This window comes from Oncorhynchus masou, chromosome 29, assembly GCF_036934945.1.
Source record: "Oncorhynchus masou masou isolate Uvic2021 chromosome 29, UVic_Omas_1.1, whole genome shotgun sequence".
NCBI lineage: Eukaryota > Metazoa > Chordata > Actinopteri > Salmoniformes > Salmonidae > Oncorhynchus > Oncorhynchus masou.
In genome coordinates, this window is record NC_088240.1 from 64843396 (window position 1) to 64972828 (window position 129433).

At 44.7% G+C, this 129433-nt stretch overlaps 6 protein-coding genes across 8 annotated transcripts in view; 4 read left to right on the forward strand and 2 right to left on the reverse strand.

The window, feature by feature from the left end:
• LOC135520280 (protein PTHB1-like) overlaps nt 1–19688 on the forward strand; it is a 206580-nt gene extending 186892 nt beyond the window's left edge. Inside the window, exon 22 of the mRNA XM_064945705.1 lies at nt 17683–19688. Coding sequence (XP_064801777.1) covers nt 17683–18062 — 380 coding nt within the window. The 3' untranslated portion in view covers nt 18063–19688. The remainder of the gene's footprint in view (nt 1–17682) is intronic.
• Nucleotides 19689–22137: 2449 nt separating this feature from the next.
• On the forward strand, nt 22138–45862 carry LOC135520281 (BMP-binding endothelial regulator protein-like). Its single transcript, XM_064945706.1, has 15 exons — nt 22138–23337; nt 24567–24652; nt 35569–35668; nt 37534–37616; nt 39199–39289; nt 39389–39471; nt 40124–40223; nt 40392–40501; nt 40619–40753; nt 40968–41072; nt 43008–43053; nt 43286–43648; nt 43763–44099; nt 44362–44492; nt 44647–45862. The coding sequence occupies exons 1-15, from the start codon at nt 23223–23225 to the stop codon at nt 44826–44828; spliced, it is 2067 nt and encodes a 688-aa protein (XP_064801778.1). The 5' UTR covers nt 22138–23222; the 3' UTR covers nt 44829–45862.
• A 4-nt stretch (nt 45863–45866) lies between these two features.
• On the reverse strand, nt 45867–51974 carry LOC135520284 (ELL-associated factor 1-like). 2 transcript variants are annotated; one of them, XM_064945708.1, is made up of 6 exons: nt 51696–51974; nt 50337–50437; nt 50053–50189; nt 49759–49937; nt 49415–49654; nt 45867–49301 (listed from the first exon to the last, which is right to left on the reverse strand). In XM_064945708.1, exons 1-6 carry the CDS (start codon nt 51796–51798, stop codon nt 49252–49254), a joined length of 810 nt encoding a protein of 269 aa, XP_064801780.1. In that variant the 5' UTR covers nt 51799–51974; the 3' UTR covers nt 45867–49251. The 2 variants fall into 2 exon arrangements, with proteins under 2 accessions (XP_064801780.1, XP_064801781.1); XM_064945709.1 differs by having other exon boundaries at nt 50343–50437; nt 51696–51972.
• A 17-nt stretch (nt 51975–51991) lies between these two features.
• Nucleotides 51992–55353, forward strand: LOC135520283 (tRNA N(3)-methylcytidine methyltransferase METTL6-like). The gene is made up of 5 exons (XM_064945707.1): nt 51992–52725; nt 52812–52946; nt 53037–53207; nt 53299–53440; nt 54263–55353. Exons 1-5 carry the CDS (start codon nt 52423–52425, stop codon nt 54415–54417), a joined length of 906 nt encoding a protein of 301 aa, XP_064801779.1. The 5' UTR covers nt 51992–52422; the 3' UTR covers nt 54418–55353.
• Nucleotides 55354–62259: 6906 nt separating this feature from the next.
• Nucleotides 62260–99342, forward strand: LOC135520285 (SH3 domain-binding protein 5-like). Its single transcript, XM_064945711.1, has 9 exons — nt 62260–62614; nt 63184–63246; nt 69140–69268; nt 92536–92700; nt 92911–93041; nt 94024–94066; nt 94771–94990; nt 96328–96675; nt 97211–99342. Exons 1-9 carry the CDS (start codon nt 62537–62539, stop codon nt 97426–97428), a joined length of 1395 nt encoding a protein of 464 aa, XP_064801783.1. The 5' UTR covers nt 62260–62536; the 3' UTR covers nt 97429–99342.
• An 843-nt stretch (nt 99343–100185) lies between these two features.
• On the reverse strand, nt 100186–118506 carry LOC135520286 (calpain-7-like). Of its 2 annotated transcripts, XM_064945712.1 has the most exons (19): nt 118106–118506; nt 117673–117781; nt 114965–115122; nt 114531–114598; nt 111906–112133; nt 111547–111633; nt 111222–111348; nt 110723–110902; nt 110401–110547; nt 109987–110093; nt 109538–109658; nt 108792–109036; nt 107289–107424; nt 107110–107185; nt 106893–107038; nt 105821–105883; nt 105585–105715; nt 103654–103746; nt 100186–101512 (listed from the first exon to the last, which is right to left on the reverse strand). In XM_064945712.1, the coding sequence occupies exons 1-19, from the start codon at nt 118205–118207 to the stop codon at nt 101368–101370; spliced, it is 2469 nt and encodes an 822-aa protein (XP_064801784.1). In that variant the 5' UTR covers nt 118208–118506; the 3' UTR covers nt 100186–101367. The 2 variants fall into 2 exon arrangements, with proteins under 2 accessions (XP_064801784.1, XP_064801785.1); XM_064945713.1 differs by lacking the exons at nt 114531–114598; nt 114965–115122; nt 117673–117781; nt 118106–118506 and adding an exon at nt 112980–113104.
• Nucleotides 118507–129433: the final 10927 nt, after the last annotated feature.

The following is a 129433-nucleotide window of genomic DNA, read 5'->3' on the forward strand; positions in this document are numbered from 1 at the left end:
GTGTGTGTGTGTGTGTGTGTGTGTGTGTGTGTGTGTACTATACCCAGTATTGTACTTTAAGATGTGGCTGGCTGTATTTAGGAAGAGTTCAGAATGTAGAACACAAGAGGGAGTTGACAACAGAAGTTCAAACTGTTCTAGTGTGTATGTCTGAATTTATGTCTTAATGCATAGATTTGTCTGTGTGCGTGTGCGTTTGTGTGTGTGTGTGACTGAAGCAGTGCAGAGATGGTTAGTAGCAGGGCGTGGCCAGCAGAGAGAAAATATCCCTGCCGACCACGGGAATGATCCCCCCCCCCCCCCGCACCACACCCTCTGGGGCCAAGGGCTGCCTGCACCATCCACCTCTTCTCTCTCTCTCTCTCTCTCTCTCTCTCTCTCTCTCTCTCTCTCCCTCTCTCTATCTCCCTATCTCTATCTCTCTCCCTCTCTCCCTCTCGCTCTCTCTCTCTCCCTCTCTCTATCTCCCTATCTCTATCTATCTCTCTCCCTCTCTCCCTCTCTCTCTCTCTCTCTCTCCCTCTCTCTCTCTCCCTCTCTCTATCTCCCTATCTCTATCTCTCTCCCTCTCTCCCTCTCTCTCTCTCTCCCTCTCGCTCTCTCTCTCTCCCGCCCTCCCCCCCCTCTCTTTCTCTCTATGTCTGTGCCTGTGTGTTCCTCCTCCCTGTTTCTATCTCTCCATCTATTTCTCTGTGTGTCTTTCTGTCCACAGCTCACTCTCTCTCCATATATTCCTAGTCTCTCGCTCTTTTAATTGATATCTTAGTCTCTCAGTCTCCCATCCAAATATCATGTACATACTTACCTCTCTCCTCCCTCTGTATTTACTCTCATCTCTGTTCGGGAGTTTCCTCATACTGTGACCACAGAGGATAGGATTGCTGGGACATTCCGCATCATCAGTGTGGGACAGGAGGATGCAGTTGCAGAGTGATTATGGTGTGTGTGCGTGTGTGCGTGTGTGCGTGTGTGCGTGTGTGTGTGTGTGTGTGTGTGTGTGTGTGTGTGTGTGAGTGCTTGTTTGTATACATCATCACAGTATTTGTACGTATACAGTGGAATATCACACTCTCTGGTTTGCGGGGTTAGGGGCATGCATTCCTGTGTGTCTGAGTGGTTGGTGATTGGTGGGTCGAGCTGGTCTGGTCTGATATGTCAGTGGGCCATGCAGAACACAAAGCGATGGGCAGCCCTGGTTTGCCTCTCAGCACATTCTAGGCTCGGGAATAGTATGAAATAAACCCTATCCAGCCAGACCAGCAGCCACACTGCAAGATGATTAACGTCCTCTCTTCTCCTCTTTCTCCTCTTCTCTTTCTCCCTCCCTCCTTCTCCCGCTGTTTCCTGCTCACAAACCCACCAATCATGGGCTGTCTGGAGTGTCTGCCCGGTAGTAGTGGCAGCAGCGCTAAGGATCCTTAAAGAATGTTCCGTTAATGGCAAACTAGATATGTAGCACTTTTTCTATATATACATTTGTCTCAACCTGCTTAACAACAAGCCAGGCCTCCATTCATTGGATAGAGGGATAACTTGACAGAGGAGAGGTAGAGAAGATAGACTAGGATTGTGGATGGAGGCAGTATGGCGAGGGAAAGTAGAGGGACACAGGCCTATGTGGTTGAACATGTGCTCAGCTAGTCTCTCTTCACTGACACTGTACCTCCATCACAGAGTGCTATGCAGGCTATGGAATGTGTGTGTTAGGAGCAGAAGGACATTGTGTAAGTGCCGGAGCGTTGTGGAGCGAGCTGCTCTGGCCTGAAACATGTTAGCGAGAGCTTTCTCAGCACCCGTCTGGCTGACCCATATTATTGGCTTCTGTCATTTGTTTCCAAAATTCATTTCTGCCAATTTCCTCCCGCTTCTCTCTCTCTGTCCAGTCACCTTGCTTTTACTCCTCTGGGGCGTTTTGCAGGGAACTTTCTATTTTCCTCGGAGTCAGACGCTCTTTTCCTGCTTGACCTTTTGTAAAGGGAAATGTTGGAAAGCGGCGCCCGGTCATTATTTTCTGAATGATGTGTTGCTGTATTTGCGTTCCCCCTCATGCCCGTGCTGCCGTTTCTGAGTCATGTGAGAGATTGGGTTCCAGGGAGCATTTGGACCTCTTTGTTGGGACTTGAGACGGGTAGGTAAATGCTGCAGGGTTGGGCCAGGTTTAGGCCAGGGTTGGGCCAGGTTTAGGCCAGGGTTGGGCCAGGTTTAGGCCAGGGTTGGGCCAGGTTTAGGCCAGGGTCGGGACAGGTTTAGGCCAGGGTTGGGCCAGGTTTAGGCCAGGTTTAGGTCAGGGTTGGGCCAGGTTTAGGCCAGGGTTGGGCCAGGTTTAGGCCAGGGTTGGCCAGTTCTGACAGTTCTCCCAGGTTTGGGAAAGACACAGAAGCTCTATTGTAGCTGGGGCTCAGCTGGAGTCTGACTGCTGAATGGGTCAAACGAGGCGGTTCTACCACAAACACAATGGTCTAGAACCACGTCAACACCCCTCCCCATCTCCAGCCTGCAAGGTGTGTACCAAACACGGCAGAGTTGGTATTCCCCGGGCTGGTCAAAGTCATAGAGCCTCTGTGTCTGGACCAGTTTGTAACTGAAAGCCTTCCCATAGTAGTCTATGGTCAAGACAGATGAGTTCAGTCTGTTTGGCTGTGTTTATTTAGCTCAGGCCCAAGCCTTGTTGGTCTATGCCATAATGCCGCCCTGTCCTGACACATACGAAACATATTGTTCAGACGTCCCACAGACAGACAAAGGCCTGAGTGTGTGGACTGAACATATCTCTGGGCATCTGACCCAGAGACCCCGACCCTGTGTATCCACATCAACCCCCTCCCACACACACACAGTGAGGGACAGCCCCTCCCTGTCTGAGAGGAGTTATTAAACCTCTCCACACTCCTCTGTCTCTGCGTTGACTCTACCTCTCCGTCCACCACCCCCAGATGGACTGATAGACTGCTTTATTAACTAGACCTGCTGCTGAGAGACAGGCAGGCTTGGGGAGGGAACACATAGATACACACACAGTCGGTTGTACACACACACTTTCTCTCTCCCTCACACACACACACACACACACCCACACACACACACAGTCAGTAGCCATTTATTAGCAGCTGTCCCAACACTGGTGTCTCCCACTAAGAACCTTTTCTCTGTGGTTCCAGTGGCCTCAGCGCTGCCTGTGAGTTGGATGGGACTGGAATCCCCCCTCCTATTGGGAGTGTAATTTGCTTGATCATGCAGTGGTTTACCAGAGGGGTTACTGACTTAGACACCACGACTTCTGGGATTACAGCCCAGTGTTTACACAGCCGCGTGAACATAACCCCAACCTCCACCCACCCCTCATACAGCTTGTGTGTGTGGCGTGTGTGTGCGTAAAGAGAGCATAGAGGAGATAGACAGGTAACTGGTCTCTGACACCTGAATATGTGTTTGTCTGTATATGTGGTGCAACTCAAGTCTCCTGTTCCACCAACAATTACCTAGCTTGTATACTGTCCCCTCCTCTTCTCTCTCTGTCCCCTCCTCTGTCTGTCTCCTGCTCTCCTCTCTCTGTCCCCTCCTCTTCTCTCTATGTCCTCTCCTCTGTCTGTCTCCTGCTCTCCTCTCTCTGTCCCCTCCTCTTCTCTCCTCTCTCTGTCCTCTCCTCTCTCTGTCCCCTCCTCTCATCTCTCTGTCTCCTGCTCTCCTCTCTCTGTCCCCTCCTCTTCTCTCTTCTCTCTGTCCTCTCCTCTCTCTGTCCCCTCCTCTCATCTCTCTGTCTCCTGCTCTCCTCTCTCTGTCCCCTCCTCTTCTCTCCTCTCTCTGTCCTCTCCTCTCTCTGTCCCCTCCTCTCATCTCTCTGTCTCCTGCTCTCCTCTCTCTGTCCCCTCCTCTTCTCTCCTTTCTCTGTCCTCTCCTCTCCTCTCTCTGTCCCCTCCTCTTCTCTCCTCTCTCTGTCCTCTCCTCTCTCTGCCCCCTCCTCTCTCTGTCCCCTCCTCTCCTCTCTTTGTCCCCTGCTCTTCTCTCTTCTCTCTCTCCTCTCCTGACCTCTCCTCTCTCTGTCCCCTCCTCTTTTCTCCTCTCTCTGTCCCCTGCTCTCCTCTCCTGTCCTCTCTCTGTCCTCTCGTCTCTATGTCCCCTGCTCTCTCTGTCCCCTGCTCTCCTATCCCCTGACTCTACCTCTCCGTCCACAACCCCCAGATGGACTGATAGACTGCTTTATTAACTAGACCTGCTGCTGAGAGACAGGCAGGCCAGGGGAGGGAACACATAGATACACAAACAGTCGGTTATACACACACACTTTCTCTCTCTCTCCCTCACACACACACACACACACACACACACACACACACACACACACACACACACACACACACACACACACACACACACACACACACACACACACACACACACACACACACACACACACACACACACACACACACACACACACACACATACATAAGCACTCTAACAAAGACACATCATTTATCACACATGAACTTTTCCCTTGGACAGACAGAGACACACACACACCCACACACACCCACACACACAGTCAGTAGCCATTTATTAGCAGCTGTCCCAACACTGGTGTCTCCCACTAAGAACCTTTTCTCTGTGGTTCCAGTGGCCTCAGCGCTGCCTGTGAGTTGGATGGGACTGGAATCCCCCCTCCTATTGGGAGTGTAATTTGCTTGATCATGCAGTGGTTTACCAGAGGGGTTACTGACTTAGACACCACGACTTCTGGGATTACAGCCCAGTGTTTACACAGCCGCGTGAACATAACCCCAACCTCCACCCACCCCTCATACAGCTTGTGTGTGTGGCGTGTGTGTGCGTAAAGAGAGCATAGAGGAGCTAGACAGGTAACTGGTCTCTGACACCTGAATATGTGTTTGTCTGTATATGTGGTGCAACTCAAGTCTCCTGTTCCACCGACAATTACCTAGCTTGTATACTGTCCCCTCCTCTTCTCTCTCTGTCCCCTCCTCTCCTCTGTCTGTCTCCTGCTCTCCTCTCTCTGTCCTCTCCTCTTCTCTCTCTGTCCCCTCCTCTTCTCTCTATGTCCCCTCCTCTCCTCTCTCTGTCTCCTGCTCTCCTCTCTCTGTCCCCTCCTCTTCTCTCTCTGTCCTCTCCTCTCTCTGTCCCCTCCTCTTCTCTCTCTGTCTCCTGCTCTCCTCTCTCTGTCCCCTCCTCTCCTCTCTCTGTCTCCTGCTCTCCTCTCTGTCCCCTCCTCTTCTCTCTCTGTCCTCTCCTCTCTCTGTCCCCTCCTCTTCTCTCTCTGTCTCCTGCTCTCCTCTCTCTGTCCTCTCCACTCTCTGTCCCCTCCTCTTCTCTCCTATCTATGTCCTCTCCTCTCTCTGTCCTCTCCACTCTCTGTCCCCTCCTCTTCTCTCCTATCTATGTCCTCTCCTCTCTCTGTCGCCTCCTCTTCTCTCCTCTCTGTCCCCTCCTCTTCTCTCCTCTCTCTGTCCTCTCCTCTCTCTGTCCCCTCCTCTTCTCTCCTCTCTCTGTCCTCTCCTCTCTCTGTCCCCTCCTCTTCTCTCCTATCTCTGTCCTCTCCTCTCTCTGTCCCCTCCTCTTCTCTCCTATCTCTGTCCTCTCCACTCTCTGTCCCCTGCTCTTCTCTCCCCTCTCTGTCCTCTCCTCTCTCTGTCCCCTCCTCTTCTCTCCTCTCTCTGTCCTCTCCTCTCTCTGTCCCCTCCTCTTCTCTCCTCTCTGTCCTCTCCACTCTCTGTCCCCTGCTCTTCTCTCCCCTCTCTGTCCTCTCATCTCTCTGTCCCCTCCTCTTCTCTCCTCTCTCTGTCCTCTCCTCTCTCTGTCCCCTCCTCTTCTCTCCTCTCTGTCCCCTCCTCTCCTCTCTCAACCCTCCATTCCCACATTGCCAGCCTCTACGTTTTGTTTTTAGATTAACATACAATGCTGTTGTGGCCGTTTAGTCTGGACCATGCTCACACACAAATCAGTCACGCACGTCACATCACAGAGCAGGGGACACAGGGGAATGCAGGCGCACTGTGAGGCCTGTGTGTATTTTGACTATGGCCCCCTGAAGCTCTAAAGAGCACCCGCTCTTTTCTCTTAGAGGGGAAGCGGAGCGGAAAATCTTTGTTTTGAAGAGAAGGCGATAGGACCATTCTCCTCTGGGGAAATGTTATCTACTTGTTGACATTTGTTTGGCTGTTTTTTGTGTTGCTGACGGGAGTGTACAGTGTTGCAGTCAAACTTCTTTGAACCCACACCATACATATCAATACACACTATCATGAACACACACATACTCACCAATACGGTACAAATGTCAAATCAAAATAAAATAAAATTGTATTAGTCACATGCACCGAATAGAATAGAGTGAAATGCTTACTTACGAGCCCCTAACTGACAGTGCAGTAAAAATAAAAAATAAATATGTATATATATATATATATATATAATGATTCGAAAAGAATATAAACAAATATATATGTAAAAAAAAATATATGAATAAGGCTAACAAATAAAAGTAACAAGTCATTAAAGAGCAGCAGTAAAATAACAATAGCGAGGCTATATACCGGTAGTATATGTACCGGTACAGAGTCAATGTACACCGGTTAGTCGAGGTATTTGAGGTAAAATGTACATGTAGGTAGAGTTATTAAAGTGATGATAACAACCTAGAGTAGCATTGGTGTAAAGGGGAGGCAATACAAATAGTCTGGGTAGCCATTTGATTAGATGTTCAGGAGTCTTATGGCTTGGGCGTAGAAGCTGTTTAGAAGCCTCTTGGACCTCAACTTTGCACTCTGGTACCGCTTACCGTGCAGTAGCAGAGAGAACAGTCTATGACTAGGGTGGCTGGAGTCTTTGACAATTTTTTAGGGCCTTCCTCTGACACCGCCTGGTATAGAGGTCCTGGATGGCAGGAAGCTTTGCCCCAGTGATGTACTGGGCCGTAAGCACTACCCTCTGTAGTGCCTTGAGTTCAGAGGCCGAGCAGTTGCTATACCAGGCAATGATGCAACCACTCAGGATGCTCTCGATGGTGCAGCTGTAGAGCCTTTTGAGGATCTGTGGACCCATGCCAAATCTTTTCAGTCTCCTGAGGGGGAATATGTGCCCTCTTCACGACTGTCTTGGTGTGCTCGGACCATGTTAGTTTGTTGGAACTTGAAGCTCTCAACCTGCTCCACTACAGCCCTATTGATGAGAATGGAGGCGCACTCAGTCCTCTTTTACCTGTAGTCCACAATCATCTCCTTTGTCTTGATCACGCTGAGGAAGAGGTTGTTGTCCTGGCATCACACAGCCAGGTCTCTGATCTCTTCCCTATAGGCTGTCTTGCCGTTTTCGGTGATCGGGCATTCCATATTTTGTCATCGGCAAACTTTATGATGGTGTTGAGGTCATGCCTGCCCGTGCAGTCATGAGTGAAAAAGTAGTACAGGAGGGGACTGAGCACGCACCCCTGAGGGGCCCCTGTGTTGAGGATCAGCGTGGCGGATGTTTTGTTACCTACCCTTACCACCTGTGGGTGGGCCGTCGGGAAGTCCAGGATCCAGTTGCAGAAGGAGGTGTTTAGTCCCAGGGTCCTTAGCTTATTGATGTTGAACACTGAGATGTAGTCAATGAATAGCATTCTCACATAAAATTGAAGTTGGAAGTTTACATACACTTAGGTTGGAGTCATTTAAAACTGTTTTTTCAGCCACTCCACAAATGTCTTGTTATCAAACTAAAGTTTTGGCAAGTCTGTTAGGACATCTACCTTGTGCAGGACACAAGTCATTTTTCCAACAATTGTTTACAGACAGATTATTTCACTTATAATTCACTGTATCACAATTCCAGTAGGTCAGAAGTTTACATACACTAAGTTGACTGTGCCTTTAAACAGGTTGGAGAATTCCACAAAATGATGTCATAGCTTTAGAAGCTTCTGATAGGCTAATTGACATAATTTGAGTCAATTGGAGGTGACTTGTGGATGTATTTCAAGGCCTACCTTCAATCTCAGTGCCTCTTTGCTTGAGATCATGGGAAAATCAAAAGTAATCAGCCAAGACCTGAGAAAACAAATGGTAGACCTCCACAAGTCTGGTTCATCCTTGGGAGCAATTTCCAAACGCCTGAAGGTACCACGTTCATCTGTAGAAACAATAGTACGCAAGTATAAACACCATGGGACCACGCAGCGATCATACCGCTCAGGAAGGAGACACGTTCTGTCTCCTAGAGATAAACGTACTTTAGTGCAAAAAGTGCAAATCAATCAGAACAACAGCAAAGGACCTTGTGAAGATGCTGGAGGAAACAGGTACAAAAGTATCTATATCCACAGTAAAATTAGTCCTATATCGACATAACCTGAAAGGCTGCTCAGCAAGGAAGAAGCCACTGCTCCAAAACCTCCATAAAAAAAGCCAGACTACGGTTTGCAATTGCACATGGGGACAAAGATCGTACTTTTTGGAGAAATGTCCTCTGGTCTGATGAAACAAATATAAAACTGGCCATAATGACCATCGTTATGTTTGGAGGGAAAAGGGGGAGGCTTGCAAGCCGAAGAACACCATCCCAACCTTGAAGCACGAGGGTGGCAGCATCTTGTTGTGGGGGTGCTTTGCTGCAGGGAGGACTGGTACACTTCACAAAATAGATGGCATCATGAGGGAGGACAATTGTGTGGATATATTGAAGCAACATCTCAAGACATCAGTCAGGAAGTTAAAGCTTGGTCGCAAATGGGCCTTCCAAATGGACAATGACCCCAAGCATACTTCCAAAGTTGTGACAAAATGGCTTAAGGACAACAAAGTCAAGGTATTGGAGTGACCATCACAAAGCCCTGACCTCAATCTTATAGAAAATCTGTGGGCAGAACCAAAAAAGTGTGTGCAAGCAACGAGGCCTACAAACCTGACTCGGTTACACCAGCTCTGCCAGGAGGTATGGGTCAAAATTCACCCAACTTATTGTGGGAAGCTTGTGGAAGGCTACCTGAAACGTTTGACCCAAGTTAAACAATTTAAAGGCAATGCTACCAAATACTAATTGAGTATATGTAAACTTCTGACCCACTGGAAATGTGATGAAAGAAATAAAAGCTGAAATAAATAATTTTCTCTACTATTATTCTGACATTTCACATTCTTAAAATAAAGTGGTGATCCTAACTGTCCTATGACACAGAATTTTTACTTGGATTAAATGTCAGGAATTGTGAAAAACTGAGTTTAAATGTATTTGGTGTATGTAAACTTCCAACTTCAACTGAAGATGTTCCTTTTGTCCAGGTGGGAAAGGGCAGTGTGGAGTGCAATAGAGATTGGATCATCTATGGATCTGTTAGGGCGGTATTCAAATTGGAGTGGGTCTAGGGTTTCTGGGATAATGGTGTTGATGTGAGCCATGACCAGCCTTTCAAAGAACTTAATGGCTACAGACGTGAATGCTATGGGTCAGCAAGTTACGTTAGTGTTCTTGAGCACAGGGACTATGGTGGTCTGCTTAAAACATGTTGGTATTACAGACTCGGACAGGGAGAGGTTGAAAATGTCAGTGAAGACACTCTCAGTACACGGTAATCCGTCTGGCCCTGTGGTCTTGTGAATGTTGACCTGCTTAAAGGTCTTACTCACATTGGCTGCGGAGAGTGTGATCACACAGGTTTCCCGGAACAGCTGGTGCTCTCATACATATTTCAGTGTTATTTGCCTCGAAGCGAGCATAGAAGAGTTTAGCTCGTCTGGTAAGCTCGTGTCACTGGGCAGCTCTCGGCTGTGCTTCCCTTTGTAGTCTGAGCCGGTATAGTGCGATTCGATTTCAGTCCTGTATTAATGCTTTTCCAGGTTTGATGGTCCGTCGGAGGGCATAGCAGGAATTCTTATAAGCTTCCGGGTTAAAGTTCCGCTCCTTGAAAGCGGCAGCTCTAGCCTTTAGCTCAGTGCGGAGGTTGCCTGTAATCCATGGCTTCTGGTTGGAGTATGTACGTACGGTCACTGTGGGGACGACATCATTGATGCGCTTATTGATGAAGCCAATGACTGATGTGGTGTACTCCTCAATGCCATCGGAGGAATCCCGGAACATATTCCAGTCTGTGCTTGCAAAACAGTCCTGTAGCTTAGCATCTGCTTCATCTGACAACTTTTTTATTGATCTCGTCAATGGTGCTTCCTGCATTCATTTTTGCTTGAAAGCAGGAATCAGGAGGATAGAATTATGGTTAGATTTGCCAAGTGGAGGGCGAGGGAGAGCTTTGTATGTGTCTCTGTGTGTGGAGTAAAGGTGGTCCAGAGTTTTTTTTCTTCCTCTGGTTGCATATTTAATATGCTGATAGAAATTTGGTAAGACTGATTTAAGTTCCCTTGCATTAAAGTCCCCAGCCACTAGGAACGCTGCCTCTGGATGAGCATTTTCCTGTTTGCTTATGGTGGAATACAGCTCATTGAGTGCGGTTTTAGTGCCGGCCTCAGTCTGTTGTGGTATGTAGACAGCTACCAAAAATACAGATAAACTCCCTAGGTAGATAGTGTGGTCTAGAGCTTATCAGGAGATACTCTACCTCAGACCTCATAAAATGAACATCTGCAAACATATTTGACGTAGGTTAGTATGACAATGTGATGATGACGGTGATGCTGTTGTGGTATTGGATTAGCGTTACAGCTGGGGACTGTTTGCTGATGTTTCCTCTGCAGAGAGGCCCACGATAAAACTGATGCTCTATTTAGTCTAGAAGGTTCCACTTAGTTACTTTGTTGATAAAATAAAAATAGGAGAGGACCTGACTCTCTTATGCTTTAACCCCATCTTTTACGATGGAAATGTTTATCAAGTCCTGATAAAATGGCCCTGTTAACCCAAAAGGGTTCTGGTTGTCTGGATGAAAAATGTCTGACAGCTCTTTTACTGCTATGTGATCGCACATGTATTTCTGTCTGGGGAGTAGCAGCAGCAACTGAAGTGTTGATGTGGTTTGGACTTGGGTCTGTCACAATGGGACTGATTGTAGAAGGAAACCTGACTGTCAATCAATGCTTGATTCTGACAAAGGGGGTGGTGTTTGTCAGGAAGATTTTTGTGACTGTATGCATTTAATTTGGCTAGTTCTCTCTCTCCTTTCTTTCGCTCTTTCTCTCTCACCCACACACAATTATCTCCCTATCTAACACACTCCCATACTATCCCATTCTTTCAAGCATGAGCACACACACGCGCACTTTCTAACTCCTATCAATACACACACACACACACAGAGATCTGATGTGTCAGTTCCCCTGGTGTCTCTACTTGTTCGTGTCTTTTCAGCTGCTGAGGAGTGAAGTGTGGACAGAGAGGCTTCTCTCTCTCTCTCTCTCTCTCTCTCTCTCTCTCTCTCTCTCTCTCTCTCTCTCTCTCTCTCTCTCTTTCCTATTTATATATATATATATACCTGAGTCTCCCAATCAGAGTAGTGACAGACAGACAGTGTCCAGCCTGGATTAGCCCTGTCGCTACCACACAGCACAGGATTAACCATTGCTACACACACACTCCATCTATAGAGACATAGACAAACTTTCATGTATGTACTCAAACACCCACACACACAGAATATTTGCATAATCAATACATACATATCAGCCTAAACTTTATATTATGCTGTGTCTGCGTGCATTTGTGTTTATATATGAATGAGAGAGTTCAGCTTTTCCTCGGGGCAGGTCACTACAGCCATCCTCTTTTATGTATGATTGGAAAAGATCTGAGGGTGTACGCCTGCGTGCCCGGTTCTCCTCCGTGTTACCCAAATGGAAACCCAGCTCTCAGTCAGGACAATAAGACACTGCTCCCTGTTTAACTGGCCCACTTATACTGGCACGTTGCTGCTGCTTCAAACAGCTTTTTCTGTTGAGTCTTAACCAGTTCTGTCTTTTTTTGGTGTTGATTTTGGTTTATTTGGTTATTTTTACACTGGCTTGCCTGTGGGGATCATTTAGGAAGGCTAGACAAAAGAGCCGGAGGCCGCAGGCGGAAAAACAGGCCAGTTTATATGGCCCCTCAACTAACACACACAGCCTTGATACACACTCAGCCTTGATACACTGTGCTCTAGCAACAATGACGCTCTACACACTGGATCGTGTAGGTCACACACTGCACCTGACCGTGCACATCAGATACAGCACCCTGGCCTACACACTGGAACTCACCTCCCACACGATACACACTGAACCTTTCAGACGGAGCCAGTACACACTTCAGCCAGGACTTTGTAAGCCCTAGACGATTACCCAGCTGATTGGAGTCCCTCTCCGGAGTCTCTAAACACACACAGCCTTTTAGAGTACTCACCACAGCCCCCCTACACACACAGTACTCTCCTTTCTCACGGAGATAAGGATGTCTCATTGTTGGGAGACAATTATCTTATCAAAGAGCCAATCCAATGTGAAGGGAAGGGGGGGGGTTGTGATGCGACAGGTGCTGTTGTAATACAATTTGTCTATGGGAGGGTTTGGAAGCCATCTGAACTTAATTGTACCGAGGGTCACAGTCCTCTCTGCTGCACTGTACATAGTAGCATTGTGTAACGGTATGCTAACCACAGCATCGGCACAATGCAGATCTAGGATCACCTTGACATCTTACATTGCTAACTTGAGCGGACTGACAACTCAAATCAAATCAGATTGTATGTGTCACATACACATGGTTAGCAGATGTTAATGCGAGTGTAGCGAAATGCTTGTGCTTCTAGTTCCGACCATGCAGTAATATCTAACAAGTAATCTAGCAATTTCACAACAACTACCTTATACACACAAGTGTAAAGGAATGAATAAGAATATCTACATATAAATATATGGATGAGCGATGGCCGAACGGCATAGGCAGGATGCCGTAGATGGTATAGAGTATAAATCAAATCAAATCAAATTTTATTTGTCACATACACATGGTTAGCAGATGTTAATGCGAGTGTAGCGAAATGCTTGTGCTTCTAGTTCCGACAATGCAGTAATAACCAACAAGTAAATGTAATGTAAATGTAATCTAACTAACAATTCCTAATCTACTGTCTTATACACAGTGTAAGGGGATAAAGAATATGTACATAAGGATATATGAATGAGTGATGGTACAGAGCAGCATAGGCAAGATACAGTAGATGGTATCGAGTACAGTATATACATGTGAGATGAGTATGTAAACAAAGTGGCATAGTTAAAGTGGCTAGTGATACATGTATTACATAAGGATGCAGTCGATGATATAGAGTACAGTATATAGGTATGCATATGAGATGAATAATGTAGGGTAAGTAACATTATATAAGGTAGCATTGTTTAAAGTGGCTAGTGATATATTTACAACATTTCCCATCAATTCCCATTATTAAAGTGGCTGGAGTTGAGTCAGTGTCAGTGTGTAGGCAGCAGCCCCTCAATGTTAGTGGTGGCTGTTTAACAGTCTGATGGCCTTGAGATAGAAGCTGTTTTTCAGTCTCTCGGTCCCAGCTTTGATGCACCTGTACTGACCTCGCCTTCTGGTTAATAGCGGGGTGAACAGGCAGTGGCTCGGGTGGTAGATGTCCTTGATGATCTTTATGGCCTTCCTGTAACATCGGGTGGTGTAGGTGTCCTGGAGGGCAGGTAGTTTGCCCCCGATGATGCGTTGTGCAGACCTCACTACCCTCTGGAGAGCCTTACGGTTGAGGGCGGAGCAGTTGCCGTACCAGGCGGTGATACAGCCCGCCAGGATGCTCTCGGTTGTGCCTCTGTAGAAGTTTGTGAGTGCTTTTGGTGACAAGCCGAATTTCTTCAGCCTCCTGAGGTTGAAGAGGCGCTGCTGTGCCTTCTTCACGATGCTCTCTGTGTGAGTGGACCAATTCAGTTTGTCTGTGATGTGTTCGCCGAGGAACTTAAAACTTGCTACTCTCTCCACTACTGTTCCATCGATGTGGATAGGGGGGTGTTCCCTCTGCTGTTTCCTGAAGTCCACAATCATCTCCTTAGTTTTGTTGACGTTGAGTGTGAGGTTATTTTCCTGACACCACACTCCGAGGGCACTCACCTCCTCCCTGTAGGCCGTCTCGTCGTTGTTGGTAATCAAGCCTACCACTGTTGTGTTGTCCGCAAACTTGATGATTGAGTTGGAGGCGTGCGTGGCCACGCTGTCGTGGGTGAACAGGGAGTACAGGAGAGGGCTCAGAACGCACCCTTGTGGGGCCCCAGTGTTGTGGATCAGCGGGGAGGAGATGTTGTTACCTACCCTCACCACCTGGGGGCGGCCCGTCAGGAAGTCCAGTACCCAGTTGCACAGGGCGGGGTCGAGACCCAGAGTCTCGAGCTTGATGACGAGCTTGGAGGGTACTATGGTGTTGAATGCTGAGCTGTAGTCCTCTTGTCCAGATGGGTTAGGGCAGTGTGCAGTGTGGTTGAGATTGCATTGTCTGTGGACCTATTTGAGCGGTAAGCAAATTGGAGTGGGTCTAGGGAGTCAGGTAGGGTGGAGGTGATATGGTCCTTGACTAGTCTCTCAAAGCACTTCATGATGACGGAAGTGAGTGCTACGGGGCGGTAGTCGTTTAGCTCAGTTACCTTAGCTTTCTTGGGAACAGGAACGATGGTGGCCATCTTGAAGCATGTGGGAACAGCAGACTGGTATAGGGATTGATTGAATATGTCCGTAAACACACCAGCCAGCTGGTCTGCGCATGCTCTGAGGGCGCGGCTGGGGATGCCGTCTGGGCCTGCAGCCTTGCGAGGGTTAACACGTTTAAATGTTTTACTCACCTCGGCTGCAGTGAAGGAGAGACCATATAGAGAGACCGTATAGTATATACATATGAGATGAGTATTGTAGGTTGTGTAAACAGTATATAGAGTGGCATTGTTTAAAGTGGCTAGTGATACATTTATTACATCCAATTTTTTATTTTTAAAGTGGCTAGAGATTTGAGTCAGTTTGTTGGCAGCAGCCACTCATTGTTAGTGATGGCTGTTTAACAGTCTGATGGCCTTGAGATAGAAGCTGTTTTTCAGTCTCTCGGTCCCAGCTTTGATGCACCTGTACTGACCTCGCCTTCTGGATGATAACGGGGTGAACATGATCTTTTTGGCATTCCTGTGACATCAGGTGGTGTAGGTGTCCTGGAGGGCAGGTAGTTCGCCCCCGGTGATGCGTTGTGCAGACCTCACTAACCTCTGGAGAGCCTTACGGTTATGGGTGGAGCAGTTGTTGTACCAGGCGGTGATACAGCCCGACAGGATGCTCTCAATTGTGCACCTATAAAAGTTTGTGAGTGTTTTCGGGGACAAGCCAAATTTCTTCAGCCTCCTGAGGTTGAAGAGGCGCTGCTGCTCCTTCTTCACCAAGCTGTCTATGTGGGTGGACCATTTCAGTTTGTCCGTGATGTGTACGCCGAGGAACTTAAAACTTTCCACCTTCTCCACTACTGTCCCGTCGATGTGGATAGGGGGGTGCTCCCTCTGCTGTTTCCTGAAGTCCTTGATCATCTCCTTTGTTTTATTGACGTTGAGTGTGAGGATGTTTTCCTGACACCACTTCTCCCTGTAGGCTGTCTCATCGTTGTTGGTAATCAAGTCTACCACTGTAGTGTCGTCTGCAAACTTTATTATTGAGTTGGAGGCGTGCATGGCCACACAGTCATGGGTGAACAGGGAGTGCAGGAGAGGTGGAGTGGAGATGTTGTTTCCTAACCTCACCACCTGGGAGCGGCCCGTCAGAAAGTCCAGGACCCAGTTGCACAGGGCGGGGTCGAGACCCAGGGTCTCAAGCTTAATGACAAGTTTGGAGTGCACTATGTTGTTAAATGCTGAGCTGTAGTCAATGAACAGCATTCTTACATAGGTATTCCTCTTGTCCAGATGGGTTAGGGCAGTGTGCAGTGTGATTGCGTCGTCTGTGGGCCTATTGGGGTGGTAAGCAAATTGGAGTGGGTCTAGGGCGTCAGGTAAGGTGGAGGTGATATGATCCTTGACTAGTCTCTCAAAGCACTTCATGATTATGACGAAAGTGAGTGCTACGGGGTAATAGTCGTTTAGCTCGGTTGCCTTAGCTTTCTTGGGAACAGGAACAATGGTGGCCCTCTTGAAGCATGTGGGAACAGCAGACTGGGATAGGGATTGATTGAATATGTCCGTAAACACTCCAGCCAGCTGGTCTGCGCATGCTCTGAAGACGCTAGGGGTGAAGGCATCTAGGGCTGCCGTCTGGGCCGACAGCCTTGAGAGGGTTAACACGTTTAAATGTTTTACTCATGTTGGCTGCGGTGAAGGAGAGTCCGCAGGTTTTGGTATCGGGCCGTGTCGGTGGCAATGTATTGTCCTCAAAGCGAGCAAAGAAGTTGTTTAGTTTGTCTGGGAGCAAGGCATCGGGGTCCACGACGGGCTGGTTTTCTTTTTGTAGTCCGTGATTGACTGTAGACCCTGCCACATTCCTCTCGTGTCTGAGCCGTTGAATTGCAACTCTACTTTGTCTCTATTCTGACGCTTAGCTTGTTTGATTGGCTTGCGGAGGGAATAGCTACAATGTTTGTATTCGGTCATATTTCCGGTCACCTTGCCCTGATTAAAAGCAGTGGTTTGCGCTTTCAGTTTTGTGCGAATGCTGCCATCAATCCACGGTTTCTGGTTGGGGAAGATTTTAATAGTCGCTGTTGTTACAACATCACCGATGCACTTGCTAATAAACTCGCTCACCAAATCAGCGTATACATCAATGTTGTTGTTCGACTCTATCCGGAACATATCCCAGTCCACGTGATCGAAGCAATCTTGAAGCGTGGAATCAGATTGGTCGGGCCAGCGTTGAACAGACCTGAGCACGGGCGTTTCCTGTTTTAGTTTCTGTCTATAGGCTGGAAGCAACTTCATGGAGTCGTGGTCAGATTTGCCGAAAGGAGGGCGGGGGAGGTCTTTGTATGCGTCGCGGAAGTTAGAGTAACAATGATCCAGAATTTTGCCAGCCCGGGTCGCCCAATCGATATGCTGATAAAATGTCGGGAGCCTTGTTTTCAGATTAGCCTTGTTAAAATCCCCAGCTACAATAAATGCATCCTCAGGATATGTGGTTTCCAGTTTACATAGAGTCCAATGAAGTTCTTTCAGGGCCGTCGAGGTGTCTGTTTGGGGTGGATGTTCACGACTGTGATTATAGTCGAAGAGAATTCTCTTGGTAGATAATGTGGTCGGCATTTGATTGTAAGGAATTCTAGGTCAGGTGAACAAAAGGACTTGAGTTCCTGTATGTTGTTATGATCACACCACGACTCGTTAATCATAAGTTGTACACCCCGCACTTCTTCTTACCAGAGAGATCTTTGTTTCTGTCGGCGCGATGCTGACAGAAACAACATTGTTTCTGTTAGCTTGAGCACAATGCTAATCAAATCAAATTGTATTGGTCACATGCACATATTTAGCAGATGTTATTGCAGGTGTAGCGAAATACTTGTGAACCTCGCTTCAACAGTGCAGTAGTGTCTAACAATTCAATCTTAACCTATATTATGAACAGTGTTATCCATAGCTAACACCACAGGAGAGCATTTGACTCCCCTCGGCCTATTGGTCACCACTAAATGACAGAACATCTCTAAACCAGGCATCAGAGATGAATCCCAAGTTGATGACGTGTGGGAGTTCTGTTCATAATAACGTGTTAATCACTCCTATCTCTCTGTCTGGCCCTTTTCAGATAAAGAATCCAAGGACAAGAAAGTGTCTGCTGAGGGAGCAGTCAAGGAGACAGTGGAAGAGACTGCAGAAGAGCCTGTGAAAGAAGTGAAGAAAGAAAAGAAGGAGTCCTCTAAGGAAAAGAAGGAGTCGACCAAGGAGCCTAAAGAGCCCAAGGACCCTGGGAAAGAGTCAAAAAAGGAGTCTTTGAAAGAGTCCAAGGAAAAGAAGGAGTCCTCCAAGGAAAAGAAGGAGTCCTCCAAGGAATCTGGAAAGGAGACTTTTAAGGACACCAGCAAAGAGTCTTTGAAGGAGCCTGGGAAAGAGAAAGTGTCAAGAAAGTCATCTGTGAAGGTCAAGGAGAAAAAGAAAGAGCCAGATGCTGCTGCTGGAGAGGGCTGATAATTTCATGCAATAAATACATTCAGTTACACACACACACACCCACACACAGTCTCACATATACACTCATATTCATTGACAAACACACTTCTATCAGGGCCGATGCTGGTCCATAGTCAGGACTTCTGGTGTCTGTGTTGGGTGTAGGTGCAGTGCTGAAGATGAGGCCCAGTCAGAAACTCCAGTAGAACAGTCTAGGAGTTGGACGTGCGACATCAAAGCCCTTCCCCTCCCTTCCTTCCAGTGGCAGCGTCTCTCAGTGGAACCCACAGCCCTGTGCGTCGGTAAGCCCTAACCACCCCGCCTACACGCGGGCACTCTGACATCTACCCCGCCCTCTCGCCCCCTCGTGTGGCACCATGCCTTGCCAAAGCCACCCCCGCCTCAGGCTAAGAATAACCCCCGCGTTCCGTCCATCCCTCCGTATGTCCCCTCGGGTAAAACGAGGTCACTTTCACCCCCCCATCAGCAGCTTTCAGCACACAGAAGCAGGAAAACCATCAAACTGAGACAATAGCAGAGAAATTAAAAGCGGGGGGGGGATTCAAGCAGCCCTTATGATCGTTTGTGAGGACTTGCAGGAACATACTCAATCACACACACCTGAATCCACAAACACATGCACACAAACACAAGAATACAAACATGCACAACCATACATGTAAAAACACTAGCTAGCACCTGCTCATATTCTGCAACACACAGCCCTCCAAGCGGTACAGAGTTTCCAGCCAGCCAGACCACCTTCTGTTAGAGGATCGCTGTGCCAGCCTGACCAATGACAATCCAAACAGCTCTTTGTATTGTACTGTACCTGTACGTCCTGTATGTGTGTGTTGTCTGTACATGTCTTGATGAATTTAGATGTGTATCGTTTCCTAACTCAGCTTAATGAATGTATTATAGCAAAGGATTTGTACTGTAATCAGCTAGTCTGATGCACCAGGCACCTGTTCTATGCCTGTTTTTATAGACAAAGCAGGGTGATTCAAGTTAGTGCTATGAAACTATTGTTTAATGTTTGTATATTCTTAATCTCCCTCTGTATGTATGTCTTTCTCTCTCCCTTTAAGTCTCTTTTCACTCCTTGCTTACTGAGTATGAGGGACAGTGTGTATGTTAGAGTATATAGGAAGGGTCACTGTTAAAATGACTTTGTCCTTGGCCAGTGGCTTTAGGTTTGTTTTTTTCCTTACTGTTGTGTAAAAGGTCTGTGCTAATTTTCTTGAGCTCGGGACAAGGTCAATTTCAGATTGAGTAACTGTGAGACTGACTGTTTCATTTGGCGCGGGTGGTTTGTAGATGTTGCGTTAAAGTCACGTTGTGGAAGAAGATGGGGATGGACTCCGGCGGACTCTCCTCTCAGGTCTGTGTTATGTTGTGTCTGTTTGACGTCAGTGGGTGCACTTTTTTTTTATTCTCCTCAATAACTTGTGTCTTTGACTAAACGCTTTGTGGCGCTCTGTGTTTCACAACATTAATGTTGTACAGGACAAGTTCACGTGCAAAAAATGATTGAACTCGGACCAAACATTGTTACATGCCCCACTGTGAAAAATGAACAGTGCCGCACAGTTTTGAGAGAATGTAATAAAAAGCCCTTTGGATTAGACTTTTAGAATCAAATGGGTTGGTGTCATTTTTATTAAAGAAGCTGTCATGTGAGAGGCTTAGGAGAGAATGTATATCGGATGTATGTGCATCAGAACAGTATGTAACGCTAATGTGTATCTGAGAGGAGATGAACTGTTATCCCTACTTCCCTGTGACAAGCTTGTAAAACGATGGAAAGTATTGAGTGTAGTAGGTCCCAGCCCCAGACTAAATCTACAGCTCCCACAATGCTCTTTGATAAATGCCTCTGTTTTTCCTCACCCCTGTCTTAAAGAGACACTTACTTTCTCTATGGGTGTTTTTGTGCATGATTGTGTTTTCTATGTCTGCGGTTCTATTCGAGTGTTCTGGTGTGTTTCTAGATGTGTGTGTGTGTTTCGTCTCTGATCGGTGCCCAAATGAAGTCGCCTGTGAGTCGCCCGCTCGCACAGCTGTAGCCCACGGGTACCCGACCTCTCACCCTGAAGAGGTCAGAGTTCAGGCTTGTTTTAAGTTTGGATGGAGCGAGGGTATCCCTGGATCCACCGTGGTGCTGCTGTCTGATCCAGGCTGGCGTGGGTCTGACCTGGACGGAGGTCGCACTCCAGTCTTGACACGACAGCTGAGTCTAACCCCTTCCCCTCTGGACCCAGACCCACCGTCTGCCCGCAGTCTTAACCCTGGGCAGCTGACTCCCAGGGCTCTCTTAACGTCTGAGCAATGTCTCCACAACGTCTGCCCCATGTCAATAAGATGTAGTAGTAGACACAATATTTAAAAAATTCCCTTCACACTGAATACATACATATTGACTCAAGCAGGGACAGTGACACAAAAGCACTACACTCTATAATATCTGATATAATAATATATACCATTTAGTAGATGTTTTTATCCAAATCGACTTATTCATATTCACACTACAGCACAACACTATAACAGGGATGGACAACTCTTCCCCTCTTTTGAAGGCACGTGGACCAGTTTCACCCCAAAATAAACAAAATACAAATATTATTATCATTTTTTTTTAGGAACTTTTTTTGAATAATAGAAAACACAAGGTGAAACTTGTAAATTTGGTTGTGCATCAGCAGCCACTCAATTAGCCCATGTCAACAACAACAAAAAATTGATCGGTAAATTAGTCTAGTGGCCAGCTATCTAAACATGTAGTGAGCATGGTTGAATTGGTTGATCATCAGTTCTAATATTAAAAACGGCAAAGATTTGCCTCCAGCTATTGCAAAATGGGTAGAATTGCAGCAAACTTGTTTTAAAACTGAACTTTTCTTTACACCTCATGGCAAAATGTGCAGAATTGCAGGAAATTTACTTTTAAACTATATATATATATATATATATATATATACACACTGTGACGAGGGGAGCTGCTGCGGCCCCTCATGACGAGTTCCGTTTTTTTTTTGTGTCCCCCGATTCCATCAAAGTTGCCCATCCCTCCCTGCTCTATAATATAATAATATATGCCATTTAGCTTACGCTTTTATCCAAAACGTACTTATGAGTTGTCCTGTGATTCAAACCCACTACCCTAGCATTACAAGCACCATGCGCTACCAACTGAGCTACAAAGGACCATACTAAGGAATCTGAATTACGACAGCGCAATAGGCCTATGTCGTTTTGGGGTGGAAGAGGGCCATTTATGGCACAGTTAAATAAATAACTGTTTCAACTCAGCATCTGTAGTAATCTTGCGGAGACACCTCTACTTCAAAGGGGTGCTCTTTGGCGCCATCTTGCGTTCAATATTAACACAACGTTAATCTGTACTGCTGAATGCACACACACTGTCGACACAAAGACAGTGACACACACTCTCTTTCTCTCTAACACACAGACACACACATTCGCTAAATTTACTCGTCACTCGTGGCATGTTTACAATGCGAAGTAACAAGAGCAATACAATTAGATCAAAGAAAACATTGTTCCTTGACAGTTAAATGCTGTAAATACAGGGTTGGGTCATAATTGGATCTTTGAAGAAATGCTTTTCCTTCCCATTTGAGGTTCTTCATAAGCACAATTTTAAGAGAGACAAACTGTTTTAAAAGGTGTATATTTCTAAATCTGTCTCAAACAACAGTAACAGACACTTCATGTCATGCAAGCTGGTTAATGTCGCCTAAACTAGATATGTGCCCTTATTATAGGCTATTGAAATGTTATAGATCATATATACTGAATTGACATCAGACGTTGAAGTGGGGTCAAACAAAGAAAATTCCTAATTTATCAAATAAGTGTTGCATTAAGGATATGACTGGAAATGTAAAATATATGATACTGAACAGACAGACATTGTGGTGCACCCCATCAATGCCGGTGGGGGAGATCAACAATTGTGGGATGACGCTTGGTCCATGGGCAGCTCGAGGGGCGCAGAAACCCCACCTTGATACAAAGTGGCCTGAATTAGTGCATTTTCGTTGTTCCATTCTGCGTTTCACACTGTTTTGCAGCGTGACCGTGTTGAGAGAGCGCAGCAGAGATTAACAGTAAAGACAGGTGAATCGCATGTTGTGTATCCAGGCTTGTTTGTAGTGAAACGAGATCCAGCCTCGAGATCTGATTGAAGTCGGTGGTTCCCTCACAGCGCAGTATTGTACGGAGTGTTTCATTACCAGAGTTGCAGCCAGCCGGGAGCAGCGGGCAAGATTGTACTTCAAATCACTCGGATTATTAAACCCCCGGCAACAATTGAAACATTGAGGGGCCGTTCTCGTTTTGTTTGGAGGAGGTTCCAGCACCCTGCGGGGATGTTTAACTGGAGTAGTAGGGTTTCTATTACGCAGGCAACGCCGTGCGCCTCAGTAGGAGCAGTTTACTATAACTTTGGGCTGGAGGTGGTTCGCTTCTCGCGAGTGAGAGACCAGTGCCGGCTCGTGTAGCCTAACCTAAAGCCCGCTACTAAACCTGAGACAGTTGGACAGCATCTCGGCGCAAAACGGACCTACAATTCCAAACTCAACCGGTTTCTTTTAGCACTTGACAACATCTGAATATTTTTGATATTTCCAAACATGAGGATTTTCGAAGACATTTAATTACGAGTATATCTTTAGGCTATTTGGGGAATTTATTTCCAAATACTTTTATTTGTCTTTTTTATTATACGCATCTGTTTTATTTTAATATTTTATGATTTTTTTCTCACTTTATTTGGAAACATTTTCTAACCCCTCTGCACTTGTTTTGGGAACACGAGCGCTCCTTGACGCGACATGAGGACTGTCGCCTGGCTGTCCGCACGGCATTGTCATTGTAATTTTCACGTGTCATGTCGATAGTCGGATGCCGGAGGACACGGGATGTCGTTTAGCATTTTGACAAACTGAAGGTTATGGTCTGGAACAAAACCAACTGAAGAACGCTATAGTAGCCTGAATGGGGGCAATTATGCTGGAGTCCCATATATTCTAGGGTTTTCATTCGCACACCAACCCATGGGGATTTAAATATTTATATATATGTATATTCTAGCATACCATTTCCTTTTTTTACGTTTTCCTTCTTTTTTTTTACTGGACCAATTTTAGGATGATGTTGTATTGCTGCTCGAGCGCCTTGGAACTTTCTATTAAGTTCACCTGCAGCTTTTTATTCGTGTTTTTACTGTTCCAAATGCCACAGTCCTCCTCGCCTTTAATTACAGGTAAGATACATTGACTTGGCCTATTTGGTTTCAAAACATGTCAAGCAATTGACAAAAACAATTTAAAAAAGCCCAAAGGCTAGAGGCCTAGAGGTAGTCTTTTCACTGTTCCCGTTACTTCCCACTCCGCACAGACGTCAGCTCAATGTCTAACGCTAGTTTTGATTTACATTTGGTTGAATTGTCAACTAACGTGAAATCAACAACAAATGTCACAATGTCATTGGATTGGCGTTAAAAGTTGACTGAAAACAAATAGGCTCTGTCGGGTAACTGGTGCCCCGGGCTCGTTTGAAACCTCATGACAGGAGCATTGGCTCACCAGTATAATTTGCCCATCTACTGTTGTTTAGGAAACTCGAGTTGGGTCGCGCTGTCGAGGTCAGTGGCCAAGTCACCTGGCGCCTTATTGTGCAAACATAACCATTTATTTCAGGGGAAAGAAAAACCTGCGTATCAGTATCAGCTGAGTAGGCTACCATTAAATTCCCATGCCGTGTCGCTACCTGGTATTCGAAATATGCGGTATGTCATCTGTCTATTGTTTTCCCTTGCAGGGCCGGGGTTGAACGCACCGTTTTCGTGAAAGAGGAAAGTTGTCTGGTTGTAAAAAGACAAATGCGCCCTGACACTGTGCTCGGCTGCAAGAGGTGGATGAAGAGTAAACAACATTTATAGGGCTATTCATTCATCTCTGCTTTATAAAAGAAGAAAAGCCTAATTGAATTTAGGCTAAAGTGTTGGGTTTCCCCACAATCACTTAAAGCTGTTCTGGTTTAATTACACGTGAAGGTTGTAGGGTACGCTACTGTCGGGGTAATTGCCCTGCTCCTGTAATTCTCACAGAAACCACGTTGTCACCAAATTTCCCCCCCAACACGTTCCCTGGCTGCCACTACCCTGCTCAACTAAAAAAAATATATCTCAACTAAATTTAAACCACTCTGACAAAAATATTCTGAGGTAAACTGATCGAATATTTCGTAATTTAGAAAAAGTTATAGGCTATAGGCTATATAATCCAAATAAATTAGAAATATGAATTTGTCGATAAAACTCAGACTATTAGGCCTACTTATTTTAACGTCTACAAAATATACGTAATGGCATAGCGGGTACAATTCGTGGTAGGCCTGAAGAAAAAGCACATTTGGAATATGGCGAGTCTGTCCATGACGTAACTTCTCTTAGGCGCGAATTTATTGCCTCTCTCCTCGCGCCCTTCACAGGTACAGAAGCCAGCTGCGAGAACGAAGGAGAGGTGCTCCACATACCCAACATAACGGACAACCCGTGCATCACCTGCGTCTGTCTGGTGAGAACAAATCCAAATTCTTGCTAAATAACTTTCAAATGGTGTTAGGGCAGTTAATTGTTAGTTGACATTGAGCTTCTCTATTGGTTTTTGGCACGTAGGTTCCACTGAGGAGGAAAAAAACGCAATTGTTGTGCGTAATTCTTCCCTCTGCGCTTGACTGAATAACTTTAATATTCATATTGTGACCTAATTATGTATAGTCTATAGCCGAGTTGTAGGCCTAAGTGGGCAAATAGGCCTGTACTGTTTTTTTCTATTAATCACAAAGAATGATGAGTAATGTTTAAATAAGAGCAGCAGGCTAGCTATGTAATTATTTCCCTTCTAAGCCCACACTGGCTTTTAAACAAAATGGCATTGTTTGTTTAAAGACGTCCTTGTCTTTATGCTGACTTTGCCCCGACTTCCTGTTAAATCGAGGCTAAGTTACACATGTGAAAGGAGGCGTCTTTCCTGGAACATTTGCTCTTTGACCTCTGTCTCTCCTTGCTTTGAAGGTCATTGTTTTACTGTTGAGAATGCAAGTAAGAGGCTTTTCTGTCACCAGCAGCCAGATTCAATAATGCTCTCCCTCACCTCTCTTTTTAGTCCTTCTTTAAAAGTGTCATGTGGTGAGGAAGTTTCTACAAATGTAGTGTTTGACTTGCAGGGTATTTGCCCTATGTGAAACAGAGAAACAGTGTGTAAGGTTATATATTTATGTGTGCACTGTGCACGCTACTGTGGCCGTGCTGCCTCAGCTGTCTGTAGCTGCTCTGATAGTCTCTTTGATATGTCTCCCTCTGCTAACCACCTCCTTATCAGGCTTCCATCACTAGGAGCCCTGCTGAATGCTATCAGTCATCAGAGGGCCACGGCTAGCCTTTCATCTTGGCCCGTCCGTCATGTCACTGGCCCCAGAGTGCCTCACAGGGGACGGAGGCCAGCCTGAAAGACACTTGTGTCGCCATGCTGTCTTTTAGGGGGGGGGGGTTAACGGATTTTAAAGGGTGGGGGGTGAGCTGTCAGGGCTCTAGTGTCAATCACAGGCTCCCAGTTGCGGCAGAGTATTTGTTAATGGCACTTCACTGGCGGAAACTGAGGCACAGAGAGAAGCCATTCTTTTCGCCAGCCATCTCACAAGACGCAGGAATCTGCCTCCCGCTCGCTAAACATAATATACAGGCAGCCAGGAGGCAGCTCTCGTTAACCTGCTATCTACTACTCTCCCTCGCTTTTTGCCCCCTCTCCTCTTTCTCAGTAGCAGTGATTGGTGAGCTCAGTGGGCTGACCAGTGATCTGAAAACATTTGGGAAGCCAAAGGTCCTTTCCTTTTCCAACCGTTCCACAAACATGGAGATCAATACTCACCGTGTACCTTTACAGTCTTTACCTCTGCCACTGGCGTTGGCAATGTTGATATCTCTACATTCTTAGAAAAAAGGTGTTATCTAGAACCTTAATGGGTTCTTCAGCTGTCCCCATAGGAGAACCTTTGAAGAACCATTTTTGTTTGCAGGTAGAACCATTTTTGTTTGCAGGTAGAACCCTTTTGGTTCCAGGTAAAACCCTTTTGTGTTCCATGCAGAACCCTTTCTACAGAGGATTCTACATGGAACCCAAAAGGGTTTTATCTGGAACCAAAAAGGGTTATCCTATGGGGACAGCTGAAGAACCATTTTGGAACCCTTTTTTCTAAGAGTGTAGTCTAGAAGACTCAAAGAAGACACAATACTCCTTTATTTTCCGCTCTCTTTCTCCATCCCCCTCAGTTTTCCCAGTGGTCTATAAAGCAAAGGTGGTGTTAGAGAATCACCAGAGCAGCTTTGCTATTGGACCTTCCAGGATACTTCTAATAGAGGGGTAGAGACAAAAAAAAATATGTATATATATCCAGGCTGTATCACAACCGTCCGTGATCGGGAGTCCCGTAGCGCGGCGCACAATTGGCCCAGCGTCGCCCGGGTTAGGAGAGGGTTTGTCCGGGGTAGGCTGTCATTGTAAAATAAGAATCTGTTCTTAATTGACTTGCCTTATTAAATAAAGGTTAAATAACAAAAATACAGTACCAGTCAAAAGTTTGGACACACCTGTTAATTGAAATGCATTCCAGGTGACTACCTCATGAAGCTGGTTGAGAGAATGCCAACAGTGTGCAAAGGTGTCATCAAAGCAAAGGGTATCTACTTTGAAGAATCTAAAATTGTTTAACACTTTTTTTTTTGGTTACTACATGATTCCATATGTGGTATTTCATAGTTTTGATGTCTTCACTATTATTCTACAATGTAGAAAATAGTAAAAATAATGAAAAACCCTAGAATGAGTAGGTGTGTCCAAAATTTTGACTGGCACTGTATATATGTTTTATAGTCACACAAGATAGGTGCAGTAAAATCTGTTGTTTTACAGGGACAGCCATAGTAGTACGGCACAGGAGGTTGGTGGTACCTTAATTGGGGAGGATGGGCTTGTGTTAATGGCTGGAGCTGAATCAGTGGAATGGTATACAAATTCATCAAACACATGGTTTCTGTCCTCCCCTCAGCAGTCTCCATTATAGTACGACGCCCCTGGATTAAATAGGGTTAAGTGCCTTGCTCAAGGGCGCATCGACAGATTTTCACCTTATCGGATCAGATATTCTAACTGCTAGGCTACCTGCCAGGACATAAAGAAGAATAGGACAACAACCATCTGAATTCAAAGAAAAGTCATGGAGCGAGCCTAACTATCGGAGCCAAAAGTTACATTCAATTCATTCAGCACCATTCACTTTCTACCACTGGTGCAGGAATAGGCCTACTTCTTGGATAGGCTTGTGACTTCTCAGTGAAATGTATATATTGTTTCCCTTATCTTTTTTTCATCCAGTTTTAAGCCACAACTGCTGCTCCTGTGGGGTCACAACCTGTTTGTTTTGGAGGGAGGTGAAGGGTCACGAGTGCAAGGAGTCCAGGTTTAAATAGGCCTTTGATTTGAGTGCTTCTCTGAAAAGCCTTTTAGTGATCTCTCCATCCTTCCATGAAAGACCAACGGCACGGTGGCTGGCGAGCCTGTCAGCTTGTTTTGACATGCCCTCTGAGGTCAGACTGAGAGAGAGAGTGATAGTGGAAAAGACTGGGAGAGAGATTAGGAGGGAGGGAGAGAGAAATCATCCGTAGACCATGGTTTGACTGAACACATTTTGATTATCTGAAGTTGGCAAATGGAGATAGTGAAACTGACTGTGCTGTCGCCATCTAGTGATCATCTTTCCACAGTACATGACCATGACATCAGGGATCAATGCATCTTACATACTCTACATATATCTTTTCAGATGGTCACATTAACCTATCAACATGTTATTACCCCTCAGGTCAAATATTTCTCTAGTTATTACAAGAGACTAACAGTAGTCCCAATAACAATCCCCAGACCACCCGTTGGCCTATTAGAAGCCACGACATACCACCAGTAGACCAGTAAGAAGGCTCAGAAAGTGCACGGTATGTTGAGTGTTTATGAGGTGTGGTGACATGATTTGACCCCTAACCTTTGTTGAGAGAGGAGAGAGGTCAAACCTCTTCACACCACTTAGTGTTAATGGCTGCGAGTGGAATGGCTCCAAAGCCCAACTGGGAAAGCACAGGTGTGGAGAGACATAAAGATTCAAGGACAAATACGTGACCTCTATGACACTACTAGATACAGTGCCTTGCGAAAGTATTCGGCCCCCCTGAACTTTGCGACCTTTTGCCACATTTCAGGTTTCAAACATAAAGATACAAAACTGTATTGTTTTGTGAAGAATCAACAACAAGTGGGACACAATCATGAAGTGGAACAACATTTATTGGATATTTCAAACTTTTTTAACAAATCAAAAACTGAAAAATTGGGCGTGCAAAATTATTCAGCCCCTTTACTTTCAGTGCAGAAAACTCTTTCCAGAAGTTCAGTGAGGATCTCTGAATGATCCAATGTTGACCTAAATGACTAATGATGATAAATACAATCCACCTGTGTGTAATCAAGTCTCCGTATAAATGCACCTGCACTGTGATAGTCTCAGAGGTCCGTTAAAAGCGCAGAGAGCATCATGAAGAACAAGGAACACACCAGGCAGGTCCGAGATACTGTTGTGAAGAAGTTTAAAGCCGGATTTGGATACAAAAAGATTTCCCAAGCTTTAAACATCCCAAGGAGCACTGTGCAAGCGATAATATTGAAATGGAAGGAGTATCAGACCACTGCAAATCTACCAAGACCTGGCCGTCCCTCTAAACCTTCAGCTCATACAAGGAGAAGACTGATCAGAGATGCAGCCAAGAGGCCCATGATCACTCTGGATGAACTGCAGAGATCTACAGCTGAGGTGGGAGACTCTGTCCATAGGACAACAATCAGTCGTATATTGCACAAATCTGGCCTTTATGGAAGAGTGGCAAGAAGAAAGCCATTTCTTAAAGATATCCATAAAAAGTGTCGTTTAAAGTTTGCCACAAGCCACCTGGGAGACACACCAAACGTGGAAGAAGGTGGTCTGGTCAGATGAAACCAAAATTGAACTTTTTGGCAACAATGCAAAACGGTATGTTTGGCGTAAAAGCAATACAGCTCATCACCCTGAACACACCATCTCCACTGTCAAACATGGTGGTGGCAGCATCATGGTTTGGGCCTGCTTTTCTTCAGCAGTGACAGGGAAGATGGTTAAAATTGATGGGAAGATGGATGGAGCCAAATACAGGACCATTCTGGAAGAAAACCTGATGGAGTCTGCAAAAGACCTGAGACTGGGACGGAGATTTGTCTTCCAACAAGACAATGATCCAAAACATAAAGCAAAATCTACAATGGAATGGTTCAAAAATAAACATATCCAGGTGTTAGAATGGCCAAGTCAAAGTCCAGACCTGAATCCAATCGAGAATCTGTGGAAAGAACTGAAAACTGCTGTTCACAAATGCTCTCCATCCAACCTCACTGAGCTTGAGCTGTTTTGCAAGGAGGAATGGGAAAAAATTTCAGTCTCTTGATGTGCAAAACTGATAGAGACATACCCCAAGCGACTTACAGCTGTAATCGCAGCAAAAGGTGGCGCTACGAAGTATTAACTTAAGGGGGCTGAATAATTTTGCACGCCCAATTTTTCAGTTTTTGATTTGTTAAAAAAGTTTGAAATATCCAATAAATGTCGTTCCACTTCATGATTGTGTCGCACTTGTTGTTGATTCTTCACAAAAAAATACAGTTTTATATCTTTATGTTTGAAGCCTGAAATGTGGCAAAAGATCGCAAAGTTCAAGGGGGACGAATACTTTCGCAAGGCACTGTATTCCAAGATGGCGTAGCAGTGCAAACATGTTTTGTTCGTCCTTTCGTGTACTTTTGTATTTTTTCGTCTTTTTGTATATATTTCAATTTTATTTTCAATCTCTTCTCCATTTTAGTTCAATTATATCTTCGGGTAACCTGCCTCACCCAATGTTATACGGAACCGCTATTATTTGTAATTTTTAGACCTTATAGAAAGAACCACCGAGCCATCAGAAACTAACCAGCTAATTAGCTACAAGCTATTTAGTCATTGTTAGCCACTGCTAGCGGCCTTTACCTTCTTTACCTTCACATGTACCAGACCTTTTTTTAGCTTGGATAATACTCGCCAGCCTACCAGTAACAAACTGTCTCTCCACTACAACGCCGGATTCCTGCCGTAATCCCTGGACCATTCTCCTGATCTTCACAGCTAGCTAGCACCCACCGAGTTACCCAGTACCGAAACTATCCCTGAGGCCCACCTCCCGGACTCCACCCAAACATGGCTAGAACCCACTACTCCACCGGATCCTTGCCGTAAACTCTGGATCTTGGCACCGGATCACCGCTGCTACCGAGTGGCTAATGCCCCTGCCCCGAAGCTAGCACCAGTTAGCCGTGAGCCAGGCGCATCTCCCGGATAGAAAACTAAATTACTACAACTACAATACCTCTTTCGCCATCTGGCTTGGATCCTTAGTCGACACGGCGCCCCGCTGCACCACCACGTCAGGTCTGCCGACGAATATTCCATCCGCTGTGCCTTCAACCGGCCTCCGTCGGATGTCGGAGCAGACACTTCTATTAGCCCCGGGCTACTAACTTTAAACGTTGGTTCCCCCGCTAGCTTGTGTGGTAGCGACTACTCCGCGGCTTCCCTGTTCCATCGATTGCTGCCCCCTGGACCCTATGATCACTTGGCTACATAGCTGATGCCTGCTGGACTGTCCATTAATCAAGGTACTCTTTTTATTTTATTATTTTTTATTTATTATTATTATTTTATTTTTTAATCTGTCGGCCCGAGCCGCGAACTCAGGCTTTGTGTGTTGTTAACCGACCCTCTCTGCCCATTCATCGCCATTTTACCTGTTGTTGTTTTAGCTGATTAGCTGTTGTTGTCTTACCCGTTGTTGTCTTAGTTAGCTCTCCAAATCAACACCTGTGATTACTTTATGCCTCGCTGTATGTCTCTCTCATATGTCAAAATGCCTTGTATACTGTTGTTTAGGTTAGTTCTAATTGTTTTAGTTTACAATGGAGCCCCTAGTTCCACTCATTATACCTCTGATACCTCCTTTGTCCCACCTCCCACACATGCGGTAATCTCACCCATTATAACCAGCTTATCCAGAGATACTACCTCTCTTATCATCACTCAGTGACTGGGCTTACCTCCGCTGTACCCGCACCCCACCATACCCCTGTCTGCACATTATGCCCTGAATCTATTCTACCACGCCCAGTAATCTGCTCCTTTTATTCTTTGTCCCCAACGCTCTAGTTTTGATAGTAATTTAGCCGTACCTTCATCCTACTCCTGCTCTGTTCCTCGGGTGATGTGGAGGTAAACCCAGGCCCTGCGTGTCCCATGCACCCTCATTTGTTGACTCCTGTGATCAAAAAAACCTTGATTTCATGCATGTCAACATCAGAAGCCTCCTCCCTAAGTTTGTTTTACTCACTGCTTTTGCACACTCCGCCCACCCTGATGTCCTTGCCGTGTCTGAATCCTGGCTTAGGAAGGCCACCAACAATTCTGAGATTTCCATACCCAGCTACAACATTTTCCGTCAAGATAGAACTGCCAAAGGGAGGGGAGTTGCAATCTACTGCAGAGATAGCCTGCAAAGTTCTGTCATACTTTCCAGGTCTATACCCAAACAGTTTGAACTTCTAATTTAAAAAATCAACTTCTCCAGAAATAAGTATCTCACTGTTGCCGCCTGCTATCGACCCCCCTCCTCTCCCAGCTGTGCCCTGGACACCATTTGTGAATTGATTGCCCCCCATCTAGCTTCAGAGTTCGTTCTGTTAGGTGACCTAAACTGGGATATGCTTAACACCCCGGCAGTCCTACATTCTAAGCTAGATGCCCTCAATCTCACACAAAACATCAAGGAACCCACCAGGTACAACCCTAAATCCGTAAACATGGGCACCCTCATAGACATTATCCTGACCAACTTGCCCTCCAAAATACACCTCTGCTGTTTTCAATCAGGATCTCAGCGATCACTGCCTCATTGCCTGTATCCGCTATGGGTCCGCGGTCAAACGACCACCCCTCATCACTGTCAAACGCTCCCTAAAACACTTCTGTGAGCAGGCTTTTCTAATCGACCTGGGCCGGGTATCCTGGAAGGATATTGACCTCATCCCGTCAGTCGAGGATGCCTGGTCATGCTTTAAAAGTAATTTCCTCACCATCTTAGATAAGCATGCCCCGTTCAAAAAATGCAGAACTAAAAACAGATATAGCCTTTGATTCACTCCAGACCTGACTGCCCTTGACCAGCACAAAAACATACTGTGGCGGACTGCAATAGCATCGAATAGTCCCCACGATATGCAACTGTTCAGGGAAGTCAGGAACCAATACACTCAGTCAGTCAGGAAAGCAAAGGCTAGCTTTTTCAAGCAGAAATTCACATCATGTAGCTCTAACTCCAAAACGTTTTGGGACACTGTAAAGTCCATGGAGAACAAGAGCACCTCCTCCCAGCTTCCCACTGCACTGAGGCTAGGTAACACGGTCATAAATCCATGATAATCGCATTTCTCAACGGCTGGCCATGCCTTCCTCCTGGCTACTCCAACCCCGGCCAACAGCTCCACCGCCCCCGCAGCTACTTGCCCAAGCCTCCCCAGCTTCTCCTTCACCCAAATTCAGACAGCAGATGTTCTGAAAGAGCTGCAAAATCTGGACCCGTACAAATCAGCTGGGCTTGACAATCTGGACCCTCTATTTCTAAAAATATCCACCGCCATTGTTGCAACCCCTATTACCAGCCAGTTCAACCTCTCTTTCGTATCGTCCGAGAATCCTAAAGATTGGAAAGCTGCCGCGGTCATCCCCCTCTTCAAAGGGGGTGACACCCTAGACCCAAACTGTTACAGACCTATATCCATCCTGCCCTGCCTATCAAAAGTCTTCGAAAGCCAAGTTAATAAACAGATCACTGACCATTTCGAATCCCACCATACCTTCTCCGCTGTGCAATTCGGCTTCCGAGCCGGTCACGGGCGCACCTCAGCCACGCTCAAGGTACTAAACGATATTATAACCGCCATCGATAAAAGACAGTCCTGTGCCGGCGTCTTCATCGACCTCGCCAAGGCTTTCGACTCTGTCAATCACCGTATTCTTATTCAGCAGACTCAATAGCACTGGTTTTTCTAATGACTGCCTCGCCTGGTTCACCAACTACTTTGCAGATAGAGTTCAGTGTGTCAAATCGGAGGGAATGTTGTCCGGACATCTGGCAGTCTCTATGGTGGTACCACAGGGTTCAATTCTCGCGCCGACTCTTTTCTCTTTATATATCAATGATGTCACTCTTGCTGCGGGCGATTCTCTGATCCACCTCTACGCAGACGACACCATTCTGTATACTTCTGGCCCTTCCTTGGACACTGTGCTAACTAACCTCAAAATGAGCTTCAATGCCATACAACACTCCTTCCGTGGCCTCCAACTGCTCTTAAACACTAGTAAAACCAAATGCATGCTTTTCAACTGTTCGCTGCCCGCACCCGCCCACCCGACTAGCATCACCACCCTGGACGGTTCCGACCTAGAATATGTGGACAACTATAAATACCTAGGTGTCTGGCTAGACTGTAAACTCTCCTTCCAGACTCATATTAAACATCTCCAATACAAAATCATATCTAGAATCGGCTTTCTATTTCGCAACAAAGCCTCCTTCACTCACGCCGCCAAACTTACCCAAGTAAAACTGACTATCCTACCGATCCTCGACCTTGGCGATGTCATCTACAAAACAGCTTCCAACACTCTACTCAGCAAACTGGATGCAGTCTATCACAGTGCCATACGTTTTGTTACCAAATCACTTTATACCACCCACCACTGCGACCTGTATGCTCTAGTCGGCTGGCCCTCGCTACATATTCGTCGCCAGACCCACTGGCTCCAGGTCATCTATAAGCTAGGTAAAGCTCCGCCTTATTTCAGTTCACTGGTCACGATAATAACACCCACCCGTAACACACGTTCCAGCAGGTATATCTCACTGGTCATCCCCAAAGCCAACACCTCATTTGGCTGCCTTTCCTCCCAGTTCTCTGCTGCCAGTGACTGGAACTAATTGCAAAAATAGCTGAAGTTGGAGACTTTTATTTCCCTCACCAACTTTAAACATCGACTATCTGAGCAGCTAACCGATCACTGCAGCTGTACATAGTGCATCTGTAAATAGCCCACCCAATCTACCTACCTCATCCCCATATTGTTTTTAATTTTATTTACTCTTCTGCTCTTTTGCACACCAGTATCTCTACTTGCACATCATCAATCTTCTCATTTATCACTCCAGTGTTAATCCGCAAAATTGTAATTATTCGCTCCTATGGCCTATTTATTGCCTACCTCCTCATGCCTTTTGCACACACTGTATATAGACTTTATTTTTTCTACTGTGTCATTGACTTGTTTATTGTGTTATTGGCTTGTTTATTTTTTCTCAATGTGTAACTCTGTGTTGTTGTCTGTGTCACACTGCTTTGCTTTATCTTGGCCAGGTCGCAGTTGCAAATGAGAACTTGTTCTCAACTAGCCTGGTTAAATAAAGGTGAAATAAATAACATAAAAAACTACTGTGGTCGTCAGAAGACGCATAACTCTCCACTCTTTCTATTTCTTTATCTCTCTCTATTTCTCTCTCTCTCTCTAAAAAAATCCATCTCTCTCTCTCTTTCTCTCTCAAAATCCATCCCTCTATCTATCTATCTGGCATCATATATCTCACTCTCAGACATATTTGTCTCAAACTGGCTGTTGAAAGTGCTCTGAAAATCTCTATGATTTAGACCAGTGGTTTGGGGAGCGCTTTATAGAGACTATGTATGGATCCCATGTGCCTTTGCCTCTCACCGCCCTTCTCTCGCCTTCACTGATGGCATCACCCAAACCAGCGTGGTTAGAGAACCAGTGAAGGCTCTCTGTAAATAAAACCGCCCAGTTTTATTTTAGTTATATGGGCCACGGTCCAGCTTTGAAGTTGACTCATTATACGGTCCAGTTCGGTTGCACTGAGTAAATGGAGACTATATAAAGGGAGTGTATAAAGCTAGTGGCAAAGTGATAATGTTTAGCGAGTATATAAAGTGGGGTTGTATATAAATTGAGAAGAGAGAAAGAGTACATCTGCATAAAGTGCATGTAACCAGAGTTCATTTTAGCCTATAAAAGGGGAGTGTGTCGACAAAGAATGTGTAGGAGACTTTATAATGTGAATACACTGATGGCAATCAAAAATTATCTTCTTTCTCTCCCTCTATCCCCCCGTCTCTCTCTTCCTCCCCCCTCTTTCTTTCTCTCTCCTCCCCTCTCTTTCGATCTCTATCTCTATCTCTCTACCCTCCCTCTCCCTCTCCATCAGAAGGAGAAGGCAGACTGTAAACAGGAGAAGTGTCCCCTGGTGTCTGAGGACTGTGCTCTGGTTGTCAAACAGACGGGAGCCTGCTGTGAGAGATGCAAAGGTGAGCAGCACACACACTCTACCATGAAAACATGAGGTCGAAGGTTAGGGGATGCATGTACTGTTCTGTAGTCTCAGCGAGACCAATAGACTTGGAACTTTGTCTAGTGGAGTGAGTTTGGTCTATCTCTGAATCTCTTTAGTGTTGATGTATAGACCTTGCTGCAGCATTGCAGTGATGTTGTTTGACGGTCATTGATGCTACCTGTAGGAGTGAGGGTGACGTGACAGCTTGAGTCCCACAGTAGAAGACAGTCAGTCCAGCTGCACTGGTCATCCTACTTATTTAACCACTACTGCCTCCTTGTGGAGGAATGAGGAATAGTTTTTCTTCCCACAGCACAATAGTTACTATGCGTGTGTATGTATGTGTACTGTATCAGACCAATTGAAGATTCTGCTTGAGGGTAAATTGCTACATACACAGACACATATAGTTATTATTTTCCAGGCTTTCGCTCACATACACCCACAAACATGACAGGCGTACAGCAAATTGTATTTAAGTCTTCAGACCTATTCTTTCTCACACTGTTTGCCAGCATCTCTCTCTCTCTCTCTCTCTCACACTCTCTCACACACACACACACACACACACACACACACACACACACACACACACACACACACACACACACACACACACACACACACACACACACACACACAGCTGCAGTGGTGGACTTCTCCTCTCTGGGACCCGTTGGGGTTCAGCGTTGGGTTTACGGGGCACAGAAATAAACCTAGTTTACGAGCTGCTGCCCCTCTCAGCCTCCCAGACTAGGACCGCACTCATTCACCTCCCAATCAGAACACACAGGGGTCACGTAGTGTTGGGGTCAGCTTGGACACGGTCCACAGCATTGACCACCTCATGGACTGGGGCGCGGTCCTTTGTTTGCGGTCAAGATTATACGAGACTAGAGTTAATTCAAATGAAAAGAGGTGGAGCTCGCTTAAGTCGACCATGGAAAGCCCCATGTTGTCATGGTGAACGGTATTAGTGCCTATTGTTCCTCCATTGTGGTTGACTTTGGGTTTTATTCATGACCATGTCTACATTTAGAACAGGAACTTGCTCGTGTCAGCACAAAAACCTCCCACTGTTCAAGTACTTAATGCAGTGGTTTTATCATAGGAATGGTTTTGCTGTGTTTCCATAACCAGACAACCCTATATCTGTTGAAATTGAAGATCGTATTAATTTAGTCCCTTATTGACTGTGGGTGGTGTATCTGGAGCGTTGTGATTGCTCATAGTGGATCTCAGGCCCATTTCACATGGTGTTTTTATCATGCCCTTGGAATGGACCTGGACACTTCACAACAACATGTTCTGGTATCTTGATACATCTATGTAATGGATTGGGGTTGTCAGAGTGTGTGCATGCCTGTCTGTCTGTCTGTCTGTCTGTCTGTCTGTCTGTCTGTCTGTCTGTCTGTCTGTCTGTCTGTCTCAAGTGTCTGAATTGCACATAACTGACAGTGTCAAGACTACTAAACCTCACCATCACTATGCCAAATCATGACAATCAAAGAAAGGTCTTCCCAAGCCATAAGGGGCACTATAGCCAGCTGGCTCTGACGGTGGTGGCAGACAGACTCCCTCCAGGCATCGCATACAGTGGATTCATAACCCTGTGTTAAATCTGTCTCAACACTTATGGTCTGGAGAGGCAAACAGCTCTATGTTCACACATGTGGTCCATTTAGTGCTCCCTGTAGACTTTTAGTTTCCACGAACTAGTAAACATTCACATCCAGGTTTGGAGTGCTAACTTTCTCTCGCTCTCCCTCTCTCTGTCTCTTTCTCTCTATCCCCCTCTCTCTCACTCTCTCTCTCTATCCTTCCCCTCTCACTCTCTAGGTTGTCAGCTGGATGGAGAGTCCTATAATAGTTCTGTCTCCTGGACCAGCTCCATCAAGCCCTGCATCTCTCGCCGCTGTCAGGTGAGTGTCACAAAGAGAAATGAAAGAGAGAAAGGGAGGGTAAAAGACATAGAGAGAGAGATGATGATGAGAAAAGTAAGTCGAGAGAATGTAAAGTAAATGACGGAGAGAAGGAAAGAGGGAGTACTAAGCCAGAGGCAGACAGGGAGAGGGAAAGAGAGAGGGAATGAAAGAAGGGAGTGAGTGGAAAAGAGGCAAACGGACAGAGGGGGAGTGAGGGAAAGAGAGACCGGTAGAAAGGGAGAGAGAGATTAATGAAGAAAGAGAGAAAGATAAATGAGGATCTAGGGAAAGATAGACATACATTTAGAGTGGGAGGCTGAATGACGCAGACAGAGACACAGAGTTGGGGAGGGAACGAGAGGTGAGGGAGAGAAAAAATGAGACAGTGGACAGATAGCCAAGGGGTTGAAGGAAGAAGAGACATAAAGAGAAAGAAAGGCAGATGAAGTTGGGGGGGGCTGAGAGAGAGCGAGTGAAGGAGAGGGATAGAAAGATAAAGGAGGATGATATATGTCTCAATATCTTTGGGAGAGGCGCCAGGTGAACTTGGCAGTACAGTCCACCCATCTGGTCCAAGCCTCCCCAACCCAGTGTCGACCTCACAAGACTAACCCCACACGTCTCCTCAAAACACACTCAAACCACATGTACATCCAACCTCACTTACTGTATACACACCACGCACTCACAGGGTCCCACAATACCACTTAAATCACAAAACACACGCACAGATCTGAACACTGTAAGTCAATGGCCGTCATTGTAAATATATATTAAGAATTTGTTCTTAACTGATTTGCCTAGTTAAATAAAGGTTAAATGTAAAAAATAAAACAAAATAAAATGGCAGTGGACACAGCTGTGTGAGGGAGTGTCAGCTCCAGCATTGGGGAGGTCCAGTCAAACTAGGCTATGTGTTAGTCTGCGTGTTGAAGGGTGGTGTGCGAAAAAAGCTGAGCTCCACACACCAGTCATTTACTCCATCCCCAAGATACCCACGTGGAGGGAAAGGGGGGGGGTTGGTCTAACCAGTATCCAGACCTCACACACAAACAATGTGTTGAGGTCCCTAGTTCTAACACTCCTACTAACAATCCTAGGGTATGTATAATACATGTCACTTCTATTGAACTAAACACATGGCAGACTACTGAGATCTGCCCAACAAGGGAGGTGTGTGTGTGTGTGTTTCTGAGCTTCAGTTTGTGGTTCTCATGGAATATGTTGTTGATTCAGAATATTTTTTCAGGTACATTTCCAGTGAGTGATCAGGGGTGTCCCAGTGTGTAGAATAGTTGCATGTGTGAGATGCAGAATGGAATGTTCCTATCTAATGGTATGTCCCTAACTAATATCCTGCTTACGTAGTACATGCCTTACATAACTGAAACAGGATTCAAACAGCTAAGCAACCGAGAAACGAGTTTGTCTAATACAGGAATGGGAGGTATGCAGCAGAATATTCACTGATGTACGTAGCCTAGAACTGGACAGGGATGCTGCTGGGAATATGTCATAGAACATTTGCTCGAACAATAATAAATAAATAGCTGTTTTAATTGCTTCCTGGTTTTGACAGGAAGGTGTCGTAACTGAAGCGGAAGCACAATGTGTCGTCCACTGCAGGAACCCCAAGATTCACCCCAAGAAGTGTTGTCCAACGTGCCCGAGTGAGTGAGTGAGTGAGTGAGTGAGTGAGTGAGTGTGTGTGTGTGTAAAAAAGGAATACATCGATAATAAAGCTAACCTGTGTGTCTCTTCTGTTCCAGGCTGTATCTTGGAGGGCCATCTGTATAAAGAGAGGGAAGAGTTTCACCCTGAGGGAAAACCCTGTATTAAATGCACCTGCACTGTGAGTATACACTGTATAGACATGCATGTATCCAGTCCCCACAGTACAGTAACTGGCTCTCTGTGGTCCAAATGAGTTTGTCTTGGCTCTCAGGGGACTCACAGTGGTCACGCTCCCCCTCCCCTTAGTAAACAAACAGGGGTGGTGAGTGAGTAAACACATTGTGAGGTGAGTCTATAAACACATTAATGCCTCAGTGGGACTAGTGTACGCTGTGTCCTGTACCAGCCGTTAATGAGGGCACACTGCTACAAGGCCAGGGGGAACTGTGAAAACCATCTGGCATCTAGAGTAGTTGTGTTTGTGAGCTGTTAAAGGTAGCAATCTGGGTTTCACAGGTGCAGACAAAGGTAAAAATGATATTGTGTAAGGGAAATGGTCATTAAGTGGAGATAAGTTGAGTAATGCATAAGAGAAGATTATTATGCAGCGTTGTTCTAACGTCTATGTATATAGCTTCCTTATTCTTTCATTGGGGTATTTTTAGTTTATTTAGTAAATATTTTCTGAACTCTATTTTCTTAAAACTGCATTGTTGGTTAAGGGCTTGTAAGTAAGCATTTAAGGTCTACATGTAAGGTCTACACCAGTTGTATTTGGCGCATGTGAGAAATAACGATTTGATTTGATATGATATGCTGTGTTCTTTCAGGGAGGGCGGACCCTATGCGTCAGGGATGTGTGTCCTGTCCTCTCATGCCCCGCCCACCTGAGCCACACTCAGCCCGGACAGTGCTGTCCCAAGTGCCTCGGTAACACCCCTCTCTCATCAAATACCTCATAGGACTCTCCGATAGAAGTCTGGAGAACATATTCATATTTCATGAATTATTATTATTAAAACATCACACATTATTAAAACATCTTAAGTCAGAATAATTATCATCAAGCATATATTTTTTTCTTTCTCTCTCCGTCAGGTCAGAGGAAAGTGTTTGACCTGTCGATGGGGAGTTGTCTGTTCCACAGTGAGGTCTATGAGGACGGCACCTCTTTCAAGCATGACAACTGCACCACCTGTACCTGCAAGGTAAGAACTGACCAGAGAACCAGGCCCCAGAACTCTATTCAATGTATGTGCCATATCACCAAGTTACCATCAATAACTGACCCCTTCTCCTTCCCTCGTATCCCTCCACCTACTCAGAATTCCACTGTGGTGTGTAGGAAGCGCTGCTCTCGGCCGGGCAGTTGCCATGGTGACCAGTGCTGTGAGGCGTGTCTGTCCTTTGTGAAGGTAGCGGAAGTGAAGTACTGCCGGGCCAGGAACAAGATCTACCGGGTGAGACAGTCTGGGACAACAAGTCCTAATGCTGCATCCTTGATATCAACTGGGAAAATAGAACCTTACCATTGCCTCAACATTCAACACTGATACTTATCCACCGCAGTTGTCCTCATTCTGACATTTATATGCATATTTATACAGCCATTAATACTTGTTTGATTGATGTTGTGGTTGATTGGTTCCCTCTCTGCTTCTTCCTCTGCTCTAGGAGGGAGACATGTGGTCTTCTGTGAACTGCACCCTGTGTGCTTGTGTCAAGGGGGCCATCGAGTGCCAGCCAAAGCAGTGTGTGCCAATCACCAGCTGCCCCTCGGTGAATGACAGGCTCAAGGCCAAATCACAAACTGTCTCTCTTTGTATTGCACCTTTTCATTCCAGGAATTTTTCAATTAATTGATGTGAATGACAACATTGATTAGAATAGGCTTAAAAAATAATCATGCTCACTCACTTTACCTATCATCTTAAAGCTGGAATCTGTACTTGGTGAAACTGCTACACTCGTTTGCGATATTACATCAACAAAGAAGTTACTTCAAACAACAACCCCTGTTTTTTTCTTCATTGGACACGTGATAGAACAGCAGAGCATGTACCGCAAATAATTTTTCCATGATGCTGAATGCTCCTCTCCTCCGTTTCATCACCAAAATAAAAACGAGAACAAATGCTCTGGGGTGGACAGTGGCACTGTTTCACCATATGCAGATTTCAGCTTTAAGCAATTAAATGCACTTATGTTATGAACACTGCCTATATCTATAGGACATAGCCCTGGGGTCCCTCTGTTCTCTCTGAATCATCAACATGAGACAGTCCCTTTCACACTTCACCACGTCCCCATCCATCTGGCCCCCTCCCGCTGAGACAGACAGAGGCTGTCTACTGTCCAGAGTTACTGTCTGTGACTACCCGCCACATGTTCAATCCACTTGCGTGACGTATTGGTGTCACAGTAGGCAGCTGACTGGAAGCTGATTTTGAGGTGGAGCATTAAGGAGGAGTCAAAACCGATTCACCTGGGCCAGAACAGTGTGGTGGGCCAAGGCACGACCCTGGTAACTTACCACAGTAACCATAGATTCAGCTGTCCAGTTTTTTGGGCTGAGTAACAGTCCCAGTTCACAGGGCGGTCACCTGTCTTGGGGTGATGTAGTAGATTCTTTGAATTCCAGCGACCAAATGATCAGTTACTTATTCATGCTGCCAGTGACCAGCGTTCACACGGTTACAATGGTTACCTAGCGTCACCTGTTATGGTCACATAGCGGTTGCTTGTTGCGCGGTAATGTAGTGGTCATCTGTTCTTTCATACGTTCCTATAGTCGACATTAAAGGCTCTTTGTCATTCTTTTTTAAGCTAGCATCCCTCCACCATCACATATACACCATGCCCGTATGGTTATGGAGCAGATCATGGTCACATAGTAGTATAATGAACTCATATGGTCATTAGTCAGACAGTACAATTACAGTCACATATGGCTACCTTAGTCATGGATTCCTAGTGGTCACACAGCGTTCACCTGTTATGGAGTCATGTAGTATATCCCCTAACGGCCATCTGTGTTTGTGTCTTGGTCACTGAGTCATGGTCATCTGTTGTAATAGTCACATAACAGCCAACTGAGACACGGTCACCTAGCGGTCAATTGCAATATAGATCTGGTCACATAGCGGTCACCTGTCATACAGTATCACAACATCCACTCATCATACCTTCCTGGTGGTCATGTAGCATTCACTTGTCACTGTGTCACAGTGTGGTCACCCATGTGTCTGCCCCTCCGTCCCATAGGAGACACACAGTCTCCAGTCAGGTTTTTGTCTGGGTGAAGTTTGAGTGACAGTAAAGAAGAGCTTCCCTATATTTAGATCCTGAAAGCCAATCTCTCCTTCTCTCAAAGAGGGAGAGCCCTTTGTGCACTGTGATGTGGGTCAGGTGGGACCCGGGTGTGTGTGTTTGTGTGTGGTGGGGGGGGGACCTCTGATGGAGGTTGAAACGTACCCCCCACCATCTCTCTAGCAAACACACACATACACCAGGCAGAGAGTATCAATTGTCTGTATCAATGTCTCACTGTCTGGCTGTCCACGTTTGACTGGTTTTATCTGTCTGTGTCTATGTGTGTGGGTATTAATGTGTAATGTGTCCAACTGTCCAGTTGACTGTCTGTCTCTTGCACTCTGACTGGCTGCCTGCTGATCTCTCTGTCTGTGTATCTAACAGTCTGTCTGTCTCTTCTAGAATAAGATCCTGAACAGGACAGGCTGCTGCCCAGTTTGCACTGAAAGTGAGTAAGTTACTCCTCTCTTCCTCTGCTGAGTCCTCACACACCTTTGTGGGTTGCATTTGACAGTTTTGTGGCGGTTGTTTCTTTCTTGATCTTCTCTCAAATAGACATTTAGTTATGTTGTAGTAAACACAGATTTCTCATGCAAACTACAGGAATACAAATTGTATCAAATTGATGCCCATAATTAAACACACTCGCCTCTCTCTCTCCCTCCTATCACTTCTTCCAGAGCCAGGCGTGTGCACTGTATTCGGCGACCCCCACTACAACACCTTCGACGGGCGCACATTTAACTTCCAAGGAACCTGCCAGTATGTTCTAACTCGAGACTGTGGTGGTGCCCCCTCTGGCGGGGGTGGAAACAGCGCCGGCTCTGACTCTGGCTTCACGGTTGTGGTAAGGAACGATGCGAGGCGAACCCGCTCCTACTCCTGGACCCAGTCAGTGGAGCTGAGGATAGGAGGGCTGAGTCTCAGCCTGCACCAGCACCTAACGGTGAGGAGGAACGGCACACGCATCGCCCTGCCCTACCATGGCCCTGGGATCCACATCGACCTGGATGGATACCTGCTCAAACTCACCACCATTGCAGGTTAGACAAGATTCATGTTAACTTCATTGGAACCTAAAGGACACTGCTAAAGTGCATTTTAGCTCCTTTTTGAAGCATAACTATCTTTATTTCTCCCTCCTCCCCTTCCCTCAGGTCTGGAGATCACGTGGGACGGGGACAGCTTTGTGGAGGTGGTGGCTGCTCCTCACCTGCGCGGCCGTCTCTGCGGCCTCTGTGGGAACTACAATGGACACAAGCGGGATGACACCATGGGCAGCGACGGCCTCTTCAAGTTCGTGGTGGATGAGTTTGCAGAGTCGTGGCGCGTGGAGGGGAACGAGGTTTGTGCCCAGCCCATCAGGAGGCCCACCTCGTACCTCTGTCCCGGCAGTGTAAAGGTCAGGTTCCGCGCTCACAGGGAGTGTCAGAAGCTCAAGTCCTGGGAGTTCCAGAAGTGTCACCAGGTGGTGGACTTTACCTCCTTCTTTAGGTCAGTGGTTCTCAGGAATGTTGGGAAGCTTAATTTGTAATGAGATTTGTCCTAGAATCTGCAACATTTCCAAATGCTCTTGTGACATTTTGTTCATATAGCAAATGTGATATTTGATTGTCTCCAATGTGCATAAAATGTCCAATGTTGTGTTGAATATGGAACCCTCTTAGTATAGAAATACATTTAATCCAGTCCATTCAATTTAATTCAACATGCATTTGTCTTATCTCTCTCTCTTTCTCCCTCTGTCTCTCTCTAGGTCCTGTGTAACAGACATGTGTGAGTGTCCGGTGCATAAGAACTGTTACTGTGAGTCCTTCATCGCCTACAGTCGGGCCTGTGAGAGGGAGGGAGCCCCCTTCTACTGGAAGCCAGAGGCTGCCTGCATGGGTGAGTGACAGCACACATAGCCTATCACTAAACCTCATGGAACAGGGGACTCCCCCCACATTCAATTTGCTCAACAGAATTGATCGACGCATCTCTGAAATCCATTCATGTTAGGCGATCTGCAGTTATTTCTAACCAACTCCCATCTTCTCAGCCACCCAGTGTAAACACGGAGCGGTGTACGACACCTGTGGCCCGGGCTGCACCAAGACCTGTGACAACTGGAATGAGATCGGGCCCTGCCACAAGTCCTGCGTTGCCGGCTGCCACTGTCCAGCCAACCTGGTGCTGTTCCAGGGCCGCTGCATCAAGCCCACAGCCTGCCCTGGCCGGTGACCCTAGTGCCCCAGGGGAAGGGGGCTGAGAGAGGACCAAACAGCCAACTCTGCCTAGCACTCAGGGTCCATACCTGAGGAAGGGAGGAGTGGGGGGGACATTGGGGTGAGTGTGGGGTGATTAATGGATTTGCAGACAGGCAACGATGGACTGAAGGGATTCTCAGAAGACAGGTGGGTCAGGTAGAGGCCTCATCCACTCCGAGGGAGATAGATACCGGCCATCACAAACTGGGGTTTGGAACTCCGCTGTCGGCTGCTCTCACTCGTCCACCACTACCTTGTGTTTCCACAGGATGGCGCCCATGTTGTCATTCAAATGGTATAGGAATCTGGAGGGAAACATCACCCTTGTAGTTAAAAGAGGAAGAGACCCTTTGGGAAAGCCTTTGTGGCTACGCTTCTTTAGTTACTGGACACTCAAGGGACATTCATCCAGACTGTCATTGGACCTTCAGGAAAAGGGTGGGGCTGGTTCTGTGTTGAGCCAATATGGCCTCAGTGTTTCACTCTGTTGCAGCACACAGACATTCAAAATCAGGAAACCAACCAATGCATCTTAAACAAGCATGTTCACCCTGCCAGCATAAGAGATAAGCTCTATGATGAACATATTGAACAACCCCCAGGTATCACATGCATAAGATTATTTTATACTGTAAACTAACAAGAATTGCATAAAAACAGATAGCTTTTTGTATTATTATTATTGTTGATATTGTTAATTTATATAGCGATCAATAAATATGTTGTAGCAAGAGCCAGAATCATAAATTTAATTTTGTTATAAATGATTTAAAGGGAAAAAAGCTATTTATGTGTTTGTGTAATTGTGTCTTGTGTGAAGAGAAATGCCCATATGTGACTCGGTTGTTGCATCATCGCAGGGAAGAAACGTACTGTATTTTTAAATGCTCAGTGTACAGGTTGTTGTGTGTTGATTCTCAAACTGAAGGTGTTCCTCAAGACGTACATTTCACTTGACCTTGTAAGTTATTATTTAAGACCAGCAATATATAATTTCCATGAAACTCATCGCTGACTGTTTTCTTCCTTTATTTTGGTTGACTGATAACTGTGCACACTTTAATAAACCTCAAAGCACATAAAACTAGAGCTAGAAGTCAACCACTTTGATAAATGTGGCAAGAGAGGTTGTACTGGGACAGTAACAGTATGGGTCAGAAATAACACTGGATGCCAGAGAGACACAAATTGGAAATAGTGTTATCCATCCAAGTTCATGGATCCAAACTGCTGTGAAAACAAAACATATTACATTTGTATACCCATCGCTGTATACCCATGTCCCAGACACACAACAGCACCAGTTAAATACCATTTAAGCACCTTATGAACACACATCCGAACTGGGCACAAACTGGTTGAATCAATGTTGTTTCAACGTAAATTTGTCAATGTATTGTAACATGGAATCTATGTGGAAAATATATTGGATTTGAAAAAACTATTGTTTGAGGGTGAAATGTCAACCACAGGATTATGTCATCGTTGTAACCCCTTTTCAACAAAGACAACCCTTGTGTAAAATGTTGAATTTGTACCTTTGAAACAACGTCAGATCTTCAACGACATATCCACTATCAGAAAAAAAAACAATAGGCTCAGCAGCACCTTCTGTTGGAGAGATGATCTATATACAGTTATTAATTTGGTCTCCCATCCAGGGTTTTAACCAAGCCCATTCCTGCTTAGCTTTGATATTTGTCACCAAATATCAACATTTGAAGGAGATGTATCTTCTGATTGGATAGTTGCATCTGTGCCACTGACTTAGTCTGGCTTTCATTCCAGTTCGTCTACAAATGAATAATTGATATGTTGAATTCATGTCTCCATCTCAACCAAAAAGCTAAGTTAAATAATATGACTAAATCACATCTAACTTTAAATGCACTTCAACTTTGATTTAGTCATATTCTTTCATTTTGATTCTTGGTTGACATAAATTCATGTAGACAAACTGGAATTAAAGCCATACTAAATCAGTGGCAAAAAAGATACATCTCCTTCAAATGTTGATATTTGGTTGTGTTGACAACCAAACACAATTCAATATCATTTTTGCAATACAGTAAATAGCCTATTAATTTGACGACAAATTATATGTTGGATTCACGTCTCCAACTAAACCAAAAATAAAAGTTAAAGAATAGGATTAAGCCAGTGGCTCAGATGAAACCATCCAAGCATTAGATACTTTAAAATGTTGAAATTTGATTGACTTTTGGAATACAGTAAATAGCATAAAGTTAAGGCTATTTTACAAACTAATGTAAAGGTATTTATTCAACCTTAAAATGAGTAGCACACATCCATAGCCAAATTTTGAGGTTAGCCTACAGTAACTATAAATATCTTCTGTAATAATAGAAATTGTGCATGTTCCAAGATAGCATGCAAACACCGCAGGTTTGTGGTGATCTTCACAATTGCTATAATAATCTGCGCAGATTCTAGCTTGCTATTGATCACTGTCACAACAGTTGCTAAATTAAAAGATGTGATCCAATGTGACTGCTATCACTCCAAATCTGTTGAATCTATGGAACTAATGAAAAAACAAGTGGTCAATGTATAGCAGCTGTTACATGTTATGAGTAACTCAGTCTAATGAAAATAGACTTATATCTAAGTAAAAATAGATGTTCAGCGTCTGTATTCTAAAAACTACTTGTTTTGCTTCTTTGGTACTTCTAAAAATGTCTACACAGGTCTGAAACTAGCCCAGTGATATATGGTTGGGAACTTTGGACAGTGATATATGGTGGGGCCAGTAACCAGGTTTCCATCCAACCTTTTTATGCGAGTAAAGTCGGATAAAAAAAATGCCAGGACAGGCCTGATGGAAACAGCACATTTGTTGGTAAACGTTCCAAATTTCGACAAAACTAAATACGCTAGACAAGGTGGGATCTTTTTCTGTCTGTAAAATGAATTATGCGAGAAATATCGGTGGAAACGCATTTATGTGCAAATATTGATGTATTAACTGTCATATAGAAGTACATTTTGAGTCATATGATATTGTGTGGTCCTCACACTACGACTCAGGAAAGCTTGCCGTTTATTAGGCTATATGAAATAAATGATAAACTTCACCGGGTGGTGAAAGTGCACGGTGATGAGCCTTTCCAATAAATATCGAGTCTTATTCTGGTGACATGATGATCGATGCTTGGCTGCTGTTTGACAAATACAAATAATCACGCTCTTATCCGTAATAATCTCATCATGTAGACTAGCCTACCTGCAAACTGTTGGCTAGAGCGCACGTGCAAAGACCAGAGATTCGCAATATAACGCAACATTATTTCTTTAAAAAAAAAAACAGCAAATGCGACGGAAACCCATTTAACTTGTATTTAAATCGCAAAAGTTGTTTTTATGTGCACTACGTCATCACGCACAGACTGTTATCCGCAACAAGTCAATGTGATGGAAACATCTCTAGTGGGAATGTGCACATATTGTTTTAATGCGGATTTTAGAATATTCGCATGAAAATCTGTCACCAATAGGATGGATACCGAGCTATTGAGTGAGACAGAATCAGAAAGTCAAATGATTGATGTGGAAATAGTAGAATATTAGCTATAAAGGGTATGGTGAACTCGAAGTACTGGGTGTTAGTTGCATTTAAAGATCAGAAAGGTGCTGTTAAAAGCAATGCAAAATATTTTAGGTGGAAACTGCTGAAAGTGTTGATATTACAATTAAACTAAAGTGCTTTGACATGTCAAGGATTGACCCCGGCTCATTTACATGTTACTGATATTTACCTGCTCACCAGAACAGGTCAATATTCCAACTAAAACCTTTAAGTGGTAAATTGAAACTTTAGAAACTGATTTTACATAGAAAATATGAGTATGTGTCCTTTTGTATCATCTGTAGCTTAGATCGATGTGAGCTGCACCCTGGCCTCTTGAAAGACTGATTTTTGAAAGTGTCATGATACTGATAAAAACATGGAATGGGTGAAATGCTTTCAGTGCCTTCTTTTGATTTCCAGATAAATAGGGAAGATGGGGGTGATATTCATCCCCTGTGATGAAACAAGAAAACAACAAAGACTTGTGCTACAAGTTGATACAACTAGGAGCTCTAACTACAGAAAATATGTACATGCATTCTAATATATATTCTTTAGCATGTTTTCATATGTAAAAGTATTTAAAAATACAAAACAAAATATACAGCTAATCAAAAATACACTATTAAATCTCCAGGTTCGCCGGCTTCACAGAGACATTAAAAAATACAATAAAACCAGACTTTACAGTTGGGTCGGTTACCACAGCAACAAAACAACGGAACCAGGCAAAGAGAAGAAAGAGGAAAGCAAGATGATGTAATAATGAGAGGTAGAAAGAGAGGGCAGGAGAGAGACTGGGGGCAGTTCAGTCGTCACCACTGTCGCTGCCTGACTCACTCAACTGGAGGTCATTCCCTGTGGACACACCAACACACACATTACTACATTGCAACCACAACCTAAAGACTTCTATCAAGAGATAAATGATTAGTAGTAATCCCAACGTAGAGTGCTGCCCTGGTACTCACTGAGCGTGTTCATCAGCTGGTTGCTGCCCTGTTGCCTGTCTGCTCCTCCGTTGACCACGGGGTTGGGGGAGGGCTGGATGTGGGGGAGAGGGAGTGGGACAGGTTGGGGATGAGGGGCGTCATGCTCCCCATCACTGCTGGAGCTGTCGTCCCCACTACCAGAGCCACTGGCAGAGTCAGATGAGCTGCTGCCGCTACTGCTGCTCATTTGTTCAATAACATCCACCTCTGCTCGCAGCTCTGTGCCAGGCCAGGAGGGGTGACAGAGTCAGTACACAGACAAAGTCAATAGAGAAACAAGAACGATCACTGGGTAAAAGTGGTGGCAACATGAAGAGGCTCACCTCTCTTGATGTCATCTAGCTGGGGCTCAGGGGAGGGGTTGTCCTTGGAAGGGGAGGGGGAGGTCTTGGCCCCTGCACCAGGCTTAGTGGGGGCACGGAACTGTGCTGGAGGCTGGGTGGCAGTGGCACGCACCGACTGTTGCTCAATCCTGGCCTGGATCTTACTGCTGCCCTCCGCTCTTAAAAACAAAAGTCAACAGCTGCACATGTACTGTCACAAATGATCTGCAAAACACACTTCTCTTAAAGGTTAATTGTTACTATGCATTTTTGAGACAGTGTTTTGGTTAACACCTGGTTTTCTTGACCTGGATACTGCTGCTCAACTTCTCCAGCATGTACTCCCCAGTGTCATGATTGATGATAAGAACACAGTCTTTCTGATATGGCCGCTTATTCCCTTTGAATACTGTCATGGGTGGTGTAGAGCCCTACGCACAACACAATAACAAGTATCATGATCAAGTACACAGTTTGCTTTCATCTTTCTGCAGTGGAATTATCAGAAATAACTTTTGTCATTGTACAGCACAGGCAAAAGACCACAGTTGAGTAACAATGACTAAAAAAACACCCACTCTTACTGGAATGTGAGGTAATGTGATGGTGACTTCCTCTCCTTTACCGACTTGCAACTCTCCCTCGCAGCTTGTGTCAATTGAAGCTGGTTTGAAATCATCTACAAGTGTGAAAGAGTGAGAAAGATAATTATGTCAGAAATACTACTTACCTGTCCAAAATTGTAATCAGTAACCAAACTTTTGGATTAGGCAAACTCAGTAACGTAATCTGATTACTTTCCCCTTAAGGGGCATTAGAAGAAGTAATGCATTTGGTGTGTCATCATAGTGGTCTCTGACTTGTGGTCAGACTAGCTCAGGTGGAACAACCTTAAAATTAAAAAACTTCTTCAGGATTGGTGGGTCCCCTGCGGGACGGTTGAGCTAACATAGGCTAAAGCAATTAGCATGAGGTTGTAAGTAACAAGAACATTTTCCAGGACATAGACATATCTGATATTGGCAGAAAGCTTACATTCTTGTTAATCTAACTGCACTGTCCAATTTACAGTAGCTATTACAGTGAAACAATACCATATTATTGTTTGAGGAGAGTGCACAATTTTGAACATGAAAAGTTATTAATAAACAAATTAGGCACATTTGGGCAGTCTTGATACAACAGTTTGAACACAAATGCAATGGTTCATTGGACCAGTCTAAAACTTTGCACATAGACTGCTGCCATCTCGTGGCCAAAATATACATTGCACCTGGGCTGGAATAATACATTATGGCATTTCTCTTGCATTTCAAAGATGATGGTACAAAAAAACGGTTGTTTTTTTCTTTGTATTATCTTGTACCAGATCTAATCTGTTATTTTCTCCTACATTCCTACACATTCACATTTCCACAAACTTCAAAGTGTTTCCTTTCAAATGGTACCAAGAATATGCATATCCTTGCTTCAGGGCCTGAGCTACAGGCCCTGATTTGGGTATGTAATTTTAGGCGGGAAAAAAGGGCCCGGTCCTTAAGAGGTTTTTAAACTTGCACCTTTTTTCAGTACTGAATTGAATGTCATTGAGAAAACAGAAAGGTATTAATGTAATTTTTTGCAAACATCCCTTCTGAATTTAAAAGTAATGACCTAGCTAATATACGCTACCTACGTTTTCAAAAGTATTTGTAATCTGATTACAATAGTTTTGCTGGTAACGTTCTATCGTACCGGATTACCGTTAGTTTTTTTGTGCTAGCTAACTAACAATAACTAGCTACATTGTTAGGTAACGTTAGCTAGCTGACGAAGATAGTTAGCTAACGTTATCTAACTTACAAACTTGTCAAAAGGCGTGACTAAAGTTGGGTTTAGTAAAATAAACGTAACATATTTACACATTTATATTTAATCAATAAAAATGGTCTACTAACATCTGATGGTGTGAAATGATGATTTTGGCCTCTTCTCAAAGCTCTCTCCGAGCTTCAAAACATGTTCTTCTTTGTCCAAGAGCGGATTTGTACTCCCATTCATGACTCTACTAGAAGTGTAATATTCACATTTATTTAAATTATGCTGCGTTATAAAAGTGAATGATAATAACGTAGTATATAAGATACTTCAGCTAGCTATGCAGCTAGCTAAGCTATTTTGAAAAACAATCCCTACGTCACATGACCACTCCTTTTCCTGTTTGTTCCAGGGTTGAAATGTCACCGATAGGATCTGAGCACCCCAATCGGATTGACCCCAAAATAAACACCGACAAATAGCATATTCAGCATATTTAGTACATTAGAATTAGTAACGATGTATTATTAGCTATTAGTATAATAATACGATTTTCATTCACACGAATAAGTACAACGTTTTTACTGACTGAGATGAACAGGCCGGAATCATCGTAATCAAACACTGTTCCCACACGGATGAAGAAGACTACATGCCACACGAGAAGTCTTACAACATTTATGGAACATTTGCGTTCATAAAAAATGTATGTGATTTTCAATAACAGTCTATCTATCACAATAATGTGTTAGTGCCATCCATTAACATTAGCAAGATAATTTCATGTGGATTGATGAAATAATAGATTTGAGGATGTCGAGGAAGTTCTGCTATTAGCTTCTGCCGTTAATTACAGTAGTGCAAGTTATGGCACTATCAAAGCAAGACGACACAGCCAATGTTGTACTCCCTGGAGAGGAACCCAAAGACGGATTGCCATGTCTTACCCCACCTGTCCAAAGCAAAACATCTACTGGCAGGACTTTGAATGAGAAAGAGATGGAGAAACTGACAGGTGACCAGACTTTGGTGTCTGATTTCAAGCAGATGAAGTTGGAAAAGGAGGCACAGAAAAACTGGGACTTGTTTTACAAAAGGAACACAACAAACTTTTTCAAGGATAGGCATTGGACCACCAGAGAGTTTGAAGAACTGAAAGTGTGCCTTAAGGTAAGAAGATGGCGTAGGAAGTTGTTAGGTTTCCAACTAGGGCTGCATCTCAATACATTTCTCAATATGGTACGTTTCTCTCTCAGTTTGAAGCCCAGAAGCTGGTCCTGCTTGAAGCTGGCTGTGGGGTTGGGAACTGCATCTTCCCACTACTGGAGGAAGACCTCAACATCTTTGTCTATGCCTGTGACTTCTCACCACGAGCTGTGGAGTTTGTGAAGGTAAGAAGATGTACCATTGATGACCCAGAGCCAGTGGGACTTTTAACAAAACAACCCTGATATCCAGTGTAATTTTCTCTTTGTCCTCAGCAACACTCCCTGTACTGCGCTGAGCGCTGCAGTGTGTTCCAGTGTGACCTGACTAAGGATGACCTGAGGGGTAACGTCCCAGTGGGATGTGTGGATGTGGCCACGCTCATATTCGTCCTCTCAGCCATCCACCCAGACAAGATGCAGCAGGCTCTGGACAACATTTACAGGGTGAGACAGGGCTGAGGAAAAGGATGAAACTGCAGTAAACACTTAACACCCTCAAAATAACTTGTGACTGAATTGACATTCTCTGTGTCAGGTTCTGAAGCCAGGGGGCATCATTCTGTTCAGGGATTATGGCCTGTATGACCACGCCATGATGAGATTTAAGGCTGGAAACAAACTGGGAGAGAACTTCTACGTCAGACAGGATGGTACCAGATCTTATTTCTTCTCCAAAGGTCAGTCCATTCCTCTTTCCTCTCCTACATTTTCCTTCATAGTTATTTTAGATTTTTTGGCTTTCTTTATTGTCTCTTTTTTTTTGTCTTTTCGAATTACCCACAAGCAGTAAGCAGACGGTCTGGTCTCTTCTATTGGACTCTTTCTCTGTTTATACATTTTGAATCATGGTTATTGTCTAATCTTGATTATTGTCCAGTCATGTGGTCCAGTGCTGCAAAGAAAGACCTAGTTAAGCTGCTCTTAATTGTAATCAGAGGGATGATATAAATACTATGCATGCCAGTCTCTCTTGGCTAAGAGTTGAGGAGAGACTGACTGCATTACCTCTTCTTTTTATAAGAAATATTAATGTGTTGAAAATTCCAAATTGTTTGCATAGTCAACTTACACACAGCTCTGACACACACACTTATCCCACCAGACATGCCACCAGGGTTCTTTTCATAGTCCACAAATCCAGAACAAATTCAAGAAAAGGTACATTATTATATAGCCAGAGCCCTTATTGCATGGAACTTCCTACCATCTCATATTGCTCAAATAAACAGCAAACCTGGTTTCAAAAAACAGATAAAGCAACACCTCACGGCACAACGCCTCTCCCCTTTTTGACATAGATAGTTTGTGTGTATGCATTGATATGTAGGCTACATGTGCCTTTAATTTTATTTATGTATTTCTGTCCTTGAGCTGTTCTTGTCTATTAATGTTCTGTATTATGTCATGTTTTGTGTGGACCCCAGGAAGAGTAGCTGCTGCTTCTGCAACAGCCAATGGGGATCCTAATAAAATACCAAATCTGAACGTCTGTGTTTCAGAGCTCCTAGCAGACCTGTTCAGAGGGGCGGGATTCGAGAGTGTAACCAATGAGTACGTACTACGAGAAACGGTCAATAAGAAGGAGGGGCTTTGTGTGCCCAGGGTGTTCCTTCAAAGCAAGTTCCGAAGGCCGGACCAATTACAGGGCTCCTGAAGTCCCTTTCCTCAACAAATGTTTGAACCCTTCAAAGGCACAAATAGACTGAAACCTACATATATAAATGGACGTCATTGGACAAAAGCCTACACTGCCATATTGCTGATCAAGTGCTGCTTGTTTGATTATGCTTTTTTATTATTATAACTCAGTGGGGGAAAAGTACCCAATTGTCATACATGAGTAAAAGTAAAGAAACCTTACTAGAAAATGACTCAAGTAAAAGTCACCCACTAAAATACTAAAAAAGTTTTTTTTTTAAATAGTATAATCAAAAGTAAATGTAATTGCTAAAATATACTTAAGTATCAAAAGTAAAAGTAAATGCTATACATAATTTTAAATTCCTTATATTAAGCAAACCAGAAAGCACAATTAGTTTTATTTACTGATAGTCGGGCTCCAACACAGACAAACAAACAAAGTATTTGTGTTTAGTGAAGTCTGCCAGATCAGAGGCAGTAGTGATGACTGCGCGTTTTTTTTTGACAAGTACGTACATTTTACAATTTTTCTATCATGCTAAGCATTCAAAATGTAACGAGTACTTTTGATTGTCAGGGAAAATGGGAGTCATAAGTTTTTAAAAATCTTTAGGAATGTAGTGAAGTAAAAGTTGTAAAAAATATAAATGATAAAGTACAAATAACCCCAAAAAACTGCTTAAGTAGTACTTCAATGTATTTTTACTTAATTACTTTACACCGATGATAAAACTGTATATGATGGAGAAATTCTTAGAGAGAATGGTTTGGTTGTGTAGTTTCAGAGTTGTTAAAGTTCCAATACTATTTTTTGCTGCCAACTTTTCCAATCATGTAATACATTTTCTTTACCACAAGGGGGCAACAAAATCTGTATTAAAAAAAATCTGTAACATCAAGTGCTCCTTGGTTAGTCAAAATAAATATTCATATTTTTTATCCTGCTCAATTTGTTGAATGTTTCCAGTTGATCATGTTTACCTAGCATTCATACACAATGTGCATAGTTGGCAAACCCATGTTGACCTCAAAATATAAAAGTGATGATTTAATGTAATGTCTTGCACCTAATCATCTCTGGTGGACAGATGCATGTAACATATCTGACACAATTATGATTTGAGTTCTTGGTGTCTGAGATTATGCACCTTAATGATTTTAAGTGGGCAGGATTTGTTTTAGTGCAACAGTAACAGATTCTGATATTTTAAAATTGAGAATACCTCTGATTTGATGTCTTTAGGCACTGAACAACAAGCATCTGGATTAGTTTTTTAGACCACTTATTTTTTTCCCTCCAAATCCACCCATCTGTGACACCACAAATTGACCCCTGACCCTGTAGTAGGATGAGTCAACAGGAAGAAGCTGAAATTGTTAATCAGATGTAACCTTTTCAAAGACCTTACAGGTGTGTGTGTGTAGGTTTTTTGTGTGTATTTTTTCATGTGGAACTGACCCCACCACGCATTTGCCCTTTCCACCAGTGGACTGGGTCTGTGTGGGTTTGTGCCATGTCACCTTTGGGAGATGAGACACTCCTCACATCATCAGGAAGGGGAGAGCAACTGGATCCACAGCACACGAGGAGTCTGACATTCAGGGAAATGCCACAACCCCACCAGACACTGTTTGCTGACACTTGGGGCTCAAAGGCCAGCTCCCTTCTGGCTTTTTATAGCCAATTCTGGGTTTACTGGGTTTACTGATACAGCAAAGCACTGCTGTTTAAAATGGGTCTGACCATCATTTCAACATCCCAGAACCAAAGTCTTGCATCTACTTTGTTTATTTAACCTGGCAAGTCAGTTAAGAATAAATTATCATTTACAATGACAGCCTACCCCAGCCAAACCCAATTGTGCGCTGCCCTTTGGGACTCCCAATCACAGCCGGATGTGATTAAGCCTGGATTCGAACCAGGGACTGTAGTGACACCTCGTGCACTGAGATGCGGTGCCTTAGACCGCTGCGCCACTCAGGAGCCCATTTTAACATCTGTCCACAAGAGATTAGTCTGAGAAAGGCTTTGCACAGTTTCACTGACATTCATCTCTGAAAGAGATCTATCATTTCTTTAGAAATTGGGTTGATTTATAGATCAGATAATCAGCGCAGCACCCAGGTCAGACCGACCCTACCCACTGAGTACAGAACTCAATTCAACGTCTATTCCACCTTGGTTCCACGTAATTTCATTGAAACGATGTGGAAATAAGTTATTCAACCAGTGTGTGCCCAGTGGATAGTGAATAAGCACAGTACCCGCCATTTCCATATCCTGTCAATAGGAAGTCTATAGCAACACGAGTCGTTGAGGGAGTACACAGGGGCTCCCAGTCCAATTCAAGGACCCCATCATCACTCATCACCTGTCACCATTATAACGTTCGTGACACAGGTACACACCCTGATCCATCCTGTACACACACACACACACACACACATAAACAAGTGGCGCCCGTCTTTCTATCGCGTGACGAGGGGTCTTACTGATGGTTCAGGGGAATCATTATTGTGAGCCTCTACCCCCATTAATGTTCTCTTAATGTAACCCAGTCCACATTCACTCACTGCTATAACACTTGGCACTTTTCCCCTAAACATTTACAGCACTATGGTCCTTATCAGCCTCTTAGGATCCTTTGTATATGAAGATGCTATAGATGCACCTGGAATGTTTTGTGAGGTGGAGCCCCCACCAGTGTGATATTGGATAAGAGGAATGTGATAGGAGGGATTGCAGGGTTTTCATATTTCTCGCCCCCTCTCTTTTTCACTCTCTTATTCAATTGGGCAGAATGTTCCTTGTGTCTCAGAGATAAAATATAGTACATATCTCTATCCTCAATGTTCTGAACGTTCCGCCCTACTCAACGGGACCATGCCAACATCCGCCTCTCTTATATTGCTGTCTTTTCCTTTATAGAGAGGGCACTTCCTGTAGAAACACAGGCTCAGGCTGAGGTCAGCTCTGCTCTACAAAGTGGAAGAGAGGATTGAAGAGGTCATAGCCTTCTAGGACTCTATATCTGCAGGGGCTTGACATATCCTGTTATTCAGATTAATTCCTTTGGGTGGACGGAACATGCTGACTGCTGTAGATGACCTTGTGCTTTTGATAGTAGTTACGGTGATGTAAAGTTGGAAGCTGTATGCTTGTGAGATAAGGCTAGTACACTGTTCCCTGTATAATTACCATGGAATGGATCCCTTACTTAATGATATTGATTTAAGTAAAAAAAAAAAATATATATATATATATATATATATATATATACACTGCTCAAAAAAATAAAGGGAACACTAAATTAACACATCCTAGATCTGAATGAATGAAATATTCTTATTAAATGCTTTTTTCTTTACATAGTTGAATGTGCTGACAACAAAATCACACAAAAATTATCAATGGAAATCAAATGTATCAACCCATGGAGGTCTGGATTTGGAGTCACACTCAAAATTAAAGTGGAAAACCACACTTCAGGCTGACCAACTTTGATGTAATGTCCTTAAAACAAGTCAAAATGAGGCTCAGTAGTGTGTGTGGCCTCCACGTGCCTGTATGACCTCCCTACAACACCTGGGCATACTCCTGATGAGGTGGCGGATGGTCTCCTGAGGGATCTCCTCCCAGACCTGGACTAAAGCATCCGCCAACTCCTAGACAGTCTGTGGTGCAACGTGGCGTTGGTGGATGGAGCGAGACATGATGTCCAAGATGTGCTCAATTGGATTCAGGTCTGGGGAACGGGCGGGCCAGTCCATAGCATCAATGCCTTCCTCTTGCAGGAACTGCTGACACACTCCAGCCACATGAGGTCTAGCATTGTCTTGCATTAGGAAGAACCCAGGGCCAACCGCACCAGCATATGGTATCACAAGGGGCCTGAGGATCTCATCTCGGTACCTAATGGCAGTCAGGCTACCTCTGGCGAGTACATGGAGGGCTGTGCGGCCCCCAAAGAAATGCCACCCCACACCATGACTGACCCACCGCCAAACCGGTCGTGCTGGAGGATGTTGCAGGCAGCAGAGCGTTCTCCACGGCGTCTCCAGACTCTGTCACGTCTGTCACATGTGCTCAGTGTCAACCTGCTTTCCTCTGTGAAGAGCACAGGGCGCCAGTGGCGAATTTGCCAATCTTGGTGTTCTCTGGCAAATGTCAAACGTCCTGCACGGTGTTGGGCTGTAAGCACAACCCCCACCTGTGGACGTCGGGCCCTCATACCACCCTCATGGAGTCTGTTTCTGACCATTTGAGCAGACACATGCACATTTGTGACCTGCTGGAGGTCATTTTGCAGGGCTCTGGCAGTGCTCCTCCTGCTCCTCCTTGCACAAAGGCGGAGGTAGCGGTCCTGCTGCTGGGTTGTTGCCATCCTACGGCCTCCTCCACGTCTCCTGATGTACTGGCCTGTCTCCTGGTAGCTCCTCCATGCTCTGGACACTACGCTGACAGACACAGCAAACCTTCTTGCCACAGCTCGCATTGATGTGGCATCCTGGATGAGCTGCACTACCTGAGCCACTTGTGTGGGTTGTAGACTCCGTCTCATGCTACCACTAGAGTGAAAGCACCGCCAGCATTCAAAAGTGACCAAAACATCAGCCAGGAAGCATAGGAACTGAGAAGTGGTCTGTGGTCACAACCTGCAGAACCACTCCTTTATTGGGGGTGTCTTGCTACTTGCCTATAATTTCCACCTGTTGTCTATTCCATTTGCACAACAGCATGTGAAATGTATTGTCAATCAGTGTTGCTTCCTAAGTGACAGTTTGATTTCACAGAAGTGTGATTGACTTGGAGTTACATTGTGTTGTTTAAGTGTTCCCTTTATTTTTTTGAGCAGTGTATGTTCACAGTCCTACATGTGGCATTTTGGGGCTTATGGATTAAATAAGTATTGGAGAAACACTGTTGTCTATGTAGTTATGAATGCCTATTGAAATACTAATCCTGATTTCACATTGGTTCTTGATATACTGCATCCCTCCACTCCCCGCCTGATCACTGCCATCCTACTGGGCTGTATACAATATATGTGATCCTCCTAAATGAGGCATGTTATTCTTTGTCGGTGAATGGGTAGCGGATGTATTCCAAGACGGTTTTCCAAACGGGACACGACCCAATCAGATTGGAGCGCTGTGGAAAAAGTCATTGAGCTTTTCCTGACTGGTTGATCTGCTTCCTCCTGTCGTCGTGTCTCGTTATTAACACTGTCAGTGAACTGGAGTTCTGACAGGCCCGCTCTAGCTGCTCTGTCCGATGGCTTTAAGGTGAGCAGCCAGACAGTCTGAGTTAAATAACTGTCTAAACAATCACCCCCCTCAATCTGCCCGTCTGCCTGCCAGCCATCCTCTGCTTCTCTCTTTTCCCCTCTGATGCACATGGGGAATGAAAACAAGGGTGTCTGGATGTGGGTATGACAGAGGGAGAGAAAAAGAGAGAGCGAAAGAAGGAGCAAGTAAGCACCTGTGTTTGTGTTCTCTGTATATGTGTGAATACATGTCCAAGAGGTGTGTGTTTGTGTTGACTGTACCTGTGTGAATACATGTCCAAGAGGTGTGTGTTTGTGTTGACTGTACCTGTGTGAATACAGGTCCAAGAGGTGTGTTTGTGTTGACTGTACCTGTGTGAATACAGGTCCAAGAGGTGTGTGTTTGTGTTGACTGTACCTGTGTGAATACAGGTCCAAGAGGTGTGTGTTTGTGTTGACTGTACCTGTGTGAATACATGTCCAAGAGGTGTGTGTTTGTGTTGACTGTACCTGTGTGAATACAGGTCCAAGAGGTGTGTGTTTGTGTTGACTGTATCTGTGTGAATACATGTCCAAGTGGTGTGTGTTTGTGTTGACTGTATCTGTGTGAATACAGGTCCAAGAGGTGTGTGTTTGTGTTGACTGTACCTGTGTGAATACATGTCCAAGAGGTGTGTGTTTGTGTTGACTGTACCTGTGTGAATACAGGTCCAAGAGGTGTGTGTTTGTGTTGACTGTACCTGTGTGAATACAGGTCCAAGAGGTGTGTTTGTGTTGACTGTACCTGTGTGAATACAGGTCCAAGAGGTGTGTGTTTGTGTTGACTGTACCTGTGTGAATACAGGTCCAAGAGGTGTGTTTGTGTTGACTGTACCTGTGTGAATACAGGTCCAAGAGGTGTGTGTTTGTATTGACTGTACCTGTGTGAATACAGGTCCAAGAGGTGTGTGTTTGTGTTGACTGTACCTGTGTGAATACAGGTCCAAGAGGTGTGTGTTACCTGTGTACAGGTCCAAGAGGTGACTGTACTGTACCTGTGTGAATACAGGTCCAAGAGGTGTGTGTTTGTGTTGACTGTACCTGTGTGAATACAGGTCCAAGAGGTGTGTTTGTGTTGACTGTACCTGTGTGAATACAGGTCCAAGAGGTGTGTTTGTGTTGACTGTACCTGTGTGAACACAGGTCCAAGAGGTGTGTTTGTGTTGACTGTACCTGTGTTGAATACAGGTCCAAGAGGTGTGTGTTTGTGTTGACTGTACCTGTGTTGAATACAGGTCCAAGAGGTGTGTGTTTGTGTTGACTGTACCTGTGTGAATACAGGTCCAAGTGTTGTGTGTTTGTGTTGACTGTACCTGTGTGAATACAGGTCCAAGAGGTGTGTGTTTGTGTTGACTGTACCTGTGTGAATACAGGTCCAAGAGGTGTGTGTTTGTGTTGACTGTACCTGTGTGAATACAGGTCCAAGAGGTGTGTGTTTGTGTTGACTGTACCTGTGTGAATACAGGTCCAAGAGGTGTGTGTTTGTGTGTGTGGGAGAAAAAGAGGGTGTAATACCTGGATGTAGTCCCACACTGCAGAGATGCTCTCCTCCTGTCCTAGCTATGGGAACAGCCCTAAAGGCAGCGCCGTGTCTGAGTACCCTGTACTTACGTACTGCAGCTCACCTTACTATCCACGGCTGTCTAATCACGCACAGCAGCACCGATAAGGACCTCTTATATGCTGAGGTTAATGAACAAAATGGGCTGTTGAACAGAACTGTGTCAGGATAAGGGTCCTTCACTGACGATGTGAATGGGTGCTATTTGCCTATCGAACCATATTAAGTATATCTGGGTCACATGGTGTCTGAATCAGGATGGGACAAACACAGATAGCAAGACGTGAACCTAATGGAAGATTAGATTGTATGGGCTCAGTAACATTGATAGGTTTGTCCTGTCATCATAGTGCACTGCAGTAAAATAACTGGAAATCCAGCGTTCTAATGGTAGTTGAATGATAACCAAGCCTTATGTTCTAGTGTCAAGCAATTGCACTGATAGGTGTCATTCAAAGCCTCTATCACTTCACAAACTCTTTATAACATGACCACCTACACATTACATTGACATACTGGGCATTCCATTACCTTAGATTGAGAGAAAGCGAGAATTTAAAAGATTTAGGTCAAACATGTCCATGAAGTAAGGGGACAGTTCCACTCAGATGTACAACATCCCAGATGAGTCCTGTCTAACATGATTGGTGAGTATAATATATCTGCTATTTTGGAGTTGGCTAATACAAAGAGGATAACTGGTTGGGTATGGCTAACTGGTCTATGTGGAATGTAGGGGTAATGAATATCTGAGGGTATTCATTAAATACCAATTTCATTCATTATTATCTGAAATCTGTAACATTCTATTTTGGGAAGAAATATATATTAAATACATTTATAAAAAGGTATTGAGTTTCCCAAATTGTATATTCAGCTTGTTATAACTGTTTTACAACACAGTAAGTCGTCTCTGATGGTACATGCATCTATAAATGCATCGGTTTGGACAGCAGAAGGGGCGTAACGTTACGCTGTAGATAAAAGTCCTTTCATCATCACTTCCTCAGTGGCTTGGTATTGGACGCAGATAGAGTGCTGCTATGTCAATTGACATACAAGACGATTATCACTCTTTTGTCTTTCAGTGACCTGTATAGCGCTTTGATATAGATATAAATATTTCAAACGTCGTTTTTATCATCGCCAACGTTGCAGTGTGATTGAGCGTGTTCGTGAAACTCCTGTCACGCGGTTAGAGCGTCTCTTGGAAATTGGCTTTGTTCGCTCGGACAGCACACAGTCAGTCTGCGTTATCATCCAGAATGGACCATTTGGAGAAGGAAAATAGGTCTGACGAAGATTCGGAATACGAAGAAGAGGAGGTGGACCCTAGAATTCAGGTACGTTATAATAACAATTGCTCTTTGTTTCAATTGAGACTAACTAATGAATTCATTTAACTGCATTTGATACAGTGCACATCTTAATAGTATGTATTATCCCTGGCAGAAAGTCTTATCTGATTTGGGGTATTTAAAAAAAAAATAGTTTTTCATGTATTGATTTATCAAGAGTGTCTGTCAACCTTGAACAAAAGGTCAGTATTGTACCCGACTTAGTTGCGATGTAGGCCTACTGGTTATGTTTATGATTGTCTATGTTTTAGCCAAACTTGTTTTTGATTTAATGGAATGCATGGGAGGTAAGGCCTGACACTCAAATAGCATGTTCATCTGGATATACCCTGGTTGAAAAATAACATAAAAGCTATGTGCATTTAATATATCCATAAATCAAGATAGTAGCTGATTCTTGTGTTCGTTCAAACCATCCCTCTGGCTAACATCTATTGTCCAGTCTAGTATTTCAGCCTAGTGTAACACATTCCAGATGTTGCAGACTTCCCAGATACTGTACATTCCTTTCTCTTGGTGTTGCTCAATATTGTCCTTTGCTCTCTTTCTTACAGGGAGAACTGGAGAAACTCAACCAGTCTACAGACGACATCAACAGATGTGAGACACAACTGGAGGTAAGCCCGTACACACACACACACACACACACACACACACACACACACACACACACACACACACACACACACACACACACACACACACACTTTCAAGTTTAACATACATGTTCCCTCCAAAGTGCACCACATGGCTGACACTGATTGACAATTACAAGCTGACCCCCCCTATCAAAGAATTCCTTTCAGCCATTAGACATTGACCTCTCCATATGAAAGATGATTAGTTCTGGTCATTGAGGTGGTTTATGTTGCAGAATGATGATTTTTGGATGCTGTTAAATGTCAGTAAAATAGTAGCACACAGCTCTGTCAGTCATATACCGTACTGTATTACAGTAGAACGTCTCTTTAGGACCTCCGTTTGGGTCAAAGGCATTCGGTCTATAAAATACCTGTCATTTCTAATGTTACTGCATCCTCACCGACTTGATCAGCATAAAGCTTAAAGAACTTGTACAATGTTTCCATTGATCTTGAGGTTCAATGAGTTCTTGTCAAATACTTAGTTGTTTTTCGAGTTCAGATATACCCCCTCTGTGTTGTTGTTGAGTCAGCGGATCATGGTCAAATCTGTTTATGTGTAGACCCAGTTTGATGTGATCTCCGCAGCCCCCCCTAAAAAAAAATCACAAAGTATAAAAGGAAGAAATCTTAACTACTGCTCAGTGCAGATTTGGCAGAGCTTCTGGTGTTGATGGAGTGATGAGGATCGCCAGCAGCAGAGCCCAGTGGATGTAGGCCTGTCATCATGCCCTGGTAATGGACCATTGGCTGTAGGGTTTGTATTGATTATGTCAAGGAGCAAGTGTGACAGCTTTTGTGACAAGGGGAAATGCAGAACAATGGCCGTAGTTCCATAACATAACAGTTAAATAACATCTGAGGCCTTTCATTAATATCAATATCACCATCCAAGTGGAAAAATATGTATCTGGGTAAAGGGCAATACAGTTACACAAATGGTTTGGATTGAGACTGCACTGTACTGTAACCTCTGAGGTGTGAGAGACAGAGAGACTGCATTGTACTGTAACCTCTGAGGTGTGAGAGACTGCACTGTACTGTAACCTCTGAGGTGTGAGAGACAGAGAGACTGCACTGTAACCTCTGAGGTGTGAGGGACAGAGAGACTGCACTGTACTGTAACCTCTGAGGTGTGAGGGACAGAGAGACTGCACTGTACTGTAACCTCTGAGGTGTGAGGGACGGAGAGACTGCACTGTAACCTCTGAGGTGTGAGGGACAGAGAGACTGCACTGTACTGTAACCTCTGAGGTGTGAGGGACAGAGAGACTGTACTGTAACCTCTGAGGTGTGAGGGACGGAGAGACTGCACTGTACTGTAACCTCTGAGGTGTGAGGGACAGAGAGACTGTACTGTAACCTCTGAGGTGTGAGGGACAGAGAGACTGCACTGTAACCTCTGAGGTGTGAGGAACAGAGAGACTGCACTGTACTGTAACCTCTGAGGTGTGAGAGACAGAGAGACTGCACTGTAACCTCTGAGGTGTGAGAGACAGAGAGACTGTACTGTAACCTTTGAGGTGTGAGGGACAGAGAGACTGTACTGTAACCTTTGAGGTGTGAGGGACAGAGAGACTGTACTGTAACCTCTGAGGTGTGAGGGACAGAGAGACTGTACTGTAACCTTTGAGGTGTGAGGGACAGAGAGACTGTACTGTAACCTCTGAGGTGTGAGGGACAGAGAGACTGTACTGTAACCTCTGAGGTGTGAGAGACCGAGACTGCACTGTATTCTCTGAGGTGTGAGGAACAGAGAGACTGTACTGTAACCTTTGAGGTGTGAGGGACAGAGAGACTGTACTGTAACCTCTGAGGTGTGAGGGACAGAGAGACTGTACTGTAACCTTTGAGGTGTGAGGGACAGAGAGACTGTACTGTAACCTCTGAGGTGTGAGGGACAGAGAGACTGTACTGTAACCTCTGAGGTGTGAGAGACAGAGAGACTGTACTGTAACCTCTGAGGTGTGAGGGACAGAGAGACTGTACTGTAACCTATGAGGTGTGAGAGACAAAGAGACTGTACTGTAACCTCTGAGGTGTGAGGGACAGAGAGACTGTACTGTAACCTCTGAGGTGTGAGGGACAGAGAGACTGTACTGAACTGTAACCTCTGAGGTGTGAGGGACAGTGAGACTGCACTGAACTGTAACCTCTGAGGTGTGAGGGACAGTGAGACTGCACTGAACTGTAACCTCTGAGGTGTGAGAGACAGAGAGACTGTACTGTAACCTCTGAGGTGTGAGCGACAGAGAGACTGTACTGTAACCTCTGAGGTGTGAGGGACAGAGAGACTGTACTGTAACCTCTGAGGTGTGAGGGACAGAGAGACTGTACTGTAACCTCTGAGGTGTGAGGGACAGAGAGACTGTACTGTAACCTCTGAGGTGTGAGGGACAGAGAGACTATACTGTAACCTATGAGGTGTGAGAGACAGTGAGACTGCACTGTACTGCAACCTATGAGGTGTGAGAGACAGTGAGACTGCACTGTACTGTAACCTCTGAGGTGTGAGGGACGGAGAGACTGCACTGAACTGTAACCTCTGAGGTGTGAGGGACAGAGAGACTGTACTGTAACCTCTGAGGTGTGAGGGACAGAGAGACTATACTGTAACCTATGAGGTGTGAGAGACAGTGAGACTGCACTGTACTGTAACCTATGAGGTGTGAGAGACAGTGAGACTGCACTGTACTGTAACCTCTGAGGTGTGAGGGACGGAGAGACTGCACTGAACTGTAACCTCTGAGGTGTGAGAGACAGTGAGACTGCACTGAACTGTAACCTCTGAGGTGTGCGGGACGGAGAGACTGCACTGAACTGTAACCTCTGCTGTATCAGCTAGAGGAGAAAAAGAGGGAGATGGTGGAAATGAGAACAGAAAAAAGGGATAGATTAGAGTGGGAGAGAGGGGGAGGAAATGCATTATGAGGAGAGATGGAGAACGGTGGGACCCATACGCTGAATTTTCTCTACTGAGCAAATGGCAAACAGCGGTGGTGGAGCCATCCCTGTATTTGGTTCCTTGATCTTCATACACACTGAATGGGAAGGAGCTAGGGTTCAGGGGCTAGGGTTTAGGGACTAGGGTTTAGGGGCTAGGGTTCAGGGGCTAGGGTTTAGGGTAGGGTTTAGGGGCTAGGGTTTAGGGGCTAGGGTTTAGGAGCTAGGGTTCAGGGGCTAGGGTTTAGGGGCTAGGGTTTAGGGACTAGGGTTCAGGGGCTAGGGTTTAGGGGCTAGGGTTTAGGGGCTAGGGTTCAGGGGCTAGGGTTTAGGGGCTAGGGTTTAGGGACTAGGGTTCAGGGGCTAGGGTTTAGGGGCTAGGGTTTAGGGGCTAGGATTCAGGGGCTAGGGTTCAGGGGCTAGGATTCAGGGGCTCAGGTTCAGGGGCTAGGGTTCAGGGGCTAGGGTTTAGGGGCTAGGGTTTAGGAGCTAGGGTTCAGGGGCTAGGGTTTAGGGACTAGGGTTTAGGGGCTAGGGTTCAGGGGCTAGGGTTTAGGGGCTAGGGTTTAGGGACTAGGGTTCAGGGGCTAGGGTTTAGGGGCTAGGGTTTAGGGGCTAGGATTCAGGGGCTAGGGTTTAGGGGCTAGGATTCAGGGGCTCAGGTTCAGGGGCTAGGGTTTAGGAGCTAGGGTTCAGGGGCTAGGGTTTAGGGGCTAGGGTTTAGGGACTAGGGTTTAGGGGCTAGGGTTTAGGGGCTAGGGTTCAGGGGCTAGGGTTTAGGGGCTAGGGTTTAGGGGCTAGGGTTCAGGGGCTAGGGTTTAGGGGCTAGGGTTCAGGGGCTAGGGTTCAGGGGCTAGGGTTTAGGGGCTAGGATTCAGGGGCTAGGGTTTAGGGGCTAGGATTCAGGGGCTCAGGTTCAGGGGCTAGGGTTCAGGGGCTAGGGTTTAGGGGCTAGGGTTTAGGAGCTAGGGTTCAGGGGCTAGGGTTTAGGGGCTAGGGTTTAGGGCCTAGGGTTTAGGGGCTAGTGTTCAGGGGCTAGGGTTTAGGGGCTAGGATTCAGGGGCTAGGGTTTAGGGGATAGGATTCAGGGGCTCAGGTTCAGGGGCTAGGGTTCAGGGGCTAGGGTTTAGGGGCTAGGGTTTAGGGGCTATGGTGTTTGTCCTCAGATGCCAGCTTGTTGCAGGATGACTGATGATGTCACAGGAAGTGTGTGTCCCTGCCCTGTTCTCACAATTGGCCTTCCATCCCTCAGATTTGAACCAGTAACAGGAAGGATATCTTAGTCCAGAACACTGGTGCAGATTTATTTATAGTCTCTTTACATAAAATCCCATGGTCAGATTGAACCTTTTAAAGAATTGAAAACATTCCAATAAACTTATTGCATAAGTGCAATATATTTTTTCCACAGGAATCTGTTTTCATGCTTGTTTGTGTTTTCTGTCCACCATCATGTCTCCTTCTGTACGTCACACTTGACCCCACTTGCTTGTTCTCAGAAAAATCTCCTCTGCCTTATCTAAAACGGTTTCAAGGCAAATGAATGTTTCGGATTAGAGGAGGTTTGCTATGATTGAATGGAGGCCTGTTATTGGCTTTATCAGCATGCTTAGCTGGGGCTTTTACATCTCACCACCATGACGGATGAATAAACATTAACAGTAGCTGATGGTGTGTCACATAAAAGGCTATTTCCTATGATCATTTCCATATGGCCATTTCTTTGTTAATTGCCTGTTTGCTTCTGTCTGAAGGTTACATCGACATCGCTGACCCTGTTAACTTGATTAAAGACTAATGCAATTTTAGGACACTGGCCTTTTCAATTCTTATAATCGAAGGAGGGAGAGCCCCAACTTGTACGTCAAAATTAATTGAATTACCTTAAGAGTCTGACTGAATACTCTGGTTTTGTGAAATAACTTAATATTTGCTGTGAATTGTTAACTCCGGTTGGTTAAACGGTTAAGAACGATGACGTAAGAATGTCATCGCCTAAACATTGAGATGACTGTTGAGTCTTCTATGACCTTTGTGAACATTCATAGCAAGCAAAGGATTGGAAGTTTGCTACAGTCCTAGTTAACCTTTTCTCCCTGTTTCCTCTCCAGGATGCCCGGCAGAAGTTCGCTACAGTCCTAGTTAACCTTTTCTCCCTGTTTCCTCTCCTGGATGCCCGGCAGAAGTTCGCTACAGTCCTAGTTAACCTTTTCTCCCTGTTTCCTCTCCAGGATGCCCGGCAGAAGTTCGCTACAGTCCTAGTTAACCTTTTCTCCCTGTTTCCTCCTCCCGGCAGAAGTGGTTAACCTTTTCTCCCTGTTTCCTCCTGGATGCCCGAAGTTCGCTACAGTCCTAGTTAACCTTTTCTCCCTGTATCCTCTCCTGGATGCTCGGCAGAAGTTCGCTACAGTCCTAGTTAACCTTTTCTCCCTGTATCCTCTCCTGGATGCCCGGCAGAAGTTCGCTACAGTCCTAGTTAACCTTTTCTCCCTGTATCCTCTCCTGGATGCCCGGCAGAAGTTCGCTACAGTCCTAGTTAACCTTTTCTCCCTGTTTCCTCTCCTGGGATGCCCGGCAGAAGTTCGCTACAGTCCTAGTTAACCTTTTCTCCCTGTTTCCTCTCCTGGATGCCCGGCAGAAGTTCGCTACAGTCCTAGTTAACCTTTTCTCCCTGTTTCCTCTCCTGGATGCCCGGCAGAAGTTCGCTACAGTCCTAGTTAACCTTTTCTCCCTGTTTCCTCTCCTGGATGCCCGGCAGAAGTTCGCTACAGTCCTAGTTAACCTTTTCTCCCTGTTTCCTCTCCTGGATGCCCGGCAGAAGTTCGCTACAGTCCTAGTTAACCTTTTCTCCCTGTTTCCTCTCCTGGATGCCCGGCAGAAGTTCGCAACAGTCCTAGTTAACCTTTTCTCCCTGTTTCCTTTCCAGGATGCCCGGCAGAAGTTCCGCACAGTGCTGGTTGAGGCCACGGTGAAGCTGGATGAGCTGGTCAAGAAGATTGGGAAGGCGGTGGAGGAGTCCAAACCCTACTGGGAGGCCCGGAGAGTGGCCAGACAGGTGGGGCACCACTGGGTGAACAGGGGGACTACGGGCCGGGGGTCTCTGCTCATATTGACCCGTAGAAACAGTCCAAAATCTTTTATTTATCGGAAATGCTTTATTTGCCTAGTTTGCATTCTATTTGCCTAGTTTGCATTCTATTTGCCTAGTTTGCATTCTATTTGCCTAGTTTGCATTCTATTTGCCTAGTTTGCATTCTATTTGCCTAGTTTGCATTCTATTTGCCTAGTTTCTTTGGGTTTCATTAAAACCAGCACATACTATTTGAGACCACATACTATTTGAGACTATTTGAGACCATCATTTCTAAATACTAAGAAAATATCACATTGAACACCAAATGGGCTGGACTATTAAATTAAGTGTTACCTATTTACCTAGCTTGACTTGCTTGGACAAGTGCAGGGTTTTGCCCTCATTTGTCTAATTGCCCCTCAATACACGGTAACAATGAGTGATGGCTCTAACAACAACGACATCACTAAGTGTTAAAGCCCAGGCTGCTTAATGAGGGAGGGCTCTGTGTGAAGCTGTGATCTTGGTTCCCTTATCTGCAAAGCCGTAGTTATTGTTAGAGGGGAGCTGCTGCCACCTGCTCATCTGGATGATAGAGCCCTGCAGCTGGAAACAGTCAGAGAGGAATCGCCAGGACCAAACCAGACATGAAAAGGTGTTGTCCCCTCTGGTGTTCTTAGCTCTGCTTTGGGCATTGTGTTCTTCTCATTCAGGCAACCTCTATATGGCTTCTTAATGAGAATGCACCTTTGTGTGGTTGTGATTTATGTTAATGCCCCTGACAACACAAATGAAGTTTCCTTATGGAAAAAGGAAGTTATTCTAAGTTTGAGGATATTGGATTGTATGAGTTCCTCTGTCTACCTTTCACACATCTACTCAGGTGCACAACCCCCCCACATCTACTCAGGTGCACAACCCCCCCACATCTACTCAGGTGCACAACCCCCCCACATCTACTCAGGTGCACAACCCCCCCACATCTATTCAGGTGCACAACCCCCCCACATTATAATATCATGTTTGTCCCCCTGCAGTTTTATCATATCATATCATTTTATCAATAATTGCAAATTAATTACTTAAAAATCCTACAATGTGATTTTCTGGATTTTTGTTTTAGATTCCGTCTCTCACAGTTGAAGTGTACCTATGATAAAAATTACAGACCTCTACCTGCTTTGTAAGTAGGAAAACCTGCCCATTCCCTCTCGTCTGAAGAGAACTAACTAGCTAGTTAGTAGCTACCACAGCCAGTTCAGCTTTAGCCTCTAACTATCTGTCAGGGAGCAGCATCTAACTGCTTTAGTGTGTATGGAAATGTTTTGTAGCCTTATTGTCCCGTTTCAACAGAAGTAAATTAACTTGGCTAGTTTTCGCCAGTTGATGGACCAATAGAGCTAGCCAAAAGTTGGCTAAGGTTAGCTAGCTAGATCACTAACTTTAGCTATTATTTTTGCCTCAATCACACTAGACCTGAGTCAATAAACCCAGGGGCCAAACGATTGAAGACCGATATTCATCTGAGCAGGATCAGATGGTGACAGGGGTCTCAGCAGGGCCAGTCAAATAGGGAAGATCAGTCTGTGACCGCGCTGAGGTGAACTTTTGCAAAACCAACACTTTATCTCTCTGTGCTGCAAACACTGGACAAGCCAGAAGCTTCAAAGATTTATACAAAAAGGCAGTCTTTACAACCCTCTAAAGTTGATTTCCAAGATGTATCAAGGGTTTATAGAGGCTTTTCCTGATGACACAAAACATGGCCAAAAGAAATGTGACGAAGACCTGGGAGACACTACTGATGATGGATACCGATATGTTTGAATGCCCAGTCATGTTCATATAATCTCAGACATAAATGACTGCGGTTTAAGACCATCCATAGAGCGTCAACCATGCCAGTAAAACTAAATATCTTGCACTCAGAAATGTAGTTCCTCTGCTGGTGGTGTAAAATCCGAAAGGGGACGTATTTGCATATGTTATGATCTTGGAGCTGAGTTCAGGAAAAGGGTATGTTCTTTTATCTCAGCATGTCTACAGATTCTCCCTTCCCGCTGTTTTTGTTTGCTTGGAAATGTTGATACTGGAGACAGTTACCAGAAGAAACTATGTAACCTGGCATTTATAGAGGCTAAGAAATGCATTGCCATTAATTGGAAGGTTGGTTATCCTCCCAGAATGTCACAACGGGTGGCAGAAATGTCAAGTTATGCATCACTAGATGTGATTTATTACAAGATGAAGGGAATACTGTGCAACTTTCACAAGGTCTGGGTGCCTTATATGGAATACTTTATGACAAAAAGGGTCTGTATTGAAAACACAAGATTTGTTTTAGTCGAGCAGTTATTTTTGTCATTGGCACACTGGTCTGATTTGCACTGGTCTCAGTGGAGTAATCCGGGGGCCATGGGGATGGTCCAAGGATATGGGGATTGTGGCTCAGATGCACAAGGCACGGCTCTCCAGAATGCGCGCTCTCCCGCCATTTTGTGTGTATTCATTGCTACATAACTTCATTGTGTGCCTTGTTTGCTGTGTCTATCAATTCCCCATTACATTTATCACCAGTAGTGGCCTATATTTTACCATTAATTACAATTATTTATAATCTGAAGTGTTTGTTTGGTTACGGTAGTTTTTGTTAATGTATTGAATATATTATTATTACAGTCATCTATTGTTCTTATTTTCGTAGTGGATGTGTGAACTCACGACCTGTGCTACACTTGTGAGAAACAAGTTTTTATTTCATTCCATTTACGAGTTTTGTCAATTTATTAATCGTCTTTTGTTTGAAACGCTCCTGTCAACGCTGAGTTTGGATGCACACCTGTTTACGCATATAGAAGTAGTTCTAGTCTACCTGGTCGGCACACAAATTTAGGCCCATAAATGTTCCTATAATGAGCCGTGGAGTTTCTCCAACTCATTTTTCTTCACCTCAAACAGCAAGTTAACAGGCTGTTTTTACAATCAATTGAGAATGACAATAGTTTCTCAAAGGATTTGAACGATATTTCCAGCTCTCTCCCTTTCGATTAACATTTGACATGAAAGTGAAAAATGTAAAGCTCGGATCCAGTGGAAACATCATAAAATGCCTGATTACTTCATATCGCTTTCACAAATGGCCAACAGCTGTGTCTGTCCAGAGCTCACTGCTGCGGGAAACTGACGGCCCAGAATATTTCATACAATGTTTCAAGTTTGCTAGCACAAGTTTCTGGGTGACACAGTTCATACAGTGCCTTGCGAAAGTATTCGGCCCCCTTGAACTTTGCGACCTTTTGCCACATTTCAGGCTTCAAACATAAAGATATAAAACTGTATTTTTTTGTGAAGAATCAACAACAAGTAGAACACAATCATGAAGTGGAATGACATTCATTGGATATTTCAAACTTTTTAACAAATCAAAAACTGAAAAATTGGGTGTGCAAAATTATTCAGCCCCCTTAAGTTAATACTTTGTAGCGCCACCTTTTGGTGCGATTACAGCTGTAAGTCGCTTGGGGTATGTCTCTATCAGTTTTGCACATCGAGAGACTGAAATTTTTTCCCATTCTTCCTTGCAAAACAGCTCGAGCTCAGTGAGGTTGGATGGAGAGCATTTGTGAACAGCAGTTTTCAGTTCTTTCCACAGATTCTCGATTGGATTCAGGTCTGGACTTTGACTTGGCCATTCTAACACCTGGATAGGTTTATTTTTGAACCATTCCATTGTAGATTTTGCTTTATGTTTTGGATCATTGTCTTGTTGGAAGACAAATCTCCGTCCCAGTCTCAGGTCTTTTGCAGACTCCATCATGTTTTCTTCCAGAATGGTCCTGTATTTGGCTCCATCCATCTTCCCATCAATTTTAACCATCTTCCCTGTCCCTGCTGAAGAAAAGCAGGCCAAAACCATGATGCTGCCACCACCATGTTTGACAGTGGGGATGGTCTGTTCATTGTGATGAGCTGTGTTGCTTTTACGCCAAGCATAACGTTTTGCATTGTTGCCAAAAAGTTCAATTTTGGTTTCATCTGACCAGAGCACCTTCTTCCACATGTTTGGTGTGTCTCCCAGGTGGCTTGTGGCAAACTTTAAATGACACTTTTTATGGATATCTTTAAGAAATGTCTTTCTTCTTGCCACTTCCATAAAGGCCAGATTTGTGCAATATACGACTGATTGTTGTCCTATGGACAGAGTCTCCCACCTCAGCTGCAGATCTCTGCAGTTCATCCAGAGTGATCATGGGCCTCTTGGCTGCATCTCTGATCAGTCTTCTCCTTGTATGAGCTGAAAGTTTAGAGGGACGGCCAGGTCTTGGTAGATTTGCAGTGGTCTGATACTCCTTCCATTTCAATATTATCGCTTGCACAGTGCTCCTTGGGATGTTTAAAGCTTGGGAAATCTTTTTGTATCCAAATCCGGCTTTAAACTTCTTCACAACAGTATCTCGGACCTGCCTGGTGTGTTCCTTGTTCTTCATGATGCTCTCTGCGCTTTTAACGGACCTCTGAGACTATCACAGTGCAGGTGCATTTATACGGAGACTTGATTACACACAGGTGGATTGTATTTATCATCATTAGTCATTTAGGTCAACATTGGATCATTCAGAGATCCTCGCTGAACTTCTGGAGAGAGTTTGCTGCACTGAAAGTAAAGGGGCTGAATAATTTTGCACGCCCAATTTTTCAGTTTTTGATTTGTTAAAAAAGTTTGAAATATCCAATAAATGTCGTTCCACTTCATGATTGTGTCCCACTTGTTGTTGATTCTTCACAAAAAATACAGTTTTATATCTTTATGCTTGAAGCCTGAAATGTGGCAAAAGGTCGCAAAGTTCAAGGGGGCCGAATACTTTCGCAAGGCACTGTAGTTGATACAATGTTTCAAGTTCATTGCAGACAGGCCATGCATAGCCAATGTGATTCATAGGATATTTATTTTATATCAGGATATTTTCTACCTGCAGGCTGCAATGTTTTTATGTGTTGGCTTTATGTACGCTATTTTTACATAGTCAGCAATGCAATAAAAGTTACTTTTAGATTTTCATAATTTTTATTTAGATAGAATGTAAATTAACCACAGATGATTTTGAGATGCAAAGACTTATAAATGAAATTAAACTGTACCATGAAAATGTGCATATAAAAATCAGAACTAGCATGCAGACTGGTAGAAGTGGTAAGATAAATTGGCCATCCAAATAGAAAAGGTTGCAGAGTGCTGGTGTAGCCTATTGCCGGCAACTTCAGAAGCATAATTCTGCGAAGCGGGAGCAGCGGGATATTTTTCTTCTGGCTATCTTGATCTCTGGCTCTCTCTTGAATCATTTGTGTGTCTTAGTTATTTAATCAAACAGCCTGCCTAAAGCATCAGACAAGTTTAGTACATATAGTTGATTTTATTAAAACACTTAGGGTGTGTCTATATATAGAAAAATACACGTTTGAAAATGTCAACCAATAAAAGAAAAGACTACTCTTGGTTGACCAAGATTATACCTCATGTCGGTGACAGCCCTAGTAGAAATGCATAAAATGAGCTTCCATGCCCGGGTTATGTCCCCCTCATTTCTAAAACCAAAGTTGCACCCCTGCATCTACTGGCCCAGTTATTTCACTGAAGGCAATTGTATGAAGCTATGATGTGTTGTTCAGGAATTCAATAAGAGTTTGGCACATACTCGAGGGATTGAGACTGAAACTTAAAAAAACAACTCTGTGGCTCTTATTTCCATACTAGGTTGGCAGGCATCTTAATTATGAACAAGTGCAGGACTCGCTTGTCTGTCATACAATGCTGAGCTCTGCAACAAGAAGTCAGTGGGACCTGACTGCAAAGGGCGATTCTAGGGCACTGGTCACTCACACACTCACACACTCACACACTCACACACTCACACACTCACACACTCACACACTCACACACACACACACACACACACACACACACACACACACACACACACACACACACACACACACACACACACACACACACACACACACACACACACACACACACACACACACACACGTCTCATAGGTCGATGGTGTGGTTGGGAGCATTACAAAGCGGTTGAGGTTGAAATGGATCAAAGGTGCGGTAAATGGCTGCCTCTCTGACATGGTTGAGTTAATCAACCTCACAGTGGTGACTGGAGCAGAGCCCATCCTAACACAGCAGTCCTGAATCAATTATGCAACATAAACACTCTTCCTCTCTTTCCCTATCTTCCTATTCCTCTATACTCTATCCTCCTCTGTCTTCCTCCTCTCCTATTGCAGCGTATCTCCACCTCCATCTTCCCATTCTCCTTCAGTGGGTGAGCATGTACACAACTTTGAACTTGAATCATTGTTTGCCCAGAGGGGTGGAAATTCTCTATCTCTCTGGTTTGTTGAAGTAGCCTACATGAGCAATACATTATCATTTGCTTTAGAAGGCTAATGATAAGGTACACGGGGAGTGGCAGCGCTGTGGAAAAATGCCCTTGACTTTGGTCTAGATATACACACACACACACACACACACACACACACACACACACACACACACACACACACACACACACACACCATAACTCAGGCTTTTGCGTAACAAAACAATAGATGGTTACTTACCTTAGATGTTGAGAAGACTTGAATATCCTGAGGTAGTACGTGTCACAAGTTAATGGCTGACTGCCCTTGTAAGTGGATCAGAGACAGCTTGACTCAGCCGGAGAGCTTTTCACTGTATGTTCCCTGAGGGGTCGTTTGGGCAGCCTGTACTGTATGTTCCCTGAGGGGTCGTTTGGGCACCCTGTACTGTATGTTCCCTGAGGGGTCGTTTGGGCACCCTGTACTGTATATTCCCTGAGGGGTCGTTTGGGCAGCCTGTACTGTATGTTCCCTGAGGGGTCGTTTGGGCAGCCTGCACTGTATGTTCCCTGAGGGGTCGTTTGGGCAGCCTGCACTGTATGTTCCCTGAGGGGTCGTTTGGGCAGCCTGCACTGTATGTTCCCTGAGGGGTCGTTTGGGCAGCCTGCACTGTATGTTCCCTGAGGGGTCGTTTGGGCAGCCTGCACTGTATGTTCCCTGAGGGGTCGTTTGGGCAGCCTGCACTGTATGTTCCCTGAGGGGTCGTTTGGGCACCCTGCACTGTATGTTCCCTGAGGGGTCGTTTGGGCACCCTGTACTGTATGTTCCCTGAGGGGTCGTTTGGGCACCCTGTACTGTATGCTTTCCCCCTTCTGATGACCAGGTGGCGAATCGCATCTCTGCATGTCTGGCAGACATATCAGTGTGGATGACGGATCACCACCTCAAGCTGAACCTCGGCAAGACGGAGCTGCTCTTCCTCCCGGGGAAGGACTGCCCGTTCCATGATCTCGCCATCACGGTTGACAACTCCATTGTGTCCTCCTCCCAGAGCGCTAAGAACCTTGGCGTGATCCTGGACAACACCCTGTCGTTCTCAACCAACATCATGGCGGTGGCCCGTTCCTGTAGGTTCATGCTCTACAACATCCGCAGAGTACGACCCTGCCTCACACAGGAAGCGGCGCAGGTCCTAATCCAGGCACTTGTCATCTCCCGTCTGGATTACTGCAACTCGCTGTTGGCTGGGCTCCCTGCCTGTGCCATTAAACCCCTACAACTCATCCAGAACGCCGCAGCCCGTCTGGTGTTCAACCTTCCCAAGTTCTCTCACGTCACCCCGCTCCTCCGCTCTCTCCACTGGCTTCCAGTTGAAGCTCGCATCCGCTACAAGACCATGGTGCTTGCCTACGGAGCTGTGAGGGGAACGGCACCGCAGTACCTCCAGGCTCTGATCAGGCCCTACACCCAAGCAAGGGCACTGCGTTCATCCACCTCTGGCCTGCTCGCCTCCCTACCATTGAGGAAGTACAGTTCCCGCTCAGCCCAGTCAAAACTGTTCGCTGCTCTGGCCCCCCAATGGTGGAACAAACTCCCTCACGACGCTAGGACAGCGGAGTCAATCACCACCTTCCGGAGACACCTGAAACCCCACCTCTTCAAGGAATACCTAGGATAGGATAAGTAATCCTTCTCACCACCCCCCCCCCTTAATGATTTAGATGCACTATTGTAAAGTGGCTGTTCCACTGGATGTCAGAAGGTGAATTCACCAATTTGTAAGTCGCTCTGGATAAGAGCGTCTGCTAAATGACTTAAATGTAAATGTAAATGTAAATGTTCCCTGAGGGGTCGTTTGGGCAGCCTGTACTGTATGTTCCCTGAGGGGTCGTTTGGGCACCCTGTACTGTATGTTCCCTGAGGGGTCGTTTGGGCACCCTGCACTGTATGTTCCCTGAGGGGTCGTTTGGGCAGCCTGCACTGTATGTTCCCTGAGGGGTCGTTTGGGCACCCTGCACTGTATGTTCCCTGAGGGGTCGTTTGGGCAGCCTGTACTGTATGTTCCCTGAGGGGTCGTTTGGGCAGCCTGCACTGTATGTTCCCTGAGGGGTCGTTTGGGCAGCCTGTACTGTATGTTCCCTGAGGGGTCGTTTGGGCACCCTGCACTGTATGTTCCCTGAGGGGTCGTTTGGGCAGCCTGCACTGTATGTTCCCTGAGGGGTCGTTTGGGCAGCCTGTACTGTATGTTCCCTGAGGGGTCGTTTGGGCACCCTGCACTGTATGTTCCCTGAGGGGTCGTTTGGGCACCCTGCACTGTATGTTCCCTGAGGGGTCGTTTGGGCAGCTTGCACTGTATGTTCCCTGAGGGGTCGTTTGGGCAGCCTGTACTGTATGTTCCCTGAGGGGTCGTTTGGGCACCCTGCACTGTATGTTCCCTGAGGGGTCGTTTGGGCAGCCTGTACTGTATGTTCCCTGAGGGGTCGTTTGGGCAGCCTGCACTGTATGTTCCCTGAGGGGTCGTTTGGGCAGCCTGTACTGTATGTTCCCTGAGGGGTCGTTTGGGCAGCCTGCACTGTATGTTCCCTGAGGGGTCGTTTGGGCAGCCTGCACTGTATGTTCCCTGAGGGGTCGTTTGGGCAGCCTGTACTGTATGTTCCCTGAGGGGTCGTTTGGGCAGCCTGCACTGTATGTTCCCTGAGGGGTCGTTTGGGCAGCCTGTACTGTATGTTCCCTGAGGGGTCGTTTGGGCACCCTGCACTGTATGTTCCCTGAGGGGTCGTTTGGGCAGCCTGCACTGTATGTTCCCTGAGGGGTCGTTTGGGCAGCCTGTACTGTATGTTCCCTGAGGGGTCGTTTGGGCAGCCTGCACTGTATGTTCCCTGAGGGGTCGTTTGGGCACCCTGCACTGTATGTTCCCTGAGGGGTCGTTTGGGCAGCTTGCACTGTATGTTCCCTGAGGGGTCGTTTGGGCAGCCTGTACTGTATGTTCCCTGAGGGGTCGTTTGGGCACCCTGCACTGTATGTTCCCTGAGGGGTCGTTTGGGCATCCTGCACTGTATGTTCCCTGAGGGGTCGTTTGGGCAGCCTGCACTGTATGTTCCCTGAGGGGTCGTTTGGGCAGCCTGCACTGTATGTTCCCTGAGGGGTCGTTTGGGCAGCCTGCACTGTATGTTCTCTGAGGGGTCGTTTGGGCAGCCTGCACTGTATGTTCCCTGAGGGGTCGTTTAGGCAGCCAGCACTGTATGTTCCCTGAGGGGTCGTTTGGGCAGCCTGCACTGTATGTTCTCTGAGGGGTCGTTTGGGCAGCCTGCACTGTATGTTCCCTGAGGGGTCGTTTGGGCAGCCTGCACTGTATGTTCCCTGAGGGGTCGTTTGGGCACCCTGCACTGTATGTTCCCTGAGGGGTCGTTTGGGCACCCTGCACTGTATGTTCCCTGAGGGGTCGTTTGGGCACCCTGCACTGTATGTTCCCTGAGGGGTCGTTTGGGCAGCCTGCACTGTATGTTCCCTGAGGGGTCGTTTGGGCACCCTGCACTGTATGTTCCCTGAGGGGTCGTTTGGGCAGCCTGTACTGTATGTTCCCTGAGGGGTCGTTTGGGCACCCTGCACTGTATGTTCCCTGAGGGGTCGTTTGGGCAGCCTGTACTGTATGTTCCCAGAGGGGTCGTTTGGGCAGCCTGCACTGTATGTTCCCTGAGGGGTCGTTTGGGCAGCTTGCACTGTATGTTCCCTGAGGGGTCGTTTGGGCAGCCTGCACTGTATGTTCCCTGAGGGGTCGTTTGGGCAGCCTGTACTGTATGTTCCCTGAGGGGTCGTTTGGGCAGCCTGCACTGTATGTTCCCTGAGGGGTCGTTTGGGCAGCCTGCACTGTATGTTCCCTGAGGGGTCGTTTGGGCAGCCTGTACTGTATGTTCCCTGAGGGGTCGTTTGGGCAGCCTGTACTGTATGTTCCCTGAGGGGTCGTTTGGGCAGCCTGCACTGTATGTTCCCTGAGGGGTCGTTTGGGCAGCCTGTACTGTATGTTCCCTGAGGGGTCGTTTGGGCAGCCTGCACTGTATGTTCCCTGAGGGGTCGTTTGGGCACCCTGCACTTTCTTTGACAGCTCCCATTTTTAAAGCGCTGAATCAGCCTCGATTGCTGCAGTCACCAGTAGTGTAAAATGATGAAAAGTGCTTTTCTTATACCTCATGAAATATGTTTAGTTTCCTTCTCGTTCACCTCAGGTTTGAAGAGTGTGACTTGACAAAAGTAGGCCAGTCATAATTTGGAATTGGGATGGGAATTTGGTTTACTTTCTGAATTAACTGGAATTGAAACAGAATTGACCCCATCCCTGGTTAGCATTAAACATTGAAGTCATATTGCCCTTCCCCCTCAGCTGCCCCATCTTCTCTGGAGAGTAGGTACAGCTAGTGGGGGGAAAGGTGGAACAATAGAGAGGAGGAGAATGGTGGTGGTGATGTGTTGTGGCTGGTGCAAGGTTTGGGCACAGTTTACCTCCTCCCTCTATCTCGCCCCCTCCCTCTCGCTCTCTCCTGCATGGCCCGTTACCGACAGTGATTACCACGTAGCTGAACTGAAGTGCACAGTCGAGATCGTCTCACCCCCTGCCTGCCTCAGTCATCTAACCGCAGTGCGTCTGGAGGTGGAAAGAACGAAGGAGAGACAGATAATGAGAGAGAGGAGGAGAGATGCCTGAGGTCCAGAACAGAGGAGACCGACTGTGGATATGTCTGTGAGATTAGTTATGAACTGACCTCCATGATGGCCATAGATTGAACAGATGTGGGGCTTAGTGGTGTCTGGCTGGGGGAGGAAAGCAATGAAAATCCTCCAGGCCTGGAGGAGATCATCCAGTAGATTGGTTGGATTTGGTACAGCTGGAATAGATTCAGACTGGGGGAGAGAGCTGTCTCTAGCTGATGTATGGGATTGTTCTCTGGCTCTGAGTCAAAGGCAGATGGATCACAGCTACAAAGGAGACTCTATAGGTCCCTGCACATCTTTGTCAGAGGCTGGGGGCTCTAATACGTCAACCTGTCACCATAGTATCCGGGATAAAGCAAAAGGACCTGGAGAGAGTTTGTAGGAATTTATATGGTCATACTGTAAATATTGCATTTTATTACAATTACAACATGCATTCTTGCAGTACAAGAAGAATGTTGTCACGTCTTTCCCTGGAAAGATACTGGCTGTGGTAGAACAGGGAACCTTGTCCCAGACAGTCTCCTTTACCACCTCTGGTAGAACAGGGAACCTTGTCCCAGACAGTCTCCTTTACCACCTCTGGTAGAACAGGGAACCTTGTCCCAGACAGTCTCCTTTACCACCTCTGGTAGAACAGGGAACCTTGTCCCAGACAGTCTCCTTTACCACCTCTGGTAGAACAGGGAACCTTGTCCCAGACAGTCTCCTTTACCACCTCTGGTAGAACAGGGAACCTTGTCCCAGACAGTCTCCTTTACCACCACAGTAACTCAGTTCCATGTATTACAGAACAGCCAGTACATCCCTGAGGGTATGGAGATTGGGTTAAGACGGTTAGTGTCATTTTGTAATCCTGAAAAGTCAAGAGACCATCTGTGACCTGTCTCTTTCTCTCCTGTGGAGAGAGGTTTTGGTAGGCTTATAGCACTGAGCGGGTGAGGGTCATGGGGGCTAGGATGGGAAGGATGGAGAGGGGGAGCAGAGACAAGGTCGTGGCCGTGTGCTGGAGCCGTGCTCTGGCCTCCTGGGAGGTGGGAGGCCAGCCTGTCCTGTGGTGCATGTTGATGCTGGTCAGCACTGGTTACATCACTGCTTCAGCAAGCAGGACTGGAGCTGTTTTAATAATGGCAGATTAGCTTGACAATGACTCAATACAGCTGTGTGTGAGCTGTGCATGTGGCTATTGTTCTGGTTGGCTAATGTTTGTGTGTGTGTGGGTGTCCACAGGGGCAGACTGGGACCTGAAATTAGCCCTATCATTTCTAACTCGCCGGCCCATTTATTTTCGAGGCCCCCACACCAGCCCATTTCTTTCCCCATTGTTAGCCAAATAATTGTCATTTTGCTCTAAAATCCCAAGTTCGACAGGCCCTCTGGGCTAAAAATGTCATTTCGTGCCGTCCACCCCTGGGTGTCAACGCTTGCTGTCCAAGCCTGCAGCCATGGAACATTGTATGAGTGTGCTGAGGAATCCAAGAGGCAGCTGTTCATTACAAGTGCTGCTTCAGTACATTAGACGTTGACTTGAACACTGAAGTTAAACAATGGCTAAGCAACCACCTGGAACAAGTGGCTTGCATCCCCATGTCCATGCCGGAACACGGTTGTCCTTCACTTTGCCTCAGAGAACATTCAGACTGACCAGATCGATGTACAGCTTCTAGGTTGTTGTAGCATCAGACCATGAAGCATGATGAAGACGAGCTCTCCCTGAGTCATGTGCGGTATAACGACTTCTCCAGGATTAACTCTGTGGGTCTCTGACATATCTAGGCCAGTCACAATTTGTTTGTGTCTCACAGCAAAAGGAACAGTCTCAATCGGGACACAATTAAGGCCAAGGCTAGCGAAGCGTGACTGCAGAGATGCATGTTTACTATCTGACTGTAAATCATTGACCTCCAATTGAAAAGGCCCTTTTCATCCCATCTCACTCCCTTTTCACCAAGATTAATTGCCCTGCTTAACTGGGGAGATTAAATCAGTTAATTCTCTTGGAAAATAGCTGTGTGTCTGTGTTCTCTTCTGAAAGCTGATACTATTCCAGTGTTGATAGCCTATGCTGAGGAATGTTTAGCTGAAACGCTCTGGTCTTTGAAGTGTTGGCACGTCTTGTCAAATGTATGCCATGAAGATTATAGGAAGGCTTTATATTTCAAAGCTTCTCTTACATGCGTGCAGCCATGGAGGCGTGAATGTGTAGCAACGAGATGTTTATCTGAACATGTGCCGGTTAACCAAATGAATACTCTGTTAGGGCTCCGAAGAGCGCCCGCTCTGAATAATGTAAAGGCTGTGTCGAGCGGGATACGATTTTCTTATGCCCAAAGAGAAAGTATAGTCTTTTTTCTAAAGTTCCACTTTACTTACACTTGCATATGCACGCGTTGGTGCTTGTTTGATTCACATTTACAGAGCCCTACTGATTTAAAATATGAGTAGGGCTGTAATTATTTGATCACTTATTTTCCTGTATTTGAGTTACTATAGATATGGGTTGATATGTAATAAACATGAGGGAAATGGAAAAAGTTAACCATGAGTGTTTAAGTACCATATTTAATGAAGCAGTTTGGTGCCTGTTTATCATTATCTGATGTAACTATGTACTGATGATCTTACCTTTGACCTGTGTCAAATGTCTGCCAAGTGTTGAATGTTGTGTAAGATTTGACTCCCGACTGGATTCGAGGACACACTGATAGTGTTTCTGTGACACTGTGATTCTGTAGCATCTGATGTTGTGACTTTTCCTACGAGCCTCCTGGTGTTTACAGAACATTCGGTGCTGTGTGATTAATGTAGTTCGACACTTTCTCTGCTCCTATTCTGGAGGCGTCTCCCTGTAATTGATTTGATCAATGTCTGCTGTCCTTTTTGTTCACCTGGAAATCCCTGTTACCTATGATTTGTCTGTGTGATGGAGAGAATTGGTAGACCTTATGATCTATTTACACAGACAGAAACTGCAGCAGAAATGCAGAACTGAAGTGGTATGAACATCTTTCTAGAGGTCAAATATACACCGGTGGAAAGTTTGTAACCGCAGTCCTTAGAGAGGACAGTGAATAACAACACAATACTTAATTGGAATGTGCTGAATAAATAGACTAATGTCTCCACGTCCATCCTTCTCCCCGCCTCCGTAATAATCCATCTCTCTCTCCCTCTTCCCTCCTGTCGTGAGTTCCTGAGTGGCCCAGCTTTGAAAGGTGACTGAGAAATTATGCGCAAGTCTTTTTAAAATTTTAACACCATCACTGTGCAGCTGAAAATGAAGGGTAAAGATGGGATGAGTAAACTGAAAAGAATAGAATGATGGATCACGGTGGCAGCAGGACTGAACTGGTGATGGAGGAGAAGAGTAGGCAGAGGAGAGATGGATTAAGGAGAAGGGCTGGGTTGCCAGTCATTTATAGAGGAGCAGGTGTACAGCAGTAGGCCTGCTGTGAGAAGTCTCTCTGTTGGCTGTGAAGTCTCTCTACTAATAAATGTACTTATATATTTATGAAGTGCATTCGGAATGTATTCATACCTCTTGACTTTTTCCACATTTTGTTACGTTACAGCCTTATTCTAAAATTGATTCAATTGTTTTCTCCCCCCTCAGTCTACACACAATACCCCATAACGACAAAGCAAAAACAGCAGTATTTTTTTGTGTGCAAATGTATAAAAATTTAAAAAATATCACATTTACATAGCTATTCAGACCCTTTACTCAGTACTTTGTTGCATTACCTTTGGCAGTGATTACAGCCTTGAGTATTCTTGGGTATGACGCTACAAGCTTGGCACACCTGTATTCAGGGAGTTTTTTTTCTCTGCAGATCTTCTCAAGCTCTGTCAGGTTGGATGGGGAGCTTCACTTCTCAGCTATTTTCAGGTCTTTCCAAAGATGTTTGATCGGGTTCATGTCCGTGCTCTGGCTGGGCCACTCAAGGACATTCAGAAACTTGTCCTGAAGCCACTCCTGCGTTGTCTTGGCTGTGTGCTTAGGGTCGTTGTCCTGTTGAAGGTGAACCTTTGCCCCCAGTCTGAGGTCCTGAACGCTCTGGAGCAGGTTTTCATCAAGGATCTCTCTGTACTTTGATCTGTTCATATTTTCCTCTTTCCTGACTAGTCTCTCAGTCCCTGCCACTGAAGTGGTGGCATAATGCTGCCACCACCATGCTTCACCGTAGGGATGGTGCCAGGTGTCCCCCATACGTGACGCTTGGCATTCAGTCCAAAGAGTTGGTTTCATCAGACCAGAGAGTCAGAATATAATGGTGTAATTCCGTGGGGAAGGTCTCCATGGGTTCAGGCTGCTCAATGACTCACCTCTCCGGCGCAACTCTCTGGTTGTCCTCACGATGTCAGTGTCCTTTTGGCTTAGGAGTCTGTTCCCTCGCCCTTGTTCTGGAAGGGCTCTTCTGAGGACAGACATCTCTGTAGCTCAGAGCTCACAGCGTAGGAATGAAACGGTGTAGATACCACGATCCGATGGGGAGTGGAGGCTAGGTGGTTTGACTTGAATTCACCCGCTTAGACACAGCTACTCATCCGTAGCTTGGGTAGAAAAAGATTTCTTTGTCTTCAAACTTGTGTTGCGTTTTGGGTTCGTTGACTTTTTTAGACCTCGGTTGCAGCTTGGGTCACTTAGTCTTCTCTGTCAATTCTTCACGCACATGTTTTATACCCTTGTGTAAGAAGTGGGCGTAACCGCCTTTAGGGCAATTCTCTGGGTGTACCTAAATGTAATGTAAATGTACCTAGTTAAGAGGCAATGTCTAGACTTTACTCAAATCCAATTTTAGACAACTAACTTCACATTTCATGTTTACCAAAACATTCTCTTTGATTTGGACATTTTCCATACAACGTACAATGTATAAACATCAAACATATACTAGGTAAACTGTTGACGTTGCAATGTTTTCGTAATAACGCCATCTATTAACCATTTAATAACAAAACAAAAATGACATACATTTTCATATTCCATCCATCGTCATGACCACCATTGTGGCTGACGGAAACCATTGTTCCAAAGTCCCTTTATTTCATGTTTAATGTTCTGGGGCTGGTTCTCCATAGTAACAGGACAAAGGAATTTGTCTGTGGCCTGAGATTTACCAGGGGCGTGAGAGGTCATAAACCCCCACATCTACAGACCCCTAGATCTCTTCTCCTCTGTTGAGGTTGAGAGATAATCCGTAGGGTTGTGGTCTCCTGTAACCTGACCTGATCAGGACAGTCATGACAAATGGAAACAGGATGCACCTGAGCTAAATTTCAAGTCTCATAGCAAAGGGATGTAAATCATTTACTTATGTAAATAATGTAGACAGACAGACAGACAGACAGACAGACAGACAGACAGACAGGCAGGCAGGCAGGCAGGCAGGCAGGCAGGCAGGCAGGCAGGCAGGCAGGCAGACAGACAGACAGACAGACAGACAGACAGACAGACAGACAGACAGACAGACAGTTTTTAATACATTTGCAAAACGTTCTAAAACATGTACAGTGGGGCAAAAAAGTATTTAGTCAGCCACCAATTGTGCAAGTTCTCCCACTTAAAAAGATGAGCGAGGCCTGTAATTCTATAGGTACACTTCAACTATGACAGACAAAATGAAGGGGAAAAATCCTGAAAATCACATTGTAGGATTTTTAATGAATTTATTTGCAAATTATGGTGGAAAATAAGTATTTGGTCACCTACAAACAAGCACGATTTCTGGCTCTCACAGATTCAGTCTTTCCAGCCTGGTGCAGGTCTTAAAGAAGAAGTTACAGGTCTGTGAAAGCCAGAAATCTTGCTTGTTTGAAGGTGTAAGGCTGTAACGTAAAAAAAAGTGGAAATGTCTGAATACTTTCCGAATGAACTGTAAGTGTGTCACTAAGTAGCCTGCTATCTAGGAGTGGTTCCTGCTGAAGTAAAATAAACACAGAGATAGATGCACAAAGAACATCGTGCTGTACAGTATTATGCTTCAATGCAGTATTATTTCTATGAACTGAGTCAGCCATTAGACTTTGTCTAATGAATAGTCCTTTCTCCAGAGATCATTCCTTGTACATTATATTAAGTGGACAACACTGGATGCACAACAATGGGATGTTGTCTAAATCAATGGAATATCTTGGCTTGCAGATCCTTGTCTAGTAGAGTCTTGGCGTATACCACATGCTGCTCCATAGGTCATGATGAGAGCAGGAAATAATGATCACTTCATTTCACTTGTTTTCTTTATGGTGACTCAATGTGTTTCTCACTTAAATTAGTTCAGCAGAATCTCTAGTCACATGAGATCCTGTTGGAATTCTCCTCTGCTGTGACTTATTCATAAGTTGCTTGCAGCGAAGGAGACATGTCAGTGTAGATCTACCTTCACTTCCTCCCAAACTAGTCAGGCTACTGTAACTGAACAATAGTTCAGTTGGGATTTAGTTTTTGGCAAATCAGAAATGTTTTATCCTCCTTACTGTAAAACGTTGGAATGATATTTAACCTCTACAGGAAATGTCCCCGCGGACACACACTGATGCCCACACAGATACAGTAAATCACCCTCCCTTGACACTCTATTGGTGGGTTTGGGGCAAAGTGTTGAGTCAGAAACCCACAGAGCAGAGAGGGGTTTAGGGTATTAGTGCCAGCTACAGGGGGTTTCTGTCGCTTTACTAGTCCCACCGAGCAGAGAGGGGGTTAGGGTATTAGTGCCAGCTACAGGGGGTTTCTGTCGCTTTACTAGTCCCACAGAGCAGAGAGGGGTTTAGGGTATTAGTGCCAGCTACAGGGGGGTTCTGTCGCTTTACTAGTCCCACAGAGCAGAGAGGGGTTTAGGGTATTAGTTCTAGCTACAAGGGGTTCTGTCACTTTACTAGTCCCACAGATCAGAGAGGGGGTTAGGGTATTAGTTCTAGCTACAGGGGGTTTCTGTCGCTTTACTAGTACCTACAGATCGGAGAGGGGTTTAGGGTATTAGTGCCAGCTACAGGGGGTTTCTGTCGCTTTACTAGTCCCACAGAGCAGAGAAGGGTTTAGGGTATTAGTTCTAGTTACAGGGGGGTTCTGTCGCTTTACTAGTACCCACAGAGCAGAGAGGGGTTTAGGGTATTAGTTCTAGTTACAGGGGGGTTCTGTCGCTTTACTAGTACCCACAGAGCAGAGAGGGGTTTAGGGTATTAGTTCTAGTTACAGGGGGGTTCTGTCGCTTTACTAGTACCCACAGAGCAGAGAGGGATTTAGGGTATTAGTTCTAGTTACAGGGGGGTTCTGTCACTTTACTAGTCCCACAGAGCAGAGAGGTGTTTAGGGTATTAGTTCTAGTTACAGGGGGGTTCTGTCGCTTTACTAGTACCCACAGAGCAGAGAGGGGTTTAGGGTATTAGTTCTAGTTACAGGGGGGTTCTGTCGCTTTACTAGTACCCACAGAGCAGAGATGGGTTTAGGGTATTAGTTCTAGTTACAGGGGGTTTCTGTCACTTTACTAGTACCCACAGAGCAGAGAGGGGTTTAGGGTATTAGTTCTAGTTACAGGGGGTTCTGTCGCTTTACTAGTACCCACAGATCAGAGAGGGGTTTAGGGTATTAGTTCTAGTTACAGGGGGGTTCTGTCGCTTTACTTGTCCCACAGATCAGAGAGGGGTTTAGGGTATTAGTTCTAGCTACAGGGGGTTTCTGTTGCTTTACTAGTACCCACAGAGCAGAGAGGGGTTTAGGGTATTAGTTCTAGTTACAGGGGGGTTCTGTCAGTTGCTATGACTGTCAGAGCAGAGAGGGGTTTAGGGTATTAGTTCTAGCTACAGGGGGGTTCTGTCAGTTGCTATGACTGTCAGAGCAGAGAGGGGTTTAGGGTATTAGTTCTAGCTACAGGGGGTTTCTGTCGCTTTACTAGTACCTACAGATCGGAGAGGGGTTTAGGGTATTAGTTCTAGTTACAGGGGGTTTCTGTCGCTTTACTAGTACCTACAGATCAGAGAGGGGTTTAGGGTATTAGTTCTAGTTACAGGGGGTTCTGTCAGTTGCTACTAGTACCTACAGATCGGAGAGGGGTTTAGGGTATTAGTTCTAGTTACAGGGGGGTTCTGTCGCTTTACTAGTACCCACAGAGCAGAGAAGGGTTTAGGGTATTAGTTCTAGCTACAGGGGGGGTTCTGTCGCTTTACAAGTGCCCACAGAGCAGAGAGGGGTTTAGGGTATTAGTTCTAGTTACAGGGGGGTTCTGTTGCTTTACTAGTACCCACAGAGCAGAGAGGGGTTTAGGGTATTAGTTCTAGTTACAGGTGGTTTCTGTCACTTTACTAATACCCACAGAGCAGAGAAGGGTTTAGGGTATTAGTTCTAGTTACAGGGGGTTCTGTCGCTTTACTAGTACCCACAGAGCAGAGAGGGGTTTAGGGTATTAGTTCTAGTTACAGGGGGGGTTCTGTCGCTTTACTAGTACCCACAGAGCAGAGAGGGGTTTAGGGTATTAGTTCTAGTTACAGGGGGTTTCTGTCACTTTACTAGTACCCACAGAGCAGAGCGGGGTTTAGGGTATTAGTGCTAGTTACAGGTGGTTTCTGTCACTTTACTAATACCCACAGAGCAGAGAGGGGTTTAGGGTATTAGTGCTAGTTACAGGGGGGTTCTGTCGCTTTACTAGTACCCACAGAGCAGAGAGGGGTTTAGGGTATTAGTTCTAGTTACAGGGGGGTTCTGTCGCTTTACTAGTACCCACAGAGCAGAGAGGGGTTTAGGGTATTAGTTCTAGTTACAGGGGGTTTCTGTCACTTTACTAGTACCCACAGAGCAGAGCGGGGTTTAGGGTATTAGTGCTAGTTACAGGTGGTTTCTGTCACTTTACTAATACCCACAGAGCAGAGAGGGGTTTAGGGTATTAGTGCTAGTTACAGGGGGGTTCTGTCGCTTTACTAGTACCCACAGAGCAGAGAGGGGTTTAGTGTATTAGTTCTAGCTACAGGGGGGTTCTGTCAGTTGCTATGACTGACAGAGCAGAGAGGGGTTTAGGGTATTAGTTCTAGCTACAGGGGGGTTCTGTCAGTTGCTATGACTGACAGAGCAGAGAGGGGTTTAGGGTATTAGTTCTAGCTACAGGGGGGTTCTGTCAGTTGCTATGACTGACAGAGCAGAGAGGGGTTTAGGGTAATAGTTATAGCTACAGGGGGTTTCTGTCAGTTGCTATGACTGACAGATTAGAGAGGAAAATTGGATAAATGAGAAAATGATTAGCTTTGCAGCAATGCAACACACACACAGGAAGTCTAAGCCTAAGCCTAAGCTTCCACTTTGTACTGTACCTCAGCGTAACTGAGTCTGGAGGAGGGAACTGTTTTGGAGTTTATCCATTACTATGTGACCCAGTTGGGCTAAAAGAAGGACAGAGAGTAAAGGGGTAATACTTGTATGTTCTCTCTGGCAGCAGTCTACGATGTTTTGGTTGACCTCAGAACAGAACATTCAGAGTGGGTGGGGAGGAATGGGTTGACATAAAGCTGGATGTTACTAATACCTTCTGATAGAACCAATAGATACTAATAGGAAAACAAGATGTGGAGCCTTGTTTTATACACACAGACAGACAGACGGACGCACACACAGACGCGCACGCTTACACGCACAGACATCTGTGCACACAGACAGACGCACACAGACACACGCACAGACGCACAGACACACAAGCGCACAGACACACGTGCACAGACACACACACGCGCGCACAGGCACAGACACAGCTGCGCGCACAGGCACAGGCACAACTGCGCGCATATACACAGGCACAGCCGCGCACACAGGCACAGACACAGCCGAAGCACACAGGCACAGACACATCCGTGCGCACAGGCACAGACACATCCGTGTGCACAGGCACAGACACAGGTACAGACACAGACGCGCACACAGACACAGACACACAGGTGAAGTGTTTGACAGTAACTCTATTAGCTGTGAGGTCTTTGAGCCCTAAATCTCTTCCCCTGCTGTATACAGTAAGTGTCAAATGAGACGATGCAGGTATACTTTGCTTATACAACCATATGTCATGCCGTCATGACCTTTGTGTTTTCTCAGAAATTAGTCCTTTTGATGTTAGGAACATCTTATGTACAAGACAGTTTGGCGTGTTTCCATAGTCAGTGACAAGGACCTTTGGTGGCTTGTTTGTTATTTCACCTAGTTGCTATTTTTCATGCTGACTCAACAGCTGATTTGGTTTATTCCTGTCAATGTTTGAGCTAAACGTTTTCTGTCTCTTGTTTTTAAAAACAGCATTTTATAAGAAGTGCTTAGTCAGCCACCAATTGTGCAAGTTCTCCCACTTAAAAAGATGAGAGAGGCCTGTAATTTTCATCGTAGGTACACTTCAACTATGACAGACAAAATGAGAAAAAAAAATCAAGAAAATAACATTGCAGGATTTTTAATGAATTTATTTGCAAATTATGGTGGAAAATAAGTATTTGGTCAATAACAACAGTTTATCTCAATACTTTGTTATATACCCTTTGTTGGCAATGACAGAGGTCAAATGTTTTCTGTAAGTCTTCACAGGGTTTTCACACACTGTTGCTGGTATTTTGGCCCATTCCTCCATGCATATCTCCTCTAGAGCAGTGATGTTTTGGGGCTGTTGCTGGGCAACACCGACTTTCATCTCCCTCCAAAGATTTTCTATGTGGTTGAGATCTGGAGACTGGCTAAGCCACTCCTTTGTTGCCCGGGCGGTGTGTTTGGGATCATTGTCATGCTGAAATACCCAGCCACGTTTCATCTTCAATGCCCTTGCTGATGGAAGGAGGTTTTCACTCAAAATCTCACAATACAGGGCCCCATTCATTCTTTCCTTTACACGGATCAGTCGTCCTGGTCCCTTTGCAGAAAAACAGCCCCTAAGCATGATCCCCCCCCATGCTTCACAGTAGGTATGGTGTTCTTTGGATGCAACTCAGCATTCTTTGTCCTCCAAACACGGCTAGTAGAGTTTTTACCAAAAAGTTATATTTTGGTTTCATCTGACCATATGACCATATGACATTCTCCCAATCTTCTTCTGGATCATCCAAATGCTCTCTAGCAAACTTCAGACAGGCCTGGACATGTACTTGCTTAAGCAGGGGGACATGTCTGGCACTGCAGGATTTGAGTCCCTGGTGGCGTAGGGTGTTACTGATGGTAGGCTTTGTTACTTTGGTCCCAGCTCTCTGCAGGTCATTCACTAGGTCCCCCCATGTGGTTCTGGGATTTCTGCTCAGCGTGGAGCCCCAGATCGAGGGAGATTATCAGTGGTCTTATATGTCTTCCATTTCCTAATAATTGCTCCCACAGTTGATTGCTTCAAACCAAGCTGCTTACCTATTGCAGATTCAGTATTCCCAGCCTCTTTGGTCTTGGCCATAGAGGAGTTTGGAGTGTGACTGTTTGAGGTTGTGGACAGGTGTCTTTTATACTGATAACAAGTTCAAACAGGTGCCATTAATACAGGTAACGAGTGGAGGACAGAGGAGCCTCTTAAAGAAGAGGTCTGTGAGAGCCAGAAATCTTGCTTGTTTGTAGGTCACCAAATACTTATTTTCCACCATAATTTGCAAATAAATTCATAAAAAATCCTACAATGTGATTTTCTGGATTTTTTTTCTCTCATTTTGTCTGTCATAGTTGAAGTGTACCTATGATGAAAATTACAGGCCTCTCTCATCTTTTTAAGTGGGAGAACTTGCAGAATTGATGGCTGACTAAATACCTTTTTGCCCCACTGTATATAGAGACATTGGATATAGTAATTTCTTGACTGAAGCCCATTGTTAATTTCCTGTGAGAGGAAAGTGTTCTCTTGAGGTGTACAGATCAAGGATTTGGCCTAGTATGGGCATTGGCCAGCTGCCAGTAGGGGCAGGGGTTCAACCCCTATGGCCAGACATGGCCCACATAATATTTCATGGTGACAGAGAACTTGGCTGGCGACAGAATGTCATGGCCTCTTCAGGTGCCCGTCTGGCAGGCTGTCACGCTACCCGTTGCCCAGGCCTAGCTAGAGACCCAGTCATGAAGTATGTCTGGTAGGGTCTCATCCCATCTGTTGTGCAGATGATTCTGGAGGAGACCCAGTGAAGGTCTGGTTCTGTGGCTGATCTCAGTGCATATCTGCCATGTTGTCTCTCTACCCATTGCCCAGGCTCAGCTGGAGGCCCAGAGAGCCACCCAGGACTTCCAGAGGGCCACGGAGGTGCTGCGTGCAGCCAAAGAGACCATCGCCCTGGCAGAGCAGAGGCTCCTGGAGGAGGACACCAGGCAGTTTGACTCAGCCTGGCAGGAGATGCTCAACCACGCCACCCAGAGGGTGAGTACCGTACTGCATGGAGGGGGAGGAGGGAATGGGGTGCTGCGAATTGCATTAGTGCAACATGACTGTCTGTCAAACCTACATTTGACACCTGAATGTTACTATTCAACGGTTAAAGGCATAATGTGGATGGAAATTGATGCTTCGCAAGTTAGGAAGTCACATTTCCATGTAGTTGCAAGACTGAGTTCTGATTGGCTGTTGCAGGTGATGGAGGCGGAGCATACAAAGACGCGGAGTGAGCTGGTGCACAAGGAGACGGCAGCCAAGTACACGGCAGCCATGGGGCGCATGAAACAGCTGGAGAAGAAACTCAAACGCACCATCAACAAGTCCAAGTGAGTCCCATATGACTGTGTTGCGACCACAACCCAACTACACTGTAGTTAAAAGACTGAGAAGTCAAAGTAAACCTGATACAACCACTGCATCAATTACCAAATGGTCTGCGACTCACACATTCACACATCCATGTTTATTTGTCGACAGTGACCTTTTCCAAGACATTGATCTTTCATGGCGGAGATTTTTCAGTAGCTTGAAAAAGGTCAACTTGAACAAAATAAATGAATATAAATGTGCAAAAGGTAAATGTACCTGCAACAGTGGAGGCTGCTGAGGGGAGGACGGCTCGTAATAATGTCTGGAAAGAAATGAACGGAATGGCACCAAACACATAGAACCCATGTATGTAATGTATTTGATACCATTACACTTATTCCTCGAGACTGTCCTCCCCAATTAAGGTGCCACCAAACTCCTGTGATGTGCAAGTGTCCTTTTCGACCTTTTATGATGAAGTGGTAGCTGTTTTTGTTCCTAGCAGCACAAAGAGAGACAATGTGGTGGTGTTCTGGTTAGTATATATATGTCAGGTTTTTACTAAACTCCATAGACTGGAGGTCTGTGTTGGTGAGGGAGTGTACAGTGTAAAGTAGTTTCCCTGCTGTGACTGAGGCTGTTGCCAGTTACATATAGTCTTAAAAAGCTTCCTTGTCTCCTTTCCGTCATGACCACAGATCATGTACTTGATATGTGTAATTAGTATGGTTGAAACCTATTTAGTGTCATGAAGATGAGATGAGAAAAGAGACCGTTTTAGAGTGTTGGGACTGAGCCTGTCTTGCTCTGTGTTGCCTCAGCTCTCTGTCTAATCCTTTCTCCATGGTTAGCTCATCTAATGTGATAACCCTATATCTCACCCTGTTGCCTTGGTGATATGTACACAGCTGTTCTGAGTTGTCATCGCCTCTAATCTTTCTCCTTCCCTATTTTTTCCCCCTCTTCCCGCTCTCTTTTTGATTTACTTCTCTCCCGCAGACCTTACTTTGAGTTGAAGGCAAAGTACTACCTACAGCTTGAGGTATGTGTGCACTACACTACACTACACTACACTACACTGCACTACACTACACTACACTACATTACACTACACTACACTACACTGCACTACACTACACTATATTACACTACACTACACTACACTGCACTACACTACACTACACTACACTACATTACACTACACTACACTATATTACACTACACTACATTACATTACACTACACTACATTACACTACACTATATTACACTACACTACACTGCACTACACTACACTACATTACACTACACTACACTACACTATATTACACTACACAACACTACACTACAATACACTACACTACACTACACTATATTACACTACACTACACTACACTATATTGCACTACACTACACTACACTATATTACACTACACTACACTACACTACACTATACTATACTACACTACACTACACTGGAATTTGCCTGCCTTTATAGACCTTTTTAAAGGTATTTTAGATTTAAGGAGTCTTACTGTCTTGTAATTGTGGACTCTGCACTGTGGTTAGATCTTTACTGATGTGACCTAGGTCAATAAACTTTGACCTTGAACATATTGCCATGTCATCTCAGGTCTAAACCATTTATGGCAATGATGGTTTCTCCTTCTGCCTTTGCGTGAGTGTGTGTACTTAACTGTGTATAGCAAGCTAATGCTAACAATGACTCCATTTCTGTCCGTCTGTAGCACCTCAAGAAGAACGTGGATGAGTTGCAGGCCAAGCTGAGCCAGGCCAAAGAAGGATACAAGACAGCTCTGAGAAACCTGGAGATGATCTCAGACGAGATCCACGAACGCCGACGCAACTCTGCCATGGGCCCCCGGGGGCGGGGCGTGGGCGCCGATGGCGACAGTGTCGCAGTGGATGACATTGCCAGCTTCAAGATGGAGTCAGATGGCATCTCTAGTGAGTACACTTACAATGCATGATGTTCTGGTCATTTCATTTCTGTGCTTGAAAACTGCAGAAACTGTTCTTGGATCAGCTGTCCTACATAGTGAGGCTAAACAGCCAGCCTTGCCTACTTTTCACTAGTAGTTGGGTATGGCACATAAACACATACACACCCTGTTGACTCTCCTTCTGACTTGTTCTTCAAAACCTTCGTAGGAATTCCTAGAAAACGTCCTTATTGACATTGTGCAGGGAGGTCTTAATAATGGCTATTCTTTGAAAACATCAAGATGATGTCCGGCTCCTGAGAGGGTTGCCTGTTTTCTTGGAATGTTTTCCTAGAATTGGAACATTAAAGGCGCACAGGATGTTTGAGGTTGACTTTAATGAAAGTGAAGCACTGCCCTGCGTTGGTGTCTAAATAATGTACAATAGATGCTAAATGTGCTCTTTTGAAGTCTGTTAATTACATTTTCTGTCAAAGGAAATTCCTGTTTAATTTAAAATGCCTGTATTGACTTTGCAGAAGATCCCATGATATGTCAACTAGCCTAGAGACAGCGTTACTGTTTAAGCTCCTATGGTTAAGGTTAGGACTTGACTCATGACAGCTGATCCTGAATCAGTTAAGTGCTGAAGATACACCCTGTGATGAGATTGAGGCTGAACTGTAGTCAGACGAAGACCGTGGATGTTCACAGCAGTGTGTGTCACTCACTGATCCACCTCCCATTGTCCTGCATTATGGGCTGCGGGATGATGTTTCCATGGCAACCTCAGAGCCCTACTGCTGGCTGACCCACTTAGCCGCCATTGGCTAAGGTTATTGCTGTTGCGCGTTAACCCACATAAACAGTAATATGCTGTGTCTGTTTCAAACTCTCCAATGGCAGTAAACAAAAGAATCAGCGATTGCCCATAGTTCAAGGTCATAAAACATTCTTTCATTCATACAGTCGCCATCCATGTTGGAATTTGTGACTTTTGACCCCTACACGGGAAATGGATCTCATATTAGTCTTGAAGTGCTGTATGTCTCTACACTCCCACTTTCAGTGTAAAGTATGTGTCTGCAGTATTTCAAGGAGTCTCTCTCCCCCTTCCACCCACCATCTGTCTCCCTCGTTTGCTTTTTCTTCCTACTCCCTTTCTCTACGTTCCTTACCCTTGCCCTCTCTCTCCCTCCCTTTTTCACCTAAACCCCTTCACACTCAATCTCCAGCTTCCTGTTTGCTCTTTGGAGAATTTGGATTTAGTGGATGCCACATTGATGCTCTGCATGTACACTCAGTTGTACAGTAAAGGCTAGTTACATCTCAACCACTCTTCCCCTCTCTCTGTCTCTGCAGTGACATCTGAGTCGTTTGAGGATGAGACCTGCAGCAGCAGTGCCATGTCAGAGGAGGACTCAGAGACCCGCTCCACCTGCAGCCTGGTCTCCTCCTCCCACTCCCCCAACAGCCTCCAGGACCTCCCCTCGCCCTGTCCCTTTGCCAGCTCTTCCTCGCCCTTTGCCAGCTCTTCCTCGCCCTCGCCCTGCCCCTCCTCCTCCTCTTCCCCTGCTCCCTCCTCACGCCCCTGCAGTCTGGACCTTCCCAGCCCAGTCTCGCTGTCTGACTTTGGCCTCATCTCTCCTGTCCTGGGACCACGCAGCGAGTGTAGCGGGGCGTCATCACCTGAGTGTGACCTGGAGAGAGGTGTGTGTGTGTGTGTGTGTGTGTGCGCGGTCCAAAAAAGTGAAAAAGGAGAGCTGGGTTGAGAGCGTGTATTTGCATACTGTATGAGGTAGTGTGTACATATGCAGACAAGTGAAAAAGGAGAGAGATTGATGGGGTGTGTTTATTTTCAGTAAGACATATCGTCTTCTGCTTCCTGTCTGACTTACACCTGAGCCAGAGGAGAGACCTATTAGTCATAGTGACAGCTAGCCTAGTGCTTAGGCCAGAGCAGGTGAAGAGGCACAGGCAAGCAGTACTGCTGGGGGATACATCCTAATCTCCACTGGGTCCCTAAGAGCCTGCGGAAGGTTTTGGACCAGTGAGAAAGGGTAACACAGTGAGAACCTTTAGAAAAAGACTTGGGTATGACAGTCTATGGGTGTGTGTGCAGGGCTTCCTACACACAAAGGATATTCATTACTGTTTACGTGAGGTTTTTTGGGGGGAGCCTCCCAATATACTTTATCTATCTCGATCATCAGGCTCACACAACATACCTCTCTGTGTGTTTCAGGTGACAGAGCAGAGGGAGCGGAGGGTGAGCTGGACAATACTGTAAACAACAACAGCACCACCGTCCCAAACACCAAGAAGACCACGGGCCTGGAGGGCCGCCTCAGCTTCCTGTCTCTTCGACGCTCGCGCAACGACAGCACCAAGAACGCCAAGCGCGAACGTCAAAGCCGTTCCCAGACCCCCACCCAAACTGTGGTTCTGATCAACGGGGTGTGATGAGGAAAGCTAATCCACAAGCTAATCCCATCACCGGCTTTGTGTGCCAACGTGCTGTATTGCCAGTAACCACACACACATTCCATTCTACCCCATGAACTAATACTGGCTAAGTAAACAGAAAGTGGCTCAGTGTGAGATACTATGAACTAAATGGTCAGTGTATATACAATTCATATGGATTATGATGAGAAGAGACTTAAGACCCAACCCAGGGTGAGTGATGTCATGAAACCACCACTTCCTATATAGAAAGGACCTTTCACCCTTTGACCTCCCTCCCATAGCGTTGAGACCTCAGTCAGATTGGCTTCCCATAATTCCCTACTGTTCTCCACACACATTAAGGACAGTGCTGGCTAACATCCTATGGGTGGGGGGGGCATTGTATATGAGGGGAAATGGGACAGTTTTTTTTACTGTGATATTCTCCCTGAGAGGGAGCTGCACTTCTAGACAAGATGTGATTCTATTGTTGGTAAATGAAAGAATGCACTCCTAGCTTCGACTATTAAAAATGGGGATTATTTATAAAACTTGATGTCTCAGTGAATGTGCCACCTGTTTTACCAATACAGAAATTAGTCAAATACAAAACATCTATAGCAATATGTGTTATGCTTTTGTAAAAGAAGAGCACGCATGAGGCTAAGATTTAAAGTCAGGATTTCTAAAAAGAAACAAGTACATTTATGGAGTTGAAGTTTTGTGAATAACCCTCATAACTTGTAATATTACTCTGCTATATCCTCTCTCAGATACTTGACGTGAATACTCTCACCATTATGTAATCCTGTGTACGGCTTATAAAGCCTATGGCAACTGCTTCATGTTACCATGGAGACGTAACACCCCCCCTGGCTGGTATCTCTTCGGACAGCCTGTGCATTTGTCCAATAGGGGTCTTCAGAATTGGACTTAAAAGAACTGTATTCTATTGCACAACTAATTTCCCAGTGAGCTAACTGTGAATCCATCTCGCCTGCAGTACACATAAAGCTGGACTTGAAATCTGATTGAACGAGAGTATAATTGTGTGGGGTGAGGCTACAGTAGATATACCCTCCCCTCTTCGCTCCCTCCATCCTGTGGTTCTTCGGTGCCAGGGAAATGGGCCTCCAGACACTGTCACCCCCTCTAGCCCTCCTTCCATCCATCTCCCTGTCATGGCATCTCCAATGGCCCGGTACTGAGGGACAACATCCACCCACGGACGGTAACACTAAGAACTGAGCAATAGCGCAAGGACAGAACTTTTGATAACCATATCTGCCCATGGACACATTCATATAGAGTTCTCTGTAACGAATGCAAATGGCCAGCCTGGTAATTCTCAGAATCTGAGGAGGGTTTTGTCTTGGACCAATCTTGAGGATAAAGTGAAACTAGATGACTGAATGAAACTGATGGTGATGAATGATGAGGCCTGTTGTGGAAACTGACAGAATAATTGATAAGAGTGTTGTGATTTCTGATGGACAGTATCATCTACAGTAAGTTGTAGATCCATATTGGCTAACGTGGCACACAGTAACTGTCAGATGTTTGTGAGGCCTAGTCGTCTGTCTCAAATAGTGTTAAATTGTCTTCCTCTCCTGGTCTCCTTATGCTCCATGGCCACATGGGAAAGGTATTTGGTAACTGAGTTATGAGAAAAGCAAGCTATTGCACAAGCGTATGCAGTCTATTTGTTATTGTGAACGCTCCAGTCTATGTATGTAGTGTACATGTACAAATGTAATGATGTGTCAATGTTTATCTCTGTCACCCTCCGCTGTGGAATATAAGGATATGACCATGAACAGTCCCTGTCATAGCCGTTTTCTTCCATTATGTTAAGAGTAACTTTCCATTGTGTCTCCAGTTTATGTGCCTGTTTTCTGAAAATAATCCAATAAACTGATGTTCACTGCAGTAAGCCTTTGTTCATTTCTGAAGTTCTATACAAATGTAGATCAACTGATCTTTTGTCTTTTTTCTCACTAGCCTGAAATTCTTTGGTCAACCGGTTAAATGACCCATTGACCCAAATTCCAGGTAGGTTTAAAAGTTATTCTATAAAAACTTGTCTGTCAGAACCCTATACAGAAATTGACTAGCCTGTAGCCATTCTGACTCCAACTGAGCTATACTGATATTTTCTTGGTCTTGATGACATTGTCAACAGTTATTGGATCGCTGCAGAGAGCCTATTGCAACAACAAAAAACAGACCATTGTTTTCTTGCAGGTTGTTTACATCACCCTGGCTTCTCATTGGCAAACCTTAACATGATTAACCACAGCAGAAAAGTAGCAGACTCGCGCTGGGATTCCCCACGTATAAGCCATGTGCTGCTGACTGTAGGGTTACAGGGTTCAGAATGTTAGCAGGTTTGGCATTAGCCACGGCTAAGCCAAGTGAAGATCTTTGGTGGCAAGGCAGCACAGAACGAGATTATAGGACCCTGTTCACACTAACAAAAGTTAAACTGGTTTTCAGATTTCTTAGCAGTATTTGTCAGTTGCCAAATCTGTCTCTGGAGTTAAATTCCTGCCTTTTACCTAGATACTTGTTTTGTTCGTTCTCTCTTTATTGCACTTCCTTCTCTCCTCTACCTCTCCAGATTCCTCCCTCAGGCCTGGTAGTTGGTCTCTCTGCCCTGTGATTCTCATTAGAGGTTGTGACCAGCTGCTGCCCACGCAACACGCTCTGTTTTCAAATGCTCTCAGACAGGAGAGGCCAGATCTTCACCAACACAGACAACACTTTTTCTGATTTCCTTCAATGCCATGTTTGAATACATCATTCCACATTTAGTGCAAGTTAAGCAAAATCATACAAGACTATTGCATTTGACATAAGTGGCAACAGCAGCAATTAGTTGCCCTTTTTAAACAGTCACTGGAGGGGGAAGAAAACAAATGTAATTCTACGTAAAGAAGAATGAAACGACAAAGAGCAGCCATTTTGCTAATGCAAAGGAAAGTCCATGCTTTCCTTTGTAAAAAATAAAGTATGTTTGAGGAGTGGGTCTTGTCCACAAGACTGTATAGCATTGACACTTCACAGTAATTGTCCCGAAAATGACAAAGCCACTAGCAGTCTTGCCTGTTTGACAAAATGTTAACAGAGAAGGAGAAACCACTGTGAAGTGTTCAAGTCCTTGCTGAAGCGTAAACAAGAGACAGAAGATTGGCGATACGTTTCAAATGTCGTTTTCCATGAGAGTACACACACACACACACACACACACACACACGCACACGCACACGCACACACGCACACGCACACGCAAAATTCCAGGAACTTATACATTCCTTGGTTTTCCCTAAATCCCAGTTGGAGGATTCCAGGAATTTGGAAAACCAGGGAATTTATTGAAAGTTCCTAGAATTTTGCAACCACACACACGTCCTGCATGCCTGTGTCACGCATCCTTAGAAATACCAAAGATTAGTCTTCATGCCTGTGTCACATTCCTGTGCAACAGAGAAATCCCTGTGGTGGTGAGGTCTCCTGAGAAAAAGACAGTAGCGGTTGCAGTTGAGAACATCACCCTTCGTTCTTGGTAAATACCAGCACTGCCTCGAGTACCTAGACTGGTGGTCAACAAGCACCAAGTAATTGAACATTGAAAATCATAAGGGCCATAGTTGTTGTGACATCATTTACTGTATCTGTCATTATGGCAAAGGAGGATGGAAGCGCCTCCAACATTAGCTCTGATAGTTTACATTGTTTGGTACATGTTCTTACACACCCCTCAGCACATAGAGGGCTAGTTTCCATACCAAAAACTTGTCCCTTTCCAAATACCCTTGATAATACAAATAAATCAGTCTCTTTTGGGTCCTCCTGCAGTCGTAACAAGTTCCACCCAGAGTTCAGGAAACAGTGAGTGTCCATGTTGTGAGCAAGTTATTCCTGGTGTCACACCGGAATCCTTCCCCCCTCTCCTTACTGGAGCTGGGAGACCTTTAGGGGCGTGGCGCTGCTGAAGTCCAGGAAGAAGGGTCCTTCCTGTTTGGGCAGGAAGGTGGTGGGGATGACGTTGTAGATGCCAGCGGGGACATGGTCCGCCTCCATGTAGCAGAAACCACACCTACAGAGAGCGAGAGAGGGAGCGCGCTGTTGTTACAAAGCAGTCCACCGCCATTCCTGGACATTTTCTGTTTCATATTTCATTACCCACAAATAAATGCATACAATGTGTTCAAGAGCTGATTATATGAATGATTTATAGAGATCATCTGTTATTGAATACGAATTTAACCTGCTTTAACCTCATCCACAGGATAATATTGCATAATCAACAATCATGGTCTAAATGTGAGGAAAATTTTATATCTTTACTTAAATTATTTCAAAATCATTTCTGACACACACAGTCTTTGCCAAAAGATCTAACTCAAAAGGCATTGCTTTGTGCAAATGTGCAGCGAGACTAATTTCAGTACACCCTCAACCTTTGAACCAGGCTAACTCAATTAGCATAGACATCGCAGAGGTCAGACACGAGGTCCTCAGATGTGACCTTTTGACCTGTGGGGAATGTATAGAATGTTCCCTCGGTGTTGTGACTGTAGCCACCACATTTAGGCAGCATGTCATCAGGTCATCAGAGTCTCAGCTTTGGAGAATCATGTGTCCCCAATATATGTTCCAACACTGAACTTTAACCTGTGCATAGCAGTTTATGATGGATGCATTAAAGCGGTCACCATGCCTCTGTTTTAGTAAAAAGGCCTGGAGAAATGTGACCACTTTCAAATTCATAGACGGAAAGGGGATACCTAGTCAGTTGAGCCGCGACTGCAAGGACTGACCATAGATGATATCAAAATGATAATTTCAACCATGTTGAGGCTATATAGTGTTTGTTTACATTTATGTTTACCAACATTGGAGTTAAACAAGCTCAGAGTTTCACAGTAGGAAAATGACACTCATACCCGGGTTGAAAATGGCCGACTTGGAACACAGTAGCTGTACAGTAACATACTATACATGAGGTCAGAGTCTCCGCGTCACAGCTCTGTATGGGTTTTGACTGAGCCGTCTGGAAGTTGAGCAACGTGCGCGACAAGAAGTTGCCCCCATTCGGTCCGCTAACTGGGCAAAACATTTTGTCGTCCGAGTGACGGAAATGCTGTAAATTAAGAGGACTTGATGTATTTTGAAAGATGAAACGCTGAGGATTATAATAAATACCTCTCGATGCCATACAAGCGAGCCAAACACGCCTGAGCCCAAATGTGCACTTCACATTACCATATGAAACTCATGTCATTGTGTCAACCTTTACGATCACTATGTTTGATGAACAGTTACAAGATGACATGGCGTTATAACCTGGGATGTCCTGAACACAATGAGCCTGTGTTTGTTTTTGGGCCTGCGGACTACACATTTGAATGCACTCATGACTCCATTCTATGCGCACCAAAATTACCATCTGCTTCTCTGAATTGGCTTGTGAAAGCCTACTGTAAAATCATATTTTTTAATTTAATGACGCCAACCTGACCCAGATTGGAATTTTATAATGGACCGTTTTTGGATTGCGTAAACAACAGTCATTTAAACAAAACAAATTAACAACAGTAATTGTGTGATGGCGGGGATACAGGGCTGTGTTCCAAACAACAACTACCAGTGCGCTTGCTCGGCACAGCTAGGAAAGCTCAAAAAAAGCACCTTGTAGTTGAAGACTCGTATTTTAGTCATAAAAGTGTATTGAAGTTACTTAGGAACTGTGTATACTTAGGAGAGGTGTGTGGCCACTTAAACACCAGCTTGACCTCTCACTCAAACTCTTGTCAATGTTCTGTCTTATGTTGGACCTACCCCAAACCATGAATATTCTTATCATGTTACTGAAGGAGTATTTTCAGATCTCGTTATCGTTAATACAATACACATCAAATCAACAGCAGAATGTTTGGATTCAGTCGTGTCTGGTGAACTGTTGTATCCTCAACTTTAGTCTAATTATTTTACCATAATCTCCAAACTGTTCCCTTTCAATTGCTACCATTGCTATGCATATGCTTTCCATATCTCTTCTGTAATAAATATTTCCATTTAGCCCCATCTATATATAGGCCAATTCCCACGAGTGTAAAGGGTTAACATTAGGATTGATACTGAACTCATCTGGAACTCAACACTATGTACTGTCCCTGAATACCTCTATACCCTGATAGACAAACACACCATCTCCTGTGAATCCTGGGTGAGTACCTGTAGTCTCCACTGTTCTTCTTCGGGAGGCCTGCAGGTCCTGGCTCTACTACAGTGGACACAGTCACCATCTCAAAGCCCACACTGTACTGCCTAGAGAGGGAGAGACCGAGACAAGATAACAACACCACAAGCAACCAGAACCTGCACTCTACTGCCTACAGACAGAGAGACAGATTTGAATTAGGAGCACCAGATTATCTATTAAAGATGACCCCCTACGGGATGACGTAAGGGAGTCGAGTAACACTGGAAACTGACTGTTAGTCTGTCTGGTCACATTTACACCTGGCAATCGTATTCTGTGACAGCTCAAATTTTCCAGATGTGCCATGACAAAGTCTCAATGGAGTCAGACTGTCAGACACAATGCAGACCATGCATATTATTTTGCATTGTAGTCATTTAGATTAGATTCAACTTTGTCATTGAACAAGTACAGTATAACTAAATACAGTTGGCATCTGACCAGAAGTGCAAATAAGGGTGCAAAAAATGTACAAGTAAAACAATGAAATACAATAAGTGGGATGTATGAAAGTGCAAGGAGGCATGCAACTGAAATACAGGGAGAGCAGCAATGAGGTCACCGAGGTAGGCATGTACAACTGAATAATGTCCTTTATACAGACTTTGCAAAGCAATGTCAGAGTCCAGAAGTACTGTGAAGAATACAAAGAGAGTAGTGCAACAAGGTCCCCGAGAGGCAGTACTAAGATGTGGGCGGGTGGATATGGCTGTTACAGTGTTCAGCAGGGTTACAGTAGCTGGAAAGAAACTGTTCTTGAGCCTGCTAGTGCGGGAACGTAGAGACCTGTACCACCTGCCTGATGGTAGAAGGGCACACAGTTTGTGGCATGGATGTGAAGGGTCCCTGAGGATGCCGCACGCCCTATGCAGACGCCGCTTGCGCTTGAGATCTATGATGGCAGGGAGCCTGACACCAGTGATGTGTAGGGCGGTTTTCACCACCCGTTGCAGGGCCTTCCGGTCGGCCAAGGAGCACCCGCCAAACCACACTGTGGCGCAGTTAATCAGAATGCTCTCGACCGTGCAGAGGTAAAAGTTCACCGGGATCATGGGAGACAGGCGGGCCTTCTTTAGCCTCCTCAAAAAGTATAGGCGCTGCTGTGCCTTTTTGACCAGGGTTGAGGTGTTGAGGGTCCAGGAGAGGTCCTTGAAGATGTAGACACCCAGGTATTTGAAGTTGGGCACACACTCCACCTCAGTGCCATCAATGAGAACTGGGGCGTGGCTACAGCTTTTAGACTTCCTGTAATCCACAATGAGCTCCTTGGTTTTCTTTGCATTGAGGGCCAGGTTGTTGTCAGCGCACCATGCAGCCAGGTGCTTGACCTCCTCCCTGTAGGCTGACTCGTCATTGTCACCGATCAGGCCTACCACCATGGTGTCGTCTGCGAACTTGATGGTGTTGGAACCGTGTACAGGAACACAGGTGAGGAGGGAGTACAGGAGGGGGCTCAGCACGCAGCCCTATGGCACACCGGTGTTCAGGGTTGAGGAGGTAAAATTGTCTAACCTGACAGACTGGGGTCTGTTGGTTAGGAAGTCCAAAGTCCAGTTACAGAGAGAGGGGCTGATCCCCAGGTCATGAAGTTTGATGACCAGCCTAGAGGGAATGACCATATTGAATCCTGAGCTAAAGTCTACGAACATCATTCTCACATATGTGTTGGTTTTATCCAGGTGGGTCAGGGCAGAGTGTAAAGCTGTGGAGAGTAAGTCCTTCTGCACTCACCTCGGATTAGAGAAGGTTTGACGGACAGGATGAACACTTGAGTATTAAAAGTGTTGTGTTACAAGAGGACATTAATTTTATATCCATCAATTGTGATTGAGCCATAGTGTCCCCACTGGGTGTAGTGCCCCCAGTGGTGTGGAGGGCCCCTGCAGGCCGCAGTGAGTCTTACCTGGAGCCTCGTAGCTCTATGAGCATGGGTCCTGGGCGCTCCAGGTTAAACTGGTAGATGGGGTTGTGCTTGTATGAGTCCTTGTAGTTCCCACAGCCCCCCGCACTCTGTCCTTTCCACTGGCCATTGATCTGCACAGGGAGAGAGAGGGGGCTTCAGCAATGTGAGATGGTGATTTTGTTATCATGCCAATAGAGAATGTGAACAACAAAGAGACAAGTGGAAGTAAATTTTACCCGTTTGGTATGAGTGAAGGGTGTTGGGATCTTGGAGAAGGAGAACTTGCATCCAGAGTAGACCTGTTGGAGGGAAACGTCTATTACACCGTTGGAACTGAATGAGCAGGGATGTGATCAGCACAACATAGAAACATCAGGAAGAAACTCCAGGAAGAAACTCCAGGAAGAATACTGGCCAGCTCTTATACAGATGGAAGAAATCATGTTCGTTCCGTACCTCACGAGAACTCTTCACTAATTCTCCAGATTATTTTTAAGGAAGTGAGAGTGCAGGAATTGATTTCACAGCCAGTTTGCTGCTTGTCAGTCAAGGCTAGAGATATTCCTCTGGTGATTGGCTTTTCTCTTTCATACTCAGAAAGACACACATGCAACTACTTTCAGGGTTTCTTCTCTTCTACAGAGGCCAAACATGTTGCTTTTGTGAGACATCAGATAACAGCTCCTCAAAGACTTCAGATCAGTTGGCAAGGGGAGTTTATGAAATATAAATGAGCAAAACAAGGTTTGGGTCACATACTCACACACAAAACATAAAACCTTTTACTCATATACAAACCAACAGAAAGTCTATCTCCATCGCTCTGTCACACACAGCAATTAATTGCAGACAAACTCACAAGCTCTCTTTCAACTGATTTCACAGTTCTGCAAGTGGGTTCTGACACAGAAATGTTTCTAATGAAATAATTAGCACACGGTTAATTTATGACTCAATCTGCATGGATATGAACACACACTCACAGACTTGAGGACAAAGGAGGCTGCTTCATGTTTCAGAATGTAGAATTATACAACTCAGATCTAGCTTTCTATTCCTTGTGTGTACGGTGTATGTACATACACTTCACACTCACCAAGTGGAACAAGACACTTTCCTCTTTTCTCGCTCTTCATCTCATCTTCCTCTTCTTCTTCGCCCCCACCATCCCACTCTCTTTTCTCAGGCTCTATTGTGAGGTGCTTGAGGCATCTACACTTCTGCACTGCAGTACAACAGGATGTTTACCTGCCAGCGACAGATCTGACACTCAGGAGATGTACCTGACATAATGTGTGTGTGCCTTACCCTCAGGGTGTAGTTGATGGTGTTCTGCTTCTCGTACTGTGACACCACCAGTGTGAATGTGTGTGTTCCAGTGCTGGTTAGTCTCATCTTGGTCAGGTAGTGGGGGCTGTTGATCCTGATCCCATCTATGTAGGGGGGAGGGTCCGCTGAGGAGGAACATACGAGACAGTCAGAGGAAACACACACACACACACACACACTTCCATGAGAAACTCACCAGGGTAGTAAACTTTCTTTCCCTCTGTCTTGTAAACCACCAAGGTGATGAACTCCCTGTTTTGTGCAAAGTCGTCCTGAACATCAAAAGGACAACAGAGTGATTATTGTTTCTATGGGAGAAAATGAGACATTGTCTGATACTGTGTGGTGGTGAACAGCCAGACAGACGGTGTGCACCTTGTCAGTGATGTGTCTGGTCAGCAGCACCCAGACAGCAGTGCCCCCTGCAGGACAGGTCACCTCCAGCCGGTACTGAGGGTTGTTGGCCAGGCTGTAGGCATCCTTCACCGGGCCCTGCTTCCCATCCCAGCTACTGCAGGGACACACACAACCAGAAATATACTTCACATATCATACACGTGTATTTTTTTTTACACATACAGTGCATTCGGAAAGTATTCAGACCGCTTGACTTACTCTAAAATTGATTAAATAAAAATAAATCCTCAATCTATACACAATACCACATACTGACAAAGCAAAAACAGGTTTTTAGAATGTTTTGCAAATAAACTGAAATACCTTATTTACATAAGTATTTAGAACATTTGCTATGAGACTCGAAATTGAGCTCAGGTGCGTCCCATTTCCATTGATCATCCTTAAGATGTTTTTACAACTTGGAGTCCACATGTGGTAAATGTAATTGATTGAAAATGAAAAGGCACACACCTGTCTATAAGGTCCCACAGTTGACAGGGTATGTCAGAGCAAAAACCAAGCAATGAGGTCAAAGGAATTGTCCGTAGAGCTCTGAGACAGGATTTTGTTGAGGCACAGATATGGGGAAGGGTGCCAGAAAATGTCTGCAGCATTGAACACAGTGGCCTCCATCATTCTTAAATGGAAGAAGTTTGGAACCACCAAGTCTCTTCCTAGAGCTGGACGCCTGGCCAAACTGAGCAATCAGAGGAGAAGGGCCTTGGTCAGGGAGGTGACCCAGAAGCTCCAGAGTTCTTTCTGTGGAGATGGGAGAACCATCCAGAAGGACAACCATCTTCTGCAGCACTCCACCAATCAGGCCTTTATGGTAAAGTGGCCAGACGGAAGACCCTTCTCAGTAAAAGGCACATGACAGTTCGCTTGGAGTTTGCCAAAAGGCACCTAAAGGATTCAGACCATGAGAAACAAAAATTCTCTGGTCTGATGAAACCAAAATTGAACTCTTTGGCCTGAATGCCAAGCGTCACGCCTAGAGGACACCTGGCACCATCCTTACTGTGAAGCATGGTGTCTTCGGGACCGGTCTCTGAACGTCCTTAGGTGGCCCAGCCAGAGCCAGAACCTGATCGAACATCTCTGGGGAGACCTGAAAAAGCTGTGCAGCAACGCTCCCCATCCAACCTGACAGAGCTTGAGAGGATCTGCAGAGAAGAATGGGAGAAACTCCCCAAATACAGGTGTGACAAGCTTGTAGCGTCATACCCAAGAAGACTCAAGGCTGTAATCGCTGCCAAAGGTGCTTCAACAAAGTACTGAGTAAAGGGTCTGAATACTTATGTAAATGTCATAATTCCAGTTTTTATTTGTAATACATTTGCTAAAATTTCTAAAAACCTGTTTTTCGTCAATGTGGAAAAAGTCAAGGGGTCTGAATACTTTCCGAATGCACTGTATAGTAGGTATTTATAGGTATAGTAGACCCTTGTGGGAGATATAAGAGGGCTGTTGTTGACTGACCTGTGGATACAGGAAGACTCTCTGAACAGGGCAGGGCTCCAGCTCAGGTAGATGACATCATAGTACTGGCACAGGTCCTCAAACGTGATCCAGAACACACCGTTATCAAACTTCTGTGCAGTCTTGGGGTCAAAGTTGAGGTATTTGAGAAGTTCTGGGGTCCAGTTTTTCTCGTCCCGTTCACTGAAGCGACCTTTCCACCTCAGGTGGCTCCACGGGTTCTTCAGCTGCAGGAACCGCTTCCCCTGAGAGCCAGATCAAATGGCACAGAAGCTTAGCATGCAGGCAGAACACTATTAGAGTAACAAAGTTCTGCAGGCTCTAGTTTTGTCTTATCTTGATTATTGTCCAGTCGTGTGGTCCAGTGCTGTAAAGAAAGACCTAGTTAAGCTGCAGCTGACCCAGAACAGAACGACACGCTTCGCTCTTCATTGTAATCAGAGGGATGATATAAATACTATGCATACAATATTATATAGAGTGATTATTACATGGAACTCCATTCCATCTCATATTGCTCAAATAAACAGCAAACCTGGTTTCAAAAAACAGCTTAAGCCACACCTCTCCCCTATTTGACCTAGATGTGTGTATGTATTGATATGTAGGCTACGTGTGCCTTTAAAAAAATGTTTTATGTAGTTCTGCCCTTGAGCTGTTCTTGTCTATTAATGTTCTGTATTGTCATGCTAACAAGCTACTGTAACAACCATGAGTGGTTATGCTAAGTTAACACTAACACTTACTTTGTGCTCCCGGATATCCAGGACAGCGTAGGCATGCGTTGGCACAAGGCCCCACCTCTCGCCCTCCTCCTCTGTCATCACCCCCGTTGCTGTGGTGATTAAGACGTCGCCCCGGTGAAACCTGTCATGAGAGGAGAGGGGATGTAAGAGTAGTAGGTCAGCTATCTTGGCTAGGAGACAAAACTCTGTGGTATTGATAATCATGTCTATTACCATCTGGCAGCAAAGGTAATCATGAAAAATTACTACCTGACTGGTGGATGGATTAGTGGCATTACTCAGTGTGTGTGTGTATCTTTTTACAAATGTAATATGATTTGTGGATTCAAATAAAGTATTTCAAATGTGTAAGAATCTGTGAGTCATATCTCTTGGTGTGTACTGTATGTGTGTGAATTCTACAGAGCAGATGGACTATGTAGGCCCGTGTTTGTGTCTGCATGTCTCACCTCTGGTAGAGCATGCGGAAGGTGTCGTCCTTGATGAATGACTGATTGTCTGAATGCATGGCGATACGCTCTGGGATCCAGCCAGTGAGCGCGTGCAGATCGATGTTCTACAATACAATAAGACAGAACGGATAGAGATCACACTTTAGAGAACATAAATAACAAGGTGGAGAACAGAGCCAACTGTCCAATCACGCACAATTGATGAAATGTGGAATTTAGCCCAAGCCGTGAATTTGAGGGAACTCTTGTTAGCTCTGAAACATTCTCCAAAGTGAAACATTCGCTTCCCTCATATCAGTTCAGTAGGAGACAAGGAGATGTAGCCAAAGCAGATAATTGAGTTGCACGTTTGGCTATTGGACAGAGCCCAGTGCAAAAGGGGTAGTACATTCACAGAGGGAACTCCCTCACCGAGTTCGAGCCGGGGAAGTCGTAGCCTCCCATGACCTTCATGTAGGCCTTCTCTATGAGGGAGACCCACAGCTCGTTCCTGTTGCTGGAGTAGGAACACAGCAGCTCTCCATTCTGACCACATGGCAGGAAGTCGTCTATAATGACCTGCAGGAAACATGAGGGGGAACACTTACAACAATACAACCCATTGGTAGACACTGTCAGCGACATGGCAGCTTTACAGTGACAGTCTAGTCATTTAGAGAGTGAGGTTTGCTAGCTTATCTCACAATGACATTGAGCACCAGGGAACCAGTTCCCAGGTTTTGCAGTGTGTTACCTTCCTGGGCACACCGTTGATGTGAAGCTTCACCATGTACTTCCCACAGGGGTTATACTCTGGCTCCCCGCGCCGGTTCTGGGGGTAGATGATGCTGGTGATGAGCTTCTTGTTGTAGCGTCGCTCATAGGCAGCGCTGATGGCTAACGACGCCACGAACGAGCAGTCAGACACCACTGTCTAACGGGAGAGAGTAGGTGATCAACAATAAGAGTATGAGACTGACATCCGACCACCAGGATGGGAGGTGAATCTGCCAGTTTTATCCATCACATTGACAGGTATTCAGTATAGAGCAGATTGTCTATAAAGTAGGTAGGTTTTCTCAGACAAAACATACGTACAAGTGGCGCCATCTGATGTTGAGTCAATTCCAATACAACTCATATAGCTACTGCACTCTTAGTGGTCTACACCTTAAATAATTCTGTATTTTACAGGGTACGTTTTGGTCTTGATTATTGATATTGAATATTGACGGCTGTGTGTGTGGCCGGACCTGTTTGATGCTGAAGCTGGATACAGATAAGATCATGGTGGGGTTATTGCAGATCTCGTCCGGGCGAACCCAGCGGGAGAAGATGGTTCTCTGCTTGGGAGACAGGGCCAGCTTGCCTAGTTTGTCCCTGGGAAACATCCAGAGAATAAAAAGTCTGATGTTAATCACTAATTAATAATTGATGCAATCAAGCGGCACTCCATCTAGTATCTGCTTTCAGATGGAAATTGGTTGTCAGTAGAAATGTATTATGTGTGTAATCTACAATCTGTACACCCACTTACTAAGGAACTTTTTTTACTCAGCCAAGAATATCCTGACTTACGAGAATGGAACAGGAAAGGCAAATCTCTCCTTCAGGTCCACACTCATGAAGGGGACGAAGGGTATGCCGTTGATCTTGGATGTGCTCCTATTTGAAAAGGAGGAGAATCAGGAGAAATGTAACATGTGTAACTTACCCAGTAGGTGGAAATGTAGATGAGAGTCAAACCTGAACCTTCACCAAACAAAGGTGTGTCACTAGCTAACCTTTAGAAAAACCAGTCACACACTGGCATTATGCTCCTAGGGAAATGGGGATGATTATGGAACCACAGATCATTGCTTCTTGGGTGCCTAAACGCAATGTGTTGACCATGTTCTTTGATTCTCCAGAGTCCAGATAGATCCCAGCCTGCTCACCTGAGCACCTTGATCTCTTCTGAGGTGTAGCGCTGACCCTGAGGCTCGCTGGACTGGACGGGCCTGACTGGCTGGGGACGGTTCTGGAGGGAGAAGTCAGGTCCAAGGGGGAAGAACTGTCTGACGGGGCAAGGCCCCCCACTAGGTTTGGCCCCTGGGGGCCCTGGCCTGTCCTGTGGCGACTGAGCTAAGGGACTGGCGGACTGGGACTCCTTCAGCCCCTCCGCCCTGGAGAGAAACAAAGTGCTTGGTTGGTTGGTCGGTCGGGTTAGTGTTCCTTGATCATTTACGGCGCATTCGGAAAGTATTCAGACCCCTTGACTTTTTCCACATTTTGTTAAGTTACAGCCTTATTCTAAAATGGATTTGAAAAATACTGTTACATTCCCCAGTTTCTGTGTTGTGGTTTTGTTTGTATATTTGTGTTTCAGCTCTGACGAAGGTCGATACGTAAGCTTATTAAAGATCAGTGATACTACCAAGAGCAGTGTGAGGTTTCCTTTTTCCTTCATCTTGTTCAAATATTGCTATGCACCTGCAAAGAGATGGCTCAGATGTGCGAGTGCCTTTTGAATTATGCTTGTGTTTCAGGAAATGGCTTCCCCCAAGCAGCTGATTGGAGCTGTACCCGCCCTCTCGTCAGAGGATAGTGCTGTATATCATCACAGACTCCTTCTAAAGCTCTAAAACCCCGTGTTCCTTTGTTAAGAGAGAGCTGATGGTTATGTCCTGTGTTGGTTGTTGCTGAGAAACAGGTTTTTGTTAAGTATTTTGTTGCCGCTGATCTGAGGTATGTGTGTGTCAATAGGACGCAGTGTTTTTGATTCTTGAAGTTGTTTACTTACGTTTGTATTATTCTGTTTAATTTGTTCCCAGGGGGGAAGGGGAAGGCCCCTAGGGTGCGCTTAAGCAAGAGGCCTGCGGTCATACATACACCTGTAGTATTTACTGTCTATGCACACTAGGTATGACCTAGGCAGACCACCCCCTGTATTTTGGTTAGCGCACCAGGTGATGCTAGTTAGGTAAGTAGTGGGTAGGTAGGAGAGGGGGGGCTCGTTAACTTTTACTTACTTTGCTTTCGTCCAGCCTCTTTTTCCCCAAATTACCGTGTGACGGAATAAATTCCCTGTAAACGGTAAGCTCTCTGCCTTTGTCATCCTTACTCGCACCTACAATCCAATTCATCTTTCACGCCACCGGGAGTTGTTGTAGCAGGGTGTTGCGTTCCCTCTTCCTAGAGGTGTATGTAACAAATACGTATCAATTTACTCACAAAACCCCATAAAGACAAAGCAAAGCAAAAACAGTTTTTTTTAGACAACGCAAATATCACATTAACATAAGTATTCAGACCCTCTACTGAGTACTTTGTTAAAGCACCTGTGGCAGCAATCACAGCCTTGAGTCTTCTTGGGTATGATGCTACAAGCATGGCACATCTGTATTTGGGGAGTTTCAACCCATTCTCTGCAAATCTTCTCAAGCTCTGTCAGGTTGGATGGGGAGCATCGCTGCACAGCTATTTTCAGGTCTCTCCAGAGATGGCTCTGACTGGGCCACTCAAGGGCATTCAGAGACTTGTCCCGGCTGTGTGCTTAGGGTCATTGTCCTGTTTGAAGGTGAATCTTCGGCCCAGTCTGAGGCCTGAGCTCTCTGGAGCAGGTTTTCATCAAGGATCTCTCTGTACTTTGATCTGTTCATCTTTCCCTCGATCCTGACTAGTCTCCCAGTCCCTGCCACTGAAAAACATCCCCACACTATGATGCTGCCACCCCCATGCTTTACTGTAGGTGCCTTTTGGCAAACTCCAAGCAGTCCATTATGTGCCTTTTACTGAGGAGTGGCTTCCGTCTGGCCAGTCTACCATAAAGGCCTGATTGGTGGAGAGCTACAGAGATGGATGTCCTTCTGGAAGGTTCTCCCATCTCCACACAGGAACTCTGTCAGTGTGACCATTGGGTTCTCGGTCACCTCCCTGACCAAGGCCCTCCTCCCCCGATTGCTCATTTTGGCTAGGCGGCCAGCTCTAGGAAGAGTCTTGGTGGTTCCAAACGTCTTCCATTTAAAAATGATGGAGGCAACCGTGTTCTTGGGGGCTTTCAATTCTGCCGACATTGAAAGCTTTGACACAATCCTGTCTTGGAGCTCAACGGACAATTACGTCAACCTTATGGCTTGGTTTTTTCTCTGACATGCACTGTCAACTGTGGGACTTTATATAGACAGCTGTGTGCCTTTCCAAATCATGTCCAATCAATTGAAAATACCACAGGTGGACTCCAAGTTTTAGAAACATCTCAAGGATGATCCACGGCAACAGGATGCACCTGAGCTCAATTTCAAGTCTCACAGCAAAGGGTCTGAATACTTATGTAAATAAGTTCTGTTTTTTTTTATTTCTAATACATTTGTAAAAATGTCTAAACCTGTTTCACTTTGTCATTATGGGGCATTGTGTGTAGATTGATGAAAATATGTATTTAATCCACTTAAAAACAAGGCTGTAAAGTAACAAAATGTGGAAAAAGTCAAGGGTCTGAATACTTTCCGAATGCACTGTATACAACACTAGAAATGTAGAAATATTACACTATAGAGAGGAGGGGAGAGTGACCTCCCTACCTATCGAGGGCCTGACGAGCCAGCTGCTTCAGTTTGCCTTGCAGCCCCTGGTCTGTCGTATCATGAGACTGTGAGAAAAGAAAGAGAAAGTGGGAGAAAAGGAGTGAGGGGGGGGGGGTTACACTTGACACACATTATGTACCCTAGAGACTAGGTCAAGAGGGATGTCAATACATACAATGAAGGATAGTGGGGCATCAGTCTGTCCATGGCCTAATCCAAATAAACAGTTCTTATACCTGTTCCTGACTACACCTCCATTGGACCTGGTGATGACCCAGGAATTACCATCCTGTATAAATGTCTAATACAGTGGTCTGAATAGCAGAGAGTATAGCTAATTTTGTTGTTTTGCTCAATACAAGAGCTTTGGTGCCTCTGTAGTCTCCTAGTGGGCCTAAAAGATGCCTGGGTCTTTCCTAAGCAGCCCCTACCGTCTGGATGCAGAGTTCCACGGCCTGTGTGTAGAGCTCGATGGCCTCGTCCCCATTGCCCTTCTCATCCTCCTCAAAGGCCTGGGTGACCAGGAAGTGGGCCCGCTCCAGATCCACCTGCTGCTTGCTCTTCAGAGGATCGCTACTTTGAGCTTGAACTGCATGGGGTCAAAGGCAAGTAGGACACAACGGAACATTAAAAATATAGATATTTTCACATACACTGGATAGGTGCAGACAAATGTTGTTGTTTTCCAGCCATACTAGTACGGCGCCCCTGGAGCAAATTAGGGTTAAGTGCATTGCTCAAGGGCACCGACCGATTTTTCACCTTGCCAGCTCAGGTATTCAAACCAGCAACCTTTAGGTTACTGGCCCAACGCTACAACCGCTAGGATATCCTGAATGAGAGGCTGACTATGAAAATAACAACTGGATGAGGGAAAAACGAGGTGTTATATATTTGAGGTGATGTGGACATGTTAGGATAGCTACTGCCAACTACAGCATTGAGAAACACTGGAAACAATGAAAGAGGTTTCCTCTACCCAAATAAGGCTAGTGCCTCATATCAACTTGAATACAGTAACATGACCCTCTTGAGCGACAGGGATATTAAAAAAGGCTTCTATGCCCGGGAAACCGTATAGTATGAACCTGAGTCACACCCATCTCCAACTTAACGGGACATACCCACACACCCTTGGTTGCTTTTATGTATTTTGCTTTTGGTGCTATTGCTCTGTCTGCTATGTGTTGCTTGTCCTATGTTGCTCTGCATGTGCTCACTGTTTGTCTGTATTGTTATGGTAATTGTTGTTTTTAATAGCCTGCACAGAGACTGCGGTTGAAAATTTGCCGGCTGGCTAAAACCGGCGCTTTTACTGAAACGTTCATTAATGTGCACTGTCCCTATAAAGATAAACTCAATCTGTGGGACAGTTTCATAAACACAAGCAAAGGCCCTCACATCTCACACTCAAAGTGAAGTGTAAGCTGTTCCGTAGGTCATGGAAAGAATGACTCAGAAGGAAACTCACTAAGTTTACTGTGACCCAACATTAGATAGGCTAAGGACTAGATATGGTGCATTCAGAAAGTATTCAGACCCTTTGACTTTTCCACATGTTGTTACATTACAGCCTTATTCTAAAATATATTAACTAGTTTTTTCCTTCTCAATCTACACACAATACCCCATAATGACAAAGCACAAATAGGTTGACATTTTTACAAATGTATAAAAACAAAAAAATTGAAATATGACATTTACGTAAGTATTCAGACCCTTTACTCTACTTTGTCTAAGCACATTTGGCAGCGATTACAGCCTCAAGTCTTCTTGGGACACCTGTATTTGGGGAGTTTCTCCCATTCTTCCCTGCAGATCCTCTCAAGCTCTGTCAGGTTGGATGGGGAGCGTCGCTGCACAGCTATTTTCAGGTCTCTCCAGAGATGGCTCTGGCTGGGCCACTCAAGGACATTCAGAGGCTTGTCCCGAAGCCACTCCTGCATTGTCTTAGCTGTGTGCTTAGGGTCATTGTCCTGTTTGAAGGTGAACCTTCGCCCCAGTCTGAGATCCTGAGCTCTCTGGAGCAGGTTTTCATCAAGGAGTTATCATCTTTCCCTCAATCCTGACTAGTCTCCCAGTCCCTGCTGCTGAAAAACATCCCCACAGCATGATGCTGCCACCACACTTCACAGTAGGGATGGTATTGGCCAGGTGATGAGTGGTGCTTAGTTTCCTCCAGACGTGACACTTGGCATTCAGGTCAAAGAGTTCAATCTTGGTTTCATCAGGCCAGAGAATCTTGTTTCTCATGGTCAGAGTACTTTAGGTGCCTTTGGCAAACTCCAAGCAGGCTGTTTTTTGCCTTTTACTGAGAAGTGGCTTCTGCCTGGCCACTCTACCATAAAGGCCTGATTGGTGGAGTGCTGCAGAGATGGTTGTCCTTCTGGATGGTTCTCCCATCTCCACAGAAAGAACTCTGGAGCTTCCTGGTCACCTCCCGAACCAAGGCCCTTCTCCCCTGATTGCTCAGTTTGGCTGGGTGGCCAGCTCTAGGAAGTATTGGTGGCTCCAAAAGTCTTCAATTTAAGAATGATGGAGGCCACTGTGTTCTTCGGGACCTTCAATAATGCAGAAATGTGTCCCCAGATCTGTGCTTCGACACAATCCTGTCTCAGTTTTTGCTCTGACATGCACTGTCAACTGTTGGACCTTATATAGACAGGTGTGTGCCTTTCCAAATCATGTCCAATCAATTAAATTTACCACAGGTGGACTCCAAGTCGTAGAAACATCTCAATGTTGATCAAGGGAAACAGGTTGCACCTGAGCTCAATTTCGAGTCTCATTGCAAAGGGTCTGAATACTTATATAAACAAGCTATTTCTGTTGTTTTTTTTATATACATTTGCAAACACTTCTAAAAACCTGTTTTTGCTTTGTCATTATAGGGTATTGTGTGTACATTGATGAGGAAAAAATGTATTTAATTAATTTTAGAATAAGGCTGTACCGTAACAAAATGTGGGAAAAAAATCAAGGGGTCTGAATACTTTCCAAATCCACTGTAGGCTACTCACTGATATGCTTTGTGAATACGGGCCCAAGCATTCTGGATGGAGTATGAGAGTGAACGAAGTTGGATCAGAAGTGGTTATGGAGGATCACCACTTTCCCTACACTGTTGAGGTGGACTCACCAGCATTGTGCAGGGCCTGAACCCGGTCCAGGTACTCATTGACTTTATCCTGGATGCCCTCCAGTTTAGACCCTGCCATGCCGGCGTAGATCAGGGCTTGTGCCGCCTCCTAATATCACATACAACACCGACATTATTGCTCTCAAAATGACAAATAAATTTTCATGTAGAAAAATACAAGAGTGTCTTAACCATGGGTCAAGTACCACTACAATAGTAACTAACCCTATATTATTTGAGCTTCTGGATACACCTTAAAGACTGAATACATACCGTTTGTAACACTGGGATGCCACTTCTAAAGGCTAAAAGTGCATCAGTGATCAAGTAGTTTATTCCACAAAGGTGACCATAAGATGCAGGTGAAAGTAAAAGCCAATGTGGAGTGCGGCAAATTATTCCACAACATCCATTTCAGAGTCCTTATCGTTACCTTATAATAGAAGACAGCCTCGTTGTATTTTCCATTCTGGTCGCAGATGACAGCAGTTTTAGCAAATTTAACTGCATCGTGCTCCAGTGCCGTGCAATCCATTTTGTTCTAACGTTTTTTCATACAGCCTGGAAAATATGACTGTCCCTGTCATTCATAACTAACGTTAACTAGCTAGCGGCATTAGCTCGCAAGCCCAACTTGACAGAACGTTAGACAGCTAAATCAAAGCAATGAGTTATAGTTCCAAAATATGGCTTTTTAAAATAAGATCATAAAATGAATGGAATACAAACAACCACCTTGACAATATCCGTAAAACATTATGATATACAGCTAGCAAGTAGACGAGCTACTTTCTGCTCGATAACAACAACAACAAGTGATTTCCAAGATTTAGCTTCCGGGTAGCTCCAATGATGACGAGAGCTTTTACCCTCCAATCCAGTTGGTGGCAGTATTGCGCCATTGATTGATGTAAATCTCCAGTCCACATTGAAGAGTATTCATGATCGAAACATAACAGTACATACAACTCGACGTGCATCACATGTTCATCGTGAGTTTTACGCACATTGGCGTTGTTAACTCATGTTTTGACTGTGTCCCTCGTGAGATGGCGGTGTGTGGAATTGAAAGATTGCGCTTAATTACATAGTTTGTCAAAGTTCAATTTCCTCCATGTGTGTGAAACGCATAGACTTGCATTTCCTATTCAATTAAACTGTGTGGATGCATGCTTACTTTGTTATTCCACCATTCAACACTTTTCTATCTAAAGGTATCAGTCTTTTGTGAAAAGCTAGTTTTTTTTACATAACCTAACATGTTATTTTTCAGTCTGGTGAAAGTCTTCAAGAATGAAACAAGAATATCAGGACATTATTCTTCGGGAGTATGGTGCAAAGGCACTGCGTGTTGGTGACAAAATCCAGACACTGTGGAGTGGGTATGACCAGATTGTGAAGGTCCATTTAGATGGCTGTTACCGCCCCTCGGTCGTTGACAAACATGTCATGTTCCCAAAGGAGGCCGAGCACCCTGGAGGCTGGAACACAGACCTGTCTCACATGCGCAAGGTGAGGTCCTACCAAGTGGAGACACTGGTACCAAAACTACTCCACCAATGATGGATCTGGAATGCCAGCCTCTCTGGCTGCATGTTCATATGGGGACGAACAGCTGATAGTTCTGGAGGACCTGGATGTGGTGCGCTTCGACCAGAGAAGAACCAGCGTTAGGGATGCAGAGATGAGGGCCTGCATCAGCTGGCTGGCCCACTTCCATGGCCTCTTCCTGGGGGTGGTCCGTAGGTACCTATTGGCACCTGGAATCACGCCCTGAAGAGCTGGATGCCATGTACGACTCCCAGCTCAAAGCAGCTGCCGAGGAGATTGACAGGATCCTCAATGAATGCCGCTTCAAGACCATCATTCACGGAGATGCCAAACTAGCCAACTTCTGCATGTCTGGGAGTGGGCAGGGTGTGGTGGCAGTGGACTTTCAGTACGTGGGCAGAGGCTGTGGGATGAAGGATGTTGTCTACCTCCTGGAGGAAATAGAGGAGAAACAGCTTGAAAAGAGGGTTCCCAGCCTGCTGGACTACTACTTCACAGAACTGAGGGCATCAGTAACCAAGCTGATGGACTTTGCTGCCCTGGAGAAAGAGTGGAGGGAGATGTTTGCCTGGACAGACTTCCATCGCTTTCTCCTGGGATGGATGCCAGGACACCAGAAGATCAACAGATATACTAAGCAGCTGACTAAAGAGGTGCTGAAGAAAGTGAAACGGTGACTTAAGCCTCTGCCATTTAGGCTCATCAATCACCTGCTTATTGGACTGGGTTGTATTGAGGGATGTAGATCAGAAAAACTGATTTGCTGTGTGTTGTGTAAAATCAGACATTGAGCCCAATTTTTGGTATACAATCAAACAATGCATTTAAAGTTTTCCTTACAAGCTAGAATATTTTAAATTACATTTGAACTTATTTTAGCGTTTGGTTCTTCAGCTGCTCGAAATTTGAGACAATATCAACTGTAAAGTTTTGTTTACCCAACTATTTAGAGCACAGGCACTGAAGATGAATGTCTATCACCTGGTACATGCACAAAACCACGTAAACACCTGTTAGTATGCATCGCGTGCATGTTCTTAAAGTCGGTTTAATAATACTTTCCTGTGGATACGTAAAATAAGATTGACCAGTTGACGGACCAACACCACGGACAATCGACCGAGGTAAAGACAGTTTCTGGGTTGGCGCCCCCCTTGGGTTGTGCCGTGGCGGAGATCTTTGTGGGCTATACTCGGCCTTGTCTCAGGATGGTAAGTTGGTGGTTGAAGATATCCCTCTAGTGGTGTGGGGGCTGTGCTTTGGTAAAGTGGGTGGAGTTATATCCTCCCTGTTTGGCCCTGTCCGGGGGTGTCCCCTTTGATTTGATACTTTCATATCATGCTATTAGACTTAAATCTGTAAGCTTTGTAGGCCTTCAATTCACATGGGTGTTTCATATGCTCTTTTTAATCACAGTAATAGGCAGGAATTTGTCAGTCAGAGTGAGCTTGATAACGTGAAAGAATCATTTTCATAGCATCACTTTCATATACTGTACATTAAGACAAATCCTTCTACGTTGAGTATTAGAACACAGTTTACAGAACCTGATAATGACTTGATATTTCACAACAAGCCACCTACATACACCTTACAAAAAGCAATAGTGCTTTTGAGGGTTTGTTTTTCTGATGAAAATAGTAATTTGATGCATGGCCCACTATTTCGAACTGGGAAAATAAATTCCTACGTCTTTTGTGAGTAAAATCATTTTTCCAAAATGTATTTAGGTACATTTTTGTGAAGAGGTATGAGGGTTGTGATATGGGTCATTTAATAGTAAAATCATTCAAGGGATCAATACATTTCTATATTGCTTCCCCAGTATCTGCATGAACCATCAGGCCAAGTGTTTTTGGTTGATCCTGCTGGACAGAAAGAGGAGGAGGAATTGGAACATGCTGCATTCAAATTCAGGTCTTAGTTATTCCATTGTACTGGATCTAGTACATATTAGCATTTTACCTACATTCATAAGTGTAATAATTTGTTATGACATACTGTGAAAAACTATTGGCTGCTGGCTCTGTCACTTTCAGACATGTGCAGAGCAGACTGAAAGGAGAAGGGTAGCTCTTGACTTGAACCACAGAGGTTCTCTGTAAAAAGAGAGTAATTCAAAAGGCACAGACACACCCCTTGACTTTCAATTGGCACTGTTGACCTGTATGTATTCTCTCCTGCTTGGCTCTGTGGTGCACAGTCTGGTACTCTGACTAAAGTGCCAGAGATATGAGGAGAGACATCCTCCTTTGTATTTATGGGAACAAATATTTGATACCACTTTGGATCCTATTCTTGGACAGTTAGACACAATGCAAAAAAATAAAAATGACTAATTACTGTCCATGAGTAACCTCAACCTTGTGGGTCTGTGGGTGTTTGGGCCAGTAAAGTGCCAACTCAATTCTACCACTGACTAGTCTCTCATGCCCCTATGAATGGGGACACAGGGCAATAGTTTTTAATCTAAACCAGACCTTTTTTACTGGAGTACGCTAATTTTCTTGATACACAGTAGCAGTTTATCAGATAAGAAGTCAAGAAGATCAAAAAGTAGATTGTTGTAAGTGTGTATTACATCCTGTGCTGGACCCATTGTCATATCTATTCTGGATTCTGAGTGGTAAAATCATAGCTGAAAAATGCCTCTATGTATGTGTATACATTTTCCCCCAAGACAGAACTGCCAAAGGGGGTGGAGTTGCAATCTACTGCAGAGTTCTGTCATGCTATCCAGGTCTGTACCCAAACAGTTTGAGCTTCTACTTTTAAAAATCCACCTTTCCAGAAATAAGTCTCTCACTGTTGCCGCTTGTTACAGAACCCCCTCAGTCCCAAGCTGCGCCCTGGACAACATATGTGAATTAATTGCCCCCCATTTATCTTCATAGTTAGGTGACCTAAACTGGGATATGCTTAACACCCCGGCTGTCCTACAATCTAAGATAGATGCCCTCAATCTCACACAAATTATCATGGAACCTACCAGGTACAACCCCAAATACGTAGTCTCGGCAACCCTCATAGATATCACACTTACCAACCTGTCCTCTAAATATTGTTTTTATTTACTTTCTGCTATTTTGCACACCAATATCACTACTTACACACCATCATCTGCCCATCATCATCTGCTCATCTATCACTTCAGTGTTAATCTGCTAAATTGTAATTACTTCGCTACTATGCCTTCCTCACACCATTTGCACACACAGTATATAGACTTTCTTTTTTTCTATTGTGTTAGACTATACGCTTGTTTATTCCATGTAACTCTGTGTTGTTGTTTCTGTCGCACTGCTTTGCTTTATCTTGGCCAGGTCGCAGTTGTAAATGAGAACTCGTTCTCAACTAGTTTACCTGGTTAAATAAAGGTTAATTAAAAAAACACCTCTGCTGTCTTCAACCAGGATCTCAGCGATCACTGCCTCATTGCCTGCGTCCGTAATGGGTCTGCGGTCAAACAACCACCCCTCATCACAGTCAAACGCTCCCTAAAACACTTCAGTGAGCAGGCCTTTCTAATTGACCTGGCCCGGGTATCCTGGAAGGATATTGACCTCATTCCGTCAGTAGAGGATGCCTGGTTATTCTTTAAAAGTGCTTTCCTCACCATCTTAAATAAGCATGCCCCATTCAAAAAATGTAGAACCGGGAACAGATATAGCCCTTGGTTCACTCCAGACCTGACTGCCCTTAACCAACACAAAAACATCCTATGGCGTTCTGCATTAGCATCGAATAATCCCCGCGATATTCAACTTTTCAGGAAAGTTAGGAACTTATCGGCAGTCTCAACAGCCTTGGTTTCTCAAATGACTGCCTCGCCTGGTTCACCAACTACTTCTCAGACAGAGTTCAGTATGTCAAATCGGAGGGCCTGTTGTCCTGACCTCTGGCAGTCTATGTGGGTGCCACAGGGTTCAATTCTCAGGTTGACTCTTTTCTCTGTATACATCAATGATGTCGCTCTTGCGGCTGGTGATTCTCTGATCCACTTCTACACAGACGACACCATTCGGTATACTTCTGGCCCTTCTTTGGACACTGTGTTAACTAATCATACAACTCTCCTTCTGTGGCCTCCAACTGCTCTTAAATGCAAGTAAAACTAAATGCATGCTCTTCAACCGATCGCTGCCTGCACCTGCCCGCCCTCCTAGCATCACTACTCTGGACGGTTCTGACTTAGAATATGTGGACAACTACAAATACCTAGGTGTCTGGCTAGACTGTAAACTCTCCTTCCAGACTCATATTAAGCATCTCCAATCCAAAATTAAATCCTATTTGGCAACAAAGCATCCTTCACTCATGCTGCCAAACATACCCTCATAAAACGGACTATCCTACCGACCCTTGACTTCGGCAATGTCATTTACAAAATAGCCTCCAACACTCTACTCAGCAAATTGGATGCAGTCTATCACAGTGCCATCCGTTTCATCAGCAAAGCCCCATATACTACCCACCACTGTGACCTGTATGCTCTCATTGGCTGGCCCTCGCTTCATATTCGTCGCCAAACCCACTGGCTCCAGGTCATCTATAAGTCCTTGCTAGGTAAAGCCCTGCCTTATCTCAGCTCACTGGTCACCATAGCAGCACCCACCCGTAGCATGCGCTCCCATCAGGTATATTTCACAGGTCACCCCCAAAGCCAATTCCTCCTTTGGCTGCCTTTCATTCCAGTTCTCTGCTGCCAATGACTGGAACGAATTACAAAAAATCACTGAAGCTGGAGACTCATATCTCATAGACTCATATCTCCCTATCTGTAAGCACCAGCAGTCAGAGCAGCTCACAGATCACTGCACCTGTACATAGCCCATCTGTAAACAGCCCATCCAACTACCTCATTCCCCATATTTTTTATTTTTTGCTCCTTTGCACCCCAGTATCTCTACTTGCACATTCATCTTCTGCACGTCTATCACTCCAGTGTTTAATTGCTAAATTGTAATTACTTCGCCACTACGGCCTATTTATTGCCTTACCTCCCTAATCTTACCTCATTTGCACACACTGTATATAGACTTTTCTATTGTGTTATTGACTGTACGTTTGTTTATTCCATGTGTAACTCTGTGTTGTTGTTTGTGTCACACTGCTTTCCTTTATCTTGGCCAGGTCGCAGTTGTAAATGAGAACTTGTTCTCAACTGGCTTACCTGGTTGAAGAAAGGTGAAATAAAAAATAAATGAAATTATGTGGGAATGTCTTATGTCCGTTCTACATGTAGTGTTGGTACATGGAATATTCCTCAACTGCATATATCATTAATTGCTATTGCAAATAGAAGTATTAAGTTCAACAACTGACATTTTCAGATATTATTTTGACAAACACACTCTGGTGCTTACAATTCATTCTCTAATGTCATAGATTTGGTGGGCACTGTCATCTGTGATCTTTGTGATATGACTTTCTTTAAGCACGTACTGATGAAACTGTCACTTAATATTTTTTTCTTGAAGTCTACAAACGCTCTACATTTATTCACTCTGTGATAGGGTTGGATCCTATATGCTACTTTTATTATTGTCCTGTGAATGGTTCAGTGCCTATAATTTAGGCTGTGTGTAGAATGGGGCATAAAGGAAATTACCTCTACTACTAAATTACTACTAGATTATAGTGATAAGGAAAACAGCATTCAAATTTGGCTTGTGTATTAATTTGCCTATAACTAAATCAGAATTCCATTATGTTTACATGAAAAAGAGAATACTTCAAAATGAGAAGATCACTGCCATGGAAAAGACGACTGGGTGGAAAGGAGTGGAAAGTGGAAAGGAGTGGAAAGTGGAAAGGAGGGGAAAGTGGAAAGGAGGGGAAAGTGGAAAGGAGGGGAAAGTGGAAAGGAGGGGAAATAACTCCCACCATGCAGCAGGACACCTTCAGCTGTTGGGTCTTTATAATGCAGGTTTGATAGTTATATTTTCAATAATGAATTGTTATGTGAGCTGTTATGTGACTATTAGGTCAAAAGCTATTTAAAAAAATGTTTTTATTATGTAGCTGGTCAAGGAAGTTGCACAGAACCTCCCCAACATCTCCTCCCAAATTGATATGGAACCTTCAAAAACACATGGAGCAACTACGAAAATAAATGGCTGAGGATATACTAAACATGTCTGGTATGTAATGCCATTTAATTCAAAGTAAATGTAAATTCTTTATTTTTTATGTAGTTGTGTGGGACAGACATATGTTCAGTTCATGCCTATGATTTCAGAGTTCAACAAATCCAACAACTGCTTCATGTGTGACACTGATAAAGAACCTGGATGTGGCCCAAAGACTAACTGGGTTAGTAACTTTATTTAACATGTTTATAATCTTTTGACAACAGTGACAGCATGTAAGACAATTTATGATATAACATAATGGATGGCTAATTCGTCATTCTGCATTGATATTTATAATGTGTTGCTCTTTGTTTTGTTTTAGATTGAATATTTTGCATGCCAACGGTGGTTCCATGTGATGTAACTAGGAATGAAGACAAAATAGTTCAGAGTAAAGAACACAAACTGGAAGAGCAGTCTTTGTTGTTGAAAATGTATGCTATACCCCATCCACACTGAAGAGGCTCTGACATGTACATCAACCAGGAATAAAGAGAAAGTTAACTTCAAATAAGTATGAAACATTTCAGTGTTACGTGTCTGTCGACATGTTGGAAAAGATGAAAGGTCTACAATTTCTGTTTAATTTGTCAATATTACATTTTGTATTCATTGATTTTACTGGCCACCATTACTGTGGTTACATGTTCAGTATATGTATTGACCAGCAAACCCACTGCAGCCTACCTCACAAGCTCACTCCCCATCCCTGCTTTGGACAGTTAATAGCATGACTCTCGTACTTTGCCCTTTTCCTTTATGGTTGATATTAACAATGAAAGGAGATAGTATCTGTCTCTCTCCTATTGTGTACCGTTGTTAAATACTGTGGAAAAACAAGTACTTAGAACTACCAATTATTATAGATAAATATTAAAGGGTAAACAAAACACTGGACTGAACCCCCTAATTGTCAAACTAATATTAATGTACAACAATATAGAAGAGGCATGACTAGAGGTTATGCAATATGGATGTATATCCACCGCACGCTTCTTAGGTGTGTAATTGACATGACCAAGGAGCTATTGAAATGTAAAACTAAGAAAAATGTACGTTACACCGCGTGATTTTACAGTACACAACCAAGAGTGTGCAATATCGAAGGGTACATTCTGCACCACATTTGAAGTCAGAAGGTCACATGATCAAGGAGCTATTGAAATTTTTACATTTAGAAAAATGTATGTAAAAACGTGTGAGATGAAAATGGACAAACTAAAGGGTGTGCAAAGTGTAGGCCATTCTGAGTGGACATTCTGAACCTTGTTTGAGTTCAGTAGGTCATATGACCAAGGAGCTATTGAAATTCAAAAATGTAAATAAATAAATGAATAGTGCGAGATGTAAATAGACAAAAAATAAATGTGTGTCTATGCCATTGGGTTAGCTAGAACCAGTTTTGAAAGTTTTAGGAGTAATGGTTAAATAGCTATTGAAATGTGAAAAAATGGATTTGTCACTATGTTGACGGTCCCTAACTGCTGTTGGTGGACGTAAGGAAGACGACAGGCGAATATCCAACCTGAAACTGTCTTTACCTCGGTGGACAATCGGCAGAGTTCAAATATGCTGTTAAACATTTGTGACAGACAAGGGACGTTTATTTATTTTTTAGATGTGGGTATGGCGTTGCCTACACAATTTAAAGAATTGCCACGTTTCGTGACGAAGCAGCAATTTAATATCTGCAGAAAGACTAATAAAGCACTATAATGCACCTTTTGCCCACCTTGCAGTGTTTTGGTTGATGTTCTGCATAGCTTGTAAGATAATTTGAGAACTTTTAACCATCTATGCCATTGTATCCATATTATTTACCACAAAGAAGGACACATTCACTATGCTTTCTCTATGGGGACAAGAAGGACACATTCACTATGCTTTCTCTATGGGGACAAGAAGGACACATTCACTATGCTTTCTCTATGGGGACAAGAAGGACACATTCACTATGCTTTCTCTATGGGGACAAGAAGGACACATTCACTATGCTTTCTCTATGGGGACAAGTTAACGAAGACAGACACCCAAAATGTACTACCACAATGCATAAATTTTCTTCTTTCCTTTACCTGCAAGGATTTAAAATAGGTGCTGGATTGTTGAAGACATCTCCCTGGTAGCAACCCACATTAGTACTTTCACCTATTTGGAGTTATCATATCAGTGCAGATTGCAGATGAGACGAAGGAGTCAGATCCAGCCAAAATAACTGTAGTTAGTGACATAGAAATCAGCTGCTGCACACGAGATTCCCTAAAAACACACCGCTACGACCAAAAGTAACTTTTTGTAGCAGGTTAGGAAACCCTAACCCTTTTCCTAACCTTAACCTACTTCTAACCTAATAAGTTTAGGCAAAGGGTTCGTGAAAATGCTTTCCTAACATGCCATACTTTATTTTACTTTATTTTTTAAACTGAAAAAGTCTATGGTAAACACAGGCTTCGATTTTACACGTTTTATTCTATGAGATCATGTTCATCTGCTAACGCCACTTTATGAACTTTAAAGCATTCATGTAATCACAAAAGGCATTCATTAAAAGGTCATGTTAACCGACTATCTCAGAACACAGCGTATAAAATCTCTTTAGCCTGTGTTAATCTATATTCGAATGACCACTAACAATGAAAATACATGTTCTCAAAGATGGATGGTAGGTGTGGGAGGAGGCGAGATCAGGTGGGACCATTCTAGCCAATGAGAGTGCAGATACGAGTGACAACAGGCCATAGAGACAGAGGACTCTTTTGTATCTTACAGTGAAGTACCACAGGTTGAGTCATCATACCCATAAACAGGGAAGCAAACTAGTCACCTTTCGGCCCAATTCGCCATTTTGAAACCAAAATAGGTGACCTACGTGATTCGTGTAAGCCACTGTAGAGAGAGAAATTATACCACACACTTTCCCTCTTTCTCAATACAGTGGATACAACTGGGTATGCCAGGTGTACTCTCTGTCTGAAAAAGACCCTTTGTGGGCATAATTGATATCATGCTCTGCTGGCACATTGTCGAACAGATGTCCACAGGCAGAAAGTGTATAATGTGCAGTGTAGCCCAAAGATATTGCTTTTGTTGAACTTGACAGTAGCACGTGTTTCTGAGTGGGATTTGATTTTTTTTTACTCAGGATATTTTTGCACACATGTTGGCTTGTGCACTTGATCAATGTTATAGTGGCCACTATAATAGAGCAAAATTAGAATGGCTATTTCGTTCTATTTCTACTTTAAGTTGTTTTTTTCACAAGTGCAATATTTGTGTGTGTGTGGTCACAAGCGTTCTATTATAAAGGCTGTCATGGCTAACTGCAAAATTTGTGCTTGTTTTTTTCTCAATTCCTGAGTGTCATTTGCTGTAAAGTCTAGGCAACAAATAACATTGGATTGCTTTATTGACATTTTTTAGCTGTGAGTTAGGTTCACATTAAACACTTTATTTTACACAGACTGATCATGTTGATCATATTCTTTGTTGTTTAATTAGTTTAAACCTGCATTCCCCCCTAGGATTTTTTTTTGTTCACTGCAAAGGAAAAAATGTGTCACCTTTTTGGTCCCTCACTAGTTTGCATCCCTGCATAAAACCTAGTGGTCAAACAAGGAAATGGTTCCAATCGCGTTTCCACCATTCATTTTTCTCCATGGGGGTTTTAGAAAATCATATGGGCCGTGTTTCGTGTCGGCTTACCCTGGCGTGACATTTTGATAACCATGTGAAATCTTTCTAGTCTAGGACAAGGTGGCCTTTATCAATATATACTGCCTGTATTTAACCCCCCAAAATTAAATGCTAATGTAGCCATCATAAAGAACTACAAATGCCAAGATGATCTGAACGAGACTGCCGAATAGAGGCAAAGGTAAGAATCTCTGGATTTAACTATCTGTTAGCAAAATTTAGTAATAAATAAATGTCTTCAAAATTGACACTTCTGTGAGCTGTCTTGCACCAGTTTTAAATTGACACAATACCTGTTAGCAAAGGTGTCAGAGATGACGTGCAGGATCTTGTAGGGATTTGTAGTCTGGCATGATGTCTAATTAGCATTTTAAAATCAGTGT

Bases quoted from the DNA above. Each gene is read 5' to 3' on its own strand.
- LOC135520286 (XM_064945712.1), bottom strand. From the start codon at position 118,207: ATGGATTGCACGGCACTGGAGCACGATGCAGTTAAATTTGCTAAAACT. The intron at 111,634-111,905 runs GTGAGCAGGCTG...CTTTTCAAATAG, and splicing joins GAAGAGATCAAGGTGCTCAG to GAGCACATCCAAGATCAACG. The intron at 107,039-107,109 runs GTGAGTTTCTCA...GTTCCTCCTCAG, and splicing joins AAAGAAAGTTTACTACCCTG to CGGACCCTCCCCCCTACATA.
- LOC135520283 (XM_064945707.1), top strand. From the start codon at position 52,423: ATGGCACTATCAAAGCAAGACGACACAGCCAATGTTGTACTCCCTGGA. The intron at 52,726-52,811 runs GTAAGAAGATGG...TTTCTCTCTCAG, and splicing joins AACTGAAAGTGTGCCTTAAG to TTTGAAGCCCAGAAGCTGGT. The intron at 52,947-53,036 runs GTAAGAAGATGT...CTTTGTCCTCAG, and splicing joins GAGCTGTGGAGTTTGTGAAG to CAACACTCCCTGTACTGCGC.
- LOC135520285 (XM_064945711.1), top strand. From the start codon at position 62,537: ATGGACCATTTGGAGAAGGAAAATAGGTCTGACGAAGATTCGGAATAC. The intron at 93,042-94,023 runs GTGAGTCCCATA...TCTCTCCCGCAG, and splicing joins CGCACCATCAACAAGTCCAA to ACCTTACTTTGAGTTGAAGG. The intron at 94,991-96,327 runs GTGAGTACACTT...CTGTCTCTGCAG, and splicing joins GGAGTCAGATGGCATCTCTA to TGACATCTGAGTCGTTTGAG.
- LOC135520284 (XM_064945708.1), bottom strand. From the start codon at position 51,798: ATGAATGGGAGTACAAATCCGCTCTTGGACAAAGAAGAACATGTTTTG. The intron at 50,438-51,695 runs GTTAGTAGACCA...TCACACTTGTAG, and splicing joins ATCATTTCACACCATCAGAT to ATGATTTCAAACCAGCTTCA. The intron at 50,190-50,336 runs GTGGGTGTTTTT...TGTTGTGCGTAG, and splicing joins TACCTCACATTCCAGTAAGA to GGCTCTACACCACCCATGAC.
- LOC135520281 (XM_064945706.1), top strand. From the start codon at position 23,223: ATGATGTTGTATTGCTGCTCGAGCGCCTTGGAACTTTCTATTAAGTTC. The intron at 23,338-24,566 runs GTAAGATACATT...CGCCCTTCACAG, and splicing joins CTCCTCGCCTTTAATTACAG to GTACAGAAGCCAGCTGCGAG. The intron at 43,054-43,285 runs GTGAGTAAGTTA...CACTTCTTCCAG, and splicing joins CTGCCCAGTTTGCACTGAAA to AGCCAGGCGTGTGCACTGTA.